This window comes from Fonsecaea monophora, assembly GCF_001642475.1.
Source record: "Fonsecaea monophora strain CBS 269.37 chromosome Unknown Scaff66, whole genome shotgun sequence".
Taxonomy (NCBI): domain Eukaryota; kingdom Fungi; phylum Ascomycota; class Eurotiomycetes; order Chaetothyriales; family Herpotrichiellaceae; genus Fonsecaea; species Fonsecaea monophora.
The window spans coordinates 1-133,732 of record NW_019173997.1 but is presented as its reverse complement, the minus strand read 5'-3'; the positions used below and the strand labels follow the sequence as shown (position 1 = coordinate 133,732).

The 133,732-nt window shown below is 52.6% G+C and overlaps 45 protein-coding genes across 45 annotated transcripts in view; 18 read left to right on the top strand and 27 right to left on the bottom strand.

The window, feature by feature from the left end:
- The window catches only part of AYO21_08029 (hypothetical protein), a gene marked incomplete at both ends in the record, with an annotated part of 2,328 nt that extends 2,104 nt beyond the window's left edge, over nucleotides 1-224 (bottom strand). The window contains 2 exons of the mRNA XM_022657979.1: nucleotides 1-95; nucleotides 162-224. The exon at nucleotides 1-95 is cut by the window's left edge and continues 2,104 nt beyond it. Coding sequence (XP_022509738.1) covers nucleotides 1-95; nucleotides 162-224 — 158 coding nt within the window. The remainder of the gene's footprint in view (nucleotides 96-161) is intronic.
- A 4,758-nt stretch (nucleotides 225-4,982) lies between these two features.
- Nucleotides 4,983-8,078, top strand: AYO21_08028 (hypothetical protein; the record flags this gene model as incomplete). Its single annotated transcript, XM_022657978.1, has 2 exons — nucleotides 4,983-5,030; nucleotides 5,097-8,078. The coding sequence occupies 2 exons, from the start codon at nucleotides 4,983-4,985 to the stop codon at nucleotides 8,076-8,078; spliced, it is 3,030 nt and encodes a 1,009-aa protein (XP_022509737.1).
- A 3,198-nt stretch (nucleotides 8,079-11,276) lies between these two features.
- Nucleotides 11,277-14,213, bottom strand: AYO21_08027 (hypothetical protein; the record flags this gene model as incomplete). The annotated part of the gene is made up of 2 exons (XM_022657977.1): nucleotides 11,277-13,979; nucleotides 14,139-14,213. The coding sequence occupies 2 exons, from the start codon at nucleotides 14,211-14,213 to the stop codon at nucleotides 11,277-11,279; spliced, it is 2,778 nt and encodes a 925-aa protein (XP_022509736.1).
- Nucleotides 14,214-15,418: 1,205 nt separating this feature from the next.
- AYO21_08026 (hypothetical protein) lies at nucleotides 15,419-17,479 on the bottom strand (the record flags this gene model as incomplete). The annotated part of the gene is made up of 1 exon (XM_022657976.1): nucleotides 15,419-17,479. One exon carries the CDS (start codon nucleotides 17,477-17,479, stop codon nucleotides 15,419-15,421), a length of 2,061 nt encoding a protein of 686 aa, XP_022509735.1.
- A 393-nt stretch (nucleotides 17,480-17,872) lies between these two features.
- AYO21_08025 (hypothetical protein) lies at nucleotides 17,873-21,940 on the top strand (the record flags this gene model as incomplete). The annotated part of the gene is made up of 5 exons (XM_022657975.1): nucleotides 17,873-18,950; nucleotides 19,421-19,966; nucleotides 20,031-20,755; nucleotides 20,819-21,573; nucleotides 21,655-21,940. The coding sequence occupies 5 exons, from the start codon at nucleotides 17,873-17,875 to the stop codon at nucleotides 21,938-21,940; spliced, it is 3,390 nt and encodes a 1,129-aa protein (XP_022509734.1).
- A 421-nt stretch (nucleotides 21,941-22,361) lies between these two features.
- AYO21_08024 (hypothetical protein) lies at nucleotides 22,362-26,588 on the bottom strand (the record flags this gene model as incomplete). Its single annotated transcript, XM_022657974.1, has 1 exon — nucleotides 22,362-26,588. One exon carries the CDS (start codon nucleotides 26,586-26,588, stop codon nucleotides 22,362-22,364), a length of 4,227 nt encoding a protein of 1,408 aa, XP_022509733.1.
- Nucleotides 26,589-27,093: 505 nt separating this feature from the next.
- Nucleotides 27,094-28,033, bottom strand: AYO21_08023 (hypothetical protein; the record flags this gene model as incomplete). Its single annotated transcript, XM_022657973.1, has 3 exons — nucleotides 27,094-27,342; nucleotides 27,481-27,729; nucleotides 27,788-28,033. The coding sequence occupies 3 exons, from the start codon at nucleotides 28,031-28,033 to the stop codon at nucleotides 27,094-27,096; spliced, it is 744 nt and encodes a 247-aa protein (XP_022509732.1).
- Nucleotides 28,034-32,015: 3,982 nt separating this feature from the next.
- On the bottom strand, nucleotides 32,016-34,472 carry AYO21_08022 (hypothetical protein; the record flags this gene model as incomplete). Its single annotated transcript, XM_022657972.1, has 1 exon — nucleotides 32,016-34,472. One exon carries the CDS (start codon nucleotides 34,470-34,472, stop codon nucleotides 32,016-32,018), a length of 2,457 nt encoding a protein of 818 aa, XP_022509731.1.
- Nucleotides 34,473-35,382: 910 nt separating this feature from the next.
- On the top strand, nucleotides 35,383-36,480 carry AYO21_08021 (hypothetical protein; the record flags this gene model as incomplete). The annotated part of the gene is made up of 1 exon (XM_022657971.1): nucleotides 35,383-36,480. The coding sequence occupies one exon, from the start codon at nucleotides 35,383-35,385 to the stop codon at nucleotides 36,478-36,480; it is 1,098 nt and encodes a 365-aa protein (XP_022509730.1).
- An 813-nt stretch (nucleotides 36,481-37,293) lies between these two features.
- On the bottom strand, nucleotides 37,294-38,376 carry AYO21_08020 (hypothetical protein; the record flags this gene model as incomplete). The annotated part of the gene is made up of 1 exon (XM_022657970.1): nucleotides 37,294-38,376. One exon carries the CDS (start codon nucleotides 38,374-38,376, stop codon nucleotides 37,294-37,296), a length of 1,083 nt encoding a protein of 360 aa, XP_022509729.1.
- A 1,433-nt stretch (nucleotides 38,377-39,809) lies between these two features.
- On the top strand, nucleotides 39,810-40,922 carry AYO21_08019 (hypothetical protein; the record flags this gene model as incomplete). Its single annotated transcript, XM_022657969.1, has 2 exons — nucleotides 39,810-39,920; nucleotides 39,975-40,922. 2 exons carry the CDS (start codon nucleotides 39,810-39,812, stop codon nucleotides 40,920-40,922), a joined length of 1,059 nt encoding a protein of 352 aa, XP_022509728.1.
- Nucleotides 40,923-41,446: 524 nt separating this feature from the next.
- On the bottom strand, nucleotides 41,447-43,087 carry AYO21_08018 (hypothetical protein; the record flags this gene model as incomplete). Its single annotated transcript, XM_022657968.1, has 3 exons — nucleotides 41,447-41,673; nucleotides 41,827-41,954; nucleotides 42,195-43,087. The coding sequence occupies 3 exons, from the start codon at nucleotides 43,085-43,087 to the stop codon at nucleotides 41,447-41,449; spliced, it is 1,248 nt and encodes a 415-aa protein (XP_022509727.1).
- A 779-nt stretch (nucleotides 43,088-43,866) lies between these two features.
- AYO21_08017 (hypothetical protein) lies at nucleotides 43,867-44,679 on the top strand (the record flags this gene model as incomplete). Its single annotated transcript, XM_022657967.1, has 3 exons — nucleotides 43,867-43,962; nucleotides 44,024-44,297; nucleotides 44,354-44,679. 3 exons carry the CDS (start codon nucleotides 43,867-43,869, stop codon nucleotides 44,677-44,679), a joined length of 696 nt encoding a protein of 231 aa, XP_022509726.1.
- A 22-nt stretch (nucleotides 44,680-44,701) lies between these two features.
- AYO21_08016 (hypothetical protein) lies at nucleotides 44,702-45,961 on the bottom strand (the record flags this gene model as incomplete). The annotated part of the gene is made up of 1 exon (XM_022657966.1): nucleotides 44,702-45,961. One exon carries the CDS (start codon nucleotides 45,959-45,961, stop codon nucleotides 44,702-44,704), a length of 1,260 nt encoding a protein of 419 aa, XP_022509725.1.
- A 335-nt stretch (nucleotides 45,962-46,296) lies between these two features.
- On the bottom strand, nucleotides 46,297-50,275 carry AYO21_08015 (hypothetical protein; the record flags this gene model as incomplete). Its single annotated transcript, XM_022657965.1, has 8 exons — nucleotides 46,297-46,722; nucleotides 46,915-47,122; nucleotides 47,228-47,387; nucleotides 47,440-47,660; nucleotides 48,213-48,289; nucleotides 48,348-48,431; nucleotides 48,489-49,108; nucleotides 49,159-50,275. The coding sequence occupies 8 exons, from the start codon at nucleotides 50,273-50,275 to the stop codon at nucleotides 46,297-46,299; spliced, it is 2,913 nt and encodes a 970-aa protein (XP_022509724.1).
- Nucleotides 50,276-53,260: 2,985 nt separating this feature from the next.
- AYO21_08014 (hypothetical protein) lies at nucleotides 53,261-53,965 on the top strand (the record flags this gene model as incomplete). The annotated part of the gene is made up of 1 exon (XM_022657964.1): nucleotides 53,261-53,965. The coding sequence occupies one exon, from the start codon at nucleotides 53,261-53,263 to the stop codon at nucleotides 53,963-53,965; it is 705 nt and encodes a 234-aa protein (XP_022509723.1).
- Nucleotides 53,966-54,830: 865 nt separating this feature from the next.
- AYO21_08013 (hypothetical protein) lies at nucleotides 54,831-55,568 on the bottom strand (the record flags this gene model as incomplete). The annotated part of the gene is made up of 1 exon (XM_022657963.1): nucleotides 54,831-55,568. One exon carries the CDS (start codon nucleotides 55,566-55,568, stop codon nucleotides 54,831-54,833), a length of 738 nt encoding a protein of 245 aa, XP_022509722.1.
- An 845-nt stretch (nucleotides 55,569-56,413) lies between these two features.
- On the bottom strand, nucleotides 56,414-59,572 carry AYO21_08012 (hypothetical protein; the record flags this gene model as incomplete). Its single annotated transcript, XM_022657962.1, has 1 exon — nucleotides 56,414-59,572. The coding sequence occupies one exon, from the start codon at nucleotides 59,570-59,572 to the stop codon at nucleotides 56,414-56,416; it is 3,159 nt and encodes a 1,052-aa protein (XP_022509721.1).
- Nucleotides 59,573-60,288: 716 nt separating this feature from the next.
- AYO21_08011 (hypothetical protein) lies at nucleotides 60,289-61,200 on the bottom strand (the record flags this gene model as incomplete). Its single annotated transcript, XM_022657961.1, has 1 exon — nucleotides 60,289-61,200. One exon carries the CDS (start codon nucleotides 61,198-61,200, stop codon nucleotides 60,289-60,291), a length of 912 nt encoding a protein of 303 aa, XP_022509720.1.
- Nucleotides 61,201-62,644: 1,444 nt separating this feature from the next.
- AYO21_08010 (hypothetical protein) lies at nucleotides 62,645-64,556 on the bottom strand (the record flags this gene model as incomplete). The annotated part of the gene is made up of 6 exons (XM_022657960.1): nucleotides 62,645-63,368; nucleotides 63,439-63,621; nucleotides 63,722-63,834; nucleotides 63,927-64,061; nucleotides 64,125-64,329; nucleotides 64,429-64,556. The coding sequence occupies 6 exons, from the start codon at nucleotides 64,554-64,556 to the stop codon at nucleotides 62,645-62,647; spliced, it is 1,488 nt and encodes a 495-aa protein (XP_022509719.1).
- A 900-nt stretch (nucleotides 64,557-65,456) lies between these two features.
- On the bottom strand, nucleotides 65,457-67,358 carry AYO21_08009 (hypothetical protein; the record flags this gene model as incomplete). Its single annotated transcript, XM_022657959.1, has 1 exon — nucleotides 65,457-67,358. One exon carries the CDS (start codon nucleotides 67,356-67,358, stop codon nucleotides 65,457-65,459), a length of 1,902 nt encoding a protein of 633 aa, XP_022509718.1.
- Nucleotides 67,359-67,996: 638 nt separating this feature from the next.
- On the top strand, nucleotides 67,997-69,763 carry AYO21_08008 (hypothetical protein; the record flags this gene model as incomplete). The annotated part of the gene is made up of 6 exons (XM_022657958.1): nucleotides 67,997-68,221; nucleotides 68,277-68,334; nucleotides 68,389-68,452; nucleotides 68,501-69,167; nucleotides 69,221-69,387; nucleotides 69,436-69,763. The coding sequence occupies 6 exons, from the start codon at nucleotides 67,997-67,999 to the stop codon at nucleotides 69,761-69,763; spliced, it is 1,509 nt and encodes a 502-aa protein (XP_022509717.1).
- A 669-nt stretch (nucleotides 69,764-70,432) lies between these two features.
- On the bottom strand, nucleotides 70,433-71,920 carry AYO21_08007 (hypothetical protein; the record flags this gene model as incomplete). Its single annotated transcript, XM_022657957.1, has 1 exon — nucleotides 70,433-71,920. One exon carries the CDS (start codon nucleotides 71,918-71,920, stop codon nucleotides 70,433-70,435), a length of 1,488 nt encoding a protein of 495 aa, XP_022509716.1.
- Nucleotides 71,921-72,742: 822 nt separating this feature from the next.
- On the bottom strand, nucleotides 72,743-73,771 carry AYO21_08006 (hypothetical protein; the record flags this gene model as incomplete). The annotated part of the gene is made up of 1 exon (XM_022657956.1): nucleotides 72,743-73,771. The coding sequence occupies one exon, from the start codon at nucleotides 73,769-73,771 to the stop codon at nucleotides 72,743-72,745; it is 1,029 nt and encodes a 342-aa protein (XP_022509715.1).
- A 221-nt stretch (nucleotides 73,772-73,992) lies between these two features.
- Nucleotides 73,993-74,628, top strand: AYO21_08005 (hypothetical protein; the record flags this gene model as incomplete). The annotated part of the gene is made up of 1 exon (XM_022657955.1): nucleotides 73,993-74,628. One exon carries the CDS (start codon nucleotides 73,993-73,995, stop codon nucleotides 74,626-74,628), a length of 636 nt encoding a protein of 211 aa, XP_022509714.1.
- A 1,559-nt stretch (nucleotides 74,629-76,187) lies between these two features.
- Nucleotides 76,188-77,114, bottom strand: AYO21_08004 (hypothetical protein; the record flags this gene model as incomplete). Its single annotated transcript, XM_022657954.1, has 1 exon — nucleotides 76,188-77,114. One exon carries the CDS (start codon nucleotides 77,112-77,114, stop codon nucleotides 76,188-76,190), a length of 927 nt encoding a protein of 308 aa, XP_022509713.1.
- Nucleotides 77,115-79,171: 2,057 nt separating this feature from the next.
- Nucleotides 79,172-80,242, top strand: AYO21_08003 (hypothetical protein; the record flags this gene model as incomplete). Its single annotated transcript, XM_022657953.1, has 1 exon — nucleotides 79,172-80,242. The coding sequence occupies one exon, from the start codon at nucleotides 79,172-79,174 to the stop codon at nucleotides 80,240-80,242; it is 1,071 nt and encodes a 356-aa protein (XP_022509712.1).
- Nucleotides 80,243-80,689: 447 nt separating this feature from the next.
- AYO21_08002 (hypothetical protein) lies at nucleotides 80,690-81,377 on the bottom strand (the record flags this gene model as incomplete). Its single annotated transcript, XM_022657952.1, has 3 exons — nucleotides 80,690-80,901; nucleotides 81,101-81,253; nucleotides 81,323-81,377. 3 exons carry the CDS (start codon nucleotides 81,375-81,377, stop codon nucleotides 80,690-80,692), a joined length of 420 nt encoding a protein of 139 aa, XP_022509711.1.
- Nucleotides 81,378-87,102: 5,725 nt separating this feature from the next.
- AYO21_08001 (hypothetical protein) lies at nucleotides 87,103-87,988 on the bottom strand (the record flags this gene model as incomplete). The annotated part of the gene is made up of 3 exons (XM_022657951.1): nucleotides 87,103-87,251; nucleotides 87,313-87,905; nucleotides 87,960-87,988. 3 exons carry the CDS (start codon nucleotides 87,986-87,988, stop codon nucleotides 87,103-87,105), a joined length of 771 nt encoding a protein of 256 aa, XP_022509710.1.
- A 4,838-nt stretch (nucleotides 87,989-92,826) lies between these two features.
- Nucleotides 92,827-93,824, top strand: AYO21_08000 (hypothetical protein; the record flags this gene model as incomplete). Its single annotated transcript, XM_022657950.1, has 2 exons — nucleotides 92,827-92,946; nucleotides 93,003-93,824. The coding sequence occupies 2 exons, from the start codon at nucleotides 92,827-92,829 to the stop codon at nucleotides 93,822-93,824; spliced, it is 942 nt and encodes a 313-aa protein (XP_022509709.1).
- A 517-nt stretch (nucleotides 93,825-94,341) lies between these two features.
- On the top strand, nucleotides 94,342-95,952 carry AYO21_07999 (hypothetical protein; the record flags this gene model as incomplete). Its single annotated transcript, XM_022657949.1, has 1 exon — nucleotides 94,342-95,952. The coding sequence occupies one exon, from the start codon at nucleotides 94,342-94,344 to the stop codon at nucleotides 95,950-95,952; it is 1,611 nt and encodes a 536-aa protein (XP_022509708.1).
- A 363-nt stretch (nucleotides 95,953-96,315) lies between these two features.
- AYO21_07998 (hypothetical protein) lies at nucleotides 96,316-97,306 on the bottom strand (the record flags this gene model as incomplete). Its single annotated transcript, XM_022657948.1, has 2 exons — nucleotides 96,316-96,587; nucleotides 96,688-97,306. The coding sequence occupies 2 exons, from the start codon at nucleotides 97,304-97,306 to the stop codon at nucleotides 96,316-96,318; spliced, it is 891 nt and encodes a 296-aa protein (XP_022509707.1).
- Nucleotides 97,307-98,923: 1,617 nt separating this feature from the next.
- On the bottom strand, nucleotides 98,924-101,111 carry AYO21_07997 (hypothetical protein; the record flags this gene model as incomplete). The annotated part of the gene is made up of 4 exons (XM_022657947.1): nucleotides 98,924-99,950; nucleotides 99,995-100,488; nucleotides 100,591-100,968; nucleotides 101,019-101,111. The coding sequence occupies 4 exons, from the start codon at nucleotides 101,109-101,111 to the stop codon at nucleotides 98,924-98,926; spliced, it is 1,992 nt and encodes a 663-aa protein (XP_022509706.1).
- Nucleotides 101,112-101,805: 694 nt separating this feature from the next.
- AYO21_07996 (hypothetical protein) lies at nucleotides 101,806-103,950 on the top strand (the record flags this gene model as incomplete). Its single annotated transcript, XM_022657946.1, has 10 exons — nucleotides 101,806-102,040; nucleotides 102,095-102,286; nucleotides 102,341-102,378; nucleotides 102,433-102,496; nucleotides 102,598-102,702; nucleotides 102,762-103,156; nucleotides 103,207-103,274; nucleotides 103,331-103,503; nucleotides 103,578-103,683; nucleotides 103,758-103,950. The coding sequence occupies 10 exons, from the start codon at nucleotides 101,806-101,808 to the stop codon at nucleotides 103,948-103,950; spliced, it is 1,569 nt and encodes a 522-aa protein (XP_022509705.1).
- Nucleotides 103,951-104,775: 825 nt separating this feature from the next.
- Nucleotides 104,776-105,645, top strand: AYO21_07995 (hypothetical protein; the record flags this gene model as incomplete). The annotated part of the gene is made up of 1 exon (XM_022657945.1): nucleotides 104,776-105,645. One exon carries the CDS (start codon nucleotides 104,776-104,778, stop codon nucleotides 105,643-105,645), a length of 870 nt encoding a protein of 289 aa, XP_022509704.1.
- A 1,515-nt stretch (nucleotides 105,646-107,160) lies between these two features.
- Nucleotides 107,161-108,574, top strand: AYO21_07994 (hypothetical protein; the record flags this gene model as incomplete). Its single annotated transcript, XM_022657944.1, has 2 exons — nucleotides 107,161-108,019; nucleotides 108,084-108,574. 2 exons carry the CDS (start codon nucleotides 107,161-107,163, stop codon nucleotides 108,572-108,574), a joined length of 1,350 nt encoding a protein of 449 aa, XP_022509703.1.
- A 282-nt stretch (nucleotides 108,575-108,856) lies between these two features.
- Nucleotides 108,857-109,643, top strand: AYO21_07993 (hypothetical protein; the record flags this gene model as incomplete). Its single annotated transcript, XM_022657943.1, has 2 exons — nucleotides 108,857-109,003; nucleotides 109,059-109,643. 2 exons carry the CDS (start codon nucleotides 108,857-108,859, stop codon nucleotides 109,641-109,643), a joined length of 732 nt encoding a protein of 243 aa, XP_022509702.1.
- A 1,149-nt stretch (nucleotides 109,644-110,792) lies between these two features.
- On the top strand, nucleotides 110,793-111,673 carry AYO21_07992 (hypothetical protein; the record flags this gene model as incomplete). The annotated part of the gene is made up of 2 exons (XM_022657942.1): nucleotides 110,793-110,952; nucleotides 111,003-111,673. 2 exons carry the CDS (start codon nucleotides 110,793-110,795, stop codon nucleotides 111,671-111,673), a joined length of 831 nt encoding a protein of 276 aa, XP_022509701.1.
- Nucleotides 111,674-112,282: 609 nt separating this feature from the next.
- AYO21_07991 (hypothetical protein) lies at nucleotides 112,283-113,840 on the top strand (the record flags this gene model as incomplete). The annotated part of the gene is made up of 2 exons (XM_022657941.1): nucleotides 112,283-112,399; nucleotides 112,458-113,840. The coding sequence occupies 2 exons, from the start codon at nucleotides 112,283-112,285 to the stop codon at nucleotides 113,838-113,840; spliced, it is 1,500 nt and encodes a 499-aa protein (XP_022509700.1).
- A 1,077-nt stretch (nucleotides 113,841-114,917) lies between these two features.
- On the bottom strand, nucleotides 114,918-116,931 carry AYO21_07990 (hypothetical protein; the record flags this gene model as incomplete). Its single annotated transcript, XM_022657940.1, has 3 exons — nucleotides 114,918-116,041; nucleotides 116,093-116,139; nucleotides 116,198-116,931. The coding sequence occupies 3 exons, from the start codon at nucleotides 116,929-116,931 to the stop codon at nucleotides 114,918-114,920; spliced, it is 1,905 nt and encodes a 634-aa protein (XP_022509699.1).
- Nucleotides 116,932-117,556: 625 nt separating this feature from the next.
- On the bottom strand, nucleotides 117,557-119,305 carry AYO21_07989 (hypothetical protein; the record flags this gene model as incomplete). Its single annotated transcript, XM_022657939.1, has 1 exon — nucleotides 117,557-119,305. One exon carries the CDS (start codon nucleotides 119,303-119,305, stop codon nucleotides 117,557-117,559), a length of 1,749 nt encoding a protein of 582 aa, XP_022509698.1.
- Nucleotides 119,306-120,409: 1,104 nt separating this feature from the next.
- AYO21_07988 (hypothetical protein) lies at nucleotides 120,410-120,922 on the top strand (the record flags this gene model as incomplete). The annotated part of the gene is made up of 1 exon (XM_022657938.1): nucleotides 120,410-120,922. One exon carries the CDS (start codon nucleotides 120,410-120,412, stop codon nucleotides 120,920-120,922), a length of 513 nt encoding a protein of 170 aa, XP_022509697.1.
- A 1,133-nt stretch (nucleotides 120,923-122,055) lies between these two features.
- AYO21_07987 (hypothetical protein) lies at nucleotides 122,056-125,579 on the bottom strand (the record flags this gene model as incomplete). The annotated part of the gene is made up of 2 exons (XM_022657937.1): nucleotides 122,056-125,380; nucleotides 125,440-125,579. 2 exons carry the CDS (start codon nucleotides 125,577-125,579, stop codon nucleotides 122,056-122,058), a joined length of 3,465 nt encoding a protein of 1,154 aa, XP_022509696.1.
- A 546-nt stretch (nucleotides 125,580-126,125) lies between these two features.
- Nucleotides 126,126-128,573, bottom strand: AYO21_07986 (hypothetical protein; the record flags this gene model as incomplete). The annotated part of the gene is made up of 2 exons (XM_022657936.1): nucleotides 126,126-126,755; nucleotides 126,816-128,573. The coding sequence occupies 2 exons, from the start codon at nucleotides 128,571-128,573 to the stop codon at nucleotides 126,126-126,128; spliced, it is 2,388 nt and encodes a 795-aa protein (XP_022509695.1).
- Nucleotides 128,574-129,035: 462 nt separating this feature from the next.
- AYO21_07985 (hypothetical protein) lies at nucleotides 129,036-131,063 on the bottom strand (the record flags this gene model as incomplete). The annotated part of the gene is made up of 1 exon (XM_022657935.1): nucleotides 129,036-131,063. One exon carries the CDS (start codon nucleotides 131,061-131,063, stop codon nucleotides 129,036-129,038), a length of 2,028 nt encoding a protein of 675 aa, XP_022509694.1.
- Between the last annotated feature and the right edge of the window lie 2,669 nt (nucleotides 131,064-133,732).

Here is a 133,732-nt window from a genome sequence, read left to right as displayed (position 1 = left end):
AGAGAGGTTACAGTATCAAGAGCTTCAGCCAGTGGAGACTGGGCAGAGGGGTCATCTTCTGAGAAATAGAGTTTGGACGCATGATTCAGATATCCCTAGAGCCTGGTCAGTAACACAATATGGGGTGAAACGAGGCTGAGCTTCGTGTTCCGCAAACTTACTACGGAGTATTCCGAAAGCACATGGTCGATGTTAGGGATTTGGGCCTGGATCTCAGCTTCCATAATTGCAATATTAATGGGTCACCAAAACAAAGACCGAAAATTTTGTCAAGCAGACTGCTACCTTTGTCGATAGCGCCGATAAGAGCAGCAAGGGGCAGGGTTGTTTGCGCAATCTCAGGTGCACACAGACAAGTCTCAAGAGTCGAGATTCGCAGCACGTCAGCTGAAGGTGAATGTGACTGGATGTTTCGGGTTCTAAGGAGCTGAAATGCGACCGGGGATGAGAGGCAAGCCGTCTCGCGATGTGGTTGATGTGTAGCTAAAATTGCGAGGGATCGAGGGAGCCGAGAGGCGGGGCGCTGTGGCGTTGATGGACCCGTTGTCACGTCTTTCTTTCCGCACTTGTCTCTGGTCGCTGTCGTGGAGGGCCTTGAAAGCCAGAATTTCTGAATACGAAGCCAGGTGAACTGCCGGCTGGACTGCGAGACTAGCCAACGCCGGGGTGTTTACTGCAAACCCCTCGAGATGGTGCTTGGGCCCTTGTAGGATGATGGATCTTCTCCAAAGGTCTCAGCTTGGGCCGATGGGACAGGGACGATCATTACTTGAGGTGTAATAAAACTTCAAAGTGGTGAAAGGCTTTCTGTATTGAGTACGCAACCGTCGAGACTGTTAAATCCGAAATTTCCGCCATCTTGGCAGTCTAAACCAAATATGACTTAGTTGCACCTCACCATCTCTTCCACCAAGTACGAGTATTCGTCAGAGCGCAGTTTGGAAACTCATTGATTTCTGTTTCCCTTTTTTCCATCACTGCAATAATGTCACTGCTTCTCCTCTTAGTCCCTTAGATCCGCGACCGCCAACAGCTCTTTGAAGGGAGCTACACATCACACCCATCTCGATCCCACCATGGAGCTATTTTTTGGGTTTGCTGGAAAGAGCGGGGAACCTACAAGTGCCTAGCCAAAAACCCGAAAGCAAGACACGCACCAACCATGTCACAAAAGAGAACAGTGCCCCACGAGCCGAAAAAGGACGCCCAGAGAAAGCCATTGGCACTCACGCTGCAACAGGGAGTGCCTCGCTAAAATCACCAGCGTCTTGCAGTAGCGGAGAGCGTGCAGGACCAGCATTGACTACTACGATGTGGTGCCGTCCATGACACTTTCCGGGCAAGCCTGACTATTACAAACAAGACAGAAGCAACGAGCACAGCCTACTCCTCAACCAGAGAATGTGAATGCCAACGAGTGAGCAACCTCGGAGTCCAGGCTGCCAGGTAACGATAGCATATAGGGGATTTGGAAACAAGAGAGGACATCACCATCATCCAATATAAGAAAACCAGCCATCAATCCTATGTACCTGGGTGCTTCCATTACCATCCGCGGAAGCCGATCATTTATTGTTTGGACGAAGGTGTTCTTACTTTGCAGCTGACGGCCTCAGAAGCAGCGTTCCAGATTGTTGTCTTGCTCTAGAGCTGGCGAATCCCCTGTAGCGAGACCTTGCAGCAGAGGATCCCGCAACGTCGGACTTTCTCCTTGCATCTGAATTCGTATACTCGTACTTGTATGCATGAAACGACTGCTGTTGTGGGGGAGTCTCTACTCGTACCCTGTCCGGACATGGGATATCAGATCATCACGCATGGACCATCCGTCATGCCCATCCCTTGCAAGCTCTGATGTCAAACGGACCTTTTGAGCATCGGCTTGTTAGTGCCCCCGCAACTTCCCAGCCGTTGCTTTTTGTGAAAGCAGTTCTCCGGCTTGATTGCCCTCGTATGGTTGCTGGAAGCAGTTGCAGTACTATACAGTATGTGACGGTCTTGTTCGTATCCACGAGTACCTCAACCCTTTCAATCACCAGTTGCTTCCAGTCACGTAAAACAGCTTGCAAAAAGAACACAAAACGAGAGCTTTCCTTCTTCTAGCCCCGCTAGCATTGTAGGATCGGCATCCCGACAGCGGCTGAGGCCCCCACCAGATTGGCCTTGCGAAAAGCTCTTGCAGAGGCATCATGTCGCCTCGTCTGGCAAAAGACTCAATCAATACGAAAACTCCTTCAAGCGCTGATACAAGACGCGAACGGCAAATCAGCGGACGTGTCTTTCCAGAAACCCATTCCCCTTCTCTTACTCCAGCATTGGCTTGCACTGTCTGACAAGTGTCACGTCATCAGAGGCTGATGTGTGACAACACAACAGCACCTCAACATTCCACCAGTCAGTGAACAATCACAGGTTTTGCAGGGAACAGCCAGCCGGCTAGCTCCCCCAATTGTGTGTCATCAGGACTGTATTGGGCTAGACCGACTGGCACGCGACGCGAGATCTGACTTTGGGCGCATCAACACCCACATCTCGTCATCTGAAGCTCTAGCCTATCATGATGCTGAACGATTCCCTGTTATGAGGGAACCAGTTAGCGGGCCTCCACCCGGACGAGCCACGGTTCCCTGTTCGCTCGTAAACGAGAAGCAGGCCCTTCCATGTTTGTTTGGGAACCACTCGGCTGTCAGAATCTCAGACGAGCTCCTCCTGGTCTCCGCCCTGCGCCCTGACCGCGCGATCGGCCTCGTGTACCCGAACAACAAACAAACGACATTTCCGTTCGGGGTCTGCAAACTTGTTTTTGGATTTGGCTTGTGGGCAGACTGTTGGTTTAGCCGCATGTGCCATGCGAGCGGTGACTGTGATGGTGTTGGGTCAGGTGTGTGTGGCCAGTAAGTCGTCCGGGATGGCATATCAAGCCCGCCGAATCCGCATTGATACATTCTCATCCGATTGACCAGCCATTTACGTACATCCTGGTCTTGGGCTTCCAGTTTTATCATCGCGTTTCATGCTCTGGGAGGTCGCTAACGCACTTGACCCTGGCTGACTCGCTTGGTCGGCCTGTTGCTTGCTTGCTTTAGTGCCTTTCCCACACGCTCACGCGTCCAGCTGGCCGTCTTTTCAGCTTCGCAAAGCTTGCTTCCTTGACCGACATCCAGCCCTTTTACGTCGTCTTTCTCCATGCATGGAGCACAAAGACGGCTGGGCGCGCTAACAATGTTGCACCTAAAGGTCCTGATTGTTTTTCCAGCTCCCAACAAAGTTTTCCTAAAGCGCAAGAGACATCCCGGCTCAATTTACTAGGATGCTGGCTTGTTACTCCAACGGGTCGCCTTTCCGCCAAAAAGGGCAGTTCAATCAACTTACCAGGCCACAAAGTTTCAGGGTCCTCTACCAACCCTGGACCGTTGCTGGATCAGGGATATGCTATCTGCCCGGGGACCACCTGGCAGAGTTCTACCTATGCTGCGGGCAAACGGGGGCAAACGGGAGCAGACAGAGACCAGAGCGTTCTCTTTTTGTGCCGATATCAAAACCCGCGCCGTGACATGCACGGACTCTGTTTCCATTGCTCTTGTTGCGAGGTTTTGATTTCAAACGCTCAACGGCATCGTCCCGTACCTTGGTCCTTCGTGAGTTCCCGAGTCGCTGTGGGCTCGCACGACTCGATATTGTGCAAATAGTGACAGGTTCTGCCTTGGTTCGAAATCATGCCATCAATGCCGCCGTCAACCTGCGTCTGCCTCAAATAGGAGAAGATTCTGGCCCCGACTGCTGCTATGTAGGTAGATACTGGCTTCCACAACACCCATCCCACCCAGAACTGTTCAAAGAAGACAATCGTAGCACCACATCTCGTTGAGCGGCGGTTGAGCGACGACACCGCTTCATCATGTAGCAATGTGGTTACAATGTCTGTAGCTGGCCGCGGAATGATTTGTGAGCAAAAAGGATGCGGTGGTGGTACCAGCCATAGAGTCGCTCTAGCTCTTGAGTTTGACGCACCGGGAGCGCCCAGGGCTGTTTAGACGCCAATGAGGTCGTGCGTGGGTGGTTTGAGAGGATTCTGTTGCCCTGTGCACTTGTCAGTGCTCCAGACCTCCCTCTACGGTACTGGCTGGGAATTTTCGCCCCCCTTAAGAGAAGCATCGACTGCTTCAAGGCCTTCTGACGGCGTCGTCCGAAGTGTGAACTTTGGGGAGGCTGCCGTTGAAATGGACAGCTTGGACAATCCATTCTCCTCCGATCCTGTAGGTCGACAGACGGGACGGCGATGGAAAAGAGGGTCACCTTGTCTGACGGTGGTGATACTTCAACATACAGAAGTCAATTCCGAGACTACGACAGCGTTGTTGGTCGGGCGGGGTGATGGGCCACTGAGAGATCAACATGCTAGTTAAAAACCAGCCCACACAGGCCAAGGCAACCGCCCCAGCCTTACCTATGGGGCCTGCCGGTTATTACCTACCTATAACGCCAGTGAACGCCCTCGCACGCCTGGAAAGTCCTTGCGCGCCCCTCCACCAACTAAAAACTACTGGCTTACCAGCTGGGATTCCTCAAATCCTCCTCTCCCTCAACCGCACCTCGTCTTGCACACCTCCCTCCCATCAGGGCTCATTCTTCGTCACCTAGTCTCTTTTCCTTTGTGCTTTGGTTCGTGTCTTGCGTATCTTGTGTCTATGCTGCTGGTCCTCTGAGACTCAATCCTCAGGGATCAACCCTCCCTTCTCATCCTGACCCGGCCCATTCCAAACCAGTCGCGTGCGTCCTCACTCAATTTCCAGGCCCGCGTATATCGAGATCCATATCCCTTGCGTCCACACGTCTTCTAGAAACAGCCAACGAATCCACGGCCGTTCTCCCTCTCAGAACTCTCTTCGTCCTTCTACTCCTGCTGCTGATGGTCAACCCGCCATGAGGACGGAGAAATCCATCGACCTCCAGAGTGTCTGGGTTGTGGTGCCCCGAGGGCAATGGGCCTGTCAAGCATGATGGAATCGAGACAAGAGCACGTTGCTACGGTAGGGAGACTTCATTGACGAACAACATCCCTCGCTGCCTCTCACATGCTGACCCTCTACCTGTAGCTCTGTGCTGTCGGCACACTTGGTGTAGCCGCTGCGGGACTGGCGCTTGGTACATCCGAAGGGGATTCATACTTGATTAAGCCGGGCAAGAGGAAGGCTCCTGGTTCTAATGCTGCCACCCATTCTCCAGTCTTTGTCGAACAACAACAGCCGACACGTCCTCATACCTCCCAACCCTCTGCTTCCCTCCCAGCGTTGTCCGAGAGACTGGAACGTCGACTGTCTACATCTATCTTGAGGAGGAAGACTGTCCGGGCATCTACCCCTTCAGCAACAGCAGAGAGTACCGGCACAGACTCTCGTGAAAGTTCGATCAGTAGACATGGAATATTGAGACCCTGGACATCTGGCAGGGAGTCAGCAGACGGGAGGGAACAGAGCACACCGTCCACCTGGTTACGACGAATCTCAAGTCTGTCTCGTCACAGTCGAGGCAGCCCTAGCTCATCCTCATCGAGGTTAGATGACTCTCCGGGTCCATCTCGCCCTTCTCTAAATGATCTCGACCAACCCAACAAGCTTGTGAAGAGGTCGTCCTCAAAGCTGAACAGTGATGGTGCCACGCCGGCTCTCTTGAGACGCCCAGCTACGAGCCACCAAAGATCAGCTACGCTCTCTGGAGTGCCCTATACCCGACCTCTGACAAGCGAATCCACAAACCTCGAGTCTCCTGCTTACATTGCTCACGAACCCACGTGGAGGCCTTTCTTCGAGACGACCCAATCGAGGAAACGACATTCGTCTGGGCTGCCGCGAGAAGCAGGTGCTCGCACTGTTTCAATATCTCAGGGTTACCCTCCAACTCTTCTTCTCGGTGGGAGCATAGAACCTCGAGACTTGACAGATATGGACGACCGCATGTCACAGCCGTCTGACATCCAGGTGGCCGCGCCAATCCGGCGGCATAAAATTCGTCGAACGTTGGACTCTGTGCGGAAGGGCATGCCTCAACGACACTTCACGGACCCAATCGTGAGGCTCAACAAAGACGAAGCCTATGGCAGTATTGTACCCTCAACTGCCTTTTCTAACCTCTCACCGATGTCGAATGTTTCCACTTTCGAAGTTGACTTGCCTGACGGAACCCCGGTCTTTAATTCAAGCCCCCCTTCCTACGGGCCTCCTCAACACCGATTTACTCTGCCGAAACGCATTTCTGTTGCCCCTTCGGATCCAACCACGGCTAGCTCGGACAATGATATAAGAGTATTCACCGATGATGATTCCATGGACTTCCAAAGCGACACTGCCTATGACTCACTGGCTACTCGAGCCACGGCCAGCAGTCACTCGGGTTTCCGCCAACCGAAAATAGAAACAATCTTTGATGAGATGTCGATTGACCAGGTTCCAGCTGGAACATCTGCCTTGGAGGATTTAATGCAACGTGCCACATTAGATGATACACAATCGCCTCGACGCGAGGCAGGTCACGAACAATCTGCCAATATCGGCATCGGCATTAGTGGGCTTGAGCCCACAGAGGAGACGCAAAACCTCAGTCCAGATCAAGCGTCCACTCCGGTCAAAAGTCCCTCAGCGGAAGTGGACGATTTTGTTTTAACGCCAGTGCCAAAGAGAATATATCGTGAACCTGTTGTTTTGGACTCTTCCCCTCCTTCCACACAGCTGTTTCCACGAGCTCGGGCCGCGGAACCTGAACTTCCCCCAATGATGGACATGGACGATGAAGATGACATTGACTGGTCCCCCAAATCTGCCAGTGACAGACAACAAAAGACGCCAAGTGAGGTACCGTCGAGTCCAATCCAGACTCGCTTTGAGCAGCTGTTGGAAGACGATTTCGAAGAACAAGCGTCCATTCAAAGATCTTCCATCTTTGATTGGTCGGAACACCCCAAGTTTGGGAGCGATCAGTCAAATGGTATCAATCCTCGGCCGCAAACCGTTCATGGTAAGCAAGGGAGCCATGTTGGCAGGAGTCGGCCTTCTGGACGGAAAAGCAATGCAACCATGCACCTCCGTAGCCAGAGTGTTCCGGTCGTCAACCGTGACAGTGTCGCAGAAAGTGATACGCCATCCTCGGCCACTAAGTTTGGTACGTGGGCTTTGGGTAGCAAGCCTGTAAGCGAAGAATGGAGCGATGACTTTGAGTTTGACGACGTTGACGTGGACGAGGAAGCTCCGGGAGTGGCAGATGAGACCAAAACGGTGAACCGAGAGTCGATCCGAAGTGTCAAGGTTCCCCAATCCATCATAGATCGCCAACAAAGTGTCCATGTCCAATTCGGCCAAGTCCGAGATTTTATGTTACTCGTCGAAGAGCTTAAGAGGCTGCGCCTTCGCGGTGCTGGCCTTGGACTCTTGGACAGTCACTCACGGCAGCTGTGGGAGGATGCAGGGAGCATCATTGATTTGGCCACCGTGAACGAGGATGACGAAGCTCTCCCTCGGGCACCTTCTCCTGTGTCATCTGACATTTTTGGCGACGAGACTCCTCCGCCGAAAAGGACCATCGAGGAGGAAGAGGGACGAATAACGAGCCGACGATCTATTTCCAGTCCGGCAACACCTCCCTACGGACGGCCACGTGGAGAAAGCGTGCAAGCTAAGAATTTCTTGCAGGCCATCCATCAGAATAGACGGGAGGCAGAAGCCTCGCCTGCCGAGGAGTCCATTCGGGGCCGGGGGCGTGGGCGTGACCGTGACAAGCTCCCATTTGACACGCAGGACTTGAGAGATCTGGTGGTGAGAGCTGGCGTAATCACAAGGGCCCTGAAAGAGATTGTGCGCAGGGCCGAAGGGGTGTCGCTCAGTCCGGAGCGGCCACCACAGAAATTCCAAGAGCCGGTATTCCGGCAAATATTCGATCCGCCCAACTCATCACCCAGTCCAGAGTCGAGGAAGCCGTGCCTCCCAAAGAGCAGGAGCGCAAATAGCTACCTGGATACGGTGGAGGCATCGGCAGATCACGAGATTTCACCGTCCTTAAATTTCACAAAGGTTGTGGAAGCTAACTGAGATGGGGAAACAATATTGGGTTTCCCCTTTGATTTCTTGTGGAGCATTTGTACAGTACGATGGCATGGCGTTTATGACGAAAGCTCGGACTATCGAATTGGATGCATGGGAACGGCGCATGTCGTTTATCAGCATTGGGAGGGAGTGATCGTTGGACACAAAAAAAGCAAAAGCGGGAAGGACTTAGGACAAGGACAAGAGCAAGACCGAGGAATTCTTGTAATAACTGGAAGGGGGAAACGTGCAATGCACGACCTTGGGGGCACTTCTGACCTAGTGATGGATACGCATTGTCGACGGCTTTTTCCATTATTTTCTTTTACGATTCTCATGGAGGAGTTTGGCTTATGGCAGCGATCTCCTATGCATTGAAGTCGTGTGTGGGAGGTCAGCTGTTCCCATTCTTCGAGTTCTCCGGTTCCATGCACACGGCATTAAATGTATCCGCAAAAAGCACAAGCAAAGGGAAGGAAAGGGAAGCAAAGCAAAGCAAAGCAAAGCAAAGCAAAGCAAAGCAAAGCAAAGACACGAGTAGCCAAGAAGCAACGAGGAAAGCATGATGGTTAGTAGCGGGCCATGTGTTTTAGTGTAGGTCATGGAAAGACTGAAATGCACGAACGGGCGTGGTTGTTTATTTGCGTATATCCTTTCCATGGAAGCAGTTCCTGTTTGTGGTAGAGTGCCACAGTGCATGGGTCGACGACGAGGTTGACGTTGACGATGCCGCAGATCCGAGATTTTGATTCTCCAACTCGGAGCTCCCAAGGCTTGGCATGCCAGATGGTCTCAACCTCAACTCTTTCACCCACCACAACCACCTCGCTTGATCGCGTTCCAGCTTCCAGCTCCCCCAGTTTCCCATCTCTGTTGACTCGTGGTCCGTCCTTCACTCGAATACTCTTCTCTGTCGTCGATACTGAGACGAGGCAATAGAAGATCCCCGCCGGCTCTTCTTCCAGACCGGCGCGCCCTGCTCTCGGCACCTCCCCTCAGACCTCCAGTCAACTGTGAAACCTGCAACTGCATCACTTGTTACCGCAGCCAGCATGTTGCATCGTTTACCCTCTCGCCTTGCGCGCCCGTCGGCGTCGCTTCTGTCCTCTACCACCTCGTCATCCCGCTTCACCCTAGCCCGCCCCTCAATTCGCACGGCAACCACCGCTCACAATGAGCACCGTGGGCAAGACACTCATCCCAGTCACCATGGCGACGCCCATGGACATGACGACCACTTTGATGCCCCGGCAGGGTGGCTCTGGGGTCAAAGACCGGGAGAGAAATATGAAAAAGAAGGATGGGAGGGATTTGCGTGGGTGTTTGTGGCGAGTTGGGTCGTGGCAGTCGCAGCATATACCATGAAAGAGGATACCTCGTATGTATTACCCTTGCAATTCCTGCTTCTTTTCGTGGCCCGATTGTAGCTTGTCGGACTGTCAATGGTTATTGGTGATTGGAGGGTGGATGAAGATCTCCTGCTGGCTGGCTCCGAGGGCGAGAAGCCATGTTCCCATTCATCTTTCTGGCTCATTGCGTGCACCAAACCTTTTATATTACCATGGAGAACTGACTTGCTATTGTTCACGCTCTAGGATACAAACATGGGCTCTAGAAGAAGCGCGACGGAGACTGGAAAAAGAAGGCTTCTATGACGACAAATAAAGAGGCGGGCTAGAGCCCTACATACCTTGCTGGAGGTTGGAATTGTTTCAATCAATCATGAACTGGTTGCTGTTTTACGCTTGGAATTGCCCCCCATCAACTACACATCAAGTCCTACATCATGGCGTTCATGGAGTCCTGACCCTTTACAGAAGGGCGTGGTTGATAGAAGCAACACGGCACCCCCCACAAACCTGGGGCCAGTTTGGCTTTTCAAGTCACGGAATGAGCAAAGTGGAAGGGACCTAGAGACCTTTCGATAACTCGAATCCGCGGTCCATATCTGTGGCTTCAGTGACAGGGTGACCCCGTCGCTTGATATCTTGATACCGAGAGGCCTAGTCTCTACCAGGGCCCTCAACTTGTAGGGGTCATTTGAGCCGTTTTAGAAATATACACACATGCAAACCAACGTAAAAACATGCATATGTACGTCCCTCGTACTCGGTCGGTGACTGAAACTGCCCGTGGACTGGCTGGCTGGTTGGCTGGCTGGCTGGTGGTTTGTATGCTCGATACCAGATCAGATCAGATACTCTTTCCGTTGATTTCGATCCATTCCCGCCCTTCTCATCTCCTTTCCACCACGTCCACGAAATCCACGCGCCTCCCCATGCCTTTTCTGCCACTGAGATGCGATGCGATACGATACCGCGGGCAGGGGGCAACGCGGGCACACCGGGACAGGGATAAAGATAGTGATATAGATATGGATATATCACACCAAGCATCTAGTCACTTCACTCACTTCACCTACTTATGCGCGCGACGCTCAACTTTTCTGCATTATACCATTTTCTGGTCCCTACAAGACTCGTCGTCTGCTTGTGATTCTCTGTCTCTCTCTGGCATTCTATGCTTCCTGTCTGTCTATCTATCTATTCACTCTATCCGACGTACGTTCCGTCATGACAAGCCGCCACGCTGCTGGCTGGCGGCTGCAGTGCTGTTCGTCCAAGTAAACCCTTTTGCTCTCCCAGATACGTAGCGCCATGCTTGACATTTTCATGCGGCATAAATTTTCCCTTGCTCATAGCTGGCTTCGTATACGGTCCTCTCCTCCTTTCATCAAACTTGCTGACACGGGTCTCTATGCTCCCCGTTTCCCTGACATTTCACAACATTTCCTCAATTCATTTCGTGATATCATGGTGCTGCGCGCTTTTGTATGGTAAAGTTGAAGCAACGTATATGACTTCTTCCAGGAAAACCGGGTCCATTCGAAACATCTCAGTCGTTCTGGACAGAAATATATAGCGAAAAATGTGTAGTGTTGCGTGCAAAACCAACCCCAGACTTAAAAAACAATGAAGTGGTGTGTTAGCGCCCGGGAGGAATGCTGAGAATCGCGCTGTCCCTCAAAAAGCTGGCGATACCCCATCCAACAATTTGACGATAAAATGCGCTTCTCGAGGTTGGCCGGAAGACAAGCATCGACTTGTTTATCGAAGTGTCCGAAACCTCCAATACTGGATTAGATGTTTCAGCTCCGCCGCCCCTATTCCCTTCTCTTTTCTAAAACCATAAAGAGGTCGGTAGTCACTGCAGAAACACGTCGACACCGACCTCGTTGCTCCACCCAGGCTCTAGCTCCATCTCCTTCCATGCTGAGGCAATGTTGATCTCAAGAACCCCACTTCCCTCAGGTCCATGGTCTGCATTAAATCCAATGACATGTTGTGGCACAGCCTTTCCTTGAACCATGACCATCATGTCTTCCACCTTGCGCTGCCGAGACTGGACGTCGGATATCCAAATGCCGAGGACACCGAGCGCCTTTAATTGCACGTGTATCTTGAGTCGATGAGGGGTAGTATCGGCATCAACCTCAGAATGGTTGAAGCTTGATTCCACAATCGCACATGCGCCTGTGAATTTGCCCAGAAGACCCAGCACAGCCACGTCGACTTCCAGATTCGAGACTGGGAGACGAAACGTGTGCACAGGGAGGGACGTCCAAACGTCGTACCCTCGCGGGGCTAACGTGCACTGAAGCAAGGTGTCTGCTCGGATCGGATCGGATGGGTGAATTGGAGCGGTGATGCGTTTTGACATATGTGAGCGGACGATCCATTTTCTACTTGAAATCTGTGTTGCTCCATCCGCCGAAGCGGGTGCATTCACGCCTGGGAACTTTGTAATGGGGAGGATGAAGCTGATCTCCGATTCGGCGATGTTGAAAACGCCCAACATCCCCGAACCGACGTCGGACCGGCCGTCGTAGACACCAATTTTCAGTACTCCCTTCTCGTCGTACTTGTCGTAGACGCCCATGGTCTTGCCAACGCAGCTGGGGCGCAATATGACCGTCTGTCCTTGCGGATTAAGCGCGGTCATCTGATGAATCAAGTCCACATCGTGCTCACCCGGGGTATCCGTGATATAGATAGGTCCACCAGAGACACAACGTGCCGCAGCGTGGAAACCACTGTACGGATGACTCGATTGAAACATGTCCCAATCAGGAAGAATGTTCAGATGCTGGGTGAATAGAGCATTGTGCGCATTGACAAACACGTGCCAAGCATGGGATGTCGGAACATCAGGAAAGAAATCGTCACTGTTGCGAAGGAGAATTCTTGGTGTCGTCGTGGGAAGGAAGCTGTGGAAGAGAATTTGTGGAATCATCGACATGCATGAGATAGCTTTTCCAGAAAGATGGCGTAGATGTGCCTGAGTCCAGGCAGACTGATAGGCGTTGGTAAATGACCGTCGATCAGATGTGTTCGCTAGAAGATCAAGCGAAAATTGAACATCAGTCTTGACGCCAGTGACCCCTGAATTGGACAGGAAGCTGTAAAAGTCGTCGTACATTCTGAAGATGTCGTCCGGGTGAATGGTGAGCTTACGTCCAGCCATTGGGGTTCCGTCACGGAATGTGACCTCGAGAGTTTTATACTTCTTCGCGATAGCGCCCTCGGGAGAGATCCCGCCCCAGTATCCCATCAAGGCGTGCCAAACAGCAATGTCGCGTACCGTGGGATGAGTCTCTTTGATCTTGTCTATCGAAGATTTGAGTCCGTCAGGGAATCCTAGAGGGTTGGCCTCGAAGTCTTTCCACCCTCGATGGAACTGGTCCGTCGCCCCTTGAGTGCCGTCAAGGGACTGCCAGTTGTCGTCGATGATCAAGGTTGAGATGTAAATCTGGTGTTTCGCAAGCGAATCCAGCCCTGCCATAATCTTTTCGGCGTTCAGGTCCTGCCCGAGGGAGTTCCATGTGCAGTATGCCAGGCTGTCGTACCAACTTGCCAACCACTGTGGATTTACCTGTGGTTGGCGCGACGAGGGATCGTTGTTATTGACCAAAACAGTGTCCGAGTCAAGCGACTCCGACCTGATACTCTTTGGCAGCTGCTCCAGTCGTTCAAGGTTTTGCTGATAGGCTGCTGACTGTCGAACTAGTTTTCGCATCTCGTACATGACGGCAGCATTTGCGATTTCGAATTTCCACGCCGTGGCTGCCAGGAGCTTGAACTTGCGATCCCGCCCGGAATCATTTCTCGCTTGGACCACAATCTCGCCTTCCCGTGTTGACCCGAACTGAGTAAGGACGTCGTCGATTCCGTTGATTGCTAAGATGACGACATGAAGACCATCGCACCTCAGAAACGAGAGCAATATCGCCGGTTCCGATAGATGCAGTTGATGCTCGCCATGCCGCGGGGCAAACCATGGTTCCCATATCCGTACCAATGCAAACCACCGGCAGAGTTGAGTTACTCTGCCCAAGACAAGTGATTCGATTGTGGTATTTCCTTCGGTTGGGGAAGGGATCGGGAGAGCTGACTCAATCGTATAGAGACGCGCTTCTGGCGCATCGCTTGGGGTTTTCCTAAGAATCCAACCTTCGCCGACTTCAACTGGCGATGCGCCGAGGAAGGTGGGGTCAACGGGAGGTTGTAGAATGAGTTCACCATCGCGGATGCCGAAATTGTGATAGACCCAGGACCATTCCGAATCGGGATCAACTCGATAGCGAACAGTAAACGGAACTCTTCGACCCTTGTAAGTTCTGTCGGCCGAGACGAAGGGGCTGTCGAGATCTCCAGAAAATGTGTAGCGGTAATTATCCGTCTGAGAATCGTCATAAAGAACCGCCGGAGTGGTGTCGACTAATTTGAGATCGAGTGCGTGCCAGGGAGCCTTGGTCCCAGTGTAGCTAGCGTGATCGTACCATATTGAAACCTCCCACGGCCTTTCCGGCAGTGATTTTGAGGACTCAAGAACGACTGTGAAGTTGAACTACGCTAGATGTTAATGCGACGGACACGAGGTGGAGGAATCATGTGTCAGAAGAGACGTCATGACCACGCATGTTTCGGAGCGACCGTCGAATGATATTCGCCAGGCTCTGCCCTACTGAGGACGAAACAAGTTGTGGGAAAGGAACGGGGGACTTACTTTGTCTCTTGTCGGAGGGACGACCGTAACCTGGGCCAGTGGAGGATATGTTGCCAGTTTGGCGAAAAGGGCCATTTGCGCAGGACGATAGAACTTTATCTGGGTCGGCTTCGCAGGAGGAGAGGCGTGGGAGGGAGAGGAAGAAGGAATGGCGAGATTGGAGAGCGACATGTGAAAGAAAGATGCATAGCAAGACTAGGAAAATGATGATCCAGAGCGTACAAGTGGCGCGGCTCGGAAGGTACAGCAACGAAGAAACGGCGACGGTCGAGGGGAAAGCGATAGAGAGCCCGGGGGTACCAACTTGTGGTGAGCTTGTCGGATATGATAGAGGGACCAATAATGGCGTAAGCCCTGGATAGAGTGCTGGTGGTGCCGGACAGCCAGACGTGCGCCACAGAGCTTGATGGGACCCAGGGGTTGGTAACACGGCAATGTGGTTGGTTAGACAAGGCGGCCGGTACAAGGCCCAGCAATCGGCCAGTTGTAAAGTCGTCAGATGTATGTAGGATGAACTCCCCAGAAACTCCGCGAGCCACTATTCAACGCGCCATGACATATTCTCGCAGCTTCTTCTCACGGCTCTCAATTCCGTCCCACAGCACCTTCGAGGAGTCTTATTCCCTGAACCAGGGGGAGGGCGGGGTGGCAGAGTGAGGGTCTCTGATTCGAGTCCGAGTGTTGGAGCGTGGGTTCGTCGGATGGCGAAGGGAAAGAACTTGCTCGGCTCTGTTTCCGAACTCGCCTTGGTAAGCCTTTGTTCCCGTCTTGTCCTTGTTCCTTTTGACTTTGATGAGGGTGGTGGAAGAACAATTGTGAGGGTGGTTGAGTTGTTGAGCAGCGATGAACCGAGACTTTGAATGGACGGCGACCTTGAATCTGACCGAGTCACGTGTGATTCAGACGCCCGCACATGCGCCTTTTCGAATTTTGTACTTTACTACACCTGGCAACCTACTGTACTTGTATGCCACGATTCCACCAGTACTTGTATACCTTGCTGAAGTTTCCTTCTTGTACACATCACTCACGAAAAGTGCGCCGGGGAAAAGTCAAACGAGAACCCGTTTCGTGGTCTGATCTTAGTGACCGCTCTGAATCCATCGCCCCAGCAGGCTCCCGGTCGGGTAGCAGTACATATGCCAGTCTAGCCTTGGAATACTCGGGATCTACAGTCGCTATCAGAGTCCTTGTAATGGGTGCTGGCCCAATCGAATTAAAGCGGCCGCATATGATCCATCTGAACCCCTCCCTGTCTTCTCGTTTACCGACCCGGCACTTCATATTCCGTAGACATCCTTCAATTCGTCGTCTTCAGATGCTGAATCACTGCCAAGGTCCACGCCGCTATCCACAAACCCAGACTCGGTGCTGTCTGCACCCACATGGGCCCTTTCGCGTGGCAGCTGGTGCACCAGATACTCCACCGGCGCCCGTTGCTTTTTGCTCATCACTTCCTTCATGTGTTCCTGCACGACCGGCAAGATCTTCGCTGCTTTGGCGATCGTCTCTATCGTCCGGTGATTTAGTGCCTTGATGCTCATGGTCACTGGCTGATAATACTCCTGCTCCGCCAGCCACTTGCCTCCAATCTCGCTCTTTTCTCTTGCAGGCTCGCCGCTCGCCGTGATCTCGGAGCCCTTGCGTTCCACTAACCACGAGCAAACCATCTCTAAACCTCCCGGACGTATCTCCAAGACGGCATACTCGGGAAAGAGCCATCTATCCGAACACGCAGTCTGGTTCCCAGACGGTACGCTGGTAATCTCCATTACAATGTGCTTGATGAAGGGCTCAGGTCGAGCTGGGGGAGGTGGTGGTGGCGGCTGCGGCTGAGGATGGTACCCAATGTAGCCTCCCGTTGGGGCCCCACGCCCAACTGGTGGCGGAGCATGTGGAAATGTGTGCATCACTCCTGGTAATGTGTTAGGTCCGAGTGGTGGACCTGCAGGAGGAGGACCACGGGAAGCATTGTTCGGATGCTGACGTGGCTGTGACGGTGGAGGATTGTACGTTGATGATCGCCCGGGTGCTGTTGCAGGAGAGGGATTTGACGGCAGTCCTGGAGGTGCAGGACTCGGAGCAGTAGGTTGGGGCTCCAAGGCCGGTTGACTTGGGGGTTCTGCAATCGTCGGCGTGGACGGCGGCTGGCTTGGTGGCCGCGCTTCGCTTTTGGAAAGCCGCTCTACCTCCTGCCGCCGGATTACTTCATTAAATTCGTCGATGTGAGCCTGGAACTCTTTTAATTGTTCAGGTGAAGCCATTGAAGTTGCCACAATCTTCATCAGCTCCTTCAACTGAGGATCAGACGCTGCTCGTGCGGCCAGCATTTGTATAACTGGATCTGTCGCGCTGCTCCTCCCTCCTGAAGGTGGATTGGACTTTGAGTCCGGACGCGGCGTCAGAGATTGTTCATGGTGGGGTTGGGCTGGCGGTGTGTGTGATGGGAATGCAGCAGGACTGTGTCTTGACTCCTTCTCTTGTTTGAACTGGATCGGAGGAGGCCCCGTATTGGAAGGGGACAGAGCTGCCGAGGGCGGAGTATCTGTAAGCGGGGCTAGAGGATTGAAGGCTGGATGCGCAGCTGACGTGGATGGCGATGGTGACACAGAAGATGGAGGTGGATGCGGTCGTTGAGCCTGGTTATACGGAGCAACAGGAGGATAACTGGGATATGCAGAAGCAGATGGTGGCGGTGGAGGCGGAGGAGGAGCCATGTGCTTGATGGTATGTTGATTTGGATGGCGTGGGAATGGCGGAGGAGCCGCCGGATCGCGAACTGTGTAGAAAACCACATCAAATGTGTGAGGCTCAATCGTCACAGTAGCAGCACCCAGCCTTTGCATCGTTTTGGCATCGGGGTTATTAGGGGGAGCCTCGATCACACCCTTCCGCTTGACAGGTTTGACCCAGTATTTTTGAAATATCCCGTTGTAAAGCCACTGCATACGAGAACGGTGCAGGGATGCGGCAAGGACTGCGCTCTCCGCAATCGATTGATATTCATGCACAGACAGACCGGAGGATTGTTTCTGTTTTGCCGTAGGGAGCGGCTGGTTCGCATCAATGCGAGAGGGCAAGGCATCTTCCGCGACGGAAATCGAGGGAGATGAGCGCGAAACCGAGACTGGAGTCTGAACCCGAACGAGACTGTCTCTTTTCTTGTACGGCCGCTTCTGGCGGGGTTCTGAGGCGACAGCGGAGGGTTGTCTGCGCGGAGTGGGAGTGGCCGCGGATACAGGAGCAGAAGGTCGCGCAGGCGAGGACACTCTTCGTTTTGAGACCAGCTCTCGTCTGTCACGGGCGGGCAGAACCCGTTTCTGAGGAGTGACCTCGGTCATGAGGTGATTGAAAGACGACCTGTAGGCCGATAAACTCTTGTGGCTGGTTCAGATGGGAAACAGTGGAGGAAGCATGAACGGCGGCGCATGCGCATCAGGAAGAATTACACAACGTTGCCGCAACTGGAGGAAGGTTTGCCGGGCCTTCTTCGCTCCCCGCGGCCCGCAGCCGCAACCGCAATTTCATCTTCAGCCTCAGCCTCGACTGCAGATAGGAGTAATCTGCAATCATTGATAGCAAAGCCCCAGCAGTGTCTGACCACTCCCACGTATCTGATCTCCATGTGCCATCGCTACCTGGAACACCAAGCTTTCACGATGAATGTGTGAAATTGACCTGCCGCGCCCCTTACTCCTTTCCGCTCAACCCCGATCGCCCTAGTTTGTATTGCAATGGCCTTCGACAGTTTCTTCCGCCGAGCCTTTTGGGGTCTGGCTGGGTGTGGATTGATCTATGCCGTAGCTATGGGTGCTTTGACCTTGCCGGTGGTCCAGCGCAATGCCACCTACGTCCACAACTTCAATCCCACCTATTTTCAAGATCTGAACAATACTGAGCAATTTGGTTTCCTCCATCACCAAGTTCAACCCTTCACCGTCACCACCCATGACAATGTGACTTTGTTTGCCTGGCATATCCTCCCTACACATCTCTACTCCAAGCACGAGAAAGCCTTAACTGAGCAGGCAGATTTCGGCCTAAAGCCCTGGGAGACCGCTTCTAAGAGCGTTGGTCTTCAACTTCTTCTCAATGATCCGACTGCAGTTGTTGTTTTAGCCTGTCATGGAAATGCTGGTCACCTCGCCTCCAATTACCGCCCTTCCGCATATCAGCAGATGCTGGGTGTGTCGACCCCAGAGAAACCGGTCCATGTCATAGCCTTCGACTACCGCGGATTCGGCCTGAGCACGGGTAGTCCCACGGAGGAGGGTGTTATCCAGGACGCTGTATCATTACTGTCTGCTCTAACCGGAGAGTCCGACAATGTCAAGGATCGACGCAAAACAGACCACCAGCATGTGGACCCTGCCCAAGTGGTCTTGGTTGGACAATCCATGGGCACGTTTATTTCGACGGCCACCTATTATGAATGGGTGATAAAACTAGGCAGGGCACCGCCAAAGGGTTTAATTACCATCGCCAGCTTTACTTCATTGCCCAATCTACTCGAGTCCTACTCGTTTAAAGGCCTCACACCTCCGATTCTATCTCCGTTGATGGCATATCCTCGAGTACAAGAATGGTTGCGTTCCCACATTCTCGACAAATGGGACGCGAGCTCTAGGCTGGTGGAATTAGCAAAGACGCCCGAGGTCCAGCTCAATCTGCTCATGCTACACGCTCGCAACGACTACGAGATCCCGTGGCAGGAAGGTCGCGCGAACTGGGAACACGTATTGGACTCTGCAACCAACGGCCTAGTCGACTTTCCTCGCAACCTTGATCGAGAAGAATGGAAGAGCAAGGACGGTAGAAAGCACCTACGCTGGGAACGGATTCGACACGGAGGGCATAATAGAATTCAGACAAGCGAACAGGTTCGGCTGGCGATATTGCGACTGATAGAAGGCGAATAGTCCAGGCTGCTAAGACAGATGAAAGCATTGCAAGTCGAATACCCCGTAGACCTTTTTGTTTTTGGATGCTCGTGCTGACAGGAGTTCAGCGGTGAGTCGATGGCAAATATAAGAGGCACAAACTGACGAGAAATAGCGTCGAGGAGCAATTCACTACTGGGTAAAAGGCATCCTCGGGGCCTCCTTAGGTATAATGGCTAATTTCTGATTTCTGAATTCCTTCACCTTGGTTTCACTTCCCTGATTTCTTGAGGCCCGTCGCTGAGCTGTTGACTCTGGCTCCCCCTTCAGTCGACATGGCTCTCGATAGCCTTGCTGATTCCTTCTCTGACACTGAGTCTCTTCTCTCTGATCCCCCCACAGATCTCGACGATATGGATTTTGCAGGTGGACAGGATCTGAAGAGAATACCTCCTGCTGCCCACAGACAATGCTTGAAGCGCAGTTTCAATTCACGCTCATACCTTGCTGACGATCCCGTAGCTGACTCTTACGGGATGGATGGTGACTGGCATCCTCCCAGGCAGCCGAGACGTTCTTCTCGTGTCCGCAGCCAGTTCGAAGGTGTGCCCAATGAAGTCAGTACTGTGAGAGCAGGAAGTGTGAGGCTCCCGCTGACCATCGGGCAGATCCTCAACAAGATTGTGACCTTTCTCCCGGATGATCATGATCTCCACAACTTGATGCTCACCTGCACGACCTTTGCGTACGCTTTGACATCTTCCCGGTCGGCAATCTGGCGTCAACGGTTCAACTCGGTCTTCGACTGGCCATTCATCGTTGACATTACAGAGTTTGCTTCGGCGTATCAGTTACGGAAATTTGTCCTCCAGAAGTTCGTCGAGTTCACCGACCCGGACGATGAGAGATTGCAGATTCAATTGGAGGTCTTGAGAGATATGCTCCTGGGTAAGTCTAATGGCATCCATTATCTAGATACACAATGCCTCGAAGCTGATCGTTTCCCACACAGAGTCCTACAATCAGCAGTCCAAGCTCCTCCCTAGACGATCGACCTCTCGCAATCTCGCAGCATTTGCGTCAGAAAACTCTCCATGGGCACGAATATTTCTGTCCTGTCCGTTCTTCCCCAGCCGAGGCGACCGATACGGCCAAGCACATTCCCTCTTTGACTCGATCCAGGTTGTGTTATCCCATCTGCTATTGTCACCGGCTTCCCACATGGCCTCCACTGTGAGATCATCCAGGACGAACTATGACCTGGCCATTGTGTACAATTGGGGAAGCCCATTGACTCTTCTGTATCCGAGAGAGAAGGGGAAGGGAAGGGACAAAGGGGAAGAGAACGAAGACTCGGTGCGAAACAGGACACGCAATAAACGACGCAGCGGCAGGCTACACAGACTACGTCAACTTGGCAGGCCAACGTATAAACTCGACACCCGTTCTCTGCTCCACATTCGCAACTTCTGGCACCGTCACCTCATCCAGACCGCGAAGGGGTCCGGGGCGAGGGACGTTCTCACCGAGAATACGTATGCGAAAATGGCACGAGAGTTGATGCGTCAGGGAATCACCCCAAAGCCGTGGGACAGGCCGCTCGCCGACGACTCATTGCTACAGATTCCCACCGAGTGGTACGGACACTATTCCACACTGGCCAATTGGCCGAGGAAGCGGCTGGAGCTTGAAGAGGTCCAAAGCCTGGCGGAAGACTGGCACGAGGTTGATCCCATGGTAGGTACTATCTCCACACAAGGGCACAGGCAGATAGACAGAGACTGATTGCGTCGGGTGAAGAAACTCGACTTTGCCATCTCGGCGGACAACCGAGTCGACGGCTTCTGGTCGCCCATCTTCAAGAGCGTGCCGGCTTTTCAAAAGTCACTCCCCGACCTCAGCCAATGCGTCTTCATCCGCGGCCTCGCTCCTTTTGTCCAGCTATCGTCCCCGAGCAATTCTGTGAGGGCATCCGACCCGGCGAAATCGCAGTCCACGCTCACGCTGCCGGCCGCGCCACAACTGTCCAAATATCACCCTTACTTGGCTCTTCGTCTCCGTGGCGTCGTCCACTCCATCCCTGCCCAAGCTCTTACAAACGACGACGAGGACGATGACAACGACACGAATCAAGACCCCGGTCTACCAGGATTCAAGCGCGTCGTGATGATCCTCTTCAAGCCCAGCAAACGCTACCTGATCCAAGTCCTCGAGCACGCCGAGGGAGAGTACGGCGAGACGTACGCGACAGCGCTGACGGCGCAGATGGCGCAAGGTAACAATAACAACAACGCCGGCCCTGACCCTGGCCTTGACCCCGTGCCCGCGCTCGCGCTCGACAACGCCGCCGAGATCGACGCGCGGCTCGACGAGTACCTGCGCACGAAACTCGTCTCGAACCCTTTGTGGCGCGACGGGGCCAACTTCGACAGGGACGCGGTCGAGGAGATGGAGGAAAAGTTCCGCCTCAGCGAGTACCTGGAGTGGAACGACATTGACTACGCCTACGCGTACGAAGGCGCACTGCTTCCCGGCGGGAAGATTATGTTGGGGAAGTACGTTTAGTCCTCCTCCTCCTCCTCCTCTCGAGGGATTTTCATTATACCATTTCTGCTAACGCCATTTCTTTATGATAGGTGGTGGCGCATCACCATTCTCGGCGACGGCGAGGGGTTGGAGTGGAGCGACAGACTGGGCGACCTGGATGAGGATGTCGCCGGAGAAGGACAAGGGCTCGACCACCCCAACGACGGAGACGCCATGGACCTGGACCTAGATCCCATCGCAGGCATGGGAAGTGGCAGTGGCAGTTCCGGCAACACGCACCAGCAAGGCGCATCGAACGAGGCTGGCCGTGAGACCGGAGATGCGAGTCTCCATAAGAACCGCGAGCGCGGACCATTTGTTTTCTGGTGTCGATGAAACACTGACTTTTTCTCTACAAATTGGTACAGAGAATAGGAATGGGGAGGGCGACGATGTCTCTTCATTTTACCTACCTACAGAGCGAGCTTCACAGGTATTGTACATGCTTTTTTACCTTGCATGTAGCTCCCCAAGGGATGCAGACGATCTGGATTGATCTGAGGATATTGGGACAGTCAACCAATCAATCAACATAATGCTCAACGCTACTCCTTGGGTTTGAACATTCATCTAACATCTATCAAGGTCCTGAATATCCACGTCTCTCAGGTCACTTCGTCCTCGCCAGTGCTGGACTCTGCAATAACCAGCTTTTAGGGTGGATGGAATACGTCGCACCTTCATGTGTCTACCTGTGTCAGAAGGCGGCGCAAGAGTGATAAACCAGAGTTTCCGTCTCTCAGCCTCGCATTCTGTCTCAACTTGTGTCAAACCTCGTTTCCGCGGCCTCAGCCCGCAAGAACCTTCCCACTTCCGTATTTGCAGGCTGGTGATCAGCAAGTGCCTCCAGCGCCGACTGGTCACGTCGCTTGGCTCGCCCAAATAAACACGACCAGAGATCTTCCTTGTCCACTATCTCCCCACCCGACTTGCCCGAGGCAAGTAGCCGACTGAGGTTGGCGGCTTGTAGCTCCAGAGAGTTGGCGGCATCGATTGCATTCTCTTGAAGAGTTTTGTTCAGATGGGGTGTATTTCTGCCCGACTGGGAGGCCGAAGAGGCATCGGTTTCGTTCTTGCTCTTCATGTGTGACAGTCGCCGCGCCACACTGATCTCGTAGATGGACTCTTCAACTGTATCAGCGATAAGGTACATCCATACTGTCGTCGACCGGTGTTGTCCGATACGATGCACTCGCGCAATTGCTTGCAGCTCGATCGCCGTGTTTATCAACGGCTCGCAGAGAAAGACATGACTCGCAACTACAAGATTCAAGCCAGCGGAATGCGCCTTCGCATGAAGCAGAAAACACTCAATGGCCGGGTCCGATTTGAATTTTTCAGTGCCGTTCTTGCCATCAATACGGGTCGATGAGATTTTATATGCTGAAAATGCCCGAGCGAGCACGTCAATGAACTCGCGATATTGTGAGAAGATAATAGATTTGGAGCCGGGGTCATGCTCACGGAGCCAGAGCAGATGACGGCAGAGGAAATCAATCTTACTACCAAAACTGGGACCTTGAATGTCAATGTTCTTGATCTGATTCAACATGGTCGTGCTGATGTCGGAGTAGATCGACTGGTCATGATGGTGGTCAGTGTTCGACAACGTCGACGCTGAGGTGGAGCTGGACGGAGATTCGGCTTGCACAGCTATCTCGGCGGGTTTGTAGGTAATGTCATGGAAGCTGTTCGGAAGCAACCTGGTCTTACACACAGGGCAATTGTGGTGTTGACTGACCCATAGGATCAAACAGCTTTTGCACGTCAGATGCCCACAATTGGTCATGGCACCAACCTCGAAGCTGTCAGTGCAAATGACGCAAATCCGAGGCCCTATCGACTTGGACTCTGTCTTCATGTGCATCAGATATCGAAGTTTGGCAGAACCGGAGGCAATTCTCTGTTGTAGTTTGGTTTCCTCGGCCACAAACTCTTGATAGTGTGGTTCGAACAGAGGCTTTCCCACGTTCTCTTCCTGGTACGGTGCGACAGTGTCCGAGATCTTTTGAAGGGCGCGGTAATATTCCAGCCGGCTGTTCATCGTATCACGGAAATGGTTCACCTCCTGCTCAAGACTGTTCAAAGCTTTCGTTTGTGCCGAATTGAGTTGCTGGACATGTTTCAGGATACGCTCCAGGATTGCCAGTTCCTGGCTCGCACGAGTCTGATTGTTCCCTTCTTGCCACTGCAGAGAAGATGCCATCTGCCTGATTTCGGCCATGATCCCGCGTAGACAGCCCAACTTACTGACCTTGACACGCGTTTGCTCACGCTGGGCAAGCAAATTCAGCATCAAGCTAGGTGCAGGGCCTTCCCCTTCCTTGGCGATCCGGTAGAACTGCTTCATTTCCTGTCTAATGAGCAGATTTTGTTGACCGTTGATGGCTTCGGAACGGTCGGCGAACAGGGCTCTGAGCGCTTCCATGTATGCGTACATCTCGTCTTGGTGCTTGGTCGAACTCTCGTATTCATCACCTTGAAGTTCGATGCCTTCATCCTCGTCGATAAGGGCATGGCTCAAGAAGTCCGCCATCTTCTGCCGCAACTCATGAAATTGCGCTGCTTGGGCATCCATCGCTTTGCAATAGTGATGCAGTTTCTCAAAAACCCTCCTGCTTTCAATCCCGCCATACCCCGAGGGCTCGGTCATGGGTGGTATCTGCGTCACCCCGCTTGCCAAGTTGGACCTGACTGTAGTAATCATCTTGTTCACATGACTCGTCGCCTCTGTCAGCAGCTCTCCACGAATTGACTTTGCCTCTTCATATGCCGCCGTCTCCTGTTTCTCCAGTTGCTGGTAATCGTCACTTTCCGGAGAATAGTTGGATTTGAGTTGAAAGTACGCATTTGCCATGAAGAAAATAGCAATGTGCTGAACCTCCAAAGCAGATCGTAGTCGAGCCCTCAAAGTCGTCAGCCTTGGATTCGATTCTTCGTCGTCTTGTTGCTCCTTCTTCGCATTCGATAACTGTCGCTCGTCTTCGTATTGTTTGCGGCACTCCGTTACAATACCCACAGATTCGTCATAAACTCCTTTCCATATCCGAAGAGCTTCATCGGTGTCTTTGGCGTTCTCTTTTAATTGCCCTCTCCGGATCTGTGCGATCAATTTATTTCGCTGCGCGGTGCGAAGCTGACTTTCATGCTGATCTATCATCACATCCAGCACTTGCTCAACCGTCCGAAGGGGACCGTTCGTGTTTCGACCCAATGCACGCCTATTTCGACCTCCAACCTCGGGATGGAGACATGTCTGTCGTAGACGAGTAAGCCAGGTCCGCATCGTCTCTACCGTAGCGGGGGAGTCTGGATCCCAGTCGTCTTCCAAAGGAGCGCCCGTCCGATCGAGACCACAATCCTCACAGAACTCCTGGAAAAGCTGGGCATAATGTTGTTCTTCGATGGCGGTAAAGGGGATTGTGATAGTATGTCGGCTTTGCGGTGGTAGTCGCAGATCCTCACGGACGAATTCCTTGGAGTGCCTCATGGCAATCTCTGACAACATGTCCCGGAAGAGAGGGCGGTGGTAATTGATGAGGTAATCCCACAGCCGCGGTGATCGACACCACGGCTCGTATCGAAGAAAGAGCAGGAGGCCAAACAAGTCTCGGTGTCCTTTCCGAAGAGGGGTTCCCGTGACTGCCCAAGCGTTGTGCCGTGGGATGAGCCGAGCCACTGTGGCCGCGGAAGACACACCACTTTCAACCATCTGAGCCTCATCTAGGCAGACACGCCACCAGGAGATCTGAGTCAAAGGGCTTTTTGGCGTTTCCTCTCGTTTGTAGCGCAGATTTCGATCTGGCTTCTCAGCGACGTAATGAACTTCCTTCGCTATGACATTGTAGGTCGTCAGCACCACGTCTTGGTTGAGAAGTTGTTCGATAAGCTTCTCCCCCGATTTCCTGTAGCTGCTAACTCCCGTGTAATGGAAAACACTCAGTGAGGGAGCGTGATTCTGAAGCTCGTCCTTCCACTGCTCAAGAATCGATGGGGGTGTAATGATCAAGGTTGCAGGAGACGGTTTCAACCCCGGAAGATTAGGTGTCCAGGCTCTTCTAGGATGCAGGCAGATTAGAGCAATGATTTCCAGCGTCTTTCCTAAACCCATCTCATCTGCTAGAATCCCGCCTCGGACGGACGCAAAATATTCCTCGACCGCAGATAGGTCTGTCGTAGTAACTCCCAATGTATGGTTGACATAGCAAGTCCCATTGTGCATTGTTTCAAATTTTTCAAACCCCCTTGGAAGCCGGTTCTCGGACGATTTAGGCAGCAGCTCAAGTTCACCGTTCGTTTGCACAGCCATACCTTCTCTTGAAAGGAGCCACCGGACAGCACGTCTCTGAAACGGGTACAATTGTGAGTCCAGGTGAGGGATCCGAATGTCTGCAGAGTTGGCATCTGACTTCTCGGGAACGTGAACATTGTCATAAAACTGACGAGGGTTCCAGGGTTCGAGCGCAGGCTCGTTGGGTTCTGCGGGTGGCAGATAACGCCCAAGCATGTCAAGTAATACCGGGTCGACCTTCTCTCGAACAACGGCGGTATTTTCCCACAGAATGCAGACTTGAATGCAGACCTCGTGACCCACGGGCTGCACCACGGCATACGCACAAGCGAGTGGCAGCGCCGCGGGATGTTTGTATCTCACCGCCGACTCCAACTTTTGAACGTCTTCGAGGATCTGCAGATCCCTCGGTGACAGACCATCAATCGAGATGTACTTCCCGATCCTGCCTCGCCCAACAGAGAATCGAATGACATGACGGCTCTTCGACTTGGTCACCTCCAGCACAGTAATTTCCAGAGCAGAGTCATCGGAAGTCCGGTCGAAAAGGTCAGGGTCGGGCGTCGAGGCTCTCAGGTGCGCTTGGGCAACTACAATGTACTCGGAAAATGGGGCTGCGGGGGAAACTGAGGGTGCATCGAGAGTTGGTGAGACCTTGCGTCTCTTCGGGGCAGGCCCGTCGAGAGCCTCCATTGTCGGGTCCTCGAAAAAAAAAAATGAAAACAACAAAACGCCGAATACAAACAAAGGTAGTGGATGAAGTGAGGCTGCAGTTGTTCAAGTGACGGTTGTGGCAATGGCGCGAGGCGTCCTTTTCGAGTTTATCGATAAGCGGTCACGTGGGAGGGGGCTGCCTGGGCCACTTGTGGGTGACTCAGCAAGGGTCCTTTGGATAACTCCGAATTCCCGGGGATAACGAGCTCCGCCCATGGCGCGTTAGAATGGGCCGTATATCCTCGTTACCTACAAGTATCGAGTACTTGCCAGCGACCATGCCACTTCATGCTCCTATGGAAAGTCTATATCGTATCAATTCGTGTGGACGTATCAAGTGCCAGCGCACCGTTTGTTCCAAGATTAGCTGGGACGAAGAGCTGTCTTCGTCACCTACGCTGCCTGATTCAGCCTCAGGCTCCAACCCCGGCAGCCTACTGTGTCCACCGTGTTCTGTCGTACTCGCACCCAATCGCAACCAATTTCAAAGGGGTGGCGACTTTTGCTGTTGACGTACATTCGCTGCCTCTGCCTCTGTGTCCTCGTCGGCCGTTCCGCCATCCTTGCACTTGCTCTCGAGCGTCTCAATGTGCTTCAGCAGCGATTGGTTGAAGTCTCGAAGCATCACAATCTCGTCGGATTGCGACTTGACCCTTGCCCTCAACTGCTCGAGCTTGGCCTCGCTGCGCAATCGGTGATTCCGCTGCGCTTTTCGGTTCTGTTCTTTCCTCCTCTGTATATACGAATTGGCTTAGCCGAAATGAGCCCCTGATGGTGGAGGGAGGTAGAAGTGACGTGTGGACTTAAATGCGAAAATGCGACTAGGTCCACGCTACCTGTGGCTTTTTTTCTTCTTCTTCTCGAAACTGACCTCTTTCTTATCCTTTTCACAGTTCTTGCACGGAAGATGTGGCGGGTTGCATCGACCCTGGCCCGGACACTCCGTCTCCGTATCAGGACCTCCCTGGACAGCAGAGTTGGTGCGCGCTAGCTGCAAAGCATCACTCGGACTCCCCGGCGCCTCGGGTGCGAAATCGAGGGGTGAGTCAAGGGGAGAGAAGTCGTCTGTGAAGCTGAGGGCTCTGTTGTTCGAGACAAAGGGAGACGTTATTTGACTGAACTATGAGGTTTGTCAGGAACGGGCCTTGGTGTAGGCTCGATGCTGCGATCCACCTTACATCTGAGAAGTCGGTGCATATATCCATGGCCATGTCGTAGTAGTCCAAAGACTCCCAGTATTGCCCCGGTATGTAGAAATAGGGATTGTCCGCCGGCCGCTGATATTGCTGGGTCGCTTGTCTCTGGGGTTGTGATGGACCTTGCGGCGTAGCCAGACTGCTCGCATGGAAGACGGAGATGAAGCTAGCCATTCCATGAGCACCCTGAGGAGCCTGTGCCCGTGGTCTGGCTGATCTTTCTTTCATTTTAGTGAGCAAGGCGCTGTTGCAAGCTCACCGCTGTCAGTCATAGGATGAAAGTAATGAAGATTGGAAAGCGCATACCCAACCAGCAAGGCGTAGTGGGATGTTTATGTGGTCGATGATGAACGCGCGCGTACACAGGGACGGGTGCTGTAGAGGGTTCACTCGAGCAACCTGTGCGATGAAGAATGTTGGGGGACACTTTAGAAAGACTGCGTAGCAGAGACTCGAGAAGAGGAGGACGACAAGCCAGCCAAAGAGAAACTAAAAAGGACGAGGACAACCAAGTGTGGCTTGCGTCTCGGCGCTTGTCGCTCCAGGGTGGGCAGAGACGGCGTATCTCGAAAAGGAAATGGGAAAGGATGAGTTTCAAGATTGTACCTGTTCAAGGAGTGTCGCAATACAACCGGGTTCGTGGGACAAAAGCGATTAGTTAAGACATGCAGCGGACGAGCGTGAGGCATGAGGTGCGAAGCACGAGCTTATGGCTCCTACAAGGACACATTTCCCCTCGCAAGGCAAAGGCTATACTTTTCCTCGTTGGAGCTACCCACTGAGAATGTAATTCGCAAACTCTACAAGGCAAAAGGTCGAGATTGGGTGGAGTGGAGCCACGTGGAGCGGCAGGTTGTCCTTATACACGTTTGGGTTTCCCTCTGTGCGACTGTTGTCAGAGTTCCAGGGCTGAAACGGGGTCCTTATCTAAAGTAATTCGGGGTTCTCCCAGTGGCATATGGATTCATGAAAGCGACGAGTCAAACCGCGAGGCAGGCCACCGATTGGATCAGGCGTCCTATGCCCGAATCGTTTTCCCGTGTCCTCGAGGTTTGGCACCAGCCGGTGATGACCCGGGGGAGGCATGGAATGGAGTGAAGGATATGCATTTCAGAGGATCCTCCTGAAGCTCATGGTTAGCTCCGTGGTCCCTTGTTCAGGCGAATACTCAGACGGAGTACTTGGAGGCAGGGACGAGAACACGGCAGTACGTCGCTTAATGTGGAGGGTCTCAACGGTACCCTAGAAATCCACACCATGGCTGTCTATTGGTTTGTTCAACAATTTACTGGGCCACTAGTGGGTCCTCGGTCCTATCAAATGTGGCGGTCAAACCAGAGGCAAGGTCTGCAGCAATCTCTCACGGTTCCGTTTCCCAGTATACGCATAGATGGGAACGTAGCGCCCGGGGTCAGAGTCCCTTATTCGTAGCTCTTCGTCGACCAAAGTGAGGGGCCGTTTTCAAATCATGCAGGTGTGCCTGGCATGAGTGATCCACACATCTCTTCCCCCTCGAAAGAGGAATGTGTACTTCTTATGGCGAATATGAACTGATGTCTGGACTTGCGGTGCCCACCAGGTATTCTGGTGAATTCAAGGGAGGGGGATATTGGATCTTCAGGTCGGCCAAGGAAAGTCGTAAGGCGCAAAAGCTATGTTATGCCATGCCATGCCGTCTAGTTGGAGCACATGTGGTGATATCATGACTTTCCTCTCCAAAAAAACCCACCCATCACTACGCGTGGAGCCCGACGGGAATGCCTGACAGCCATGTCTGCATTGCTTAAACCCCTCGAAAGGGTCTCTCTCCGAAATGAGTCAGCCCGTCGCTTAGGATAAGTCAGCAAAGCCCCGACCGCCTTAAATCCAACCCCCTTTTTGTACAGAACGGAATAAGAGTCACGTGGTTAAATGGTGAGTTGAGGACAGTCTATAGAGGTATTTGGTTTCACGTTTGGTAGAGGAAAACGGACTGCTAATAGAGTTGCAAGAATGATAAGAAAAGCGTGCAGCTCGGATCAGAACTGAGGTGGCTACAAGACTCCTCGAGTGCTCTCTGTTCGCAACTCCACGGATTACGAAACCAGCTTGCTGCTGTTAGACCCAATGAGACGCTCCCTACCAGAGTATGCCGATTGGAGATCTGCCTTCTTCGAGTTCTCTATACTGCCGAGCGAGTGCTGGTGTGGCAAGAGAGAACCAAGGCAGTATCTGTTGTTACATCGATTTGCATGGCGCCAATAATACGAGGGTCCCCGTCCTGACAACCAATTCAACAGAGCTCGAGTATTGCTGGCGGTGCTCGCTGACCCAGCCGTGGGTTTTCACAGGAACAAGAGATGTTGCCCAGAAGCGAGTTGCCTCGGGTCGCTGTAGCTTGGAGTCGAACGGAAATGAACGGGTGGTTCAAAAGTGCAATGAGACATCGGCTGGGTGGAGGAGAGCACGGTGGGGATCATTGCGTCGTCAAAGGTTCTCCTTGGCCGCTGCCAGTTGAATCACCAAATACTAGGTGTCTTTCTTCTGGACGGTCTATTGTTAGCGAGAAGTATGATCGCCGACCTCTCCGATATTGGACATGAAGGGAGCCAGTCACACTTGCTCGACACGCCCACAAGCACCTTTCTTGGATTATGGAGTCTCTTTCCTTCACTCGTCATAGAGGCTGGGTTTGGTGAGTGACAGTTGTCGGAAATATTTCGTGTCTGTTGCGCTGTGACAGCACACCGACTGTCTAGCTGCCGCTATCGTCACAAGAAAGTCCTGTGAACATGGGCTCCAATCTCCTCGTTCGAGGCAAGACAGGTCTCCAGCTGGGTCTGAGCTGCAGTAAGTTGGGCACTGTCGCCTGTAGATCCTGTATCCATGCAGCCTTCGTCTCCATGAAGTGGGACCGCAGCTTCAATACCACTTCACCTTCGCACTCGTATTCGACTGACATCGAAGTCTGTCTGGGGGCCATAGACCCCATTGCGCAGCCATTGGATCCAGAAGTTAGGCATCATAAGAGACGTTAGAGGGTGGCAAGATTGTCGTCGCTCTTCTCGGTCGGGTCTCCCTGGATTTGCAGCCTTAGGCGAATACAGCAAATAGGTCACCAGCAGTGATTGGCACCAGTATCATGGTCGACTCGATAAAAACTCTATAGGTTGTAGTACGTCCCACAGAAACTGCTTTTGTCCACAGATATATCACAAGCACAACCTGGTCGCAAGCATGGTGCTGCTGGGCGCCGAAACAGTGTCTTGGTGACTGCTCTTCATTCTGTCCATCTCTTCGTATTGGATCGTGCGTAACAAGCAGTCAAGAGTTCGATCGTCCCCTAGCATGTTCTTAGCCATAGGGTCGCATCCTGAAGCAGCATTCTCAACCTTGTCTTCACAAACCCGGGCACTTTTGGACGGTTTTTTCCTGCCGCCTTCTCTTGCTGCCGAGACCTGTTCACATGCTTTTATCGGCCGACTAGATCACGATAGTTTTCTCGAACAAAGACCTGGACGATTCTTTAGTCAGCTACAAACACAATGTTCGAGACCATCAGAGATGAAAACGGGTTTCCTCGACAGTCCAAGTATGATAGATGGTGAAAGGTTATCTGTGTACTCGGTACCTCGTCCCTGGAAATCTCCAAGTTGGAATTAGTAATGCTTGACTTGGATGCTGGGCACAGCCTCATTCGTGCGCTAGCAATTATTCTTGGATTCATAATCACCGCATCGAAGAATAGAGAATTTTGCCATCGCAGAAAGAGGGCCAAGGACATGTCGGAATACTGCATCTCATACTGGTGGGAGATGGTGAAAGGAAAAATCATCGAAGGTTTTGTTGTTGCCTGTCCATCTCGGATCTTCAACGTCCCGTACGACACGTTTTTTTGCCACGCTGAGCCTTCAAGCAGCGCAAACAGCCCGACTAAACTCAGCTTCGGAGTAAGTGGTCATCATGTCTACGGCCGAGCTGCATGAGGTCGGGCCAAAATCCCCAAGGCCAATTCATTACAGCCTCTCATTGCGGTTCAAAGAGCTTCCTGCAATATCACATTATCATCCGAACAGTGCCGCTTTCAGTCACATAACACTAGTATACAGGGCGAGCATCAAAAGTACCAGAATGTTGGTCAAGGCCCAGGCCAGACGCACCCCATGTCGTACGTTGATTCTTCCGCTAAAGCCGCCAAAATGCGCGGATGATGTCCTGAGCAAAAGGTCCCTCAGTCCACGTCCATGTCACTCTCATCCCCTTCGCCATCCACATCAGCACGAGAATCGTCATCGTCCATGTCTTCGTCGCTTCGCTCAGCCAACAGATCTTGGGTAATTTCATCGTTGAGATCTCTGCCTCCAGTTCGGGTGGGTGGTGTAGGCCTAGCCACTTCAGGAAGGGACTGTTGTGCCGGAGATTCACGCGGGCGTCGCTTCTTGCGCGTGCCATTTGTGAGTGGCCGAGAAGGGGCTGCAGTGAGATTATCTTCGGCGGCCGCCTGGTGGCGTTGTTGGAGTCGGGCATGGTATACGGCCAGATCACGGTCTCCACCCCAGACTTCCAGGCGTCTCCCTGTCTTCCTCAGGACCTTGGTCCATGTTTCCACTTCCTCACCATGATCGTCGGGTTCATAGCCAACAGGAACATGTCCGGACTCGGGTTCGTCGCCATGCCATCTGCGGCCAAGCACACCGGCAAAGCCAGATTCTCCCGCCTCTTCTTCCTCTTCGCTGTCATAGGTTGGAGGGAGCTCACTAACTCGTCTGGCCGCCTGCAGCAACCATCTGCACCCTTCCCTTAACTGCCGTGCTTCCTGGAGGGCTTGCCTACGACGTCTCCGGAGGGCCCATTCGACTCGACGCTGTCGATGTTCCTCTAGTTCGCGCTGATACCCTGTCCGAGCCCTAGCCTTAGTGCCGGTGCCACCAGCTGCTGGCTCAGGTCGGCCCCCTATCACGTCAGTCTCGTTCTTGCTTCGGGGTGTGTTCAACTGACCGATGACTGGATGGTTCCCAGTGCCAGGGTGTAGCGGTTGAGGCGTCCCTCGATACCGATCCATTGTGTCTGGAGTGCTAGCATTACGGCCTGATTTGAGCAGGCTCCTGGGGCCATCACTCTGTCTGGCACCTCCTCTACTCCGTGTCGGTGTGTTCTTCCCCCTGACACGCTTGTACCGTCCGCGGCCAGGGTGTGGGTCAACTGCTTCCCAATCATCATCCAAGCTGTCGGCTTGACCCCCAAGAGCGCTGCTCATAACGTGTCCGTGGGGACCAACAGACTCTGGCGCTGGAGATCGTCCTACACCGGGACTTGCCCGTGAATCCACGTCAGAAATAAGGGAGTCCTCGTCCCCGTACGCAGCGCTTTTCTTGAGACGTTTCAGGGCTTTGTGGTCTGGATTTCCTGGGTCAGCCATCACCAGGGGCGGGTCATTGGCATTCTCCAACATGATCCTCCGCCTTTCCTGTGTCATTTTCTCAGCAAAGGCAACTTCCTCTGGCGGGTCAATATTCTCAGCATCACCCTCTGCTTCCGTAATAGTTGTCAATTTTGGTACCAGTTGTGGTACTATGTCGGGATCGTTGGGGTCTTCGTCTTCCCTGTACTCTCCAGGGCCGTATGGATTCCGCAGTGCGTCTTCCTTTGTAAAATTTGACTCGAGATACCACCACATGAGCCACAAAAACGCCCTGGCCCTGGTTCCGGATGAGATGGTTGGCCGCATGGCAAGGTCGAAGAAGTCAACTTTATCAGTAAAGTGCATCTCACTGATCTTGGGCGCAAACTGGGAGAGGACGAAGATCAGATTGACTGGGTTCGTCCTTGGAATCGGTTTCGCCTTGATCGCTGCAAGTGTGCGAGGCTCATCGGTGTCCTCACTTGCACCCTTGAGGATACTTTTCAGCCGTGGCGCATCTTGAAGTGACTTGTAGTCTCTTTGACTTTTGTAGGCTTGCAGAGACGGGATGGAATGATACGTTCTCAGCTGGGCTCTCATCTCTGGGAAGAAGTTCAGTGTCGTGTTCATGCGGCCCACATTGACGAGGAGACATATCATTGCCATGTTATGCGCCGCCTGTCGATCAACTTGAAGCCTGTCCTTGAGGATCTTGCTTGTCTTGGAACTTCGTGCCATGCAGTCCACGTATATGTCGGAGAAGAAACAACCAGGTTTGCCATCACTGACTCGGGTGAACACTGGTTTCGTGTCTTCGATGACGATCCGCAAGAATTCGTACTGAATCTCTTTGCGCCAAAGAGGCGTGCCATCGGGCTTCTTGATATGTCTAACTTTGCTCCCAGAGTAGACTGAGCCAACAGTGCCGTTGGCCTGTCTCCTCGTGCCGACCGCAGTTCCAATTGTTCTGGGCTCCGATTCGGGAGTGGCCTCTGACTTTTTGGTCCGTGAGAGAGGCGCCGAGGCAACACTGCCCTCATCTTCAGTGCCTTCATGAGGTTGTTCGTGTATCCAAATTGCACCCTTGCGGGCTTTTGATTTTCTCGCAGATCCGGCTTTGGATCGGGGCGCTCGACGACCGCTCGTAGGAGTAGGCTCAGCGGGTGTTTCTTCCACTGTTTCGACTTGCTCTTGGTCAAGGTCTGCAAGGTCAGGCTTCGTGTCTTCCATCTGGTCGTCGATGGTGTCGCCCTCTGAAGGCGCCGCAGAGGGCTCGCGTGAGGTCATGTTGTCGTTAATGTGAGCGCAATGGGCCAGATATTAAGTTAATCATCAAGATCCGATCATCGTAATGAATATGATACAGCAGAGGATAAAAAGTTACTCAGCTGTCAATGAGATTTTGAGGAGCGTGGTCTCAAGCCACGGTCCCGCGATGCTTGCAAACGGATCACTCACCACGCTAACACGTGACGCCAGATCTTGGCAGCCCTGGGCAGCCCTGACTCGATCTCTTCCCCTTCAGGCTTCTTGATTAAGGAAAGTCAGGCACGGACTTAAGCCAAGTGGCGAAGTAACCGGCATGCACAGTAAGTTTATTTATTGGCGGAGATGAATGGATGGAGTTAAGTACTACAACAATACACTCATACAAGCACCTCCTTTGCACCTCAGACCTTGACCTGACAATGCGGCTGGTCTGGTCCCTTCCGACACGCCTTGAATGTTCCGATGTCTTCAAGAAATCGACAGAGGCATGATTCTAATGCTCTGTCGTATCCCAGTGGTGGCTGTCGCACCTGCAAAATTCGACGCATCAAGGCAGGAATCCCTCCCACGATGCTTATCCAGCGGCTAACATCTGCTCACCCCGCAGTGCGACGAGACACGACCGACATGTTTGAGATGTGTCAAGTCTCGTCGCATATGTATCAGAGCCACGCCCCCAAGGGTCGACTTTCTGATCCACATCGAGAACCGTTATGCCAGTGGACAATCAAAGCGGCCGAGAGGACCTCGCTCAAGCCTGACTCCAACCCTTCACCTGGATCTGCGGACCCGTGCTGTCATCTACTATCTCAACTATTACTTACGAGCACCAGCTGATGTGCAACGCCTCCCAGGCAGCGTTTCAGACAGCCTTGAAGAATGGGTCTCGGGGAGAACGATTCCAATCATTGATTCAGCGGTTTCGTCGATGGCACTAGTCGTCTTTTCACGGACACAGCAACATTCAGTGGCCGCAGCGGAAGCCTACGTGCAGTATGGTGAGTTACTGCGGCACGCGCACAAGACGTTGTCCGGTCTGGTCGAAAAAAACATCGATGCCGCGTTGCTGGTCGTCTTCCTAATGAGTCGCTACGAAGACTCGTTGCACGGAAGGGCTGATACTGTCCCCAACAGTTACTTGCATCATGATGGTGCAGCTGCGATTTTGAAAATATGGAGAAACCAGCACCCACTGGAGAAGCTGTCGGCAACTTCTGCGGTAAAGTATTCGCGGCGGGGTATCATTAGATCAGCTCTTTTGCGGTATCTTTCAGTGCCAGCATGGCTTGAAGACGGTCGGCCTTTTGGCGAGTGTGGCAGAGACCTCGATTATGACCGCATAGTGGTCCAAGTTGCGAGACTTCGAAATCGGCTCACGATCTTGCAACGGAATAATTTCCAGCCGAACAGAAGCAATCCGAAACTGTTACAAGAGCTTCAGAAACTGCGCAGCGAAGCAGCGAACTTAGACCATGCCCTGCGCGACTGGGCGATTCGAATTCCAAGTTCCTGGTACCCACGTCGGCATCTCATGCCCACGACGTCGTTTTTGCCTACTCGAGACTTCTTCTCCTCGGAGGTTTACAGCTACTCCAGCATTGCCTACGCTACCCTGTGGCTGAACTACTCGGCTACAAGGCTATTGGTCAATCAAGCATGGCTGAAGATCCTCGAGCTCATTCAACCATATTCAGATTCATCTGTCTACGCCCACGAGGTGAAAGAGTGCCACTCGCGCCTCATAGCCACGTCAGTGGACATGTCCTCGAGTATTCCATTTGTCCTTGAGAGGTTCAAGGTCACAGACAGGGGTCAGCAGCAAACCGAGATCACACTGAACACAGATGCTGAGATCACCCCGTACATAGCCGATCTAACTGTGTGGCCACTTGGCATTGCCTCGTGCATTGGGAGCTTGCCTATGGAGCACAAACAGTGGTTCAGGAACCAGTTGTCTTTCGTGGGGAGGATTCTCGGATGTGGAATCTTGGAGTGTATTAGTGCTGCAGACCTGCTTGACCTCTGAGCCCATCATGTCCCCGTTCTTGCGGCATCCAGCTGCTGTCTTGATGATCATGGTTCTTGGTAAAACTTCTGCGCAAGGCCACCTTGAGCGAGGGACTATCTAAAATCCGAGAGGGCGTCTATTTTCTTGTCAGACTGTGCCTTTCTTCTTCAAAACTTTGTCGTGTCAAAAGACAATAGAGTCGTGCACTATCCGCTGTCCACTGTCGAAGTTCGCATCAAGGGCTGGCTAGTTGGCTGGCTGGCTGGCTGGCTGGCTGTCCTTCCGTCAGTCGTTCGGTGCTTTTGTCGCAGGCTGCCTTGGTGGAAAGGCGCTGCGATGACGATAAGAGGCCGAAATGTTTAATACACAGATATATATATATATTATTGCTCGGGACGCGGTGTTGGAGATGATAGACAAAATCACATGAGCCCCCTCGAGCACGACTACGAGTAGTTAGTTCCTTCAAGGCCTTGTCTTACGCTCAATGTATAGTGTATGCCCGACCGAGCATATGCATACTTTCCGCTCGGCTTAAGCAACCCAAGTACTTCATATATGTCTAGACAATGAAAGGGACGGAGAGTGCTAATGCCTTTATTTCTGCCGGGCCGGCGACAGTCGGTGTCTGTTTAGGTGCATGGAAAATGGGATTACTTTTCTCTCAGTTATGTCAATATCCAGATGAGATGAGAAGAGCAACGAACTAATATAAATGACTTGTATTTGCTGGTAATGGACAACCCGACTGACCCCCTTTGAGCCCGCCCAGTACAACCCCCGTCCAACCCCGTCCAACCCCGCCCAACTCTGTATCTTAAGTTATTAGTTTCAGACACCTGTATCAGCAAGTACGGCGGGACTCTCGGGCAGCATCAACGTCCCGGCAACGACATTCTCTTTGGTTGGTGCACCTTCTTTGTCCGCAATGACAGCAATGATAATACCCAGCGGCTCGATCTCTGCTGGTATCACCGCACTGTAGGATGTTGTATTGAATGGAACCGAGATATTGTAGAGGCCATGAAAAAAGACAGCGTAGTAGTCCTTGTTAGGAGCAAACTGAGGTTGGTTATCGGGCTGGGTGAAATTGAACACCAAAGTTGAGCCAGGCGTGATACCCGTTGTACCAGCGCCGGGGGATATTTGTGGGAGGTTCTGGCGCGGCGTGGGATATACAGGGTTCTCGCCTGGGCAGGAGCCGTTGACAACCCATTCATTGGTGAAATCCAGAATCTGGTTCGCATATGGATACACAGTATCCGTTGGCCCAGCAAATGGGGTGGACTTCCAGTTGTCAATGAGTGACCATGTATTGTGACGCGACTCGGTCGCGGCTATGGCCACAAGGGCGGCCTTGGACAAAGTGAGTTTGGCTTGCAACTCCAGCCCGGTGAGGAAGGCCATGCTGGAGATCTCAATGACGGTCTGAAGCGCAATGTAACTAATCGGGTCTTCATAGGGATACTGGTATTGACACGGGCCGGGCTTGACCGAGTTGGTGGATATTTGGTTCTGAAAGATACGTAGATGACCGGCTTCATTGTCACGGATCTGCTGAATACGCTCATAGGTGGTGTTGGGAAAGCCAGCCTCAGCGAAGGCTGTCGTGTTGAACCGCTCAACCCCTTGTTGATAGAAGGAGAAGATGACCCACTCGGCAGACAGCAGGTTCTGAAAGAGGAGGTCGTCTTCGCCAGGAGGTCCGAAAGTCGTGTTGACTATGGCACCTGTGATATTGCCAGGGAACGGAGCTGCTGTGCCGTTATACGTGCTGTACGTTCCAGACTGACCTGGAATCGGACCGTAGGACGGGTCGGACAGTTGGGAGAAGAGTGGCTCTGTCATAGGTGCACAGCATGCCAGACCAAACGCCAGGGCGGCGGCAAGAGGATTAAAGCGCAAGACTGCCATGAAGATTGAAAGGTAGTACTGTTTTTGTAGTCGGCCTTGTGGAGGGTTTGCTCGAGACTTGAAGTCGTGGTCTCTGAGGTTCTTATACCCTCAGAGAGGAGGCATGTACGTGCGGTGTCCATCATGAAACAACTGACGCTGAATGCCTTGCGAAGCTGAGCCAATCGAGAAAATCACCGAGAGGGGAATGGCCTCAGGCGGTGAGGCTAATCAGTGCTCATTGTGGACGAGGTGTTGCGGTACTGTGAGTGTAGGAAAACAAGGCATGGAGATACGTGCCGTCCATGACGATGATGGGTGAAGTAGTGACTAGATTGAATTGAACGGAGGCGGAGGGATTTGGTGGACGTCAGCGAGATGGAGCGCAGAGTAGGGCAGGGAGGAAAAGAGAGACAGAGGAGAGTGAAGGAGAGATACAGGGAGACAAATGTCCCCACCTTCCCAAAACAGTCATATTTTCGATTGGTCTGTTTCGCAGGCTGCGCAAGCACCAAGTCGCCGACACCCGCAGCTTCAACGCCTCAAAAGCCTCGACATCTTCTGATGGCTAAGCCTCTGCAAATCTCCCCTATCTCATTCACGCCGTCACTATTCTCCATGTATCTGCCGTCGTCAAAGCACTTCTCTCCGGCCAGCCCGCGTTCAGTTCACACTACTCGGTACTGTCTCACTCTCAGCTGTGCAGGTCACCCATGCAATCGTCAGGCCTCCAACACTTCAGCAATGCCTTGCGGATATCGACGCTCGTAAACAAGGTCAGGTCAACGTTGACAGAAGTCCCTGTGGTTCCCTTGCTGGACTTCTCTATAAGTTTCGAGGCTTAATTGCTTGAAGGTCACACATCACAATGTTCCTCTCGGAAACATCTGTATGAATCAGTGACAATGGTTGGTCGTGGCGGGTGGGTCGACATACCATTCCAGACTGTTGTATGCTTCAGGTTCTTACTAACAATGGTATATAGGCGGTCAAAAGCATGCTTCACCTGCCGCAGAAGACGTCTCAAGTGTGGTAGGCTATCCGTCAGCGTCGTTCATTGATTGTCACCGGCTCATGCTGACCCAACTCCAGACGAGACCAAGCCGAGATGTGTACGATGCCAAAGAAGCGAGGTCGAGTGCACAGGCTACCCAAGCGGACTAGAATTCATCGACGACAATCCAGCATATCGTCCGCGGAAAAGAATTCAACCTCGAAAAGTTGTATTTCCACACGCGTCAGAACCGATGCCTAGCTTGAGTATTCTAGGCGATGACCTATACTTTGCTTATATGAACCAAGAGCTGCAGGATGGGAACTCTTTTATAGATGACCGTTGGCCAGGCTTCCACACTCTTAGGATGCCTGACTGTCTTCCTCGACGTTGTATGAAGTCATTCGCTGCGTCCTTTTTCGGCCGGCGAGTCAATGTCCAACGGGCCCAACGGGAAGGAATGAATCTCTATGTTCGGTCTCTTCGGGAGCTCAACGAGCGCCTATCTCATCCTGACAAATCGTCGGCCGGCCACACTGTCCTCTCAATAGCAATCCTCACGTTTTGCGAAGTATGTGTCATAGTCGCACTTTAACTGGCCGCAGGAGCTGACTGGATATCAAAGTATCTCACCGCAACCACTGGTACTGCATGGGTCCAACATATGCTGGGAATGACCGAATTCTTCCGACTCCAGGGCTTTGAAATCTTCAAACAGCCATATACCATGTGGGCGTTCCAAACTGATCGATTTTCTATGATTCTTGCTGCCATCGCAGCCCGTTGTCCGACTTGTCTCGCCACAGAAGAGTGGAAGACTATTCCCTGGACTTTCTCCCAAACACCAAAGAATCCGGTAGGGTATCTGATTGACCTCGCTTCCGAGCTTCCTGCCATGTATACGAAGTTCATTCGTTACCTGAAAACAACGGAGGCGAGCGCAAAGGCTGAATTAAACCTCGGTCTCGAGAGGGATTTTGCCGACCTTCTCCAACGTATACGAGACTGGTACATCAAGTGGGAGTGTGAGGTCAAGCCTCAAGTTGAAGAGGTCGCTCTGTCACAAAACGAACAGCAGAAGTTTGGCTTTGAATCCAAACTAGTCTTTGACAACACGACCGACATCGCCTACACATTTGCCATGTACCAGACCACGGTGATCATACTTTTGGAGCTTTGGAAGACGCTTCGAAAGGTGCAAATGACACTTCCTACAAAGCCTAGTGCTGTTCGTGATGGGGACCTTAGTCGGCTACCAGACCTTCCGACTGACGAATTCACAAGCCATCAGGATGACGAACTCTCCGGAACGTCCAACTCAGCTCTAGTATGTCAAGCGCGAAAAGCAGCTCTCGATATCTGTCGGATACTACCAGTCTATTTGATGCCATCAGGCTCCTGGGTCCATGGGATCCAAATGGTCATTCCTATCCGCATGGCACTCATTGTGCTCCGCCAGAATGGTGGATGCCCACAAGTAGCGTGGCTGGAAGACTGTATGCAGCAAATCGGCGGGGCGCAGCGAGGCTGGGAGATTGGGAAGTACGCCATGCAGGTGTATGGATACTCATGAAGCATGGGGCGGCGGATGTTGGGCTCCGGTTGAGAAAGCTGGATAATGATGCTGCCATCGGTTAATGCCCCGACGCTGTGCATTGAGACTTATGTGAGAGGGGGACCAGAATACATATTGATGAGGATGACGGTGGTGAAGCAGTGACACCAAGACCCGAGATGGGATATTCTCACCTGGGCTGGGCACTGGCTTGATTACACGTTTTACACGCGTGCATATCTATTCTTCTGACCAAATAATCCCTTACTTGACTCCACCTGAAAGCCTTCTCACAGGGCCGAGAGAAAAGCAAGATCGAGGTCCATAGCTCAATCCAGTAAATACGGATCGACCACCGAGTCCTTCAACTTCAAGGTGAAGGTGAGGGACACGGACAAGCATGGCTGATACCAGCTGTATTGCCTGTGCCAGAAAATACCGAGATCTCTGCGGACGTGAGAGAGAGTCTTGAAACCTAGGACGCGACAGCAACGTACACCACAGAACATTGCACATTCCTCCTTGACGGAATCACATCAAAATCAGTCATCAAAGTTCTCAAAGTCTTTCCACGCTTCCTCGACGAGTCGCGGGTCCGTGAGCACGCGCAGCGCCAGCATGGCCATGCCTTTTGCGCAGGTTATGGCGGCGCGGTGGGCGTCGTCTGTCGCGGCGTGCCCGGCGAAGCGCGGGTGGTGCATCGAGACGTTGGGCTCGGTGGGGATGGGGAATGTGCCGTGGAAGCTGGGGACTTCGAACGAGACGTTCCCTGGTGGTCGGTCGATCAGTTGGTTGGTTACTTGATTCCGAAACAAGGTGGATTGTGGAGAGCGACAAAGAAGAAGGAGGAGGAGGAGGAGGAGGAGAAGGAGGAGGAGAGGAAGCAGGGGCAGGGGGCGAGTTTCGTGAACTTATTGCTTACCCATGTCCGTCGATGCCGTGTACGACTCGTCGTTCTTGACCATGATCTTCTCGCCTATCATCGCCATGTCCTCGACATATTGCTTGCATAGGGGCAGGTTGACTCTCAGGTTCTTGTACGTGGGGGCGCTGCGGAAAAGGGGGGTTATGTGTCAGATCATGAGTTGTAGAAATATGTAGACAAAGAACACGAGGAGAGGAGAGTAGAGGAGAGTTGGCCGTCAAGCGCCATGACCACGTTTAAATCACCGAATCATCACACGTACACGTACAACGTCCCTTTTGTTCAGTCTCTCCCGCTCGTCAAGGGATTTTTTTTTTCGCGGGTAGAACGAGGGAGAATAAGGGGACAAGGACGTTGGGACTCACGTAATAAAATTGATCTCGCAGCTCGTGGCGGCGGCGGCGGCTTCGCAGCACCTGTGCACCTTTGCCAGCAGCTTGTCGGCCCTCGCCACGTTCGGGGCCCTCACGTACCAGTTCATGCGGGTGTAGGCGGTGATGACGTTGGGGACGGAGCCGCCGTCCTCGATGACGCCGTGGACGCGCTCGTCGGGCCGCATCTGCTGGCGCAGCATCGACACGCTGTTGTAGGTCGTGATGGCGGCGTCGAGCGCGTTGACGCCGTTCCACGGCTCGCCCGCCGCGTGTGCCTGCTGGCCGCGGAACTCGACGCGGAACTTGTGCGAGGCGATGAACTTCAGCCCCGCCAGTCCCGTGTACCCGTCCGAGAACTGGTGGGCCGTCACCGGGTGTGCCATGATGGCCGCGCCGATGTCCTTGTCCCGAAACGCCCCGGCGTCGATCAACTTGCACTTGCCCCCGCCGCCTTCCTCGGCCGGCGTGCCCAGCAGGCGAACCCGGCCCGGGATGCCGCTCGACTTGAGAGCCGTGGCGGCGCCCAGGAACGCAGCGATCGACGACGTGGCGATCAAATTGTGGCCGCACGCGTGGCCGATGCCCGGCAGCGCGTCGTACTCGGCGCAGATGATCACCAGAGGACCGCCCTGGCCGACCTCACTGGTGAAGGATGTCTCGAGGCCGTACGTCTGCTCGGTCACGGCAAACCCCTCCTTTTTCAGGAAGGCCGAGATGGTCTTGACGGCGAAGAACTCCTTGTAAGCCAATTCCGGGTTGTCGTGGATGGCCCGATTGAGTTCTCTCAGCTGTGCATCGGCTGCGTCGATGGCATCGAGCGAGGCCTTCAACGCCTTTGTTACGGTGGCATCTGGTGCGGCATTGAAGGAGTTGGGTCCAGCCATGGCTAGTCCTGGCAGCGTTTGGATGATGGCAAGGGGGATGTGGAGCTAGAGGTGTGTTTGTCCTTTGTAGTTGTTGAGGGCGTTGACTCTTGATATGTGGACATGTGGGTAAAATTGAAGGTGGAGCAGAAAACTGCGCAGGGACTGGCAAGCGACTGGCAACGACTGGTCCTTCTCCATTTTAGGACTCTCAGAAAACACCAGCGATGCGAAAATCCAAGAGAGTTACGGATCAAGCAAGGAACTCAAGACAAGAATTCCATTCAGCTGCAAATGTAGTGCTTGATACGTTCCTAATGATTGCTCTGCTGCCAGTCGGCGATGTATACTCGCTGGCAGAATGTAGTCTGGGCTATACGTCTCACAAGGCTGGTTCGATCCCGCATCTTCTTCGGTGTCAATCTTCCGGTGGAATTCGCGAATCTCTGAACGGCGGATCGTCCCCAAATAACCCTGGTGGCCCTTCCCCAAATGTTTGTTAAGCATGTCCTGCTCTGAAAGAAATGGCCAACCCCACTAACTGAGGACCCAGATCGAACCATAAACACCCTGGATACTCTAACAGTCAAGGCCAATGTTCCGATAGCCTCGGATGAGCTCGTGAAACTTTGGGTGCGGGGAAGGGAGGTGTGAAATACGGGGAGATAAAAGAGTCGGGTGCGGACCACTTTACAACATAGAAGGCAAAGATCCAGATCGCAACAGCTAAACGTCTCACTCGAAAGGCATCGATCAAAAGAAACGTCCCACTTGCGCGACACAAGAGAAGCAGACGAGAAATGCCCCTACAATATCTTCTATGGGTCAACTCGCAACCATTCCCAAATTCTGGGGTTGACGACGACCTTTGGGTAAAATGGTATATCGATGAACATGTTCGTATCTAGACCGTCCCTTCTCGTGTAGACCCGTGTAGACCAGGCTGATCGGTGGCAGCTGCCGGACTTGATCAACAGCAAGACTGCCGTGCGCGCGGCCATGTATCGGGAGGCCGACTTTCCACTTGGTTCAGGCGAGAAATCGCCACGCAAGTTCTTGGTGTTATACCAGACCGAACTCGAAGACCCGTTGAGTTCCAAAGAGTTCTTGAACGGTGTGCGCCATACCAGCGACATGTGGCCCGACAAAAAGCCATCGTCCGAAGTAGGGAACTTCAATATCAGGAATTATAAGTTAATTCAGGACTATGATCCTGACGGACGGGGTGAAGGTGAGTGTCTGGCGCTTACAGAAGAGGCCGACTGTTGCTGATGCCGCTGGATAAAGTCCCCGCGCCGTTTTGCGCGACGGTCGAGATGCACCCAGTGGATGAGCCCGACTTCGACAAATGGTACCGAGAAGAGCATCTCGACATGCTGCACAAGTTGCCAGGATATCGACGATCGTCCAGGTATGTCATTGGCCCAAAGACGGCTCTGACAAAAGATGAGCCTCCAAAATATCTGGCAATCCATGAAATGGATTCTTTAAAAGGCTTTGTCGGGAAAGAGGCCGATGCTGCCAACACCACCCCGTGGACGGTAAAGCATATCAAAGACAGCAAGGTATTCATTCCGAGAGGCTGGGAGTTGATAACTTCGCGAGGGTATTGAACATGCAAGGCTGAGACGATGCTCATGACGCGGTGGCCATGATGGATTCCATCCAGGGCCAAATGCTCTCATTTGCCGGTGGATAGCCCATGTGCAGCATTTTGTCATAGAACCGGGCTTCTTTTGGGCGGCCGTAGTTCATGAGAAGGATGTTGTCCTCTATGGGAACAAGCCCGTCGTGGGTGCCGTTGATCAGGAGCAGTCTGCAGCAGGGCCCATTCACAATCCCATTTTCGACAAGACTAAAGTCCTTTTGAGCCCTGTCCTTCATCTCTTCCCAGTCCCGGTAGCCGTACTTGGCAACATATGCTTCGCTAAGGACAAACGGGTATTCGTGGTCGTTGACGTGCTCAAGCCATTCTCGACTTAGGAACAGATGGCTCCCGGCGCCCTGGGCAATGACCCCAGCAAGCCTCGAGTGGTGAGTGTGTGCTAGCCGGATGGCACAGTAACCCCCAGCAGAAAGACCCCAGGCCATACATTTCCGCATGTTGAACGACGGCTGTTTGTCCATCCAGTCAAGAATCGAGGTGAACAATCGTTCGTGGGACGTTGGGTCACGACGGGCTGCCGGGCAATCGGCTGTTCCTGGGATTTCGGTGATCACACAGCCCCAACCACGGTCCAGAAACTCGTCAGTTCGCTGTGGCCATGCTGTTAGTCGGAGTGCGTGTGAGTACACCAGAGCGCCTGATGTGCTTACCTCTGTGTTGTCTGGTCGATGCCCGTCCAGTCCTGTGATCAGCAGCACTACGGGGCATTTCTTCTCACTATTTGCTCCTGGCGGCAGCCTAACGAACAGCGGTATCTCCTTGCCGTCCTCACCATCTGCCGCAGTATGGGGAATCTTGACCTCTTTCATAGGAGCATCCCATAGGCTTGCACCTCTCAAGTAAACCTGCTTTTGTAGCTCAAATGCCTTTCTCTTTAGTCCTGAACCAGCCTCGAGAGAAGGGAACCGAGATATTCGATACACACACGCGGCACGCTTGAACAGGGCGGCGGCTTTGGCTCTGTCCGAGGCCTGGGCTGACATGGCTGCGTCGGTGAGTTTTTCGGCCGTCGGCATAAAGTACTGGGTGTATTTGTCTGTGTACGCATCGTTCACGTCGTCTCTGATCAGGCTTTCGAAGATGGGTTGGAAGTCTTCGAGCTTGCCATCGTGGAAAGGATACACCCCGAGCGAGCAGGGGAACTTCCACTTGGTTTCCCACAGAGCTTTGACTCCATCCAGATGAGGGTAACGTTGGTAGAACTTCTCGCCGAGGATCCAGTTCACCATGCTGTAGTACTTCAGAACTCGCCCGGTGTTGGAGTTCAAAGACCTAAGAGAGGAAGATTGAGTGGTGAAGAGACGGTGAGGGATGTGTTTCTATTGTTGGGGTTTCTGTCTAAGTGGCATCGGTCAATTGATCACCGAACCCCGCGACAGGTTACGAATATAAATTATTGACTGCGCCAGCCCCTCGCTCAAGCTCTAACAGCCTTGCGTGTTAAGTTCACCATAATAACCAAGAGTGTCGGACTGTACTAACTATTTCTTCGATTGTCTAGACAGCCAGCTATCCTTGATGCAAACTCTGATAGCGGACAGTGGACGGTGGACAGAGCACGGCTCTATTCTCCCTTGACACAATCTCGATAACTCCTCCCAGCAGCGGGCGGATCGACCGCTTGCCGCGTGATCCACGCTTCGGTCCCCAATGTCACCCAGCAGTACCAGTCCGAGACGAGGTAGAGTCTGTCGACCAGCACGGCAGCCCATAGATGGCGTCTCGCAAAGGGGTATTCGGTCGCAAACTGTAACAAACCGTCCAGGTAGTCGTATATCTTCATGGAGAGAACGAAGCAGCCAAACCACGGACAGATGTGGAATGTTCTCCAGAAGCTGTAGAGCCGCACCCACAGCAGCACCGGGTTGAGCATGCCCTCGACCATCTGCCGCGTCATCTGCGGACATGTCTTGTACATGCCCCAGAAGCCAGATACGTAGACGAGACACATCAGTCGGTGTCGCAGGCCGCTCCGGTACCACCGCTTCATCTGACCCGCGAACCGTCAGTCTGGCATGATGGAGGCCCCGACTTCGGCGCCTTCTGTAAGCTGCATACCCAGCTTCCACTGGACTGGCTCCTCCTCCCCGTCGCGGCGCTGCGGCTTGAACAAGTGTTGGAAAAGGACCCAGCGCGTGATGAAGCTGTCGTCACCAGATTTCTAGCGTTGGCCCATACACACGTCGTTTGCAAAGGCAGACTGGAACGCCGGATCGCGGGCGATCTCGGATCGGAGCAGCGCTGTGACGTCGGATACGCAAAAGTTGATGCCACCATCGGCAGCATATGCGCTTTTCATGCTCCCGAGGCGCTTCCCACGAAGACGAATGGCTGCCACCTCCCATGGCATGATGGTGCCAGGGTATTGTCTCTTGAGTGGTAGGTACGAGCTGCGAAATATTCGAAATTAACTTGCTGCAACCGAAAGCCAGCGTGGACTCTCTCCCCCTCGAGACTGTATAGACAGAGAAGTGGGTCTTTGGAAGGCAACTCACGTTATTGGGCCCCCAACAAGTCCAATATCTTCCTGCTGAAAAGGCGCCAGCAGGTGCAAAAGAATAGTCTCGCGTGCCCAAAATGCGTCATCATCGATCAATGCCATGATACTTCCTTTACTCTCGTTGATGCCTCGGAGCAGCTGATCGCGTTTGTTCGCTTTGGAGACGGTAAGGATGCGGAGCTCGGTCTGTCCCATATTGGCATTTACAGACGCGGCGTGAATCAGTAGTAATGATGATTATCTCGAGTGGTTTATTCCTGAGGAGGCCGCCGAGGCTATCAGAGAATGCCGGATCTGTGTCGACGGTGGGCACGATGATGCTAACGTCGGAAGGACTATAAGCACGCTCTTCGTAACCGGGCAACGGGAATTCGCGGTATCCTTTTCGATTTCTCTCCGAAATTCGGTGCTCGAGAAAGTCCCACAGACTAAACGAAGGATGTTAGAATGATCGGGAAGACGGGTTCAGGCAATTTACACAAAAGCTCCCAGAACAGCAGGGCGAGAGAGCCACACTAGGCCGCACGGTAGAGCCGTGTAGATTGAGCAAGATTTTGTGTTGCTGAAGTGGGTGTCAGAGGTGTTGTAAGAGATGTGGAAAAGCAGCTGTTTGATGATCGATCTGGCTACTGCTCTCCAGGTGTTTCGGTCCTCCTCTTTATATATAGGCATTTTATCTGGCCTCAAGCATAGTGTCATCTAGTTGATCCAGACAAGGCTGTAAATAGCAGGTCACAGGATAGTGTCGTGTAGTAACGGCGAGGTATCACAAAGGATCCATCCGGGTACTGGTGACAGACGATGTCAAGAAAACGCCAACCCGCCAGTAACCGCGTAGGGTGTATAGTGAATCGGTAATAACCACGAGATGTGAAAGCTGGTTAGGTGAAAAGAATTTTGAGGTAAGATAATGAGTGATATATCCATCATTGAGTGTTTGGCAAGACAAAAGTCCCTCCTGGTCGCCCTTGGTCACATACTAGGCTGTAGCATCCGTGGTTCTTCGAAACAAATGCGGGTGATGAGGGAGTTCGTCCTTGAAGTCGACTCTTGCTGCCTGAAGATCACTTCTGTAGACCTACTTTTGATGCCAGCCTTCATAATGCTGGATTCACGTCGTCCTTTTCATCAAGCCTGCGGCTCCCTTCGGGTGGAAAGCGCGCAAACAGCAAAACTCCAAAACCTATCAACGCGACAGCCTGAGAAGTAGAGTCAGCACCATCACTTATATTATGATGTCAATCACAACCACTTACCGCGTTGCACGTGAAAACAAGCTCTGTCCTTCCAATGCTGGCAAACGCTGCAAAAATAACACCAAAGACAAACGTTGTCGACAGTCGAGCCATGTTTTCGACCAGCGATACCCCGGCGAGAGCATCAGTCCGCTCACTGCTGGTAGCAGAGCTTCCCACCATTTGAAGGACTGTCCCTTTTGCGGCCGAGCCAGTTCCGGCAGCAAAAGGCAGAACAACTGCAACAAGATACATTTGCCAACCTTCGCGAACGAAGGAGCAAAGCAATGTCAGAAGTCCATCAGCAACCAGCGAAAATCTCGTGTACGTCAAATCAAACGCAAATGTTTGCTCCTTTGGGGTTTCTTTGTCTTTTGGACTGTGCGTGCCGTTTCCCGCTTGCTGTCGGGTGTCTCTCAAGAGAGGAGCGCGCTCTGACGACCTGGACTCTTGGGTATCTGCCAGATCCTGCTGCTCTCTCTTCATTGTCCATCTCCTGCCGAGGGCAATAAATTTCGGAAATGCAAATGTCAAGAATACGCCCCTCAACATGGAGTACATGAAAATGAGGCCACCGTTCTGCTGGGTGCCAAAATCAAAGACGTCGGTTGAATACAGCTGTAGCAAAGTGGGCAGATATCCTTGTGTCCAATTAGCGATGGTTTTGCCTCTGACACCCAAAAAATCTTACCTGTGGCTAGAATTCCGAGAAAGACTCCCCATGCAAGCAGGAATGCACCGTACTCGGTCCTGACAATGCCATCCCTTGTAATGAACTTTCGGGGCGCAAACACCATCAAAGGGCCAAAGAACTTGGTGAAGGCCGAGGTCATCTTTGTTTTTCTGGCCTTGGTCGGGTCCGCGTCGATGTCTCTGGGCTGGGGCGGAATGTGTGGCAAGAAGGCAAAGACATAGGCACTAGAGGTCAAAAAGAGCATCAAGGTCAAACGGAAGGGGGCTTTGATATCAAACGCCTCAGCCACCACGCCACCCAACAAGAATCCCAACGCAGAGCCGAACATCATGCTCCCGGTCAGTCTCCCCAGCGCGGCTGTCCGGCCTTCATGTTCCACGACGTCGGTGATAAAGGTGTTCAGCGCTAGCATATAGCCACTCGGCCCACCCACAATGGTAACGATCTGCGAACATTGGATGATGATTATGCCAGTGGTGCCCCAGACCTCGACGCCCACAATTTGTATCAATAGTCTGAGGGCAGGAAAGAACACCTGAGTGAGCAATGTTGGTTTGACACCAATGCGTTTGATCAAGGTGCCTGTCAGAAAGAGGTTCAATGTGCCAAAAACGGTGGTGCTGGCTCCCAGTAAGGACACCGATAGTGCTGTTGCGCTTTCAATTGGGTGGATAGAACACCGGTCAGTGCCGTCTCCGGTATTTAGACGGGTGGAATAGCCTGATGGAACCATTGCGGCAGAGAGGATCGATGTCCAGGTCCCTGCCGTGGGCGATCGCTCAACTCCATGCAACAGTCCCGAGGGATGGTCTTTGTAATACGCATCACAAGTCATGAGCCTGAAGACATATAACAGCGGCACCTGCGTTACTCCGAAGCTCAGGCTGGTCAAGAAGGCACAAAGCAAGACCAGATACCTCACCGATCTGGACCATGTTGTCGGGGCCACATCCGGGGTCTCGTCTTCGGTCGATACTTCCTGGACGGCCACACTCTCAACAACGCTGAACTCCTGCGATCCTGTACGATCAAGCAAGTTAGGTGCCGTCGCCTCTAGATCTTCACGATGTACGGACGAGGCTCGTCGACTGCTTGAGTGGCGTGAATCACCCATCTTCGGCAGATTTGCGGTAGAAAGTGGACGACGAATGCGGAGTTTGGCGACAGTCAGTGGTAGGGCCAGTCCCACTGGTCATGCTTTGGAGGACGTATGTCAATACGATGGGGGTCTAGGCGACTTGACGTGGCCCATTGGAATGACAACGGCAATAGAATGGAGGATGAGCAACAAGAAAAGAACGCCAAAGGGTTCCATGTAGTGTAAGGGCGCAGTACAAGACAGAGGTGGCGGTCAAACCTGAAATCTCGAGATGCCGCCATTGTCGGCGCAAATGCCGCGCTCTAATCATCACGTGTAAAGCTAGTCCCTTTTCGGCAGGTCCCAATCAGCGCCATCGTCGATCACCGACAAATCGATGTCTTGCAGAACATCCCATGTATTGAATGAAGAATTGTGCTTTTGAAACAAATCTGGAGCAAAGGAGGGCTTTATGGACAGCTGCAGAAGTGAGAAGAACGAGATGAAGGAGAGGTTTCTGGAAAACGGTAGGAAACACACGAGAGATCTGGAAGTCCTGTCTCTTGTATCGATTCGTCAAGGCACACAACATGTTCCCTATCAGCTGGATTCACTCGCATCTTATCAGTCTGTGTGCTCCATGGCTATTCCACCAGCGCACACAGTGTCAGCATCTCAAGCCGTACTCGGTACATATTGAATATCCGCGCATCTAAAGAGGACAGTCTTGCAGACGTGGGTGGCTTGTGAATGACAAGCTCATACGTTTCCTCTTGGTCGCAGCGCCAAATACGAGGGTTGAATCCAACCATTCTGATAGCCAGCCTCTGATATACTTGTCTTCGACTTCCCGCAAGAGTACGAGGTGGAGCTCATCATCATCAGGTATAGACTGCAAACCCTTGAGTGATGGTAGTAACGTTGAAGCAGCGCCTTACAATTAACAGCTCTTGTAACCAAGTGCAACCTTGGTCCTCGCAGTATACTTGCAAGCTCTCTTCCAGGCTCCCCTCTTTCCGTCAACTCTGAATTCTCCATCTCTGGCTCTGGGGGGAATGGGAAGGCGTTGAGTGGGCGGACACCGGGGCAGCCTCAAAATCACGTCATCAGCTAGCCCTGCGCCACAGGAAGACACCAGTGCAAGTGGTTCGAGAGTGTCAATTGGTTTGGCTATGGCGAACGACAGGGTTCATACTCTGTCCCTGTTGTGGTAGGATGCATTTCTGGTAGCCACCGGTCCAGCCAGAGATAGGGGCGCTTGAAGACAGGACGCTGGGATGAATGAGGAAAGCGGTTTTGCCAAGTTGCACCTTTCGCATCGGAGCAACAATCCGGAGATATAGTAGTATTCAAGTCTATGATAGGCAGCAACTGTTATGTCTGACTCTCATCGTGCTGCTTTGCGCTTGATCGTAGTGTACCAAGTACACAGAGGTATACCGAGTACGAGGTATTACTCGTACTCAGGTACATACACAGTAGGTATGTCGACAGGCAAACAAGCTAGCGTTGGAACCTGGTGGAAAAGAGGTGTGACTCGCATACTCGGTACTCGATACCTCGTATGATCATGGCTAATATCCCCCTTTTTTTTTCATCGAGGCGGTGTACTCGGTACTCCCCCTGCTCGGCTGATTACTATCGAATGGAAGAGCACGTTGTCAAACCCCGTTACCAGGTTATACTCCGGACTGTTGACTGGCGTGACGTTGAAACTCGCATCATCACCGGCGGTCGTACTCGTACCCAGGCAGATCAACAGCGGCCACATGGGGTCCAGGGGTAATGAAAATCACAATCGAGGCAAGTGATACCGAATCAGCAAAATACTTGGCGAGGCGAGGACCACCAATTACAGTTAGTGTGATTAGCCTTCCAGATAACCCCTGCGATTGGTCTCCTTTATATATCTCAAACGAGTCTAACAACCTTAAATCCACTATCGATACCAAGGCCAAATTGAGCTTCATCTCGGGATTGTCGCACATAGGCTGCAACCTCCTCGTGGCGGAGAACGGTTTTCTTGGCAGTGCAACGCCTTTGAAGACCGGTGCCGTGGTTTCAACGTCACTAATCCATTTTCTCTACCATTCGCGCGTTTGGCCCTTTCGGCCCTCTCGCCTTTGTTTTGCTTCGATACAAACCGCCTTTCTTTGTTTCTCCACTTCGCTTTCCATTTCCCCACGGTCGCAGGGGGAAATCTGCTCGATGATGCCCAATCCAAGCATGGGATTGAGGGCCCCCCTTGACCAGAGATTGCTCCTGGTGCTCCCATGGAAGAGGAAAGGAACAGGAGACCCAGGGAACCCCCTTCGTGAAGGTCTCTTAGTGACAAGCTTCATGGCGGTTGAGGATGGATTTGGGCTTTGCTCGTCTCCACAAGCGTCGACAACAGGCAAATCAGCTGTGATCTGCCTGCAGGTACGGAATTAAACCACCTCGTATTCAGGAAATCATGTCGCTTCTCCATCATACAAGCCCGCCAATCATGTCTCATCGACTTCTGTTTACCTCTCTACTTGGTACACAGCACACCACACGCTGATCTCTCTCTCATCAATCTGGCCCCCCCGGTCCACTTGCAACTGATCCACGAGCATCTCCGACTCCAAGGCTGATTTCTCCTATGACAGCAGGCCATTTGTTTCTGTGAGTCAAGGTTTTGCCCGGTCTCTTGCCCTAACGAAGGATTGGTGCCATCGGGGCGGTGGAATAGCCGACTCCAACTTCATTGCGAAATTGCCATGAGAACTTTTGCTGGATGGCAAAAGATGAATGGCGCTGCGCTCCACAGCCATCTGGTTGCTCGGGCGCCCCCTTTTGGGAAATGGCTTGCTCGCCGCATCGAAGTACTTTAACTCGTCTATCTCTTCGACGACCTCTTCACTTTCTTGTCTTCTCTTCCTCAAGCCGTGTCAAGTTCACCCCAGTCACTCGTTTGCTGCTCTTGCTCTTGCTCTTTGCTCAACCTAGCAAAAAAACCCAACTTCTGTCACTCGTTTCTACAGAACACTCATCAAGATGAAGACTGCTGTCGTTGCTACCCTCGTCGGCTCTGCCTTTGGCTCTGCCATCTCCTCCCCGTGGTTGGACTGGACCTCGTCGACCACCACCACCACCACCACGACCAAGGTTCCCGTTGATCCTACCTCCACCCACACCTGGGGAGACTGGACCACCACCACCACCACGACCAAGGCTCCTGTTGACCCCGAGACCACCCACACGTGGGGCGACTGGACCACCACTACCACCACAACCACCACCACCACGCCCGCTGTGTGCACCTCGACCATCTCGACCTCCGTCTCGTGCGCAACCACCCACCACAAGGAGACCTGCACCACCAGCACCCTGACTGTCTGGGATACGCTCTTGTGCACCGGATGGGAAGACTGGTCGACCACCACCAGCAAGGTTGTCGACCCCACCAGCACCCACACCTGGGGCGACTGGACCACGACCTCCAGCGTTCCCGTCGCCGACGTTACCACGACCTCCGTTCCCCACACGTGGGCTGACTGGTCCTCGACCACCAGCGTCCCCGTTGCGCCGGCCACCACCAGCAGCGTGCCTGTCGCTGCCGTCTCAACCAGCACCTGGGGCTATGCTCCTTACTCGTCGAGCAGCCTCCCCGTCGCTCCGGCCACGTACACCGGCGCCGCCTCGCTCCCCAAGATCGAGCTCGGTGTCCTCGCCATCATGGGTCTCGCCGCTGCGCTGTAAATTCCTCCTTATACATTGGGGAAAACAGGGGTTGGGCTATTTTTTCTAATTTTCTATGGCTTCTTAACCTGGCAAAGTTCTACTACTAAGCGCACGTGGTAACGACGGAGATGGTCCCATGAAAAAGAGGGAGAGAGAAAAACCCTCCACCCCCCCGGGGCCCGATACGCGATATGGGAAGGGGGGGTTGGGAAGCGGTTTTCCCAAGTTTTTGCATAAACAGCTTTTTTTCTTCTTCGATAAAGTCGATAACATAATTTCTGTGTTCCACACAACACAAACAAATGGAAGCCTGGTTGATCAATCCTCGACGTTTGTCAGCTAGGAACTTTTTTTCTCTCTCTTAAATGTCTATTTCTTATAGAGCCTTAATCGTGACTAGTCCTCCCCTTGCGACCGCATGGTCCTAACGGCATACTAATAATCGTACTCGGTCAATAATCCCTACGTTCTATATTCGGTGTTTCCAAGTCGCGGGGATAGGACGTAAATATTGACGGGCAGAGTTGAAAAATCGCCAGGCGTGAGAAGGGGGAGGCAAAAGAGGAGAGAGAAGAAGACCATCATCGTGGATGTAGAGTAAGCATACACACATTTTACAGTAACTCTGCCCTCTGGCACGGTATCGAGCGACTATATACCTCGTACGTATGCATGTGTCTGTCTTGGGATCAACACCCCACCCCAACCCACCCCAACCAACCCGGAGTCTAATCACTATCCAGCACTTGCTTCAACACTTCCTTCAACACCTTCCATAATAGTAGTACAGGAACGGAACTCGTCTGAAAAATAATATCACCCTTGCTAGCCTCCCATCAGCTCTCGCTTATCGCTACCTCCACCGCTACTTCCACCTCCACCCCTACCATCCCAACAGAGGATCCAATTCCGGGTACTTGTTCTTGCCGTCCTCGCCATAACCGCCTCCTTCGGGGTTATACCTGGGCGTTTTGCTGTCGATGACCATGCCGGTGTTGTCGGCGTCGGAGATACCGTACTCGTTCAGACGGCGCATGTAGGCGTCGAAGACGACGTCGTTCTCTGCGCGCCAGCGGCGGCACACGGTCTTGCGGGCGTTGAACTCTTCGGGCGTCTGCAGGACGACCTCGCGACGGTGCCTTTTCTCGTCCACCTTGGCGTCCCACCGCCACTCCCACGACGTCTCGCCCAGTTGGTACTCGCGGCTGACCCGCACGGGCGGGTAGTCTTTGTAGTGTGCGTCGTCGTCGTCGACCCATTTCCCGCAGCAGCGCTCCACGTTGGGCGCCCGCGTCCAGCACTCGAGCGGAGGGAACGCCCGGTCGCAGTGCAGCCGCCAGTTGGCCAGCGCGACGAGCGCCTCGCGCACGCATGTGCGTTCTGGCTGGTTGGAGGAGGGGGCCTCGTCCTTGGCGTTCTTACAGCCTCCTTCGCAGCCCGCGGCTGACGCCACGAGGGAGAGCCCTGCTAGTGTTGTTTCTGTTGGTGTTGGTGATGGTGTCGCTTTGGTGACAAGCGTTGCCATTGTTGTTCTGGCGTTTCCGTTTGGAGTTGCGTCGGCACTGGCGCACATGACGGCGATGGTCATCAGACCGCCAAAGAGGAGAGATTTGATTGCCATGGTGAGGGTTGAGTTGAGATGTTGTCTTGGTGTTGGACGAGTGTAAGTCTGAGTGTTTACCTCGATAGTGAGGTGAAGGTATGCACAAGAGTCTGTCGATGATGAGGTGAGGCTATGCTCTAGTGTCTGTCTGTGAGAGAAGTCAAAGTCACTTGCAGAAGAGCTATAGAGTTGTTTGACAACAGCACTGCATGGGCTGGACCTTTATGTTATTGACCAGCAGTCCAAAGTCCTCAGCATGAGGACCGCGATGGTGAGGACCTCGACGGTGAGGACCTCCCACTGCCAGCCCAAGCTTCTGTGAACCAAAATGTCCCGCTGTCTCTGTTGGTGAACCAGATAATGCATGTGTTAGCCTCGGAGAATCACTCTTAGGGGAATCCAGGAGTTTGGTGCAACACAAACATGAGGGAAAGAAGGTTTAGCAACCAATGGAACGGACAGCGGATACCACAAGGGCCGTCCGTGGACGATCATCTTTCCAGATCCCAGTTTCCTGAGTGTCAGCATATCTGTCTCTTACCTGTGTCCCTCGACAATGGTGCCTTGTAACTGCATCATCGCGACCGAAACATGAAAAAAGGAAACGGGTTGACTCGATTCCAGCTCTGCGAGAGGGTGAAGCGTTGAAAAATCCAGACTCGAGTCATCGGTAAAGGTCATTTCGTGTCATTACCAAACGAGAGACAAATCTTCATATCAGATCAAGTTGACCCCAGCCCAACCAGGTCCCAAATCTAACTCCCACCCTTTTGTTCCGTTGGTGCTATGCAATCCAGTCCAAAAATTCCCTACCTCGCGCGATGCTTTCCTCCTGGCGGCACGACGTTTTTCACCATCTGTCATCATTCTGTACTTGATTCCCTCTCCTCAAAGTGTCCATCATCCTCGTCCTCCACTTCTCCCTCCCCAAGCACCTCCGCCGGTTCAGGTGCGACAACTTCATTCTGAGGTACACCCTGGGTTTCGTGCACAGTCTGCCCGAATATAGACTGAGGGCCATTGCCATTGCCGTCTCCGATCGGCTGCATAGGTATAGGGAGTGCATCGAGATGCGCACTGTGCTGGTGAGGATCTGCGACGTCAGCTCCAAGTTGCATCGCCAACATCTGGTGCGTCATCGCTCGGGCCGCATCGCTCGCCGTGCGTGCAATCCTGACCGCAACCTCGGCTTCGTCGTCCAACCGAATATCTGGCAGCGCCAGAGCAGCCAAAGATCCAGGAGGAAATTGATCTCTCAACCGCTGGATCCGACGGATCAAATCACGGGCCAGAGCACCCATGTCTTCCAAATCTTGTATATCCTGTGGGTTGCTTCCGGCTCCTGTTTGGCCGCCACCAGTTGACCGCCCCGAACCACCCGCATCTATTTGGAAGTGTCCTGTACCGGGATATTGGGCGTTTAGACTAGAGAAGAAGTCCACCAGCCCATCGATTGCCTCCTCTGTACTGGAGGGACTGGCGCCTGGCCCTAGACTCGTCCGTCGAGCTTCCAGAGGTTTGCGCATCTTGTCCTTGCGCTTCCTCGGCTTCTTGCCGTGCCATGATAGGGCAGCCAAAAATGCTGGTGACCTCCGCTTACATTTTCCTGATCGCATCCTCTCCCATCGGCAATTCGGACAGAAAAACAGAGGAGATTCAGATGATGCAGTAGTCGGTGGGAGGATAGGGGGTATGTTGTTGGCTTCTTCGATCTGAGAAGCTCGGCACCCCTTGCAAGGACACGGAGGTTCCAGGCTACTTGCGCAATCGCCACAGACGTAAACCTTGCATTCCATGCAGGTCTTCATGACCGCTGTACAGCGTCGCCTGTGGTCGCCAGGGGCCGAACGTGACACTGGGCAGAAGAGTGTTTGACAGCCTCGCCAACCCGGACCTTCTTCAACGTCCGGTCGAGTTGGCCGTCGAGGCGCAGAGCTCGGCTCCGGAGTCGCAGTCATTGAATACGCCGATGGCGACGGAGAGGTAGATCGAGATGGAGGCCCGCTGCTGTTCGAAGCGGGCGATAGTGGACGTTGGAGCCATTCAATCTCTGCCAGATGTGTTCGTATTGTTCTCGAACCCCCTCCCATCTCCGCATTGAGTGCAGCCTCAGCCGCTGCTACCGCTAACGATGCCGAGGGGGAGAGAGGAGAGCCCGATTTGACGCCAACTTTCCCAGCTTTGGGGGTCCTGACAGCCATACCAACCTCGGCCAATTCTGCTTGCTCTGCTGCCGCCTCCTTTTCTTTCCGTTGTCGCATCAATGTAGCGAGCAACTTCAAAGCCTTCACTCTCGACTTGAAATCTTGTCTCTCGACGGGGAGTTCTCTGTAGCCGCAGATCCTGGCTTTGGCACGCTCACCAATATCATGTTTAATACAAATCGGTGTTGAACAGGCCTTGCATTTGACCTTCCAACTTTCCGAGCCATAGCAGTCATCACACAAAACCCGAGGGACTGACAAGGTAGGGTGGTCTCCACCGGTCAGATATGCAGCAGTCTCAAATAAAGCACTAATATTCGCCCAGCGGCCGGCAGGTCCTTCTTTGGGCGCACTGTCATCTGCGGGATAGCTGACGACACCGGGAGCATCACGAACGAACTCCGGATCCTCCCAGTTCTGTCCAATTGGGAGCGGCGCCGCACGAATGCGGTCCGAGTCCCGATTCGCACTGTTGCTGAAGGTGATGCCACCGCCACCTGAAAAGACTGGCTCTGTGCAACACCATTTGAACTTGATATTTGGTAGGGTGTTCGTGTTTGTGTTTTGGTTCCCGTTGGGCGCTCCGTTGGGAGGTAGATCTTGATCTTGCATGGAACAAGGAGAGACAGCACATCCGGGTGCCCACCAGAACTTGTTTCTTTCTTCTTCGGGAGCATTCTTGTTTCGCAAGTAAGGACGATCGAACGCGCAACTGGCACATAGTGTCTTCCTGCACCCGGTGCAGTGCATCATGACCGAGCACTGTTCACACCGTTCCAGGATCTCTGCCGAACAGTTGTGGCAAATGACGTTTTCGACAAATTTTCGGTGAGATGCTCGTAGATGTGCCGGCATTGCTTTGCCCTCGGAACCCGTGCCAATGGTTTCGCCGTTCATCCCCTCCTCGTCAACTTCCCAACTCCTGCAATCCCATTTCCGCTTCTTGGTCAAGGCGTAGTTTCTGGGTTGCTCAGCTGGGCCCAGCCAATTCCGACTCCTCCACAAGCGATCATAGACTACCCAGACTTCCCGGGGGTCCTGGGGCATGCGCAGTTTCACATACCCTCTCCTCCGATAACACCTGGCGCCGGGCGTGGTGCACCAAGCCGTATCTGTCCAGATGCCTAGTTTGTGGCAGGTTAGAACCAATTCATGCGTGGGCTCGCTATCGCTCTCCTTGCGTGCGAGGCTACTCGGCAAATACGGCCTCCTCCTGTGATGGCGGCATCGATAGGTATATAAACTCTTCAGAGCAAGGGTTTCGAAACCGGGAGGGCCTTTGGCATCCGGTGACTCGCGAGCCAATGCATGCATTTGTAACCATGGGTTGATGTGGTATTTCAAGGAGACATTCTTGCACCCGCGCACTGAGACATGGCGAAGGGTCTCCCTCCTCAATATCAGCACAGTGGACGTCAAAGTTGTCCCACTAACAGCCGTGTTATCCAACTCTAGGCTGACAAGCCTCGTGCTAAAGGGGTTTATGACTGTCAGGATGATTTGGTCGAGGGCGTAGTTGCTCGATTGTCTTTGTCCGTTATTTCCAGCCACGTTGACGCCGACGGTGGCGGTCGTGACCGCGGGTTGGTATAGACGCCATGAGATATATCGCCAGGAGGTGGGAGATTTCGAGAAGAAGTCACGCAGGTAGGGTGAAGTCTGATAGAGTTTGAAGATGGACTCAGTTGGAACCTGAGCGAGGAGTGATTCGAGGATGGGCGGGTTGCAGGTAATCAAGAGTTCAAAGGGCGAGAGGGTCTTTCGGACAGACCCAAGTACCGGCAACGAAGACTGTACTGGTTCTGGGGCAACGGCCATTATGAGTACTGGGATAATGGTGTCGAGAGTATTAGAAACTCCGGACACATATTTCGGGTCGTCAATCGAACGAGGGAAACACGGTCAACGTGCTTGAGGAGAAAGTGGACGGTAACATCCATGCACCCCTACGACCATGACATTTATTTGGCAAAGAGATGACCAATTCAAGTGAAGTCTCATCGATGTATAGAAGAGAGAAGACGAGTCGGGCGCTGATTTGAGAAGGGCGCAGGTCAGGCTGGAAGAGGGTCTCCCCCTCCACGTGACGAAAAAGGCACCAACAGCAGCCTCACTGGCGCGTGGTTGGGTGCCGCGGAGCCTGTGGCGCCTCACTGTGGCAGATCATTAGGTGCCTTGGGTGCCCTCTGTCGGGAAACCGATCCTCGGGCGCCCCTAAGCAAGCACCACTGGCGCACCCTGTACGAGGTACGAGGTACAGAGTTAGGCACATATCATAAGTTGCACCTCTTCGCCAACAAGAGAGTCAAACCACCATTCAACCGTCCAGTACATACAGAGAGGGTTTCCTCTCCGACGAGAACCTATCAATCGCTGCTTCAACGCCACTACTCCATTTAGAATAGGAGATACTAAATACAGAACCCGGCGGCAGATCTGCGCTCCTAAGAGGATGGAATGGTGTTTGGGGGTTGAAATACAAGTCTTTGAGGCCGATGAGGTCGAGCAAATCTGCAACTCGGCATCTTTAAGGGTCACGAGCTTATTATGCTGTGTCCGTCCAACAGCTCGACCGCCATCAGATCGATTCCCACAAGCTGAGCAGGAAATCGTAGCAACGCTCTAACCCTTTCATCCTGATCGTGCATCAAGAATGTCGTGATGGCGACGCATTCATTCTTACATCTTGCACTGCTCCACCACTGATCGAGCCCAATCATCAATGCCAACCAATGGGCCAGGATCAACAGTGCTCGCTTGTCTCTACAAAGCAACAGTTGAAGAAAGTCTCCTTCCACCGACCCGACGAATGTGACCAGCTTGTTAAAGGTATTCATCCCCGGCTTGAGTCTTCGTGTGAAGAGTAGATGCTCCAACGCCTCGTAATAAGGGTTGTTCTGAGACGACGCGTCCGGGGTAACCTCGCATAGCTCCAGAAACAAGGCATGAATATCGTCGCCGGCCTCTGCAGTCATGATTGTAGACGCGAGTTCCTTGATATCCGAGTCCGTGAAAACCGGATTCCAGACAGATCCCCAAATCACTTCACCCAGCTCAGCATACAGGGCATTAAACCCATGCTGAATCGTCAACCACCTCAGACACTCACTTCGACGCTCCGCCGGTGCGTACACGAAACTCGTTCCAGGATCCGGTTGAGATTGGGGGAGCATAAATTGATGGACGCAAATCAGCATCACCGTCGATAGCAGAGCATTCATGTTGGCCTTGGTAACACCGGTCGCCAGCTCATCGCGAAAGAGTTGCAATGCCCTCTGAAAGTGGTAGAAGTTCGTCAGCTGGTTCTGGTTATGTTGGGCCGGGTGTCGAGCAGCAGGAAGAAGATGACATAGGTGTGCAGCCGAGACACCATTCACTGCGTGCATGAGGTAGGGCTTTTCGAGGGCCAGATCGAAAGCAGTGGTTCGTATGATCTCTTGTCCCATGTTGGATCCCATCGAGCAGTATGTGACGGTGCCAAAATGACTGAATGTGTGTACCATAGAGGTCATTTGCCCGGGGATTTCGAACGGAAAAGGAGAAGGTGGGTTGCGAACCAGTGTTAGGGGTACGAGAGATCTTGAGCTCGATTCTTGACGAATTTTTCTGACCAAGGATCGCGAACCATTGTCGCTTGAGCAGGAAGACGTAGGAGAACCATGTTGCTGCTGCTGCTGCTTTGGTAGGATGACAGAAGCACGGGACGGCAGTTGGGCTCCTTTGTTATAATCACAAGCAAGTCCATGGCTCTGGCACTTGAGACAACCACCATCTCTGTTCTCATCGCACTAGAGATAATGCATTAGTCCACTCACCAGGCTGTCCGTACATCCGAGTACTCGGAGAGAAAACTACCTTGATTCGTCGCTGTTTACAGGTCCTGCAGCCGTGCCGCGACTTCTTGTGGGACCTCCTCGTATGAACTGGTGTCTTTTCTGCTTTGGACAATCTGCCGGTCCTTGATGTAGCGGATTCAAGGGTGACCCTGAACACTGACTGCATGGCCTTTCCTTGTCTCAGTGTGGTATGCTGCTGTGCACCTGGAGGTAGGCTCGGTGCCATAGTAAACTCAACTCGGCCGCCGAGTTGGCGCCAACAATGTCGGTGCAGTTGCGGGGAGAAAACTGCAAGGATGCAGAAGGGATAGATGGAGGATTGATACGATATTTGCCCGTCTCGACGTTAGGCTGCCACATTGTCCTGGGATCGTGTCGACTCGGGCGTGAGGTTGTGGGAAAGGAAATGGAGGAGTCTGACGGAGAGATCGAGATTGCCTTGAAGTGACATTTCGCGCATCCGCGAGGGAGATTCGTCTTTGCTGCGACTGTCAGACCCAAACGCATTTTTCGAACTTAGACTTCAGGCACTCGGGGTTTCAAAAAGGGAAATTTTCGTATTCGGATCCTGTAGTCGAATTGGGCTTTGGCTTCAACGGCTGATCCCGAGAGGGTCTCGCCAGGTCATTCGTTGTATGACCCCTGGCGGACTCCCCGTCGCCGTGGTAGGTCTTGCCCAACACCCTCAGATTCGGGGCTGGAAAGATGCCCATCCTCGGTTTTGAACAAGTTGGGCCGCATTGAGGGTCTACTGAATCCTCCTCCTGCGGTCTATATGGGTAGGTTTGGTGCTGAAAATGCGCATTGTTTTTTTTCTTCCTCCCCAGAGGGTCAAAGAGACGGCTGGGGAATTATCTCACCATAGTCAGACACTGGTACATACAACTCTACTAGGTTTCTTTTTTCACGAGCGGACAAGTTCATTGAGATCTTGCTCGTTCGAGTCATTCAGTCCAAAGATCTCTCCATCCACAGAATTTTATCGGACAGCCGCCTCCTCCACTGTCAAACCCCATCTCCCGTTTCAGGTGTATAGGGTCGAGCCGAGTCGAGATCACTCCCAGGTCTTGCCATACTGATCAAAAGCGAACTTTCTGCCCGGATGGTCCGCTCTCAGCTTTGCATCTCCGGGGGTGCCAAACAAATTCTCCCGTGCCGTGCTCTCGTCGGGCGTGGGATAGTCCTGGTTGTACCCCCTCTTCTCCAGCTCGGGGATCAGTAGATCAACCACATCCTCCCACGCCCCGGGCACGACGACATGGCCGATGTTGAACCCGTCCACATCGCCTTCATTGAGCCAGCGCTCCATCTCGTCGGCCACGGTGACGGGGCTACCCGCGATGAACGTTCCACTGCCTCCGATGGCTTGGAAATTGCCCAATTCCCGTGGGGTCCAGACCTGGCATCTCTCGGGCTTAGTCGTCAGAGCTTCGATGGCACGGTCGCTGAGGCCTTTGTATGCCGGATGATTGCGGTCGGTGGGGAATGGCTCGTCGATGGGAAACTGGCTGACGTCGATCTTGGTGATGCCGCAGAACAGGGCGAGGCCGCCCTCGGGAATGGCATATTTTCGATACTCGTCCAGCTTGGCCTGTGCTTCTTCGTCGGTCGGCGCCAGGATCGGGGTGAATTGGACGAAAAACTTCAGATCGCGAGGGTTACGGCCTTGAGTAGCTGCCAGCCGCCGTGTCTCTGTGATCTTGCCGCGCAAATATCCCGGGGTTCGTCCTCCGATGAAGATGCATTCGGCGTGTTTCGCTCCAAACGCTGCACCTGCTCTGCCATAGAGTTAGCGGGAACACGCATAGTGGCTTGATTCTGCAAATTTTGCAAGGTCACAATACTCACGGTGACATGCCCGCCTGAAAGAGCACCGGTGTTCGTTGTGGTGAAGGATCGACCAAGTGAGCGCTCACACACTTGAAGAAGCGGCCTCGATGCTCTATCTTCCGGACCTTGGACGGGTCGGTGTATGTCGCATTTGCAGAGTCTTGCACCACGGCGTCATCAGCCCAAGAACCCTCCCAAAGCCTGTGTCAATGTTCAGTTAACAGGCCCACAGTTTATACAGCAACCATTGACATGGAGAGCTGACCACATCAGAGTCCGATGGAGAAAGGCCTGGACTTACTTGTACATGAGGTTGAGATACTCCTCGGCCATTTCGTAGCGCAGATCATGCTCGGGCAGTTGCTCCAGGCCCACAGCCCGGGCAGCGTTGTCCGACCACGAGGTCACAATGTTCTATACGCACCACACGGTCAGTCAGTTGGTTCACGCCAACACAGAACTGACCTGGGTCTAATCGGGTCGAAGCATTCCCAATGACTACTCACCCAGGCAATGCGGCCCTTGGTCACATGGTCCAAGGTGGAAAAGCGTTTGGCCAGAAGAAAAGGCGGTTCAAAAGTCGTACACGAAGTCACGCCAAAAGCCACATTTTTCGTGACTGCTGCCATGGCCGAAATGATCTGTCGCGCGTGTAAGTGACAGAACTATTTCCAAGATGCGAATTCTTGGATTGATCAACCTACCACGAAAGGATCATACATCGGCCACTGGGTGCCCGCTCGAATGGCCGGCGCATGACTGCCGCCAAAGACATCGTGCGATCCGAAGTTGTCGGCGAGAAAGAGGGCGTTGAATTTCCCCCGGTCGAGCAGTTTGGCGAGGTTGATCCAGTAGTCCAGACGGTTCTTATACTTGGACTTGTCGACCGGGTTGCGCCATTGTCCTGGGCTTTGACCATGATATTGTCATGTCAATTCATGTTTTTCATCTTCGCGCAGAGATGGTCGTGTTCAATCTTTGAAAGCAGCGCACTTCATGGGAACTCACCTGATGTGACCAATCCCATTCATGTCAAAGGCATTGAGCAAAATGCGCTTTTTCGGCTGAGGAGGAGGAGGAGCATCGTCGACAATGGCGATCCTCGCCTGCTTGTCGTTCTGGCCGTCGTTGCTCATCTTCCCTCAAATCTCGTCTCAATCTTGGTTAGCCCTAGAAATGTCTCGTCGAAGATTGGGAGCGAAATGCACCTCTTGAGAAAAATCAGTCTGCCACAACCATCCGATATTCTCTGTGCGCTCCCTCCCTACCCTCCCCCTTTTGGTTCTTGGCCATCTTGCCAGCCAGCCAGCCAGCCAGCCTTGCGATCCCAATCAACCTTTGACCAGTCCACCCGGGGCGGATACAGCGCAGATAGCTGCCGTCTCCGATGTCGCCTTTGCGACCCGGTTTATCGCTGTTACCATCCACGACGATAATGATGCGATCAAACCTAGTTGTCGACTGGTATGAATATGTCTTTGCGCCAAGTATCATGGTCCATGGTCGAGGACCCATGGTGGGGGCGACGTTATCTGGAAGTTGAAGCCAATGGCCTAATCGGGAATACTTCGCTCTGGGCCTGTCACGCAATTCCAACGTCTGAAGTCGACACTCCTGCCAAGGGAGGAGGTTGACAGTGCTTTCAACCACTGATGTTCCGTCGAGCAGATCAGCACATGATTCTTCTATCTGCACAGAGACACTATCTTCTGACTCGTAACCACGCTGGAGCAAAACGTGGCCGGTAAATTTTGCACTGCCAAAGCTACAACAAGAAAACAGCAAGCAAACAGCAAGCAAACAGCAAGCAAACAGCAAGCAAACAGCAAGCAAACAGCAAGCACCAAGGTCTAAGGTAGACTTTGTCGACAGTTTGTGACTGGGGTTTGACTTCCTTCCGATGAAAGCAAGTTCACTGCGTTGCCCTTTTTCGGTGCCTCCACCGGCCGTCTATTACCGGCGCTCATCATTGCGCCAATTGAAGAGGAGAAACGAATAATAAACATCGTTATCTAACAAAAACAACCTGCCTGGTCTCAGACTAAGTCCTCGTGCAAGCGTCTGAGGTCTACTTTTCCCACCTCTTTCAGGTAGTATGTTACTGCGTCAAGGTCGTTGGCCTCGTCGAGGACCGACCTCCCATCGCCCCAGAACCCGAGGAAGCGGTTCTTCGCAGCCTTGCCAGCCACGCTAACCACATCCCCACCACTCTCAGTACCGTGTTGGTCCTCGCTTCCTATGCGAGCACCACCTAGGGTCTCAAAGGCAAAATCTTCCCACCTGGGCTCGGCGAGAACCTCGAGCCTCTGTCTGGTTGTTCCGGGAAACCCAATGACATTCCTCGCCCTGCCGGTGTGGCCCCCGAGTTTGAAATAGCTCCGGCACCCGTCGTTGACAACTGAGTCTTTGAAATATCGGTCGACCACTTCGCTAAACTCGCTTGCGGCGGCCAGAGTGGGACTCACGGTCGCGTACTGGTGTCGTTGTATTTTACGGATCACCTTGGCAATGTATGTCGCAGAGATTTCGCACTGGTAGGGCACAGAACCCCCGAACGCATTGCCTTGAGCCTGGAGCACGAAGAAGTAGTTTGGAGTCTGTGGTGCCATGGCGCCCATGTATGTCTCGGGATATCCCACTTTGCCACCGGGACGCCAAATCTGAGACAGGTCATCGCCGTCCTTGTTGATGGTTGGGAAGCGAGGATAGAATCCGTTCTGGAAGCCCGTTGCAAGTATGATCACGTCCACGTTTCGGATGCTACCATCGCCAGTCTTTAACCCGTGCTCTGTGGCCTCGATGATATTGTCGTCGATGAATTCAACCTTGGGCCCGATAATGGCCTCGAGATAACCCGGTGCAGGGGTGAGCCGCTTGCAACCGGGTGCATAGTCCGGAGTCAGTCGAGCCAGCCATTCTTTGTCACCATGGAGACGCTGCAACATGGTTGAGAGAAGGCTCTCACGCAGTTTGTTGTTCGCTTCAGTGCCCAGCTTCCCGAACTGGTTGTTAACCGCGCCGTAATGTTGTTTGTCGAGTCCCTTGCGGTAAGCCAGGTATGCGGCTGGGTTTTCCCGAAATGTCTTCTTTTCGTCCTCGCTGTAGACGAGACCCCCCGGAATTTCAGCTGAAGCTTCTAGCAGGCCTTGACGAAATGTCGGGCTGACATAGGTTTTGGAACGGACATAGTGGTCAATGTGGGCAACTTGGGACACAATGTTGGGCAAAATCTGCTGACCAGATGCCCCGTTCCCGATGATGGCAACTCTCTTGTTGTCCAGAACGATGCTTGAATCCCATCTGGCAGTATGCACGACCTTGCCTTTGAACGTCGCCAGATCTTTGATGTCGGGATAGTGAGGCTCATTGACTCTTCCAGGAGCCGAGATCAAGAAATCGGCGCGGTTCCTGAAGACCTCGCCAGTCAAGAGGTTTCGTACCTCGACGTCCCACTCTCGTGTGTCTGCGATCCATCGAGCAGACAAAACTTCGTGCGATAGCCGAAGATTTGGCTTCACTCCATAGTCTTCGACCACTCGGGAATAGTACTCCTGGATCTCACTACCTTTGGAATAGTACTCGCTCCAGTCGGTATTGGGCGCAAAGGTGAGTTGGTACACGTGGGATGGCACGTCGCATCTGACACCAGGATAAGTGTTTTCAGCCCAAGTGCCTCCAACCTTGCTGTTCCTGTCGTATACGGTGTACGTCAGATTGTCGACTTTGTGCGAGAGCAAAACTGCTGTTGCAATTCCGCCGATTCCTGCGCCGACGATGATGGCGCTAACCGGCCTGCTTGACTGGGATCGACCTGGCGGCACAGGAATGTCCTCGTCAGGCGTGGTAATTGCACTTTGCGGGCCTCCTGTCTCTCCATCAGAATCATCAGTTACTATTGGAGTGGGCAGTCTCGAGCTATTTTCGGATGAGAGAGCCATGTTGGTAGAGGACAATGATCCCAAGGGTTATCGAATAAACTTGTCAATTGGACAAACCGTCGGGGGTCATTCGAGACCCTGTAGATAATGTTTTTTGGAGCCAAGATTCTGAAGATCTTTGTACAAAGAAATCAACCGCCCTCGCGTGCTGGATCTATAAAACCCACCCATACGTTCTTGGCCGGCCTCGAACATAAGAGTTCGGCCTCGACCATAGTAGCGCGTTTCGGACCATACCAGCGGGTCGTTTTGCCAGGGAGGAAAGGGGACGTGGTCCACAACTTGTCAATAACGTTCCGCGGTACGATTCCTGGATGGCGTGCTCGCCTATATGATTCCGATCATCGGATACAATAGATAAGTCTTCAACGGTCGGATTGGGCATGCCGTGTGAGGCAAAAAAGAAAAAAACAAAACAAAAAAAGAGTTCGACGAGGCAGATGTCGTGATTCCATGGCATGTAGATAGCGTAAACTGAAGTTGAGGCTTCCGGACCCAGACGACCGGATTTCCCCCATGACCGAAGATTAAAAAGGTATTTAGAGAGCACTGCATGTCCTCTGTTCAATGCAAGACGCTTTTTGGCAAGCGGATGGATAGTTTTGACTTGAAACAAAATCTACCACATCCATAGAGCCATGTCGAAGCAGCAGGAAGACGTCGTTGTTACCGCTGTGGCGGGTTCAGAGGTCCTCAGCGACTCCAAAGAAGAACTTCCGTTGACCTCTGAGAAAGCAAACGCTCACCCGGCCCAGGATAGAGGTTTTCTTGCCTGGTTCGACAAGAATGATGGACCAGTGGAGCGTCGCTTGGTCCTGAAGCTTGACTTTACCATTCTCTCGTTTGCCTGCATGGGTTTCTGGGTGCGCATATCCCAATCGTCCTTTTGTGTCTTGAGGCAAGCTGACATGTCATTAGGTCATGTACATTGACCGCGGCATCCTCGCCAATGCTTATGTTAGCGGGATGAGAGAAGGTATGAGATGATCTGGCATTGTGTATTGGGGACATGGACTGATATCGCCAACAGACCTCAAACTACTGCGGAACGAATACGTCCAGTTGCAGTCTGTGTTCACTGTGGGATATGCAGTGTATGTCATCGTCCAGGGATATCGACTTCGTACTGACCATGCGCCTAGTTCCATGATTCCATCGACGCTGCTCGTTACCAAGATCCCGGCTCATATTGTGCTCCCGACCTCAACCTTCCTCTGGGGCCTTTTCACAATGCTTTGTTTCTGGGCCAAAGGTTTTGGTCAGTTGGCGGCGTACCGACTCATTATCGGTCTCTGCGAAGGGCCCTTTTTCTGTTCGATTCATTATGTCCTTGGGAGTTGGTACCGACCAGATGAGATTGTGCGTCGCGCTGGTATTTTCTACATGTCATCTGGCGTCGGAACCGTGTCGACGGGTGTTCTTGCTGCGCGAATCTATCGCAATCTCGACGGCAGCCTTGGACACGCGGGATGGAGATGGATGTTCCTAATCGGATCCCTGTGCACCTTTCCCATCGCTCTCTGGGGGGCAACTTTCTTCCCAGGTGCGCTTAGGACCTCAAAGAGATGGTTCCTTACCGAAGAAGAGCACGCTCTTGCGCTGGAGAGGATGCGCTTGGTGGGTCGCAAGTCGCCGCAGGGATTGCCATTTTCTCTCTCGTCGGTCAAGAGGTTCTTTGGTCGATGGCATTTCTGGGTTCTCGTGCCGTGGAACATCATCTGGATTCTCGGCATGGGCTGGTGGCAACAACACATTCTGTGGCTCAGAGCACAGCCGCAGTACGACACCTTCCAGGTGAACAACTATACAGTAAGTCATCCTCCATTGTACATCGAGTGTTCCTCACTGACGCCCCGATCTAGGCCATCAGTCCAAGTTTGGGCGTCGTCTTCATCTTTACCTTTTCGTGGGTGGTCGACAAATGGGGAGATCGGGCCAAGATCCCTTTGTTCGGCTTCGTCACGTTCATGACATTCATCGCTGCCCTGGGCTTTGTCCTGTACGACCAGTCATCGTTCGCCTGGAAATGGTAAGTTTCCCAGCCAAGGTTCGTAAGATGAAGCTGACATGTTGCTAGGTTTGCCGTGGCCATTGGTTATATGCTTGTGTCTTTGTCACCAGTCATCTATTCGCATGCCAACCTGGTATGCGCAGGTGACGCAGAAGAACGAGCCTTTATCATCAGCTCCATGCTCGCCACTGGTACGGCCTTCAACTCTTGGGTTCCAATTCTCGCCTGGCCAACCGTGGAGGCACCCAGATTCCACAAAGGGTACATCTTGACCATCACCTTGCAGCCAATTTACTTCCTGTTCAGTGTCTTTGTCTTCATCTTCTCTCGAAGGATGATGAGAAAGGAGAAGGCTCTCAAGGAGGCGGCAGAAGCGCAGCAGCCGGCGGCATGAACATCCCGCACTGGACTGGTTGGTTTGCGGACATATTGGAGAAAGTGCGCAGTTTGAAAGAGGACGTGGACTTAGGTGGTGGGCATGGTCGTGAAGATGGGAATGAGTATGTTGATCGGCCAGATTGTTGGTCTCAAACGATTCTCTGTCGTACACACCAAGCTGCAACGTCGTTCGAGTGAGTTGGCAAGTTGGATAATGTTGAAATAATGAGGGGTCGTCTCAGTCACTCGGTTGTACGTCGGCGGGCAATTTCCGCACAGCACTTTGATCGACTGCGGCTCTGGGGAAGGTCAGCGAAGGACCACGGTGGTTCCTGTGGTTATAAGCAGTTGTCGAGGTGTAAAGATGCAAGGAGGCTCAACGAATATTGGCAAGTCGTCCAGCAGTAGCATGGCCGGGTCCATAGAAGAGAGGAAAAGGATCTCTGCTCAACACAACGATGGTGGGTGAGAGGTAGCATTGGGCTATAGTACTCGGTAGTGGTAGGCATGGTCAAGGAGAGCATGTCCAACTCGGCCCATCTGAAAGCAAAAATATTACACCAGGCTCAACACCAACCAAAATTGTAAAGCCGGTCCGGAGTCAATGCATCGCTAGAAGACAGCCACGCTATGCTTCACCAACACCCCGTTGCGAGCCACCAAAATGCTCGTACTGTCAACTGTATCAGCCCAAGCGACAACCATCACTCGCCCTGGTGAATGCGCCCTGGAAGAAGTCTAACATGGCAAAATAATGAAAGATGATGCCCAGGACCACAGCAACATGCCAGATATTGTGACTGCATCCAATGTAGTCGAACGTTCCAGGCCACCACTTTTCAGGTACTTGGCTTGCGTAGATGAGAGCTCCTGTGAAATACACCATGATACTTTTAGCAACGGGAGCGTAAAAATAGAAAGTCCAGGCAGCTCCTCGCGTATAGTTCAGTTGTAACACCGGCGCAAAGCCAACCACGACAAAGGTGACAAAAAATGCCACCCGGAACCAAGCCATATCGGCACGATTGAAACTCTCCCGCCACGGTAGGATCGCTCCGGCTATTCCCAATGCCGTGGTCAGACTCATATAAATCGCTCGCGAGATGGGTTCGCAGTAAAAGGCTGTCCACTCAGTGCTAAGGATACTCGCCGCCACCAGCAGGGAAATGCCGGTATAGTCGACACAAGCGAAACGATCGAACAAACGCTTGTCCGAGATGCTGTTCATAGTGTGCCACATCGTGGAGCAAATCATGCACTTGCAGGCAGCGGCGAAGAAACAGGCCGCAATCAGGACGTCCATTTTGGTCGACAGAGGAAATGTTGATGACGAAGGATAGTAGTAAAAAGCCACAGTAAGAACAATGAGCAAGCCGATGGTGTGTGACCAAATGTTCACCATCTCATTGTGTGCGTGAAACATAGTGGTGAGGCACTCGAGCTGTGTCTTGTTGAATCGGTAACCCTTGAGGATGTGGGGATTATTCCTCCAGGGCGTGGGAAGATCTTCGTAATGGATCAGCCTGGTCTCGGCAGCTCGGGTCAATGCGTGAGAGACGGAGTCGGCGAGCAAATCTCTCGCCCGAAAAGCTTTGTCGAGACCGTCTTCCAGTATTTCCCGGGTAGCATTGAGTGAGTCGTCGACCTTCTTCCATCCTGAATCAATGAATTGCTTCTTCCTTTCAAGCATCCCTGACTCGAGCTCCAAGAGAAAGGATTCCATAACTCGCATGCCCTCTTGTGCTTTGTGTTCCAGACTTTCTCGAGACGGCATGAAGTCGTTGTACCTGGTCTCCAGAGTATCGACCAGAATCAGGGCCCGATGTCTCGCAGCACCCCATAGTAGTTCACCAGATAAGGTAGGAGCACATGAATCTCGTACATCACTTAGAGCTTGGTAGGCCCGCTCCAATTGAGCATCAAAATGTAGAAGGCTCTCTTGGCGGTACTTTTCTAGTCTGTCCAGCCTACTTTTCAGCTCGCTGAGAAACAAATCGACTCGGACGAAGATCGCATCGGCGTTGCAGATGCTCGACTGCCGTCGTCGTGGGAGAGTGTTATAAGAATGACGGCGGCCTCGGGGCAGGAGCCGAGTGCGTTCATCGTCTCTTGCAGGACTGGACTCGCGGCTAGAAGAGGACTCGAAGGTGACTGTTTGTGTTGCGCAGGTCATATTCTTGAGATCTGCAGCATGCGGCAGCTTCAGCGGACGGCCGGGGGAGAAATGAAGACAACCAGGAGGTAGAACGCTCGACTGAAAGCGAGTTCGGCGTCTGAAGCAAAGCTGCTGAGTGGCGCAGTCGGTATGTCGCGAGGAGCAATGGGAGTGATGTAGGAGGTGAGAAAACAATCTGAACGAGAGGAGAAAGGTAGAGAACGGTAAGGACTGGCTCTGAACGGAAAGAATGAACACTATGACTATTTAGATACCATGCCAACGTCAGTTTCTCGAGGTGGGGGTTTGGTGAATTGGTGAAGAGAGTGGCAACAGGGAAGCAGACAAGGTTCGAAGGTAGTGAGGAAGAGTACAGGAAAAGCGAGGCGCAGGATGACCAAGATAGTCATTTGATCCGATATATGAGCATTTTTGTGCTCTGGTCGCCTCAAAATTAGCCCATACCCAGTTCAAATGACCGTCTGACAGATACATTTACCCGCCCAGCTTGGAGTGCCACGAGGTGCTTGGTTACGAACACCACTTCAGTATCTTCACATGCAACGCTCTCCCTATCCAATTGGCTGCGTTACTCTATCATCCCCTGCATCTCTGAATGTACACTGGCTGATTTTGGGTTGAAACTATGCATTCCATCACTGAACATGTGCTTCGCTTTTTGGAACCAGTGCGACATTGTTGCTCCTCGGCTGCCTTTCCACCTCCATTGTGCACCCACGCCTCCCACTCAAATTCCGGATTGGTTAACTTGGTGCGTTAGCCTTTGATGTGCGCAAAATGTGCCGGACAGATTCTGGTTCCTAAAGACACTCCTTGCTTTCAAGTACGCTCCTTCTTTCGAAACCGTCCTTGAATCCAGCATCGGTACATTTTGATGCGCCGTTGACGGTTGACGATTAGTCGGCGATCCACATCCAGATTGCATATGTCGAAGGCTCCACCCCAGATCGTTTCCAGTTCCTCTTTTTCGAAGAAATATACTCTGGTGCCGTCTCCACGAACATAGAAATTATCCTCCATCCATCTACCAGCCTTGAAGCGTACCTGTGCGAGATCTCCGCGGCCATAGTCTCTGAACAATACTTCCCCTCCTGGTTTGAGCACTCGCTGAATGTTGACCAGAGCCTGTTGCCACTGCCTCGGATTCAAGGCCGAGAAGATGAAAATCATAATCACCACGTCCACACTCCCTTCGTCTACCCCTGGCGGCAGGGTTTCTCCGGCTACATCCCAGACCTCAGCCGCCATGATACCATGTGACTCTGCGTATTCGTTTGCGTTCCTCATTGTTTCGACCGCCTTTTTGCTGAAGTCCACCGCAAATAGCTTCAAGTCCGGGTTTTCATTCAGTCTCAGGATTGGAAACGCCGTATTTCCCGCCCCCGCGCCGATTTCGAGAACTACTTTCTTACCAGCATCTGGCTTCGTAACCTCGCCTAGGACAGGAAATTCTTGAACAAGCCACTTTCGGTCCTTGAAGAATGTGCTTGTCTTTTGCTTGTAGAACAGGTCCCACCATTTCTCAGGGCGTTCGTTGAAGCGTGCCCTGTCAAAGTCCGAGACAGGAGAAGCGCGTTGCGCAGCATATTGGGTCTCGCAGTACTCGTAATGGGCCGTGTCAGGCTCCACATGATCCCACGCATTGTAGGCAAAGACATCATCGTCCTCGGATAACAATCGCTGTCCAAACTGGAAAGGTTGTGATTGTTTCGCATTCGTCGCAGGGTCATGCGACAGGTGAGGTGGAATTGTCTCCGCGGCAGATTTTCCCTCGGTGACATTTTTGTCATGAAAGGTTCCGAGATCGAGTGACGAGATCGCCTCTTCAATTCCCCTATCGGGCGCCATCTTTTGAAGGGTGCTGAATGTTAGGGAAGAGTTGTGACAAAGAGTTGTTGACAGAAATATCAAAACTTGCAGTGCGGAGAAATTTCGACTCCGATTGGCTAGGAATTTCACCTGCCAAACACGATCCTGTCAACCACCACTGCTCCTTATTCTCGTCTTCATCGTCCTTGTAAATCCTTTCTGAGCCCATTGGGGGGAGAGAGGATATCGAACCGCCCAAAATGGCCATTGATGATCTAATAACAGACCCCGCCCTGCAGCCGTTACTGCAAACATCCCACGCAACTCTAGCGCAGACAATTTCCGTCTTGACCTGGTTGGAGGAACACGCGGCGACCTCAAACCCTACACTTGAGCAAAAGCTTGAGCTGGCGCAACAACACAAGATCCTGAACGCGTACCTGGCCAAGCTACGAGGTCAACATCGACAGGCTGCCTTCGGTGTTCGGGCGACCAAGCAGGAAACGGCAGAGGCCAGACAGGAAGTAGACCGACTACTGTTGCAGCTCCAGAACCTGTACTATGAACAAAGACATCTGCTCGGCGAGATTGGCACTTGCGAGGCGTACGACCATCTCTACATGCACCTCCCTCTCCATCCCTTGGACGAATACATCGCAATGTTCCCCGACCAGGCAGAACTCCCGGAACAGGAGTTGATGCCGTTGAGGATCGAATATGAAAAGCAGGAGCGGGAGAAGATGGAGCACAAGAGGTTAGAGCTGGTCAAGATCAAGGATTCTCTGGTCAAGGAAAATACCAGGAAGAAAGATGAGCTGAAGAAGATGGACGAGAAACTGGAGGTCATGATCGATGGGCTCAAACCCCTGGAAGAAGCGCTGCAGAAAGAACTGTGAAAGGGACATCCATAACACCCATCACTGCATTCAATACGGCGCTCAGGATATCCACCGAGGCTCCAAACCCTCACTACTCGACGATGGAGGACTGGTCTTGTGGCTTTGATCAACCTCGAAACAAACCTCATTACAGACACACTGGTACAGTCGCAACAAAGCTCGCTATTGCGTTAGGTGTCAAGCGTGATGGGCTTGTCGACAAGTTGTCTATCAACTGCGCTGCCACGGCCTTTTTTTTTGGCTCTCCTTGGGCTATGGTTTGTGTCTCACCCTACCGTTGCGGACTACTTTCATTACCGTCCTCAATCGGTGTCACTCGAAGACACAAGTGGTGCGCGCAATCAGCAGATTTTGCGTACTCTTACATGTCCAACTAGCGGCAGCGAGCAAAGGCAGCATCATCGTCACCAGTCTTCACAAGGCCTCCACAGTTGTGGCGCAAATTCTTTCTGAGCGCCCTGCCTTAACCCGAATGAGATAACAGCACCTTCAAGCGACTCCCGCCTGGTTGGGTACGGGACAACTCGTGACCTGCTTGCTGCTGCTGTGAACCCATGAGCAGAATCGTTGACCGTCAGCTTTATAATGAATGCTCGGACATTTTCATGCGGTGACTCAGATCGGAGAACCGTTTTGCTCAGAAATCTTCCGCTTCCAGTCTCGATCTAATAGGAGGTCATTACGAGACAAAGTGCTCATGCCTTCGCGGCGAGCCGATTCACAAATAAGTAGAACAGTGACAAGGAATAGCATTAAGAAGCGATTTACTAATAACATAAAGGTAACTAACTATCATATCGATAGTATTAGCTATATCTGATCTGACCGCCACCTCATCACTATTGAGTAACTGCTTTGAATCCTCAGAGGGCGACTACTCGCTGTCTATCGGACTGTGCCATTTATTCCTTTCAGAGGTTCGACGGTACGCTGCATGGTCTCCTCTGATTTCCCGAGGCACGAGGAATTACAAAGGCCATTTACAATACCTGAATGGCCGTGCCGATTCTATACGCGATGTGTGGACCTTCTGGCGGCTGCTGAGCTTGTACTGTAACAGTAGTCACACGGCAGGCGGTATATGCGATGGGGGAACAGCTCACCTCACGACCTACCGGTCACTCACCGTTGTCTTGACAGACCTAGTGCTTCGGGAAGATATTAACAGGCAGAAAGACCCGCTCGGCATGCCGACGCGTTGCACATGCTGTCCAGGCACCACCGCCGGACTTTTCTGTGATTATTCCAGATGGTGGAAATACTTCGGTGGGGAACGGAAAACGGCACGGTGGATATCTTCGCTCCATTGCAGTTGGCGACAGTGGCAGTTGAGGATGCAACTTCGCTAGAAGTCCCCGTGTCAAAGAGGCAGCCCATGTTACGAGTAATCCGAGAGGAGAATTCCATTACGGACCTTTGAGCCTACTTGGTCGTGGTAGCGTATCTCATTCTTGTCCCATCTTGTCGGTCGTTCGGTGTTGGCACAAGTGCATCAGACCTGTGGGATCGTATCAGAATCGCCCAATGAGGAGAGCTGCCATGCCTTGCTCGGTGGTTTATCTGGATAATAGGGACACCCTGAACCCAATCCGAGGGAAGTGGACAGTCAGCGTTCCTGCGTCAGCATCGCGACGTTCGATTGCAACCTCTGCGACGGTTAACTTGACAAGTCGTCCCACAACTGGCTCACATCCATAGTCCGTTGGGGTGACCGCCACCACCACACCGGCTGCGAAGCCCAAAGCATCTGCATCATCAACCTCAGTCACCGGGGTTGATGTGCTCGCCCGGGCAAGCTTGATTGCATCTTCTGCAGTGATTTCACTCGTAGTCCCAGACCCAAAACTCTTTATCCTTGTTTCCCACGACACCACATGAGGAAAGGGTGATAGATCTGACTCTGCGAACGGTAGATTCGAGCGTACGGTCCAAATGCTGCTGTAAACTTGGAAATCTGCCATGCTAGGCTGCACTCCAAACCAGAAGGCTCGTCCATCCGAGAGGTGTTGCTCAACAATGTCGAGGTGGGCGCGCAGCTGAGTACGTAGGTGCGGTATATCATTCTGTAGACCGTCCACATTCAGAGCATTCCCAAAGAAGGACCGGCGGTCGTCAATCAACGACTGCGGCATAAGATGTTTGTTCACACCTATTGCTAGGCCGGAAGCCGTCATGTGGAAGTCTTGATCGGTCCAAGCTGAGAGAGCCATACATGATGCTCGACTGTTGTTCGGGAAGATTGTAGGTGTTGGATACCGTCGCTCGAGCTCCAAGGCAATGAGCCGTGAATCACAGTAGATGTCGTTCCCAATCTGCATCACGGGAGTCTTGCGATAGCCTCCAGTCAAAGCCTTCAATCTGGGCTTCGGCATCACCAGCTCGGCATCGACGCCTTGCCATGTTAAACCCTTCAGTCCGAGTATAAGGCGGATGCGTTCAGCGAACGGGGAAGCTGCAAAATGATGCAGAATGATGCTGGCCATAATGGATGACCTGGGCTGGCTTGGTGTGGGCAGTACTCAGTAAATGGGCTTGATGGGCTGTGTCGGCCTGTCTTATATCCATTCGTCATTTCAAAGCTTGGCTGGCAGCCGGATGCCTGCCTGTCTGCCTCCCTGCCACGCTCCTTAAGGCTCCCACTTCTCACACAGTCTTCACCAATCCGGTCTGCTACATCTTCAATGCGAGATTCTGTCGACGCCACTGTAAATACCTAGTTGCACACCGATCCACAGAGCTATGGCTATCATGGCGTCTTTGTTTTCTTGCTGCACCTCTAGCGACCGTCCAAGCAACCCCGAGGCTCCCACCTATCATACCCGCATCGTCACCGTCACCTCTGGACAGCCTGATCGCTACAGATGTCCCATTGCGCAGCCCCCGAGCTGTTATCACGACAGTCCTCCGCAGTATGAAGAGATCGTTCAGTACCCTTTGACGAACGTAGACAAGAAAACTATTCCCATCGAGTTTCAGGTAACCGTGGAAGATGACGAAGATCTGCCTCCGCCTGTATCAGCAGCATCACCTCGCTCTTCTATTGTCTCGATACCTTCCACCCGATTGACTGACCTGACCTCGGCACGAACCGGAGAGACCACTCACCAAAGTGGAAGAGAAAGCCTTGAGCGTGTTTGGACTCGAACTAGTCTGCCTGCATACTCAGACAGGAGTTCAAGCCCGGCGGCTTTTTCGTTGGCAGCAGGAGAGGGTAGTCCACGAGACATGGTCTGGCAACACCCTGTTATGACGAGCAATTGGTTCGAAGTACTGCGGCAAGAAACGCAGACTACACAAAGCAGGAACAACAATAGACCAAGCAGTGAAAACAGGGCAATGCGTCCAGGTTTTGGGTAATGCATTCTGCAGTTGGATGACAATTACAAGAGCCAAACCACACTCTCAAATTATATGACATGGAACCTCTGCGACCCTCCAAAAGACACAATGAAGTCCCAAGGCCATGCGTCTGCACGAACCTAGCTCAAGGAGGAAGGTCAATCTCAGGGCGTTGCCAGGACTAGCCACCTCGGTGTTGCCACTAGTGCCTATGCCACTTCATTGCACATCAAGGTCGAGGACACGGTGGTGCAGAATACCGATTTGGTGGTCGACTACCTGGTCAACTATTCACAGTGAACCTCATGGACGGGCTCGGGACAATCGCTGAGAAGCCGCACTTTCAACAGAAGTTTCAGTCTCAGAAAATTACCTGAGACTGGCGGTGTCGAGGACGCATCTCAGCCTTCCTAGTCGACACGACGACACAATTCTCGAGACTGAGACCGATAGCAGACGCAGCCAAACGTGGTGATAGATCAGATAGTGCAGCAAACCTGGTCTCAGATGATGCAGAGGAAAGGGAGAAAATCCGCCTGACCGTCGTTATTTTCGCCTTTTACATAGAATATATATCTATACCTGAAGGCCCAACCTCGCAATAATGAAAACCCTCTTGTTTCGATGATCCACAAGCAGCGACTACTGCCCACACAATCATCCTGAACATGATCATCCTACACATTGCTGATCAACAATCTGGGCCTCTACTAAGCAACGTGGAAACTACTCCTGGGTCGAGGCTCAACTACCGAGCACCAGAGTAAGAAACGTGGGAGGGATGACGTAGGATGCTTGGTTCCCAGTTTCCCCAGAATCGCTACACATGGGGATATCCCAGCGAAGCGACGAAACGGAACTCGGATGATCCAATAAGATAGAAACGCACACTCGCCGTCTGGTGCCGTCGCCAAGAAGATCCCGCCTGAACGGCCTTCGCGGGGTCTGGGTATTGATCGACATGATGGTTGATCTTTAGTCGCATTTTTCAGCCGTCGTCGGTTCCCTTCTCCCAACATGTGGAGAGAAGCTTCAAAAAACGTCGTTCTCTGTATCTTTCCAGACTGCGTTAATGGTATGCTATCAAATGGCTCAGTGACACTAGGACCGACGAGCGAGCTCATGCCGGACGGATTGGAGACATCTATGGGCCGGGAAACCTCGAGGCACTCCTTCCCCTGGGTTGAACCCCTTCTACAAAATGGCGTCGAATTCAAGTGCATCCTCGAGCTCCTTTTCGTCAGCAGCAGAAGGGATTACGGGGGGCTACACCGGCGACAGTCTCACCATCAAAGTCATGATCGCGTTCTTCCTCGGTCTATCGCTGTATAACGCTCTCGAGTTGCAGGTACTCATATTTGGTACCTTTAAAAAGTTCAAGGGCCTTTATTTCTGGAGCCTCGTCGTTTCCAGCTTGGGCATCGTGCCTTACTCAATAGGCTTCATCTTCAAATACTTTTCGATCCTCATGAGCGCGAAGTGGTTCTCCCTGCTGCTATTGAGTATTGGCTGGTATCCTATGATTACAGGACAAGCAGTTGTTCTGTATTCAAGACTCCACTTGCTGTTGACCGGAGAAAGAAGAGACAAGATCCTGAAGTGGACGAAGTGGATGATTATCGTCAATGCGATTGTTCTGCATATACCGACAACAGTTCTGACCATCGGATCCAACAGTGATACGCATACCCGTGCCTTTGTGGACGGATACAATGTTATGGAGAAGGTCCAGATGTGTGGCTTCTTTCTCCAAGAAGTTATTCTGTCGTCGATCTATATTATCGAGGCCATTCGCACACTTCGCTCCTCGGTGCAAACAAATACGAAGAGACTCATGTATCAACTGTTGGCGATCAACATCTTAATCATCACGCTGGACCTGGGCTTACTGGGGCTGGAATGTGCCTCGCTGTATATCCTCGAAACAATCACAAAACCGGCCTTTTACTCGATCAAACTTAAGCTGGAATTTGCCATTCTTGGGAAACTGGTCGATTTTGTCGGTGGAAGGAACTCATCACTTCCGTTTACACGAGATGAGAAGCGAACCTCTTCGGCTCTGACTGGAGGCACTGACATATCCGAGTTCGTAGATCTCACAAAGGTCGGCACTGATGTGACAAGGATATCTCAGCGAAAGTGGCCGACCACTGGGAACAGGGCTAATATCAGAAACCGGGACTTCGATATGGAGATCGCGAGACTGGAGCACGTGGAGACACTTCCGTCAGAGGCAAGGATACCCAACGGAGAGTTGGGGCCCGCAAGGTAGTAAAAGACTGGAAGCTTGAGCCAGAGCTTTGATGCGGTAGACACTCTTCGGCACAATCAAGGATATCAGACGCCTACCGAGATGTCATTGTGTATGTCAGGTCTTTGTTGTCCGGAAAAGACAGGCAGAAGATGGCTATTACGCTTCTCGCGCAGACGCATATTCTCACGAGCAAGTGTTTGGCCGTTTGGCTGTTTGGCTGCTCCACACCTGAGCACCAGAACTGGGTCGAGCTCAAGGGTTGGTCGATATGTCCCGAAATGGTGATGGCACTCATCAGAAGATGTTCGACAAGCAAGCTCAAGCTTTTTTGCGGGAAATGACATGAGTTCAACTACCAACAGTTACCTGCCTTCCACGGCTATCGCGTTTTTCAAAGGACTTGCGGCAACTATTTCGATGTGCAATTTGATCTCTTCGAGACGTCTCTGCGCCAGATACCAATTCTCAAGCCTTGCTCGCCCTCCTCTTCATCAGGTAATCCTTCATTGAGGCTATGCTTGCCCTCCGACTGGACCCGCCACCTGATCCCATGACACTTCCCAGGCTCTCTCTCCGCTGGCTCATACTCGCGATACTCAGCCGTCGCATGTTTTCGTTATTCGAGCGTGCTTCTTGATCTTCGAATTCGGTGTTGGTATATTTGTTTGCGGCGCCGCCTATCCAAGTTTAGTCCTCTGTTCGTGGGATGATACACGAAGGTCTCTATGTGATACTCCGGGGGCTGAGGATGTGGGAATTGGCATGTACCTCGTCCTGTGTGATATCCACCCTCAACGAGTACAATTCCCGGCGCTTGTCTGTCGCATAACAACCTTGCCATCTCCTCATCGGCCTCCTGTTTGCCTCGGAACCTACTTGCCACAGACATGTTTCCTGACCCGCCGATTCCCGTGGAGAAACGGCGGCCTGCGTTGAATCCTCCGTGGCCAGTGGCCGCAGCCGGCAAGTGTGTGTCGGCGATCCAAGAGGGACGGCGTACTGCTGTAGCTGTTGAGTCGACGACGTTGCCTGATTGCATTGGTCAGTCTCGTTTTGTGACGAAGATGAAGAGAGATAAGGGAGGACGGGTGGTAGAACCTGCGCCGCCGCGTCCGACATGGACATAGACGCGATCTTTGGGATTTGCTGCCATGGTCCTGGGCGTGGGTTCGAGACTGTTCGCTTCACTCCCGACAGGTATTGCAGTTAGAGGGCTATCTCTTGAATAGATCAGCGATGTTCTTCGACCCAGGGATGAAGCGAGTTATCCAGGTGGGACGAAAAGAGTGACGACAGAGGCACACGTGTTCGCTTCGCAAGTGTTCTGATGTTACGAAGCAGGGAGAGCGCTGAATCGACAGAGATAAGGACATTGCCAGAGATATCACGAGACGATGGGAGCCAATGAGCACACGACGTGTACCTGGCGGTGGCGGGGAAGCCAGACGCTGAGGGTAGAGTGAGTGAGTGAGTTTTGTGACGTTCAGGCATGAAGAAAGCCAGTTAGATTGCCGGAGAGCTGGCAAAGGACGCGTAGATCCTTAGCGAAGCACCATGTTCCCCTTGCCGCCCGGCTTTCTGGATGTTGGGGAGGAGTCAAGTTATATTGCCGCATGTTCAGGGTACCTAGACACCTATATATTCCCTTACGAGATGTCTCCATTTGCTTTGAAATGAATACCAAGAGAATGCTGGGGGAGTTGGGGGTCGCTACCCCAGATTTTGGCACCGACTACGGGTCCTTGTGCAAAGCTTGGTTGTGGTTATTTGGTGGGAATGGCACTTATAAGTGGCTAGCTGGGGCACTCTGGGGGCATCTAGGGGAAGCTTGTCATGTGGGTTAGGTAAAGGCCTCGCTCAATGGCCCACCCATTCAAGGCCCCCTCTCCCTCTGGTGCCCTGTCATCATTGCCTTACACAGATGACCTCACAGGGCCAAGACCCAAATATTTACTCGTGATTGTCCCAAGTCCTCGGTGAGGATTGCGGGGTTGATGCACGATGTGCTGTCCACTTTCTTGCATTCTGCAACGCAAAGGTCGATCAGATGGACTTCATCCTCACGTCCAACACTATAACCATTGAACCCACTATCTTCAAGCTACTCCCACTGACTCCCTCCAGACCCCGTCCACCTTATCGGCTCCAGTCCCCTCGTCGCGACCACTGGATGCAGTCGACTGCGGTCAGTCGTACGAGGACGTGATGCTGGACGAACGGAGCCAGATTTCCATGTTCCGTGTACTCAAGGAGGAAGAGGCGGTAAAATGGGGAAGGTGTGCGAGCCAAAGCAAGCACCCCCTGCGCTCCCCTTCCTGTGACAACTGACACGGGGGGAAGAGGTTGATGTTGAACAACATAACATGGGGCAGGGACAAGGCCACCAGCACCAATACCCCTGAGCGAGACTGGATCACCAGGGTGACTACATGAACTACCGAACACGTCGTATACTCCTTTCCACACCACGGATATTACTATCCCTTGTGGGAGTGGCGAGAGAGTATGAAGGCCAGACGAAGAGGAGGAGGAGGAAAATGGGAAGCAACAAGTGCGATTCCTCGCAAGATGCTGGGGACAGCCGAGGGACCAGAAGCACCTTTCTAGTCTTTCCCTCTCCTTATCAGTCTTCGGATTTCTGTCCAATCTCCTGAGCATGCCGTTCTCCAATTCTTATCAATGAGTTGCGCGTGACTACCGCGCAATGTACGAGTACGCGATGCTCTGTGGGTTCACATGCGTGCAGCAACCATTCGACAGGGGCCTCTCAACGGTCGCCGTTAAACTTGTTTGGTCCTTTTGAGCGCTAGCCAGTTGAATCTACTCGCGTTTATACTGGAATTCCTTGGGAGGATGCCCGCATCACCACGTTGCCGATACGGACTTGCATTTTCCGCACTTCCCCTCCCACCAGCTCGAAGCGGGCCTGCAACTACGGCCAACGGCTTCGACATCCCGGCCATCAATGCAGTTGCGCAGGATGACGCGAGGCAAATGCTTTGTCCCAAACCTGTTGCAAAATCTCCCACATGGAGCTTGCGGCAGCTGAAGTCAGTTCAGACTCTTATCGGATCTGTGTTTGTGTCCGTCTTCAGGTGGGATGGCAACCAATGGACTCTGCACGCGGACCGACCAACGACTGACCAAGATCCTAAATGGGCATCGTGCATACAATCAATGACAGTTTGCCCTGTCAGTTTTTGGGGTGCAGATGGTCCTTTTGCAAAACATCATTACACCACAAGTTCGAAGGTACCATGCCACCAACTCCGGCGTCACCATCAAATGACTATGGTGCTGCACACGTCCCTTGCAGGACATGCTGCCAGGTCCCCCACTGCACCTTAGACTGCCTACGATCCCCACCTTATGGAGCACTCGGAATTACAGAGCTTCTCTAGGTGCCCCCTGAGTGCTAAAGCTCACCTGGAGGTACGTGCGTACTACCTCGAAAACGGAGTGATGTCTATGTCAGATGGCGCAACTCACTGGAAAGGTGAACGGCTATCACTTCCTGGGGTTCCAGCGATCCCACTTGGATATGTCAGAGAGCTCGCTTCCTTATCTCAATGCAACAAGCCCCTCCGTCACGGCCCGTGGAATACTGACAGTACCTTGGTTCGGACCAACAGCGTATGGTGCGGAGTAAGAAGGGTGACAATGAATAGCTGCAGGGTGAACCGCAAGCGTCGGGTTATTTCCTCTGACGAAGATCAACAACATTGCATTCATGTCTCGGTCGGCTTTCGCTATTACCAATTCGAATACTAAGCGATCGCTCGTTTATTGAACGGAGAATCGCCTGGTGCTCCCGGTTAGCTACCACCAGTTCAGGAAATTCGGAGCATACTGACACTGATCAGTGTTCCTGGTCATGGTCGCTGCCAAATACCGGCAGAAATGGATTCTGTTGCCGCTATTATAATAACAGCCCGTGACGACCAAAAAGAGCGAGATAACGGCCAAGCGAAATAGGGCAATCAACACCTCCCTGTGGCCCATGGCTGGCCCTCGAGTTGCGCTGTTAGTTTTCGCTTCGTCGCTCCCTCCACATCGCACCAGGAACGGTTTCATCCGCTTACCCGCCGATTGACTTGCTTGCTTGATTGTTTCGCCGCCACTGCCGGAAAAGCCACCTGATTATTGTTGCCCAGGTCTTACAGTACCTCCACCAAAATCGTCAGACGGCACTTGGCGACGAAAAGAGGATACTCCGTACCAACCCGAATACTATACAAGTGCATTCGCTCATGTCAAGTCCGAGGCCGATGAGAAGTCGAGGACTCGGACATACGAGTCCGCAATCTCCTTCTCGCTCATAGCCCTGAGAGGCTGAGACACCCTTCTTCTGACGGGGACACCAATCAAATCATCAAGCGTCATGGTCGTCATCATTGTCATATTAGGGCGCGCCGACATAAGGGGGGTGCCTTAGAAATCCTCTAAACTAAGGATGTGTGCTGGGTCAGTGGTCGTGGCCGCCACACCATGGCTGAAACGCATCAAGCTCGATCCCCATTACGATTACTCACACTACGAGTATGTCCTTGTGGGTTGATAGGATGGTTTTGTTGATTGTGGGATTCTTTTCCACCGACAATCATATGAACCAACCAAGCAAAATCGATTCTCTCCGTGACTGGCCGACGGGGAACGTTGCGATCCTAGTCGCCCATCGACCAGTGCTCGACTGGGTATAAGCTTGTCAGACTCAACACGCCGAGGACGCATTGGGCAATTGGCGGCTTGATATCCGATTGGATCGTTCCTGACCTGATACAAAACCGATGCCTGGCGGGCTCTGATCGGTGGTCACTGGTCAGTGTCAGAGTAAGCCAGTCAGTCAATCAACGGTCAATCAGTCAGTGGACCAACCACAAGACCGCGACGGAGAGGGCCAGCCTTGCCTATACTCAGTACGAGGTATGTGTGCTCCATGTGTTTTGGTTTTCCACCTCCCACACTTTCCGTCGGCGTGGGCCCAGTCGATCTCCCCTGTGGACGAACCGTATGCATGTACCGACGACTTCGTATTTGTCCTCGGCCGGTAGGTACCTGAGGACCTGAATAGGTGCATGTCAGCACTGAATGTACACGCACACCACACACCGAACCACCGGGCAGGAATCACATCCCGTCCCTGTTTTCATTCTTCTCGTCCTGTAATTCGTTGCAAGATGGGTGATGGTATTGGATTTGTCACGGTTCACTACAAGCCCCTACTCGTACCCAATTACTGTCTCGAGTAAACTCGGCACGGAGCATGACCAACCTCAAGAGATGCCCATCCATCCACGACAGCGAGGCGAGACGACGCTATGACGCTCTTTGAGCCTCTCACACTTGTTCGTAAATAGAAGGTCACTTTGTATGTGTGTTCATTTCTCTCCCCCCTCTTTTGTCGCACTAACTCATCAAATCCCTAATAGTACTTTACTACTTGCACTCGTAAATAACTAACCGTTTGTACTAATATCCTCCCCCCTCTTCCCTATAGGGTTCATGCCTTATAAGGGAATTGGCCGTCGGCCATCGGCAAACGGGAAACGCGATCGGGAAACCCAAGCCACACACATACCTTCCTTGGAGTACTCCATACCTATTCCATACCTATGTACCTCCCTATTTACCTACCTACCTACTGGGACTCTACGAGTATCGCTACCACTCCCACTACTTACTTATCCACCACCCCCCACTCCGCGATGCAGCCCCCCGATCATCTGAGATGTCCTGCGGATCGGAACTTGGCCGCTTTAGCTTAGCAACCCGTGGGTTCGACCATGAGTAATCGGATCGGCCTTTTGCAAACCTGCCCTGCGCCCCGGGGCTTCAAGCGTCCTGCTACTGCTACTGCTACCGCACCAGCGGTGACGATGGGAAAGGGGTGGTGGGTGATGTCGACAATTGGCGAAACCATCATATCAAAAAAAGGAAGCAAAAATGAGAGATCGAGAAAGACAAAAAAGAAGCAATGGCCAATAATGGTCCATCCTCTTTCGTTTTGAGTGATGGGTGGTGATACTCCAGGTTCCTCATTTCCGACATGGGATATAGACAAATAGCGGGGAGGGTGTATTTTGGTTGTATGGTATGTGCACAATTCCCAAATCTGGCCTTGGTGGGGAGCCCCCCCCCCCTTTCGAGCCTCGAGCTTCGACTTGATCGACCAAAGCCCATTCCATCTCATCCCCCATCGATCCATCCACGCTGTCAGCCAGCCTGGGCTACTCCCCCCTTCCTTCGACCGCATGCCTAAGGGACCCAAGGATCAAGGACTCGCCGGTGCCTGCACTTTAGTCCGGGCCCCGTCCATAGACAACAGTAGCTCATCCAAAACCAAACCGAGCACGTATGTCCATTACCTTCCAAACAAAGCAAAGACCAGTAACAAAAGATAGTAGTTTTGAATGGGGGCAAAATCCTTTCCTTCCAGCGCCATCGCTAAGCAAGAAAAAAAACAACAACAAGAAAGGTCCGTTGTCATCTAACTCCATGCTGGACAAACACACCTTTGGATAGATGCATCAGACACATCCCGAGCTATTTACTGGTATCCAACGCCGGTATACAATCCTGAATGCAGCGGCTGAACAACCTCATAAAAGGACAAACTCCACTGTGATGATGACAACCCTTTTTGGGTCTGAAGAATTGGCGATCCGCGGTGCTGTTGGTCCCCGCCGAAAGAGGGTTGAGGGTCGTGTAATTGTGTGCATCAATAGAGGCCAAATATAAAACTTCTGACGGTAACGATGATGAGTCGCAAAAGTATAGTACGCCGTAATACCAAGAAGAATGAATGCAGAGATTTCGCGACAGGATTGTGGTCGTGAGTGTTTAACCGGCACACGGACAAATTTCATCAACGGCATCATTCAGTTGCTTTCCAATGGTGATCGTTCGTAGGCGTTCATTTCTTCAAGTTCCGTTTCCCACCGTCCTTGGGCTTCGTGCCAGGTGGAGTAGTAGCTGGCCCTCCTTCTCAAATTGCTCCGTTTCGAGGGGATCGTGCAGTGAGCCCTGCCTCTGACAGGATCGCAGTCGCATTCTCACGTTCCGCCGCGTCCGAGATGCTCCACTAGTACCTCGTATCTCGCCTGCTCGAGAGTATTTGAGGGAGTGACGTTGAGAAAGGGCATCATCGTCGAGATCGGGTATTGCTTCGAGGACATCATCGGCAAGGATAGATGACGGCAGATCATCGGGCGACTTTCTTTTCAAGCTCGAGGGTGTCAGTGGCAGAGGGTTCATAAGCTCTTGCAACGCCAGAGGTGATCGAGATGATCTCTGTGATACCGTCACTGGCGAAGGTGTCGATGGCTCGGAACAGGGCTCGTCCAAAGAGTCAAGCGGCGGTAATGGATTATAGTTGTCCATCAAGTGCCGGCAATCAGTCAGATAGTCCGAGTGCGGCGAGGTCGGGCGACATGCTTCGTGTGTCGAGTGCATGGTGAAATGGTTGCTGAGCTGCCGAAGTGCCTCTTGCATCAAGGCAATGTGTTGCTTCTCGAAGCCGACACTTCTGGTCCCGAGTTGAGAAATGGCAAATTGCCGCTCATGTGCCAGCCCCAGCATCGGAGAGTCCAAGGCACGTTTGTGCTGACTTGGTCCGTGTTCCACATAATAATAGACATTCTCCGCGTTCAATTCCACTCGCCAGTCAGGTTCTTGTGCGCTGCTAACATGTGGAAATTAGTATGAGAGAGGCTGAATAGAAGACACGGACATTTACCTCTTGCGAAAGGCGGCCCATGGGATCATGTTTTCGGTGAATCGAGCTCAACTCATATAGTTTCGTGGTCGGGTTTCAATGACACTCGGAGCAGCGAGCGAGAAGTTGACTGATATAAAGTACCGAGTACTGGCATCAGGCTGACGTATGATAGGGTTCAAAAGCAATGACAGATTTTAAGGCAGGTCAAAGCTAAGGCGGTTAGAGGTCAGGGGGGGCACTGTGCATCGGACGGTGATATGCCTGTCAGCCCTATCAACACTTAAGGGAGGGGACCCAATGTTTTAGTTGATTTGGCAATCTGTCGCGAAGGGTCCCGGGATGAGCTGACACGAGCTCTTTTTGTTTCTTTCGCAACAAACTCAACCCTCGGACGCAGGTGCCCGTGGGTTCACCTGCGACCTGGAGCAAAGACGTTGACGATTGTGGAGCGCGAAATGACAGGTGACGGATGGGTCGGGTGGAAGACAATCCGATGTCGAGTTTTGTGGAACCGCCCGAAGCTGACGAGAACAACCAAACTTCGGCTTGGATAATGTTGCGTCTTTGAGGATGAGAGGCGTCCAGAGACTCTGCTTTAAGACAGTAGTAAGAAATATCCGAAGTTGTCCTCCGTCAGCGGGGCGGGATTTGCATGTGTTATAAAGGAGCTGAGGGATGGGTATCGTTGGGAGGTTGAGATCCAAGTGGTGGAGCTGTGGGACACATATAATGGGTTTCGGAGAATTACTGGTAAAGAGAATCGGCCGGACACGAAACAATGTGCAAACTGAATGAAGCGACGAGTCTTTGTAAGAGTGTCCGTCTTGATCGGCGCGTACTCTCAGGTGGTAGTAGTGGGTGAGAGAGATATGAAGAGGGCGAGAGCGCGCGAAAGGATGCAGAGAGCCCGAGACTCGGGTTGGAAGGGCAGGGTTCAGAGGAAATGGACAGGGTTGAAGTGGCTTTGACACAAGCGGGATGGAAAGCCTTGACTTTTGGATACAGGGGAACGAAGTTTAAACGCCGAGCCTGTACTCGGTACCGAGTAATACTGGTAGAGGAATGGAGATTTCGACAGAGAGGATATGTGATCAGGTTGCGATGGGTTTCAGTTTCATGGGCATACCTGTTGTTTTTCTCTCTCCAGGGAGGTGGTGGGGGACGGCGCGCCAGGACCAGGGGTTGATGGGTGCAATAGGCTTCGATAGGTCGATAGCTGGACGCATGTCTGGTGTAGAGAAGCCTGGGGGGATTCTCTGGATCCATTCTTTCATGAGCCGTCAAGCCGTCAACCATGATGGAGACCCGTGACCATTGGGTGGCACGATGGTCAAGCCCAGCCAGGCCCCCAGAAACGAGGAGGGTGACAGCCCATGGTTGACGCATGGTCTGCGCACTGGCAGAAAGTATCTTTGTTCAAGACGCATCCATCCCTTTGGATCATCATTATTGAAATTCGGAGATGGGCACTGTTGCTAAAGAGGATGCAGTTTGGCTTCAAGGCCCGGCGGCCTTGAAGTTGCGATGGTTCGCTTTAGCCCTGCTAGCCCTGCTAGCTCCTGGCCCGGGCCACCCAGACAGCTCCCAGAAGCACCAAGGGGGGCCTCCTATCATGCGAGAAAATGTCTCCGCCGTCTACCAGGGTGAACCAGGCTCGCAAGGTTGCATGGCAGCCCCAAGTTGTAATTCAAGCTTTGACCGTCGCTAGTCCTTCATGCTCCAGCTCAAGGAGGGACGAGTATACTCCCAGAGCCGTTCGGCGGCTCCTTTTACTAGGCCACTTGTTCAACTCTTTGCCAATCCAACCTTTCAAGGGCTTTTGCTGGAAGGGTGGCTCGTCCATGTTTGGATTTGGGTTTAGCCTCATGCAGGGTTCGGAGCTATAGACTGCGTCTTCAAATCCAGAGTGGAAGGGAGGACGCTCCATGCATATTAGCTGAACGCAGACCCTCTGGATGGGTGAGTCGAGACTCGTGTACGCCGTGACATTACTTCCTGCCAATGGCACCCAACTTTGCGATCTGATCTGAGCGGAGAATAGACGGATCATTTAGCGACAACACAGCTTCTCGACGTCACCAGTGGTTTCACACAGCTCACCACAGTCTCGCGTGGCTAGGCCAAGGAGTTTGATCCTTCGGGGGGGATCGGCGATGGATTCGGAAGTGACGGCTTGTCCCATGAGCCAGGGAAAAGGATAAACTAGTTTGACGGAGAAAATGGCCTGAACAAGCCAGTTGGGTGGACATTTCCACACCAGAGAACGATGCGAAACGAGACGGGATGGACAAAATGCGCGCTGTACGGGTGACGGGGAGGAATAATCAGATGACAGACAAGGAATACCACGAAAGAGACCGTGAGGGGGTCAGAAATTTTAATCCTCCTGCGTAGACATTATTAGGCACCGTAGGTCCATAGTACGAGTAAGTACGAGTAAGTACAAGTAGGTGCAGTGCTGTGGAAGGAGTCTCCGAGCTTGGGAGCTTAACGAACTCCACTCGCCTCTAAGGGCTCCAAGGGATTTACTTGAGTACCTACTTGTATGTAGGTACATACCTACAATTGATGGGTGCCGTGGGTGCTTGCAGGGTCTGCCGCCGGCAGACTTTCAGTGGTTCGTCGTTTGGCCCACCACGGCGCGAACAGGGCACGAGCCCTGTTTTAGTCAAGGCCCGCCTAAAGCCTCACCATCATTGGTACGGGGAACCTCGAGCAAGCCAAGGTTGACAGCCACAGGCGCTCTGGAACCACAGCTCCCGGGAAGAGCTACGTCCATGCCTCCACCTTCATGCCTGACGAATGACCTGATGCTGCCTGGCTCCCACGGCTCCTAAGCTTACCTCCACATTCCACCAACCTTAGTCTTCCCGTCTCCATCTGTGGTAATTCATCACGCCCCCCACCATTTCGAGCCTTGAAAGACGATGTTACGACGATATTCATCCCATGGAGAAGAAAAGGCTGGTGAGGGTTTAACGAACCAAGAAAGAAAAGAAAAAGAAAAACTTGCCCTAGAACGAAAACAACAAGCCGCCTCCTTTCCTTTAGCACTGCCTCACTGCTCCCAAGCGGGCGCGACAAGTCCTTTGCTCACAGGCGGGGGAACGCCCCTTCGAATCCATCCATGACCGGCGAATGATCAGCATTCTTTCCTTCTCCTTTATTGACGGCGCGGAAGGCGGAAAGGTTCTGACGCAGTGTGCTGCGCTGCGCTGCAACAAGCCTACGAGAAAAAGAAACAACGGATACAAGGGCCAAAATGCCACCCGACCTATTAATGAGCCTGGCAACTGATGCCACCAAAGGACCCCCCGCAAATTGGAAGAGCCCTTTATTGGGCACAGACGGCTAGCACTCTTGGGCTTGCATCCCGAGTTGGTCAAATGCAGCCTTCTCAGCACGCTGTGAGAGCCATACCCCTGTTCGAAAATATGACACGTTCGATTTTGCGTGATCGGTGGCGTTGTCACCACCTGCATGCTTCTTCCACAAAGCGCTGAATGCGACCTGAGTGCTCATCACTGCTTCAATCTGGCACCGATTTTGGACCTCCCGAACAGAAGACTCCGACTCTGCTGGCAGAACAGGTAGCAGCCGGACAAGGTGACGGATTCACACCAATTTCTGAGCAAAGACGCAGGACTGTCGTCAGCCCTAAACTAAACTGACTGCAAACTGGTCCCCGATTGTTGCCGTGACCGTTGGCACTCTACGTTTTGTACCTTCCTTTCTTCGCAATAATCCTCCTAGTCGCCCTCGTACCACGAAGTTTATGAGAATAAAATTATGACCGTAACGGACTATGAGACTCGTCGGGGTGTTCCGGGTCCTCTGTTTCTTGACATTTTTTGGCCCGTCGTGTGCATACGAGTGCTGTAGGTTGTCCCGAAAGCCGAGATGAAGAATGTCGTCGTGCGAGGAAGGACAGAATACTCCACTGTATTCCTGTTCCGCGCTGTCGTGTTACAGAAACTTTACAAGGGATAACCTCGTTCATTTCAATTGATAGACCGCGGGTTGTTCCAGTCTTTTCAGATCCGACCTACTCCAGAGGCTTCTTCCGTTGTAACTACGGCAGCAGCCGCGCGGATGGATGGATGGAAGCACAGAACAAAAGAATAGGAGCTCGTACGGAAGTAAAGTGGGTTTGAAACCCTATGGACCACCATCTTCAGAAGCCTACCTTGCAAAGTCAGCGACGGCAACCTCCTCGACGCCACAGGAGATGGTGGTAGGAGCACGGTCGTTCCTAGCTATAAGCGCGAAGTATCTTTTCTTGAGCTACAACAGGGTAGTCTCATTATTCACTCTACCGTTGTTGTGGTCGCGCAGCGAGCATGTCTGAATGTCTGCGATTCTCCGGTCAGCCCTACCACAATGTGAAACCCGCCCAAGCACAGACCGCAACACCGCATGGCCCCTTTATTTCCTTTTGATTTGTTTTTCTCTCTTCCATCGGCACTCCGTATTCAAGGCGTATTCGTGGTCAAAGGGGTAAGACGCCCAGTGCTGCGTTGTCCCTCGCTCGCTTATTCGAACATCGTCAGTGGAACAAAAGGTCCAGATGAGGCAGAAGCGGATCGCCTTGCGTGGCTCGGGAAGTGGGTAGGCTGAAGGCAATAGGCAATAGGCAATTCACAACAACTCTGCTCCGGGCTTCCCGTCTCATTTATCGGTCTTGGTGGTCTGTTTCAAAGAGCAATCCCTGTCCGACTTCGACGAAGAGAAAGAATCTCTTAGAGGACGTGTCTCCGTTCGCCAAATCCTTCCCGTAATGTGGGCATCCAGGCTAGCGACATCATCCGAAACCACCCACAACCTGCACCAGCCACTCTTAGACTGACTGCACCGACCACACTTCAGAACAACCCCATCCCGAATCATGGCCCAGGACGAGCCTCTACAGTCCCTCCAGCGCACAGTCTGGCAGGCTCGACTGCCTCTGGAGATTCGACTAGCCGCTTCCGAATCTCGTACCTTTGATGGCGCTGACCCCTACCTGGTGAGTCCCGCGCGCAGGGGTCAAAAGCCATTGCTCCAACACTGACATGCGTGCAGATCGCCTTTCCTCGGTTGTCATATCTTCCACTCCTGCTTCCGCGACTTCACACCTTCTTTTCGTCCTCACTAATTGCCGATCCCGAGACAATATCACCCTATGCTGGCTACTTCACATTTGACAACGTCCCCTTGAAATGGCATCTCCCGCTGGGGCTGCTCTACGATGTATACGTGATGTCGACTCAGGATGCCCGACCAGATTCATCCTCTTCCGAGCCCCTACCATTTAGGCTAACTGTGCATTTTTCGGCCGACCCGGACAAGCCAATGCTGCCAGATGCAAGCCCCGTTGTTCTACATGACTCTTTCATTAACTCCGTCAAAGAGGCGGACTTTTTAAGGTCTGGAACTGCCAAACCCATCATGACCTTGTCGGCTCAGGAGAGCAAGGCTCTGTGGACCTCAACCCAAGACAACGACTTGCCGACATTTGCAAGAATCCATGGCTCTTTGGTGCCAACAGCGGGCCAGATGAGGCATATCCCCTTGCGATTGTATCTACCCTCTGCACCGGACCAGGACCTGGGCAAAGCTCAAATCAAAGTGTTACAATCACACATTCCACCCACTGTCGCAGTAGTCGGAAACCAGAGTTTGCCTACCAGTGTGCGAGGGATCCCAGCAGGACAGCCTCAGACATTGGGGACGGCCTTGCATCAGCTTGTACCCAGCTTATTTCCATCTCGGAGGACGCCAATTCTCGCTACACCGCTTCTGCATGGTGCACCCGTTCCTATGAGTGCTCAGCTTGAGGAACTTGCTCGATGGGGTTGCTATGCAGACGGCTGGTTGTCGGTGGTGATAGCCATGCGTGGATAAGCCGGAGGTCTCGTTCCTCGACAGGAATACATTGCCCACCGGCCACGAGAAAAAAGCCTGTGGTCTGTTGCCTGTGCTCTGACATTCGAGATATTGCTTTCTCGTCTGATTGCGGTTACTGCTGATCCCCACAGATGCTTTTGGAACGTCATAAGTGGCTGAATGTTGGACCAACCCCTCTCCTCCAGCTCAGCCACACTGGCACCCCAACCTCGCATCTCACCCATGCTTCGTGTCGCAATAGCCGCCCGCCTCGCAGACCTTTCACATCTCATTCATGACCTTGAACCCAGGCGACTGATGGAGATGACATCTTAGAGCAATCAAGTCAGCAGGATACCATGCTCTAGAGACACTGCGATACTTCTTGGTGACGTCTGCAACTTCTCCGCACCTCACTGCTGTCATGCTCCAAGGAACCAGAAGTTGATGACGCTGAACGACCGACTGCACTCATCACCATGCCACCATTTCCCGGGGAAGAGACGCTAACTACTGTGTAAGTAATATGTAGGCCATGCCTACGACTATGCTTGACCGTGGTCTAATTCTGACCTTGCTCCTCAGATATGTCGACCTCCACTCTTACTTTACCGCGCCCTCCCCTCGCCCGGCTCTTCATCGCTTCGATAAAGCCTCCTATTTCTACGTCTACTACAATTCTACGAGACAGACAAGTCGCATCGAGGCCGCGATCAATCCTGGCACGGCAGATCAGACGGCCTTTCATGGCTTCCTCGAGGGTGTCAAGGTGATCAACTCCCACAAATTCCCGACGAGGGTAACAATCGTCGTCGATGGAGACAATGCAGCGGCCACTTCTCCATCGTCCCCCCGTTCAGGAAGAGACCCAGAAGAATGGCGTCTAGCCAGTTCAGATCCCCGGGATCCTGGCACGTCCAAATACAGGATACACACAATCGATGCTTATTTCTGGAATCAGGATGATTCCAAGTTGGTATTGAACATTTTCAAGAAGCTGCTTCATCCGCATCAGTTGGACATTGAGGATGATGTGCGTGACGAATCCGATCACCATGATATTGTCAGCCCAGTGGTTCAAAATCTAGAGCATGTGGCCATATCAGACCCGGCATATAAGGAAGTACAACATGATTCTCCCGCGGTCCAGCACAGCCATCCTGTCCAGCTCCCCCCTCCTCCACCGCCCCCTGCTGTCTCCCAGGCTGCTGCGGCCGGTCCTGGAGCATCAGCCTCGCCAATTTCGGTCAATAACAGCATCGGTGGGAGATCCTCACTTAAAGAAACGAAACCGGCCATGGACTATACGCCCCTCGCGTACAACCCGGCAGCGCCAGCGGCTCCGGAACCTATCGCCCATCGAGAGGACACCCCTCCTCCGGTCGACGCTGTCGACGGAACGGGGCTTGCTGCGGCAGCAAGGCATGATAATCCTTATGCCTCTCAGCAGCACCCACAAGCTTTTGGCAATCCCTCCACTGTTCAGCCTGGGGGTTATGGACATTACGGTGCTGCACCGCAGCCGTCTTACGGACCCCATGGCACTGTTTCGCCTGTACCATCCTTTGGACCTCAAGCACCAGCGACCGTATCACAATCCTTTGGACCACATGCAGGTTCACCCCCACTTCAGGCGTCTCCGCGTACATCTGTTTCGACAAATTTTGCCCCGCCTCCCACCAGCGCAAGTACTGACAGCAGTCGTCACCCTTCAATAGCTGCTCAGACGTATGTGCCTCAAGGGCAGGACCCAAATGCACACATTTTTGGCCAACAAAATGTGCAAACGCCAGGTACACAATTCTACCAGTCAATTAATGGTCAACCCCATAAACCGCTACAGCATGTGCAGCCACAGTACCCGGACTATTTAGCCGCTGGTCAACCTCCCGCGCCAGCGCCAGTTCCGGCGCCGCCTCTCGGAGGGTACTCGACCTACAACTATGGGCAGGCACAGCAACCCCAGCCTGCGGCGGGAGCTTACGACATTCACTCTCAAGTCTATAGGCCGACTGAAGCGGAGCACCACACACACCATCACAAGCCACCCAAGCCCTCAAGTTCTCAGCACAAGCCATCACATGCAGAGAAGATTGAGAAGGGCGTTGGCAAGTGGATCAAGAAAATTGAGAAGAACTTTGGGTGAGGAGAGAAATAAATGAGATTGGGTTGGGATATTTTGGACAAGGAGGGGGTTCATTTCTGGTGCGTTGCTGTAATCTTAGCAAGCGTGACGAGGCTCAATGAATCATGTGTTGAAATTCTCTCTGAACAAGCGCAAATGCTTTTCCGTCCACTACCTATGTTTGTGTTGAAACAGTCCAAGAGATCTTCAGCCTGTGCTGTCTGTGCCTTTTATACCTTTTCTGCACGTGGTAGCAGAGCGCTTCCAACCCCACTGCAGAAGCAGCAACACCGAACTCGGAGAATGAGATGTGATCGATCCCTCGGGAGATGCGATCATTGCATCTGGTCGGTAGCCTCTTTGAGTCTCGAAAAATCGAGTAATTCAATGCAAATCTTCGGGAACGAGGGCGATTCTGCTCTTGATTTTCCCCGCGTGCAGATCGGCCAGGATCCGGGGGAAGTCTGCCATGCTCCCCGTTTCGACCTGGGGGGTGATGACGCCGTTGGAAATTAGGTCTAGACACGCGACGAGGTCGTCCGTGGTCCCGCCGTAGCTGCACAGGATATCGAGTTGTTTGCGCACCGCGACCAACGAGGGCAGAGTCAGCTCGCCGTGGAGCAGGCCGACCAGGACGACGGTCCCAGCCTTGCGGACTAGAGAGTGTTTCGATCAGATCAGTGAGTGCACTCGCAGAGAAGGGGGTAAGGGGGCGTATGAGATATGAGGTATGAGGGACCATTAGGAGGAACTCACCGCTCTCGATGGCCGCCTTGAAGGTCTCGGGGACTCCGACGAAGTCGATGGCAGAGTCCACCACCAGCGACTTGTTAGTCACCCACTCGCTGACGCTAGGGGTTTCCACAGGCACAACGTCTTCACTCTTCACCCCGAATTTCACCGCTGCGTCCAACACCTCCCGTCTCTTGTCCACGACGATGACCCTTGCGCCAATGTTCACAATCATCTGCAGTGCGTTGAAGCCCAGCCCGCCGAGCCCGAACAGCAAGACCGTGTCACCTTCCTTGACCTTGGCCCTCCGCGCGATGGCCTGATAGGCCGTCATGCACGCATCGGTGGCCACGGCCCCGGCAGCCGCACCGACGCTCGAGGGGAGCTTGATGGCGGCGCGCTCTTGGATGGCGACGTACGGGGCAAAGGAGCCGTCGTGGCCGATTCCGTAGTTTTGTCCACCGGTGCAGATCTGGGGGACTCCGCCAGAACATTCTCGACAGGTCGCTTTGCCGCAACCGGGCACGGACAAGATGGACACCATCTCGCCGGGTTTGAATTTTGTGACTTTTGCTCCCACGGATACGACCTCGCCGCAACCTTCGTGGCCCTTTTTGTTGGGAGGAAATCTAGACTCAGCCATCCGAGTGGGTGAGAGACAACAAAAAGGGGGGGCAAAGACGGGAATTTACAAAAAGGTTCGCTGGGAATGCTGGTGCTGTAGGAACAAGGGAGGAGACATATCTTGCACCCTTACCAATGTATACTTGTCAAGATAATGAGCCGGCTTGGTGGCCATGTTCAGCAATGCGAAGTCGCTGTGGCAGACTGTGGAAGCACATGCGTCAGCCAGCTATCGCATCCACTCTATGTCTCAAAGCCCCTCTTATATCATCCGTCGATATTGATAGAGATCTTGATGAAAACAACAGTCGGACCCATTCTCACCTCCCGCAGCATGGATCCTGACCAGGAGGCCATCCTCAGCAGGCGCAGGCACAGGCACCTCGACACGGATCTATTTCGTCTCTCGATCTTGTCAGTACTGTGTATGTGCATGGGTCTGACAGCTGGAGCAGACTTGAACAAGAAAACTCGGGATAGGTCCTCCTAGAGTCCACATGAATAGACAATGTGAGGGGCAGAGACGAAGAAGAAGAAAAGAACGGGCAACAACAGACCGGCTCGGTGCTGCCGAAGTGCTTCTGCCACGCCAGCATTGTCTTTGGCATTTCTTTGGCCGGCATATTTTTTTTGGGTCGTGCTCGGTTCTTTGTGTAGAGTGGCGGCAAGTCGTGCCCAAACCTAGCTACCTACTTCCGTAGACACAAGTAACAACGACAGACGTTGGGAGTTAATGAATCTCAACTCGCAACGACTTTCGATACTCGTCCCTCACCCACGAGAACGAGTGAACATGGCAAATGGACGGCCGAGAATCCGACTACCTAATGTTCATATACTCTCCCGCTCGCCACCGAGCCCGGACGTACCGAGGCCTTGGTTGAAAGTTTGCGATAAAGTACCAGAGTACATAATAGCGTGCAGTGCATATGGACCGTCTGACTGTACCGAGTATTAAGAGGGTTGGAGAATAACCTTATTCTCTCCTGGCGCCAGAGACTATCGAGGTACATAGAGTGGCTTGTGGCATATACATACTGCAAAGTAACAACGGTAGATACGAATAGGAATTGGTATAAGTTTGGTGTCAAGAATCAAGATCATCTGTATGAAAAATGACAGACGGCAACGTTCGATGCCTGTAAGCTGTTTCGTTTATACTTTGATCTACCGATGCAGGTGTAGATTATCATGTACATATATGCGCACGTACTTCGCATATATGTACCGAGTACTCGGTGAGAGAAAAACACTAGCAGTAGGGAGCGAGCCGATGTCAATCACAGTCTGACTAGAAATAGCGATCAGGAGCGATTCACTGATAACTCAAAGGTGACCATTGTTAGACCTGACGGCACCCCTATCCTTATCAATCAACCCAGAACATATGAGAGGGGAGAATCAAGGAAACCCCCCCCCGTCTTACAATATAGACACGTCTTTCATTCCGCCGAGGCAGACAGGACTACCTACCCCATTCTACAGCCTTCAGTGACCGTGTCAGCCAATTCGACTCGGGCAGTACCTGGGATGCAAAGCGTCGGCCACCAAGCCACCTATTTCCATGTGTGCCCGTGCTACTCCCTCAGCTTTCCTCAGCCGCCCCGAGCTGGTCATTAGTCGGAAGAGAGATTCACTACAGGTACCTCTCTATAACTCCCGGTTGGAGTAAGCCGCTCCCAATCATCGATCCTGGCCAACTAAACCATGCCTTGCTCGTACACTCGCCCGAGTGACTGTCTACTGCTTCCGAAAACGTCCCATCCCACAACATGACCCCACGGATTTTTTCCCATGCGGCAGCTTCTTGCTGATTATCACCTGTCATCTGAGCATACTTCCACTGCTGGAAATATCCTAGTGTCCACGGCCCGGGTGTGTGAACGCTCCCTAGTCCTCCAAAAGCTCCGTCCCCATAGTATCCTCCATCATTCGCCGGCGTGAACGCGAATTCCATGGTGTTGTGCCATGCCTGCTTCTCATTACTGGTCCTGGTGAAACCCCATAAGGGAGCAAAAAGCGTTGGCAGGTCGTTGGCATCATGGTAAAACGTTCGGTGACCAAATCCGTCCACCAGATACGAGAAGGACAGCGAGTCTGGCAACGGATCAGAGGCGAGAAAGTGCTTCAACGTCGCGTCACGCACATCTTCGGCAAGACATGCGAGTTGCTGCCCCAACGGAGCGCCCGTCACCTGGGTGATCACTTTTGCAAGCCGAGACAGTGTGTGCCATAACAAGACGTGACTCGAGAAATGGAATGGATATTTTACCAGGTCATCACCTGGTGTCTCGTCTGTCGGGAAGAGTCCAGTCAAAGGATCTCTCTTTGACTCAAGGAGGTCCAGGACTTGAGACACGGCATCTGACGCCAGAATTTCTTCCACAAATGGCTGCTCTCCTGGAAAGATCTCCCAGAAGTCGCAGACCTCCAGGAGCGGATAGCATTGTTGGTCCAGCTGAAAGACCGGCCCATCCTTGGGACGGCCTGTGGTGAGATATGATCGATGCCAGAAGTGGTGAGGTCGTTGTGCGTGCCGAAAGATCCAAGTCAGATGTCCCTTTATCGTGGCCCTGATCTCTTCAGAGTAGGCGGCACGGTTCTTACCAATTGATAATCTATCAAAGTTCCGATATACTTGGGTCAAGAATTGAATCTGCCAACTTTTCCATGTTAGCAGCGTCCACCAGGACTCGCTGATACTCACTAATTGTCCCTCATCCAACCGAGCGGTAAAGCGACATGATCTGTGAGGAGGCAAACGGCATGCTTGGAAGGTGACAGCGGGACCGTGCAATTACCGAGAATGTACTCGAGATTTCGGCGAACAATGAATCTGCTGGTGGTTTCTTGATCCCGCCAGAGCAACGGCAATCCGAGGGCAGGCGAGGTTTCCGCGTTGCGAGATTTCCCACAACCTGTTCCCGATTGCAAGGCGAACTTTGCCGTCAGCGTCCTCGATCCTCGTGGTGGAATATCCAAAGTCTGAGAATATGCTCCTTTTACGGGCGAGTTCACAAAAGTGGTTTCTTGAACAGCGCCATGCATGTCGACCCTTGGACCACCACTTTCAAGACTTCCTTGAAGTTGTGCATCAAGAGGGAAGTTGACAACCAGGAAACTCTTTCCAAAGTCGGTGAAACTGAATTTGTTTTCTGACTTGGGCATGGGGATAGGTCCACCTTCGGTAAGTTGCCCATACTGCTCCAGTATTAGCATTGGTAAGCTTCTTCAAGTACGCAAGACCCTTGGAAGACCTGGAGGGTTCGAGCCACGATGACATAAATAGTGCGCAATACGTACTGATGCCCGGTTCACGCTGATGCTGAAGTCCATGGTGAATCTCAAAAGGATCGGACAGTCACTAGAAGACGAAACCTCCGAAGATTGAATGACTTCTCCATTCTCGTTGACACGCAAAGACGTTGTTATGGCAAGTCCTTCAACTGTGCGGAAAGATATTGTTGCTCGTCCCAACCCGTCCAGCGTTATCTTCGTGTCGTGGGCCTCGACATCGAAACGCAACCCAAACCCTGGCGTTCCCGTCTTGATGGACTTGAGCATTCGGGCTCGGTACTCTCGCACGTACGGGGTGTCTCTGAACCTGGACCCATCGAACTGTCCGTAGGGCTCGGCGAGAACAATACCATGTTTGGGGTGGAAAGCGCTTATTTGCAAAATCTAGTAGCAATGTCAGCTTTCGTCCTTGTTAACCAAGACTATATCAATACCGTCCCGCGAAAGTCAGCCGACACTGAAACACCATTGAAACCTATGTCGAGGGTCTTTGATCGCTTCTCGGTATTTCTGAAGTCAAACACCATGATGTCCGATGTCTCTCTCTCCCTGTCACTAAGTCGGTTCGACCCTGATACCCACCCCAGCAGCCGAGACCCTTGGTATTTATGAAAGGGACATTGCGGAAATGGAGCATCTTGAACCATTCCCATCAGGGAGATATGCCGTCCATCGACTTGCGCCATCACGGGTACTCTACCCGCATATTTGAGGCTGCTCGACTAGGCTTCCTCATCCCGCCACTCGAGGCAAATCCACACACTCCCCGCACAATCAAAATGTTAAAAATAAGTGGCACCGTCTAACGAGAAATAGCCATGAGGAGCCATTCACTATTAACATAAAGGTAACGATCATTAGGTATAACAGTCCCTCGATCCCTATCGATAGTATTAGCTATCTCTGATCTAACGGCCGCCTCATCACTATCGAGTAACGACCTAATGTCCGAGAGGGCGACTACTTGCTGTCTATCGGACTTTGCCATTCACCTACAATCCTTACATTACTCTCCTCACCTTAGCGTTCTCCATATTGTGATCGACATTAGCCAAGAGACGGCAGATCATACGGCTACCGTACCCGCCCACGGAGTTCGCCCTCTTTGCCTATGGGTATGGTATAAAAGCTCGGCAACTTGCCTCACTTGGAGAGACATGTATGACTTTGTTTGATTACATTCGCAAGTTACGAATTCTCGTTGAATTAATGGTTCTGCAAATGTCTGAAAAACAACTGTCGGACCATGTCGAGACGGGTTGGTCTCCAGTCGAGCCCGAGCCTCAAGGGAGCGGCGGAAATGTGCCTGCTGGCCACGTCCCCGTGACAAACGAAGAGAAAGCATTGAATCGAGCGTTAAACTACAAGATCGACACAATAATTCTTCCATTTTTATCTCTATTATATCTTTTTAATGGATTAGATCGAGGCAACGTTGGAAATGCCGAAACGCAAGGTATGTCCAGATCACCGCTAGTCATATAAAACTCCTCCTAAGCCGTCATTCCAGGCTTTACCAAGGACATTGGAGCTCAGCCAGACGACCTCAACCTGGCAGTCAGCTTGTTCTTCATCACGTTTGTGCTGTTCCAACCTCCCTCCGCCGCCGTCGGAAGGTACCTGGGAGCGAAGAACTGGGTGCCGATCATTATGTTTTGCTGGGGCATCCTCACCATTTGCCAGGCTTTTATCAAGGGACGAGGTTTGATGAAAGCGACCTCTTAGCGCGCCGAGGAAATATTAACCCTGCTGCTAGCTACGCTGATTGCGACACGACTACTCATTGGCCTTTTTGTAAGTGCCTTTCTTCCGCTTCTTAGAACTGGTGTTTGGAGAAGGCTGGAACAGACTGTTCCTCGAACCACGAAATTCCTGCTAACGCTAAAGCAGGAGGCAGGATTTTATCCTTGCTGTATGTGTCAAGTCCTCCCTCCCCATCCGACCTCATCTCAACGAGCCGCGAAGAACGGATCACGTTACTTGCGCAACACTGACTTTGCCCGCGCGACTTAGGTGTTTTCTACTTGTCGACATTCTATACCCGTTTCGACCTCGCCGTCCGCCTCGGACTCTTCTACGGACAATATGCTGTCGCTGGTGCCTTCTCCGGTTGCATTGGTAAGTAACAACCCCACGGCTATGTTCAAGGTGAGAAAGGTTGTTGACACGATTGGAAGCGTACGGAATTTTCCACATCAAGACCGGCTCGCTCAAGAACTGGCAATACCTCTTCATCATCGAAGGTGGCGCTACATGTCTCATTGCCATCGTTGCATGGTTTTGGATGCCCCTCGGACCGGGAAGTGCGTGGTTTCTCAAAGACAAGGATCGAGCATACGCGGTGGAGCGTATCCGTCTGGACAACGCCATGTATTCGCAACATGCCTACGGCGACAGCGGTGTCGAGAAGGAGAGGTTGACGAGGCGCGATGTGGTTGAGACGGCAAAGGACTGGAAGCTTTGGTATGTGCTGTTCTTCAACATCCTAGCTAGCGTCCCCGGGCAGGCATTCTCTGTGTTTCTCCCTCTTGTTGTCGCTGGACTGGGATATTCCTCCATTGAGGCGAACTTGGTGAGTGGATTTACCCCCCGGGTGTGCAAGAAAGATCCTGACTCAAGCAGATGTCTGTGCCGCCATATCTTTGTGGAGCAGTCGGGTTGTACATTTTCGCCGTCAGTTCGGATCGCAGGTAAGCCATTGCTCTGGTTCAATTTGCCTAACATTTTGTCAACACTAGTGATTTAGGAAAGAACGCGGCTATCACATCTTTGTCGGTCTCTTGATCACCCTCGTCGGGCTCATCATCACGGTGACTGTCCAGCGCCACGGCGGCAAGTATGCTGGCTTGTGCATCTTGCTGTTTGGCAGTTATATCTCGGCACCATTGACCGTGGCCTGGCTGAGTGGCAACACTCCTGGTAAGTGTGTCCAAGTCCCCCCTCCCCTCCTTCCCTCCAATATCTGAGCATTTTTGGCCAATACGAGTTTCTAGAACCCGGGAAGAGAGCACTCGTCCTGGGCGTCAATGGATTTGGAAATCTATCCGGGGTCATCGGGGCACAAATCTTCCGGGCATCCTATGCGCCAAAGTACCTGGTGTGAGTCAAATCCCCATGGCGGACTACTGCTGCTTTTGACAAAGAGAACACGACGACTTAAACTTTTCCCACAGGCCGTTTTATATAACACTGGCATTCATCGCCGTCGCGCTGGCCGGATACCTTTCATACCGTTTCACATTGGCAGCGGTGAACAGACGAAGGCAGGCTAAAGTGGCAGCCATGACTCCCGAGGAGTTCGAAGACGAGAAGACCACACCTCTGAGATATGCGGACAAGAAGTATACCTTTATCTACGGCCTGTGAGGTCTTGCCGGGGGGTAGGTTTGATTGCGACACCTCATATTGGAAGCCTTCACTGTCAATTCTGCAGGAGCACACTACACTTTGCTTTTTGCGTGCTCCAGTTCTGTTGAAAGTTGGGAGTTTCCTGGTCTCCGAGCACTAGAATGGAACTGCTTCGTCGCAGGCATATGACATTAGCCATGTCTGATCTGGCGCCCGCTTCATCGCTATTGAGTAACTACCCAAATTCCGAGCGGGCGTCTACTATCTGTCAAACTGTGCCATTTTTTATTTCACAAAGGCTCGTCGTGTGTGCAGCGACTATTTTCTGCCCGAAGCAAACTTAAACTATTCCCGGCTACGAACGAGTCAGCGGCGCAGGGGAGGAGATTAAAGGGGCCGGTAGACCTTCCCCGAATAGACTTGTGCCAACTCCGCCTTTTCTCTAGCCTCGTCGTCTTCTCTTCCCCAGATTTTGGGGAAACTCTGTGTTGGTCTGAAGGACTCGGTAGTTGTGTGCTACAACATCCCCTCCACAGGTAATCTGTCATATGGAACGTCGACCTGTCAACCCGCGGCGGCATAAAATTGCACCGGAGCTACGGAAAAGAGTTGTTCAAGCGTGAGAGGCTTCCCTATCCTTGCATTGCTTGCATGCTTTGAAAACTTACTCTCTTCACGTTGACTCAAAGATGCAATAATTGCAATATTAAACGTGCCAAGTGCTCCGGAGGCCAACCCTGCGAAAGATGCCGCAAATCGTCGCGTGAGTGTTTGTATCCAGAGGTGGTGCAAACAGTCACGATCCCACGCCGCGAGTATGATGCGCTCAAAGCTAGGTGCGCGATGCTGGAACAGGCACTCGCACACGCAGTCCCTTTGCAATCTGAGAGGGATAACTTGATGCAGCATACCCAAGCGAAGCACGATACGCCCGAGGCACCCCGGCCTCCCAAACCATTCAGTCAGGATATTGCCGAAGACACCCAACACCTTCGAGAAGGACGAATCCTTCAAGACCCAGATGGCACGGTGCGCTATCTCGGCGAATCTTCAGGAGCCACATTCCTCAATCACTTGCGAGAGTACATGGCGACGGTTTTCCCACGGGCCTTCGAAAATGCATGGTCAAGTACCTCGAATCCTGATGTGACAGCTTTCATCTCGGCGCTCGGGAAATATCAAACTCACGACAGTCGTCCTCTGCTAACGTCTACGGTCAACCCTCTCATATCGGCGACAAATGATGAAGCTGCGGCGATGCTGTCGGAGTTTCGGCACTCGGCTCAGGATGGTGAAGGTACTTTTGCTTCTGGTGGTATCTATTATTGGGTCGATGTCCAGGCTGTCCTGGGTGAATATCCAGCTTATGTTGATGGTGTGAGAACCATCGAAGCGGCTCCTAATGCTCTGTTCGCTGTTGCTTGTCAACTCAACCCGAGATGCGCACCGCCCTGGGAAACCGGATTTGGACAGGCGTTCTTCGCGAGAGCAAAAAGCATATTGGGGAATCCTCTGGACGAATCTACCATTAACGATGCAACTGTACTGGCACTTCTAGGATTCTACCTGCTCAACAGCAACCGGCGTGATGCTGCATATATCTATGTCAGCATCGCAATGCATATTCTCATCGTCCATGGAGTTCATCGTGCCTGGTTGGTCGACGAGCAAGGTAAAAGGCTATTTTGGACCGTCTATATCCTGGATCGGTAAGCCCAGAGCATGATGTGCGAACTTCGGATTCACTGACAAGTCGCAGATGGCTGAGTTGTTTGATGGGGAGGCCGGCCCTTATCTCTGACGAGGCGATCAAATTGGACCTGCCTCGAAGTTCAAGGTACACAACATTCATCTAGAGTTCTCTGCGCGATAGGTTGACAAAGTCAAGTGACCTACCTCCTCCGGACGGTCTTCGAGCCCATATCGAGCTTGCCAGAATCTCAAACTACATTGTCTCAAATATCTATGACGTTGCACGACAGAGTGAGGAACCACCCATGACGACGCTCTGCATTCAGAAGTCCCTGAGGTGGTTGAGGTCTTGGTCGGAAAATCTTCCCGCCACGGTTGTAGGCACAGAGGAGAACCTGACTTGGGACCGGGCTGTTGGAGAACTGCACATGGCGCACAATCAGGTGAGGCGCTCAAACCACTCATGGGCAAATCCCGCTGACATTGCAGCTCATCATCCTCACCGTCCGACCTTTGTTGTTTCTCAACGTCAAGAGAGTCACAGCCGACACGCTCCTGAACGGTAGAACAACAGGTCATGAGATATCACACAGGCCAGAGCTCGATCTGTGTGCAGATGCGGCGAGAAGAAACGTCCATCTATGGCATCGACTCTTGAACCTACAACGACCTCCAAGGCTGTCGGCTTCGGGCGTCCATTTTCTATTCAATGCTGCTCTTGCGTTACAGCTCTATCAACTTCTGGGTTATAGTAGGGCAGAAGGAGACTATGAAGACATCGGATTCGTCATTTCCACCTTGGAAGTAGACCAAAGCAGTAACAAAGAATATGCCGCCGATTGCGCCAGGGTACTGACAGATTTCAACTCGCTCATGGCTAGGCTACAAAAGATCGACCTTTCGAAAACAGCCTGCCGAGGTGGGAACGCGCGCGGCCGTATACGCGGTATACCATCTAACTCTTCAGTCATTCTCTCTCCGAGCAGTGACACCAGCCCGGCAAGCTATGCGGAGTCTTGTCGCCAACACCAATCTGATTTTAGCGAAGCAAATGGCGAGCGCCCACTTCCTCCATATGATGACCGAACTTACCATGAGCTTCTGTCATGGCTTGAAAGAGACAATCTCCAGCAGAAGTTCGACTTTCCGGGTCGCTTTGGATGAATGTCCCAACGCCAGCCGAGTACTTTGAAGGGGGGGGGTATCTGGATTCTGCTGTGCGACGAGGGTCGCTCTCTGCATGACGCCATGTCGCATAATCAATCACGGCCAGTGCACCGCGCTCATCATCAACACTGGCTTTCTCCTGGCTTATGCGGACGAAATGGCTCACGGTCACGTGCTGTCAGCCAGCTTGTGATATACCTTGGATGATCGATTGGCTTATGACTGGAGCTCATTGCCCGATCCCTAAAATGGTCACAGCGCCAATGAGGACAGGCATCGCTGTAATGCCTTGTCCACACGATATATACTGACCTGACTCCCTCCAGCTCTAATGTCCCAAATGGCTGCATTGACTCAACACCTTTTACAATGGCGTCACCTCGCAACCCCATCGATCGTTTTCTCGAGGGGATCAACACCGCAGACCTCGAACTCATGTTGAATGCTTTTGCACCGGATGCTGAGGTTGTCGACGACGGAAAGAGTTTCACTGGAGATGCTATTATAGCCTTGTGCGAACATGGAATTATAGGTCACCAGGCACGAGTCAAAGTGCTGGACCAAACGGTCCGAAATGATGGCAGGACACAAACCCATATCATGATGGATGGCGATTTTGGCAAGGAGTTCGGCATCCACGAACCATTCGATTTGTTCCTTGTCGTCACAGTGAAGGGTGATAAGATAATACATCTCCACATGGGCGATATAGATCCTGATAAAACGACAATGCGGGCGGTCTACGCGTCAGTGGCCAGCCCACAGGATCCATTGTCATCGGTCCGAATTGGTCAGAGGCATCTTCCAGAGTCAAAGGAAGGATGGGTCCGAGTCAAGATGCAGGCAGTGGGTCTGAACTTTCACGACATCTTCACATTACGGGGAATGCTGATGCATGAAACCCGATACCCAATGATTCTGGGTAACGAGGGTGCCGGATTGCTCGAGGATGGAACTGAGGTTGCCGTCTATCCAGTCATGGGTGATCCTGATTGGAAAGGGAATGAGACACTCGATCCAAAAAGACACGTATTCGGCGAACTCGTCCAAGGAACCCTTGCCGAGTACGCTATGATTCCCAGAAGAAATGCCGTGCCTAGGCCTAAAGGACTAGATGCGAAGTCGGCAAGCGTGATGGGCATTGCCTGGTTGACAGCTTATCGCATGTTGTTCACCCAGGCAAAAATCAGAGCCGGTCAAACCATTCTGGTGCAAGGGTCATCCGGTGGTAAGTACCGAGCTGAACAATCTGGAGTTACATCGGTTATATCATGTGAGATGGTAACTAACAGATTGCAAATTTGCAGGGGTGACGACAGCGCTCATTCAGTTAGGCTCTGCCGCCGGTTTGCGTGTATGGGCAACAGGCCGGACGAAAGCGAAACGCGACCTTGCCAGATCGCTTGGTGCAGAGAGTACTTTCGAGCCTGGTGCAAAACTGCCACATCTCGTTGATGCCGCGTTCGACACATCAGGAGCGTCAACAATTTCACATTCTTTGGCCTCTGTGAAGCCAGGTGGGACGATTGTGTCGTGTGGGAGACATTCAGACAGCGCCTCGCCCAACATCTCGATCGACTTGTTGCATTTGATGGTGAACCAGATTAGCTTGGTAGGGGTCTATACGGGAACGCGGGAGGAATTCGTCAACCTATTGGATTTTGTGACCACCTCTGGCATCAAGCCGCATATTGGCAAAGTCCTGCCTTTGGCGGAGGCTGCTGAAGGACTGAAGGAGATCTGGCAAGGCAAAACAAATGGGAAAGTCGTCGTTGAGATTTGAGCATCGGAAGAGCAACGCCAAGACTTATCAACGGAGCCTGCCGGGACTAGTGTTTGATCTAGACCTCACATGGTATAACCCAATAGCTTATCTGCTGCCACTCGTCGCTTATCTCCTGAAAGTCTTCACCGACATTGTCCGTCGAGGTCTTGTACCGGAAGGGCACACCGGCAGTCAAACGAGGCGTTCACTAGTGGTCCATTTTTCATACAAGCCCTCACAACGTCCACACTTGCGTGTTGTTTCTTCCGAGCACCTTTACACCCTTAGCAGCCTATTCCTATGGCGCTATGGACCGGCTTTCCCGTCGGTGCTGGGTTGAAGCTGAAGGAGGAGACATTCACCGTGCCTCGGAAGCCACTTAAATGCAGAGCAAGGAGCCGCGACTTTGAGAGAAAACTCTCGAGCAAATTCATCATTCCCGAGGAGGTATAGTTGTGGTGTCCACATGGTGTTTTGTGGGTGGGAGATCTGACGTCTGCAGATGCTGGAGAGTGTCCACCCCCAGTACAAGGGCCAGTCCGTCCTCCTCATGATGCCCTATGAGATTCTTCTCGAGATATACAATGCTCTAGCCCACGCACCGTCTCAGATCGCGCTTTCACTATCCTGCAAACGGCTGGCCATGGTGGCACGAGATGTTCAGCTATACCTCTCGCCCACCTCGCCAAAATATGCGGGGTTTCTCCCCCGGCGTGTTTTTGATGTCCCGGAGCTCATGACCCAATTGAAGCCTTGGATGCCTGCTGAATTGCGTCTATGCAACCACTGCCTCACTAACAGACCTCGCCGCGAGGAATATTGGGATACCGTTATTGGCTGCGAAATCAGCAACTTCTGGGTTCAGAAGACCGGTTGGAACTTTCACAATGCCAGCTGGCACAAGCAGGTCCACGACATCTGTCCCGCATGCCATGCCTCCTGTACTCTGAGCGACTACGTCGATTGTGACGGTTGTCGAGCCCTCGGACGCCTGGGTGACGTGGACTGGACCAGAGTATCCGACTCCTGGAGAAGGAGGACAGAAGAGGAACTACGAGCTGGAGTATTCGCAACTGGGCCTGGATGAGGCAGAACACCTGGCACTTAGTCCGACACTGCTCTTTCAGTTGAACCTCTTCCCCATTGGATCAAACAACGTCAACGATACCACTTCCTGTTTCATACGATCTATGCCCGGAATCCAGGTCGTCATTTCGATTGCGGCGGCCACCTTTGTCAAACTCCCGATCTGCCCAAACATTTTGAGAATCAGTTGCAAAGAGATATGCGATTGGTCAAAAGGAGTGGAAGGCGAGATTTACAAAGGTTGTGAGAGAAATCCTGTCTATCCGATGACCACCTGCTCGGGCCCCCTCACTCACAATACCGTTTACTTAAGTACACGACCTTTGAGGCCTTTTCTCAGGTGGACCAAGCTGTTCTTGGCAGAAAGGCCACCAGACACGGGTTGGTCGGTATTGCGTGTGTCTTGTCTCAAGGTCTCCAAGGTCTCAAACGAAATGAGTGGCGAAAACTGTGCGATACTTGATAACGCAAAATTGTTCCCTTGAAATGAGCCGAATAACGGCCTCGTCCGACAGTCTCTCGTGCGCTGTTTGAAACTGTGGGAAGCTCCCTGGGGAGTTGTATCGATTGAACAACACATGTATTTCGACTCGTTGGGATGCTGGATGCTCAGGGGGAAGAATGTGATGATCCCTCTGGTTTGTGATAGCATCTCAGCCCCTTTTTAGGCCCACCAGTTGACACAGCTGAGGCTGCAACAAGCGAATGATTGTTGAGATGACCCGCCAAATTACTAATGTGATTGCGTCGAGGTTAGCTTCCCGATTGAGAGTGTACTCCTGTCTAGCTCGGTGGAGCCCTGGGGCAATGCTCTCATATTGGAATGCGCCTGTCCCACGGGCCTTTTCGTCAGCAACACAAACGGTTTCAAGCACCTTGAGAGAGATGATTGCCGTCCTACCGCGGACACTTGCGGTGATGGACGAATTTCGACAGCCCTAGTGGAGGCGACTGGTAGGGGGAATGATTGGAGCAGAGCACCAACCAGGCTCGAGGGTGCCTCCTTTGACAACAACGACGGCCCATACGAGGAGAATACTTAAGTTGAAGGTATCGACCTGGATCATCTCGTACAACAACCTTAGCTCCCACCTCTCTCTGAGTTCTGCAACATCTGCGTCCCCCGAGCAACATCAGCTTGATCGCCAGGATGAAATACCTCTCGGTGCTGGCTGTCCCTACACTGGCAGCACTCGTTAGTGCTCAGTCTGCACCGAACTTTCCAGTTCAGGTCGACACCAATCTACGTGTCGACCTTCTCAGCAGTGCGACAAGCGTTGCCCCAGCTGGCGTTCTGCTGCCCAGGGATGGTAAGGACTTTGGTCAGACCCGATATCGTACCTCTGGTTAACGTATTCAGACGTTCTCGATGGGCCAACGGTATATGGTCCGGCAAACGCCACGGAAGAAGCCACCTACATACTCTTTGTGGTCGATGAGGATGTCAATACAGGAAACGGTCCGCGAGTTCAGTTACTCCACTACTTCCAACCCAACCTTGTCGGCATCAACCATGAATTATCCATCCAGCCGGGGGCGCGGAATGCCACAACGGCGGTGGGTGCGGAGTATCTTACTCCCTCGCCACCTGGAGGAGATGGACCACACAGATACACATTGCTGCTCTATCCTCAACCAGAGGGATTCACCGTGCCGCAAGCATACATCTCCTTCAGTCCACCCGCCGACACGAATGCAAGATACCCTTTCAATATGTCTGGTTTCGCTGCTGCTGCCGGTCTGGGACAACCAATTGCAGCAAACTGGTTCCGTGTTGTGAATGACACCAGTTCGACCTCGACAGTCTCAAGCTCTACCAGTTCAGTCACCGAGAGTGCTGCTACAACATCAGTTGAAACGGGCACGGCCGCTTCGACTCCGACCTCCACTGGTGCGAGTACAAGTGCTAGTGCAAGTGCTAGTACAGCAGCCAATTCGGCAGCAGGACTAGATGAGGTGCGTGCTGGTGCAAGAGAATTGACCATGGGACTTGCTATGGGCATCGCTGGTGCATGGTTGTGGATGCTGTAATTGGCCGAGACGACTAGGAGACAGTCCACTGCTGGTAATCAGCTTCTCTGCAACCGTCTACTCTAACGTATGCGAAGACGGAAAGCGTGCGACTGAGACAGGGACTGAGTCTGGAGGAATTGATAGAAGTTCTCTTGTTCCACTTGATATCGAAGGGTTTTGGGGGCGTGTGACTTTATTTTTCAACTATATGTACACAATATTGAGGAGTGTCTTCCCTTGAGAGTTATATCCAACTGTGTCAGACTGTTCCCAGCGTATACTGATGCAGCACTGATGCAGTCTTGATGCAGCCTTGTCGGGCACCTGCCCGTTCCATTCCCGGTTAAACTTTCTTCCGAATTCCGTAGGTTCGGCGCCCATGGCGAACCTCGGCATCCAAATTCCTGGATGGCGACTTTGAATTGCTCATCAAACCACTACCACCACTACTACCACTACCACTACCACACCCTACGTCAAAGCGCTCGAGGGATCGTCCTCGTCTGCAGCCGAGAGCGAACAATCCCCGATCTTTATCCTGTCTTTCTTATCCCATCTTATTTAGATATGACCTTTCCCCCAACACAGTGACCTCTGGTCTTGACTTACGTCCCCCACTCGCCCACCATGGCAGACGCTCTGTGCGGGCCCTCCAACCCGCTCCAGAACTTACAAAAGCACACCCAGGTAGATCGGACGCTGCAGCAAGATCGTCTTGTCGGTAACAGACAGTCGCCAGGGCAGGTGAGTTTGAAATCCCCATGTCCCTCTTCGAGTCGTCATTGACATGTGATATCTGTAGGGCTTCCGCACTGCCGACCCTCGCGCAGGATCACTCGACGCTGAGTTTCACGCCTTCGAGACCTCCACGCCGCACCCATTCCAGTTCCAGCAACCAGACCTCTTTCACCCCCAGCACCATGCCTCCCCTGCCCCGGCAGGGTGGGCTGCCGACTTTCAACGGCTCTCGATATCCCAGCAGCCTGTGCCAGCGGGACAGTTTCGTACTGAGGCGCCGCTAGTCAGGTCTACAACGCTCGGCGGATGGCAACAGGAGTTTATGCGCCAGCGGTCGGGAGCCGGTACTCCAGTTGCGCAAGGCAAACAAGCCGTACGGGATAGTCCACAGTTGAGCGGCGGCGGCATGTTCCAACAGCCAATGATGGATTATACCCAGCCCATGTTCCAATCGTACTCTGGCGGTTTCCAGCAAGAACCGCAGATGCAACAGTCTACGATGATGTCTATGGAACAACATGTCCAAGTTTCCGACGTGGATTTCGAAGCCGCGTTTGCGGACGCATTCGCCCATGCTCAAGAGATGGACCAACAACGTGCTTCCTCAGGACTTTCTTCAGACCCCAATGCCATGACTCCTGAGATGCAGCGACCGGACGGAGGAGAAACTGTGCGCATAGGCAGCGACGCCATCGCTTACCGCGAGAAAACAGAGCGTACGGCAGAAACAGACACGCGTGACGCAGATGAACTGGCTCGCACCGCAGGCCAGCTTCTTACAAGCGTATCACACGACAACAGCGACAAATTCCAAAACAGTCAGTTCCTGCAGCTGATGCGGAAAATCAGGGATCGAGAGGTCGAGGTACAGGGCGACGAACTTCAAGAGACGGGCAGATCAACGTCCAAATCGACGCCAGGACCGACACAAGAAGCTACGAACCAACAGTCGTCGCACTTTGAGTTCCCAGACATGGACGCCGTCTATGCGCCCACGAACACGAGCGATGCCTGGGCAGACTCGGAACTTGACCAGAACGCTCAGCACCGATACGCCGGGTCGTGGGACTACCCCCCGGCCAGCGCACCGCAGTGGAAGGCTGCGCCGGAAGTGACGGCGCACGACCCCCAGGTGCTCCAACGGTCGCCGTACACGACATACGGGTTTGACGATGACGAGCATCCCAGGGACTACGCTCTGTCGCCATTGCAGTTCGAGGCTCTCCACCCAGGCGGGAAATACTACCCAGACCAATCTCCGCGCCTTCGACGCGCGGCCCTCGACGCCGCAGCTGCAGAAGAAGCCGAGATGAGCGGTGCTATCCAAACTCCCGTCGAAGGTGGAAGCAGCAAAGACGCCCAGGGCGGCGGCGGTGATGGATCGAAACGGATCTCGGCCAGCGACTTTGACTACCTAGATTCCACCTGGTTCAATTTCCACAGGTGAAAACAATCATTGGTCGCGTTTGTTCCAGCCGTTGCCTTTTTTTTTCCGGCTTTTCCGACTTTTCCGACCTTTTCGCTCCCTCTCCACCCCCCTCTAACGGATCCTTCCCTCTGACAAACCATCATGTCCTAATCCTATTCCTATTCCGTTTCTATTTCCGTCTGCTTGGCGCGTCCCGCGGCCAAGCAATCGAGCCTTGTTCAGCGGAATTACATGGGCGTCCATGATGGAATTCACACACACACACCCACACACACACAAAGCGTGTCCATTATCACCCACCTACCCACCCACCAACCAACTAAACAGGTCTACCATCACACCGCGGAGTGCTTGTACAGATAATTTTCTTTTTTTTTTCTTCTGGTTGGCCAGGGGATCATCGAGACATAGATAAGAGAGGGAGGAGGGAGCAGGAGGAGGAGGAGGAGCAAGATGAGCGAGGCTTGGATTCGACCTAGGTCAGTCACTCAGTCATTCTCAGTCCTGTGCTTTTCGTTCGAGTCGTTCGTTTCTTGGAAAAGAAAAAAAAAGAACGCTCCAGCGTCGAGCTTCAGGGGCCCGGGAGGGGCATTCTTGATTCCACGGGACGAGGCACTGCTGCGGCCCCTGCCGCCGCTGCTGCTGTAGCTGCTGCAGTCACCGACGAAATAATGAAGGGACTGGAAAGTCAAGAACTGAGAATTGAATAAAGTAGAAAAACAACGCATCATCATCACCGGCAGCGGGCGAGATGGTATAAAGAGAAAACCTATTCGCGGTGACTCATTTCAGTTTTATTCCCAACTCGTCTATCCCTAGACATGACTGCCTTCGCTCCTGTGCTGCTCTGTCAATCCAATGTATCAATCATACGCCTTCGTGCTGTACTGCATACCGGAATCTATCATTTCGTCATCAAGGATAAGGACACCCGGCGTACGTCCCCCGGGAGCATTGCCTCATCGCCTAGAACGAACGCCCCAGTCCCCGTTCATTCCATCCCGCGGCGTAACCATCGACGCCTGCGACTCGCCACGTACATACATTTCGGATCTTGTCAAAATCAACATGATTGAATAGATATCGGACACAACTTCAACCGCCCATGGCCGCCGCGGCCGCTGCACCTGCGTCTCCTTCGGAAATGGCCCATAGCAACGACCAGTTCAGGACAGCAATGCTCGCCATAACCCACCAAACGGCGCCCACACAGTTCCCACCCAATCCCATCCCCAATCCCCACCCTCCGAGGGTAGGTCCCAGAGTCCTGGCTCCAGAAGAGACACTCTGTGCAAACCCATGAATTGTGCCTAATACGCTCGGGTGCGGTGTACAATTATTGATAAGAATCGTCGAGCCAGGCAGAGCGAACGTGCGGGCAATGACTTGGAAAGCCAACACCACTGTCAGTGCCGGCCAGACCAAGAATGCTTTGTTGGGGATAAGGGCCAGATATGGCATGATGAGATATGCGAGGACAGAAAAGGGAAGAAACCATCTGTAGCTCGGCAAGGTGCCTAGTTTCGAGTTGAGGGATGGGTAGAGGAGGATCTGAAGAGGGAACCCGATGATGCCAATGATGGCAGTGGCAAGGCCAACGCGGTCAGAGCTGAGGCCGAGGCCACCAGAGAAGAGAAACGGCAATCTTGCGTGGGCGTTGTCTGACCGGGGTGCTGGGAGGAACAGGAAGACCAACGCATTGAAAGCCGACACATGCATGGCCAGGAGGTGGTGGGCAAGCAGAGTAAGAATGACATTCTTTGTGAAGATTTGCCGGAATGATAGATTTGGTTTCCAGGAGGCCGGTTTGGTGCCCGTGGGTGTTGCGGCTGGAGTCCTTGACGACTCGGGGTCTCTGTCTTGCGGTGACAGATCGTCTTCATTAATATCCTGCAGCTCGACTTGATTGCCAATTTCAGAGTATTCATATTCCTGCTTGCCACGACGGAACAGGACCCGGGTCAGATACTTGCCTAGCTTTCGGCCATAATCCGGCCTGTCTTTCAACGCGACATGGGTTTCGTCCAAACCCAACACGAGGAGGAGAGCAGAGGCCAGGATGAACATGGAGCTCACCACGTTTGGGAGAGCGTAGGGAAAGGCCGTCATCCAGCCAACTCCATCCTTGCCACCAATCAAAGAACCTGGTCCAAAGACAGCAGGAAACGAGGATATTGGGTCTGCAAGGAAGCCGCCGAGGATCGGGCCGATAACGACACCTGGGAGGCATTTAGCCAGGAGCCAATATCGAGCTGGTTCATCTGACTTACCAATGTTAAAACACATGGGCAAAAGAAGGAATGCCCTCGACTGGTATCTGTAGAATTCAGTTAGATCATGGAATCCCTGAGGGAGGGTGAAGGCAGAAGAGGTACTTTTTCTCTTTGATAATCTCGCTGATCATGGTTCTCATGACGCCCACATTTCCATTGAGACAGCCAGCACATGCTCGAAAGAACAGTGCCTGGGCAAATGACTTTGAGAAGCCCACGCCAATACAACTGACACAAGTACCAAACAACCCTACCAGCAAGACTCTTTTGCGACCAATCCAAGGCGTATCAGCCGCTCGTCCCCACCAGACGGCTGTCACAAACTGCGCGGCTGCAAACGAGGCAGTGAGCATACCACCTTGACTTGCGATCGTGCTATCTGGAAGATTTGGGTCAAACGATCGAAGCTGGTAGAACAAGTATGCCGCAAGAGACCGTTCCGTCAATGGCTCCGAGAGTCGAGCAAAGGTCAGAACGGCCAATTGTCCCTTCTTAGGCAATGACATCCATGTCACCGGTCGATCTTTATCGGATCTGTCTGGCCGTCCATGAGCGGTGTTCTCGCTCGCTATGGGGTCTTCCTCTTCGTCTATAAATGAAGGTCGGCGAGCCGTGGAAGAGATGCCCGAGACCAGGCTCGGTCTGGCCGGGTGTTTGGTGGAGGGGCTGGCCGAAGCATGCTCCAGAAGGTCATTCTTGCCATCGAATTTCTCAAAATACTCTGTGCTTGAATTGGCTCCGTCGAGCGACAAGGCCACATCTGCAAAACGGGTATTGCTGCCCTCTACATTTTGCCTGGCCCGGTCGTCAGGAATATGTAACGGCGGTGAGGGCATTCGTTGGGGTCTGTTTCGGTTTCGGAGGTTATCATGTGGAGCACAGACTCGCCAATCTGGAAGCTTGTACGTGGTGCAAAAGGCTAAGAGATACACGACTAAGTCGCAGAGCAATACAACTAGTCAGCACAAGATATGGTCAGCAGGTAACGTGCAAACGTCGACTAAAACAAAGTGTGAGGAAATCGCCTTTTACAAAGTGAAGATGACGAAGGCAAGACGCAAAGACGGCAACTAATTGCGTGCAAGTGCGAGTCGAGGGCACTTTTTTCATGCCGCTCCACCCGACGGGAAGCGGCCGACGAGGCTGAACGGGCGAGGCTGGAGTGGCAAGGCTGGATTGGCAAGGCTGGCGATCCGCAAGGCTTTGCTATGTGCTCCCCTTTAAACGACCACAGATATCTGGGCTGTGGTTCTGTCATCAATGTTCAATTTACGTCAGAGATTTCTTCTCTACCCAAATCACAAATATCCTACCAAGTCACCTCCACCGCACCAATTCCGACCAAATCACTTATAACCATAGCCTTTCCAACAAGCCGGTCTTTCATTACATGTGTCCATCTATCACCCCCTTGGATCATCAATAAGTTCACTAATCACATGTCATCGTCAATCTGTCCTCTCATTCATCGCCAACTGCCTCCGGTCTGTCATCCTTGTATCTTTCGAACCTGTGTTGCCAGTACTGCTGGTCCTCCACACTCATGCCTAAAAATTCCCCACAGAATGCGCTCATGCTCTCATAAGGCCACTGAGAAGGGTATTTGTCGCATTCCCCCTTCGCGAAAGAGCTCTGCACGTCATCTGTAGGATTGGTGGGACCAGACGGCATTGTCCCCTGTGCATTCTTTTCCGCCACACGTACAACTCTTTCCAAAAGCGTCACCCATCGACTCAACACTTCTGCACTCATCGTGCAAGCGTGCTGGCGAAATTCCACTGTTGGCTTAATCTGTTTCCAAGTCGTGTTGTTGCGTGCTAGATTGACCAGATTCGCAAAATTGTACATACATCCCCTGTGTGGATTGCCGTGTTCATCGTTTGGTTGTAAGAGGGCCACCAGGTCAAAAATATTGCCGCCTTGTTTGAAGACAGCGTCTCTGATCGATTCGGGGGAGTATTGGATGGACCTCTGTGACAATTGCTTCCGTAGATACCGAGCGTTGGAGCTGACATTATCGGCTCCGGTGTACTTGGCCTCGAAAGCGAGAACTACTCGTTCGTTGCATTCCTCTAACTCTTCCTCTGATTGCTCGGGTGGTGGTTCGTAGGGGGCGTCGGGATCAAAGACTTCGTCGTCGATTGAGCCTCCATCTTCCACATCTTCGGGGGCTGACTCCAAAATTTGAATGCCGCAGCGACTTCGAGGGTGACACTTCGACAAAAGATCTTCGTGTAGGACAAGGATGTATGCCAAATGCTGAAGCAACAGTATGGGGATATCCTTGGCACTCGAGAAATTGAATCCGATATGGACATGAGCACTAGCCCAGACAGATTCAAGAATTGAAGTCTCCTTAGAGACTAGACCTCCAAGATATTTTTCGATTTGAGTGAAAGCTTCCCTTTTCCTCTCGAGTTCAAACACCGGCGAGATCATTTCCACTCCATAGCTATCCCATTTCGAAACATCATCCTCGGTGACTCCTTGAGAAATCAGATGGTCTCGTAGTTGACTTCGGAGCGCTCCAACAACAGTATGATCATTTGTCAAAGTCCATTCTGTGTAGTCTATTAGACTCGTTCGAAGTAAGGCTTTTTCGTCGGTGGAATTGTGGTTCGGCAGGGTGATCTTCGAAGCCTCATGAGAGTCTCGGTTGCATGGGTCAGGTTCTACCCATCCCACAACATTGGAAAGAAGGCCCTGTTTGTCAAGGCGGTCCTGAGCAATGAGGAGTGGCTCCGCGACGTATCGTCGTATCCATTGCTTTCCATTGCGTACTCTGCTGAAAAACATGCCCTTGTGGAGTTTCGAGTTGCACACTATGTCCGTCTCTGGAACGTGTAGTGCCCACGACGGGTGCCTCCATCGGCATTCGTAGGAAGGATTCGTGCCAATATTGTCGTGTTCGATTAGAGAGCGATGTTCGTAATCTGCCAGGGTTTTGATGATGTCGGCGTCCAAATTGTATTTTGATATGATGGATTCCAGCAGGTCTTCTCTGAAAGCCAGAACGAATTCAAGCTCAATACCAAAGTGTGTAGCACGGTTCGTGGCGTCAACGTTGCCCATACAGGGGTCAGTCGGACCAGATATCGACTTTTCGAAAGATGACTGAGATGGCGTGCGTTTGTTTCGGGTCGACTTGACTGCCGGATTGAGGGAGCAGCTTGGATATTGCGATCCATCGGGATTTGTTAAGCTACCCATGCTGTGTGTTAGAATTCTGATTAGCGATATGATGGCGGAGGAGAGACCGCCTTGTCTACCTTCAAGCTTGATGGTTAGGCACGAGTGTCCCTCTCGAGTTGAACGACCTCGAGAATTCTCCCCTTAGAAGAGAGAGGTGACGCTTCCGTCTGTGCGGTCGTGTCCAGCTGCAGCCGTGTTGCCACACTGAGTGCGCCCCTTGTTCGAACCACGACCCATTGGCTGTTTGCGGCGGTGCCATGGTTCTAGACCCGCAAGGGAAGCGATCCGTACAAGTATGCGCTGAACCAAAAGATGTGAAAGTAGATTATCGGACCAAAAAGTCTTTTCTCGACCAAACTTGCATATTTGTTTTGGTAGAGTTGAATTCTTCACCTTGGTGCGCTCGGACCATAGCATCCGTCCTGCAGCCCCTGTTGTGGAAGTAATAGAGGCAGGGGTCCATTTTTCAGAGCCAAATTTTCAGGCTGCCTTTCTTCGGCGGTACTAGCCAGGATCCATCTGAAAGGTGTGTTCTGTTCTGGGTGTGGCTGTCATCTATTGGCGTGATTCTACCGTCTGAACAGATCTCCGGGAAGTAGGGGGTTGAAGTTGGAGTGCTGAACCTGGGTCAGCGCAATGAACTGCGGACCGTGGAAAATGGTAGACATGCTGTCCCTGGAGAATAACAGCGAGGATATATTCTCCATCTCTTGGTGGAGAATATGGGAGGAACAAGTCAGATCAATGATCAAGACATGAGATGCTGCATATCGAGCCTTGGGGTGAGCATAGGGCGGCGTCACTTTCCTTCCTGACGGGGTGGATCACCAAGTAGTTTTCCCAAACCTTGGGGACTGGCAGCTTTTTGCTGGAAAACTGACCTTTTACAGACCGCGGACGTTTTACGCATCTACATCACCCACAAAAGAGTGCCACACTCTCCTTGACCTTCCAGCACTCTTGTTGTCATTTCGCGAAAACGATAACCCTACCAGCGTGACACGATCGCCGGCAGCAAGTCCACCCCAGTCCGATTGATCAGACCTCAATTCTTCTGTTCTGCAGTACTTCTTTTCACACCCGTTTCCACTCAGAGGCTGCAGCACGAAACCATCCTCGAAAATGTCCCTTGTACACCTCGCAAACACCTGCTCCCATCTCCAGAATGCCTCGCGCGCTCGGTTAGGTCTGACTTCCATCCCGGACACAAAATTCCACCTAAAACTTATGCTCGCACTACAAAACTCGGGCTTCATTTCAACCGTCGTGCGCGGAGGCCCAACACCACCCCCGGCACACAATCTATTATCTCATCCTTCCTCGTCCGACCCATCACACCCTGTTGAACCCGTCACACGGCACAACGTTGCCTCACGTCGTCTGTGGCTGGGCCTAAAATACTGGAACTCGGAGCCAGTGATCGAAAAGATGGAGCTTGTCTCTAAGCCGACGAGGCGGATATGGATGGACGTGGCAGGCTTAAGGAAACTTGTGTTGGGGCAAAAGAGCGGGTATGTCAAGGGCATGACGCGCCCAGGGGAGTGCATGTACGTCAGCACGGACGCTGGGATTATGGAGGCAAGGGAGTGTGTGGAACGCAAGATTGGAGGGATGCTGATTTGCCGGGTGCGATAACCACGGCCGAAGAGAAAATCGATGTGGTTGACTGATAGAAAGAGATGGGTGCCGGAGGTTAGTACAACATTCTTCTGTGGTCTGGCCATTGTGGATACGTTCAATCCAGAGTGCCCGTTTCCCCAAAGAATTGGAAAAGCAGCTGCACTTCCACCAGACTCGGAGAGCCAGCGTCATGGTCGGCCGGCTTGGGATATCCTGCTCAACCTCAAAAAGGATGCGCGGAGAAAAGGGTCTTTGGGGGGAGAGAGCACCATCACAGGAATGGCAGAGCAATAACAGCGAGCCTGGCGTGGCTGTGAAAGGAAGACAGCCCGAGACTGGGCGAGGCTCAATAGCAGCCAACCAGGAAGGACAGAGATCGGACGACGATAATACGTGTTTTTCGACTCGGATTTTCAACAAGGACCCTTCATCCCCAACACGACTATGTTCATGGTGGAGGCAACCATGTCTATCAACGCAATCGAGTCTCACCTGGAAAAGGCGGTCGCCCAGTACTCATACGGCGCTGGCTCTCCTGGTTTCTCAACATCTTCTTCTAGTTTTCAGCGCCTCCTCTTCTTTCTTTCAAGACTTCTGCTCGCACGGCCAAATAAACTTCTCCCGCCACCCCATTCTCAACATACTCGCATGTATTATGTCGGCTATGTATGTACATCTAGATATCTCTCTGTATAAAAATCCAAAAACTTCCAGACCTACAAAACAGACCTACGTACGTAGAGTCTACATACACAGGTAGACGTATCAAGCCTACTTCGGTACACACGTCTTGAACACCGCACCTTTGAATCAACGCACACAACAATTTATTTTGTCTAGAAACAGAGCCCCCCTCCCAGTCGACTGACTGACTGACTGTCGGGTCTCGTCTTTGGATTGTAGTACAAAAGCAGATGTTACCTCTCGCGATGCTGCTGTGTCTGGTCCCATCTGGAGGCTGCCCACTGTCTGTCTGCCACAGCAGTTACTGACCTTTATAGCAACGCACGAGAAAAAACTTTGTTCCTTCTTCTGTCCCCATATGTCTTCGAGGTGCAGAGAGAACAAAAAAGGCTCCAACCTGATCCCTAATTCCTGACTGGGTTGAAATTACAGCATAACCCCTTCTGGTGACGATGAGTCGCCGCCTATTGCTCTCCTTCTTCTTGCTCTCCTTCAGTCTCATAATCAAACTCCCTGGGCAGAGGCGCATCTTCCACTCCCTCTTCATCCTCGTCGATGGCTGTCAAAACACCTGCCGCTGCCGCTGCTCCAGCGCCCACACCCGCGGCTGTATCCTGTCCTGTCCTCTGGCCAACGGGTGTCTGGGGAAGCTGAGCTCCTTCGCCTAGGGATTGCCCTCCCGTCGGTGCCCTTGCGGGAGCCTCAGTTTTGCTGACCAACAAGGGGATGATTTCCCTCTCCTTCTCCGGCTCAGTATCGAGCACAACCATCACACCACCTGTGGGCCGTTTGACAGGCTGATATCGCTGATCCGGGAATGTCAGATATTTCAGCTGTGCAGGCAACACCCGCGACATGTTGCTGATATCATAGCCAATCTTCTCTTTCTCTGCTCTTTTCTTCCCCTCTCCATGAGTCTCGCCCTCCTTTTTCTCCCCGTCCTCCTTGGACTTCTCCTTTTCCTTGCCTTCAGCATCATCCTTGACTGCAGAAGTCCCACCGACCTCATCAGTATCCATCTTGTCCCCTTTCTCAATCTTGGGTGTCACAGGCGTCACGGTATCGACGTCCATACTGTCTCTTCGTTGCTGTCGCTCCTTCCTTGCCGCTCGTCTCTTTGCTTGCGCCGTGGTACTCAGTACAGCCGTCTTGACTTTCTCAGGGGCTTCGTCAGTTTTTGCTTGTTGCTCTGGGGGATAGTCGAAGAGACTAGGTCTGGTGTTGCAGTGAAATTTGAATACTGGAGCTTCAAGCTTCTGGTCCACGCCGATCACAGCGGTCGGTGTCAATGACAACGAGAAGAAATGTGTCAATGGGAACCAGTACCAGTATTGTGTGAATACTACAGCACCAACAATTCCCACCATGTTCAAGTTGCCAGTCTGGGTTTGCAGGCTGATCGTACAGTTTCGCCCACCAGCGTCAAGAATGCCCATGGCGATAGCGCAGCCAAATTTGCACATTGCATCCTCGTGCCGGTCGCTAATAATCTTGAGCATCGCTTTGCGAATGCTGCCAACCTTAGGATTCAGTGCGTCGTTCTGCTGTATCAACACCATGGCAAGGGCGATGAGAGCTCCCTGGCGTACAAAGTCGGTGGGATCCTTCAGCATGGGCTCGAGCAAGTCAATAGCTTCAGCAAGACCCGTGCCCGCACAAGAGATACCCAGTGCCATGGCGGCACCATATCGGACGTGTGGATTGTAGGACTCGGCAAGCAGCTCCACCATTCGAGGAACACTGGTATGTTTTCGGAACAGGATGAATCCCAAGCTGAGGACGGCAATTCGGCGAACGTCATCACTGACATCACTGACGGCTACATGGAGCAGCTTTCGAACGGCCTTGTTGCTGCCAGTGCCGACGTAAGCCATGGCAATCGTCAAGATGCCACCATACCTCATTGTAGGATCGGTGTCGTTGAGAAGACCTTGGATGAGCTCATCCGCGCCTTCTTGTCGGCCGTACATGATCAAGGCCATACCGACTGCGAGACCTCGGACGATTTTCTCGTGTTGAGTGTCGTGGGCATGTTGGATCATGTCTGACAAGACTTTGGTGTTGCCCGAGCCGAGCATGACGAGGCCCATTGCCAGACCCACAGCCTCGCCATTGATGGCAGAATCAGACCAAAGCACATTTCTCAGGTCTTCGAATATCGTCTCATCGCCCGAGGCCATTGCTGCAACGCCGAGGCCAAGGGCACCTCCATGCTGCACAACCTCCTCGGTGGCTTCCTTGAACTTCTCCCGGATAAAGTCGACAGCCTGTCCTTTGTGATTGGCACATAATAATCCATAAGCGTACAACGAGCCACCTTGGCTGTATGGAGAATCGTGAGAAGTGGCGGACCCACTCGGCTTAGGGAGGTACGGGCTTAGCAAACGATGGGCTTGCTTGATATTGCCCTGGTGGATGACACCAAAGACTGCGGTGGCAGTAAACTTCGACCAATTGGTAGCCTTGCCCAGCCACTCCAAGTTGTTGCGGAAGAAGGTATCGGTTGCAGTTTTGGCATGCATCAGCCCAGCGCACAGAGTGACGGCGGTGTGATATATAGAGTAGCGCGCTTCCAGACTGTCTTTGACCTTGTTCAAAATCGATAAATCAACCCGATTCGACTTGTGCAGGAACTCGACGTTCAGATGTATTGACGTGAGGCCATCCAAGATATCTCTAATCTTCTCGACTGCATCCCGCTGCTCAGGGTTCGACAGCTTGGGTTTTTCAGAGGGCGCCGGGGCACCTGCGGAACTCTGCAGTTCTTGGTGTAGTTGCTCTTCCGTCTTGGCCTGGGTATCGGTTTCCATCTTGTCACCGTCTTCAGGCTTTGGATCTTCCTGCGGTAACATATCGGCAAGCTCTTCCCGAACCTTTCGGAGGAACTCTTGTGTGCTATTGTCGTAGAGATCAAAGGAGATCTGGTATGCCACAGCCAGTGAGCGGGCGTCCCCCTTTTCGATCAATTGTCTCAAGATGTTGGAAGCCATAGAATGCTGGTCGAGATAAACCACACATTTCGCGATGGCAAAGTAGTCAGGGGAGGGGATTTCGTTGAGCAGTTCCAAGATGACCTTGAGGATCTCATTTCGCAGACCTCGCTCTTGTACCACGCTCATACAGATATCCAACACATATTCCATCAGCTCTTCGCCCTTCTTTGTGGCGTCGCCGTTTTCTTTTCGCTCATCTTCTGCCGCTCGTTTGATCACGCGACGTAGAATGTCGAGATTGCGTCCCTCCAAAGCAATTCCCACGACTTGACGATATCTCTTTTCTCGAAAGCATTTCTCGAATAGAGACTCTATGACTCGCGTAAGGGCTTTCTGAAGACCGCGCTCTTGAATGATTCGCTCGGGCGACCCAACCTCGCCGAGCTCGACGCCGGCCTGGGTAGGATCGAAGGTTACGGTGTTCTGCCTGGACAGAAGGGACTTTGACGGGAGAACAGACTGCGAAAACGGCGTGACGGGGGATGTTAGGCTGGCAGACATGCTGGCGGCGCCATCTCCTCCTTGACTAAATGCTGTGTCAAGTTGGGGTTGGCTGGCACTATTGGCGGCAGCCAGCGTCGGATCCCGGCTGGCGGACAGGGCAATGAATGTATCTACACATTTGGAGATTATGGTGTCTTCAAACTCGCCAGGGTCGTCCAGTCTGAAGTACTTTCCGGCACCGAGGGCAAAGGCCATGGACTCATTATATTCTTGAAGGTGGTAATACACTTTGGATGCGACGATGGCGGCGAGCTCGCGCTCCGGAAAGGAATCATCTTCATAAAGCGCTTCACTGTTGCGGCAGTATTAGTATCGCTACCAAGCTGGTGAACAACAGTGGAAGGCACATACATCTGTCCCACGGAATCGGCAAGCTCAGTCCATAGCAAGTCAACCTGGCTGTCGAGCTGCTTCAGAGCAAAGCTTCTGAGCTCCGGATCGGGTTCTGACAAGAAGCCGACGAGACCGGCAGCAGACACCAACCCAACCATGGTTGTTGAAGGGCTGTTGCGTAGCGCGGGCAGAGCAGGATGTGATGCTCGGAGAAGTGTTGATCAGTGCAACGGAAGGGGGACAAGGCGCAACACAACTAAGAGGGAGGAGTTCGGGAATCGAAGGAGTGAAGATGGTCAGGGAGAAGAAAGTCTAGTGTACAGGAGCAGGAGATAAAGAGAAATCAGAGGAGGGATGGGTGGATGTCGAGCGAGAGGAAAGCGAAAGAGAAAGGATTCGCGCAGATGCAATTGACGTGTCTGCAGGCGATGGCTCGATGGCTTCGCAGTTTGCATCACCTTCTGCAGCCTGGAGTTATGGCTGCTTAGTCACGTCAAGATCACGTGCCGTGTCATACCCGTAGCCTCGTCTCCTTCCAGTCCCAATCCCCAGTGTCAACACTTTCATCGTAACATAGCAACTAGGACGGTGTTCTATAGTATTACAAGGGTATCGAAAGGAGAAAGTGAAACATATTTCTCATGTCTCTCCAAAACCTCCCAGAGCTTACTTCCAGCTTGACCAATTCCAATCACATCCCATCCTCACTTGGTCTGTCTTTGCAGTGTCCCTTCCCGGCATAATATCCTGACATTATCCACGAAACCTCTGACGAGCTTTTCATACTTGTTGGGTTGATCGGCTTTGAGGCTCGCAATCTCGATCCGAATCTGCTCCGTGCTGATCTCGACCTCCAACTCGTGCTCTTTCACGGGCGTGTTGGGATAACTCACTTGGGTCAAGTCAATCTGGTATGCCAAGTGCCTATAGCTCATCCGGTCCTTCTTTCTATCGCGGCCTCCTTCGGTCATCTCGGTCAGCCAATTTGGATCTCCCTCCCACGGACTTTCGATTGAGATCGAGATTCGATAGTCGAAATCAGCCCGAGGATTGTAGACTTCCAGGTCTGCAATCCGGGACTTGATGATCTGTGCCTTGACCGTGTTCGTTTTCTCGTCAATCGTTCTCCGCACTCGAGGGGTATGTCGAGGATTAAGCCATGTCACCATGGACGGTGGCAGATTTCTCCGACCCACTTCTGTCAGCTCGTAGAATTCGTCGTACTCATGCGGGTGGCTGTAATCAACTCTTGGTGGTTCTCCGGAGGCCTGAGATGCGCGGTAGGACTCCCAGACGAGGTCGTTCAGAAACTTGTTCATAGCTTTGTGCTGAGCCTTGATTCACCATTAGCCACAGAACATTGCAGGAGAAACAGCATCTTAAAAAATACATACCATATCCATGGAACTCTTAAAGCTCGTCTTGCTCCGAAATTTGTCTTTGTTGAACACAGTCTCCGTTTCCACAGGTAGATTCAACCGATAGCTCGCCTGCTCGTCGAAAATCATGCCGACCTTGGCTTCGATCTCAAACACCGCCCCGCCAGCAGGGGGTTCAGCGTTGCCGATAACGAAATAGATCCAATCACAGACATGTCTGGTAAGATCATCGTATGGTGCATCGCCAGTGATTGAGGGCTCCCATCGAGGTCCCCCTGGTGGTGTCGCAGTGTGATTTTGTACTTGCCCATTGACAGCCTGCGACCCCACAGATTCCTTCTTTGTAGGCATATCATTCCTGGGCGACCCAGGGGTCTTGGGTGTGCCAGCCTGCCGTGATGGACTCCAGTTTACTGGCTCCCCGAACCTCAAAGGCAAATTACGACGAGCGCTCTGCGCCCATATAGGGATCTCATCACGCCGGGGTCTCTTTTTAGGGGGCAACGGCGTCGCTGCAACATCGGACAAATAACTTGCAGATCGTTTCAAGGACGGCTGAGGCTGAGCATTTGCTGAAGGACTCTGTTGTGCGGGTAGGTATGAGTTGGTCAGTTGGGGTGTTGAATTATATTGGTTGGGAGCACCGGGTCCAGGGCTCGGGCGGGTATCCGGATACGACGCTCCAGATTTGGGCTCAATTGAAGCGGAAAAGGATTTTGGCGTCGTCTCATGACTCTGGTTTTCGATATTGCGATCTGGTGTGGTGTGAAGTTGAGCATTTGAGTTGGAGTTGATGTTGGGGGCCCGATTAGGCTGAGCGTTAGACTGAGGATCGGACATGGGCTCCTGGTATCGCCCAACACTCTGCTGCCGACTTGGAGGAGGCTTGGGAATCGTCTTGGGGCTGACGCTTTCGATGCTCCGTTCGCGTTCACGCAAGTCCCCAGAATAAGTCCTTTGTACGCTCCCACTGGCGCTCCTGGAATGTTCCGCTTGCGGGTAGGGCGGCTGATTATATTCCCTGCTCTGCACTGAACCAACGGAGCCAACAGATGATCTTCTCACGCTTTCGTGGCCATGGGACGTCGGGCGATGAGGATGAGGTGATGGTCGAGGATAGGCAACGGGCGGACCGAGGGGAGTTACTGGAGGTGGGTGAAACTGAGCCTGAGGTGAAACGTGCCTCTGCTGGGCATGTGCAAGGCCGTTTGCGGAAATGTAGTCTTCTCTAGGCGTAGGAGACTGGGCGCTCAGGGAAGGGTGTGCGCTCGAATGATGATATGTGGTGGCAGAGGAAGGCGTTGCGCTCTGGTAGTGGTGGGCGGCTCCTGGAGTTGGTGGGTAAGGCGCAGACGGAGACGGTGAAGGAACAAAGGGAGACTGATACGGATGCGAAGGTGGAATCCCTTCACGCGGAGTGTGTATCTGTCCATGCGGTCCTGGACTCTGCGCATAGAAGGATTGCCCGGTTGCGCCGGGCGTCGAGCCTGACGCGGAGGCCGAATTTTGTTGTTGTGGTGACTGCACAGCAAAATAGGAGCCGTTTGCAGAGGTGCGGTATTCATTTGACGGGAGTGGCGGCGGCGGTTGCTGATACGACGAGGACGACGAGGGCAATGGAGGGCGCTCGAGGGGAGGATGAGACTCGTACGAGGGGCTGTGTTCATAGGACGATTGTTGGGTGTGAAGTCGCGGCGGAGGGTGCGGTTGAGGTTGATGGTGGTGTTGGTGTCGCTGTGTCGAGGAGTCGTTTAGCATCGACTTCAGGTCCATGACTGCCCCCAATATTGCTTCTGGCGTGAAGCTGTGTAACAGCGCGTGGATTTGGCCATCAATTAATCACTTGTCCAGGGGTGGACTCGTCGTTTGTCGCTGGCGCAGGATGTGTGCAGTGCCAGCGGGTATGGAAGAGGGAGGTCAGGATTTCTCTCGACTGCGGCGCGCGACTGGCCGCATGCCAATGCCACCTTCCACCCTTCCAACAACTCTTAGGAACCTTTCCCTGGTAGAAACCTCCGCAGACTCCCAGCAATGTCCACCACCCATCAACGCCTACTGCACAATTGTTACACACCTCTAATTCAGCCTTCAGATCTGGGGTTTCACTCGTTGAATTTCCTTTGCTATGCTTTCTCTGTCTAATGCTACAGGTCTCGCGCAGTGCAAACAAAAAAGGGGTATCGAGATGAACTAATGCATCGCTGATTGACGCCATGCTCATGTGCAACGTCTGTTCTACAGGGGCCCTCTTCGCCTGCTAATGTTTGACATTTCCACAATATGACCATCTGTACCGGAGCCGTCAAGTGTGTTGGAGTACGTGCGAGTCATAATCAACCCTTCCCCCAAAAGATCCTGATCGACGCCGACCTGCGGTGACAGGTACGGCGTCGTTCGTGGCGTCGTGATGGAGAAGGTCGGTCTTACTGAGATGTTCCCCAGGCTCACGTTACGACGGACTTTCAACGGCGGCGGCAGTGTCAATGCGTTGTCGCTCGTCATTGGGGACTCGATGCTCAGACTGCGCCTCCTCAAGAACGAGGGACGAGCTGAGCGACCACGACCTGGTCGGCCCTTGCTGCTGGATCGTTTGTGCTCGCGAGCCGCTCTAGCCTCGGGTCCAAAATTAACTCTGTCCCGCAGAGTGTGAATGGCCTGGATCAGAGCCAGCTCGATCGCGACACAGTTCTTGATGCGGCACATGCGCGGCCACGTCGCTCGTTCCCCTGCAACCGTCGCTTCCACCATGAACTCCGGCGTAGGGTTCATCATCATACTAAGGTACTCGCTTGGTTTGATCTCTGGCAAGACGTTAATGTCGCCAGTGTATTGTTGATTGAAAAGGGAAGCCCATCTGTACAATCCCTGAGGAAAACCGAGGTCTGAGAGTTGTTGTGCGCGATGTATGATTTCCTCTTTGAACAGCTCCTTGGCTGCTTGAAGGGGACTCCGAAAAGGCATGGGTGCTGCGGGTTGTTTGCCGCGAAACACCTCCTCTTGATCCAGAAAAATCCTGACATGCGGATTGACTTGTGAGACAATGAAGAAATTGACGTTGAACATTTCCGATAACTTCCTCATGGGAATATCGTGGTCCAGGGACCCATCCACAAACGTCTGCTGAGCATTTTGCATCCACAGCTTTTCTTCCTTGGTGATGGGGTCTTTCTCATAGATGTTGGCACGTGGGAAAACATTAGGGACAGCACAAGATGCGCAAACGGCAGACCAGATGAACACGTCAGGGGCAGTCACGAAGTTCAATAATCGTGGCTCGGCGTTCCCTGCACTGGATACGCAGATGTTGAGGATCCGGCCGGTCTTGTAGCGTGCTTCTCGAAAGGTGATGTCGCCCAGCCACGACTTCATGACCCGCTTCAAGTTGTCCATTTCAAAGAAAGCGCCGGTTCGCAGAAAAGTACGAATCCTTTGCGCGAGCCACCCCACCCTCCCAGTGCCTGGAGGGTCAAATACAGCCAGGTCTGAAAACGGGAAATGGTCAAGAACTTCCGCCATGCGTTCATCATTGCTGCTGCCCACGATGCCGGCCACGATGCTTCCTGCTGAGGCTCCTGAAATGATCTCCGGTAACAACTCTGCCTCCCAGAGTGTCTTGACAACGCCGATATGCTTCATGCCCAGAAGTGCTCCGCCCGATAGAGTCAGTGCTGAACGCCCAAAGAACTTCAATGCGTCTTCTAATGATTGCTGGTGGTGTCGGATTTCTGCTGTAGGGATATCGCTGTGAATGCTGGTTTCCGTAAAGGTCTCGATGGCCTCTAAAACGGTGTTGATGTAGTCGTCTATCAGGAACTTGGTGCCGAACCATGAGTGTTTATAGAGTCGCGACATATTCATGCCACCCAAATCACGACTGAGCCCTGTTCTGAGGAGATGTTGCATGGCATTCAGGTCCTGGTCTACCACGGCGTTCTTCAATCGGATGACTTGGCTCTCGATCACATCGGGATTGTACCCAGGCTCAATGGACTCCTTCTCTTTCTTCCATGCCTCGTGCCCTTGTAGGTTGTCCAAGTCAATAGTGCAGTTCTCGTACTCGGCCAAAGTCTCCGCATCGTGCATACGTCTGAGCAAAGCTTGTTCGTGTGTCTCCGGGGGTCTCCTGCTGTATCTGGCTATCTCTTCGGCCAGTTTCTGCAGTCTCTTGCTCGGGGAGAGCAGCTTGACCGCGTCGGCGTACAAGCCGACACATGACCAGAACAGCGGAGTATGCACTGGGACGACGGATAAGAGGATGGCCATGTTGATGGTGAGGTCGTGGCCATTTGACCATCAAAAGGCGTGATCTAGGACGGTGGTGTGAGGGAGGCAATAGAAATACAATCTGCAGTCTAGGTGAGTAGTTAACAGCAAACGACGGTGATGACAGGAAGGCGGAATGGTCGGTCCTGCTGTTGAATCAGAGTAAGGGCTGTGTCATCAAGTATGGTGTTGGCCACTTCCATATGGGGGGGGCGGCTGAAGTTGAAGCGTGTGACCTGGTCTCGTTGAAGATCTCCAAAACAAGATATACTGGAGAGCGTGGGAGAGTAAGAGATCACCAAACCAACCAACGTATGCCAGACGGTGGCAGATGATACGACTCGAATCGCAACTCAGGCCGGCAGAAGACCGAAATGTCGGTAGCCGAGTGCTTGTAAGGAAGCCAGACACCCACAAAAACGTTGGGAGAAAGCGAATGACATGATGGTGCAGAAAAACAAAGAACGGATTCGTGGCATCAATAAGATCCGTCAGGTACTTCTCGGTACCTCGTACATCGAGCTGATTGAGTTATCCACGGGTTCACGGACAAGAGTAGATGGTGGCTGGCGATGATGGTGGGGCGAACTATGACATCGACAAAGCGCAGTCAACAGTCGACGGAAATGGAAACCTTGGGAAACCCGCAGATGTTTCGTATCCAGGAACCTCGTGCCCGCTGCACAGCTAGGAAGAGCTGGAAGAGGTACCAACTCAGTGTCTACCTATTATTGCCACCTATCGACCGATTATTACACAGTCAATCAACCATTCCTCCGTCAACGTCTCCCGCACTCATCATCATTCACTCCAACTTCCCGGGGAAAGGTCCAACAACCTGGAGAAAAACAGGTCACGCTCTCATCCTTCAGCTGCGGACGCCCCACGGTCTCACCAGATGATTGGCATTCCTGTCATGGACTCATGAATGAGGGTGTCCTGTTTTCTTTTTTCACAATTGAGCGCGTGATGTATTCCCCCTTGTCAAGTCGTGTCAGTCTCGTCGAATAAGAAGCACAACCACAACTGGGCCCAGTTGCAAGGCACTGCGCACGATCTCCTTCACATGCAAATTCCCGGATTTTGTCTTTGATGCTTCGGGTTCCTGACAAGCACAGCAGTCCCTGCGCTGGCAACCTGACATGCAGTGCATGCCTCCCCCTTGCTCATCTCGACCCTTGATCTCGGCCCTGGATTCTAGCCTTCACCGCCACCATCTCCCTTTCTGTCAAGCGTCCATGCCCAACCAGCGGTGTGGTACTCTTTATCCCTTGTGCGCGTTCAATGCACGGCATGAGGCTGGCTTCTGCTGCACGATCGGCTTCAACCGACCCGCACATCCACCCTAAGCAAAAGGTGGACACGAGCATGTGCTCCTAAGCAACCTCTCGAAATCGTACGACACTCGAATTGCACATGCGTCTCGCCAATTGTTGCCGTCTGCCCTTTGCCAATCAGATAAAGAAGTTCCCAGCATCCAAGGCCTGTAATAGGACATTCCTTATTGGAGAATCGGGACTTCTCTCGAATGCCTCTTAGACGTCCAACTGGGCGTTTCGGGATCACACTAAACCACATTCCGTCCTGCATTCATGTTGCTCTCTTCATCCTGCTGCAAGGTGGCTGGTTGTTTCTTCTGGAGTTTCTAGATGCCTCACAACGACATCCCTTGCTCCAGTTCGGTCTGGAGGTGCACTCTGTCCCAAGGAGTCCAGGAACTCGGCAAGACCGTGTCGAAGCCGGACAACCCCCTCTGCTTCATGCCAGAAGTGGCCTGTGTCTGCGCTGACCGTGACAACTCGAGAACCAGGCTGTGATTGTAGATCCTGTGTCCACCGCTGCAACTTGGCTGCAGACGTGAACCCGTCGCGTGTGCCGTAACAGCAGCAACACGGGTACACCGTAAGCTCGTAGAACTCTGGTGTTGGGGAATGAGTGATCTCGCGGGCCTTCCGAGTAAATCTGAGCTTTGAAAACATCGTCGTGAACCCTGCAGCCGTCGACAATATCGGGGATATGAGGACATACGCCACCTCTGGCAGAATCGGGACGGATTCCACCGCTGGAGCTTTTGTCGCCGATGGAACCGGGCTGCTGGGCTGGTGCGGGCTGATCATCTTGCGACGAATCCGGTCCACACTCTGTCTGATTCTCTCCCCGTCGACGCTTCTCCTAGAGTTTTCCCGACTGACTCGTCGACCGGCAGTGTCTGACTCGTAGCCTCCCATCATCATCACCACACCGGGACCTGTCTTCGGTGCCGGCTCCCCTGCTCCACCACGGGCCCGCGGTATCGTCAGCGTCGCCGACCCGGAATGCATGTCTAGATAAGCCTGTGCGTCCTGCGACAGGTCTACAGCTCGACGGCTGATCTCGCTCTCGGCCGAGTCTGGCGCCGGCGAGCGAAACAGGTCGCTCACAACGTCCACCCCGGGCAGATGAGACGCGATCATTGCTCCGTACGAATACCCTCCGAGGACCAATACCGGTTTTCCCGCTCGAGCGGCGTCCTCCCCGGGTGGTCGACGGAAGATGGCGTCGATGTAGCACAGCACCAACCCATAGACCGACACGTAGTCGCCCAGCTCTGGCTTACCCGTCCAGGAGGTCCTCCCCGCCGAGCCAGCAGCACCTCTCGAGTCACAGTCAGTGTGGGGGTCGGGGTCGGG